Source organism: Oreochromis niloticus, linkage group LG3 (genome assembly GCF_001858045.2).
Source record: "Oreochromis niloticus isolate F11D_XX linkage group LG3, O_niloticus_UMD_NMBU, whole genome shotgun sequence".
Taxonomy (NCBI): domain Eukaryota; kingdom Metazoa; phylum Chordata; class Actinopteri; order Cichliformes; family Cichlidae; genus Oreochromis; species Oreochromis niloticus.
Genome location: NC_031967.2, coordinates 17,931,895 through 18,076,073, shown reverse-complemented (window position 1 = coordinate 18,076,073; position 144,179 = coordinate 17,931,895). Strand labels below are relative to the sequence as shown.

Sequence of the window (144,179 nt, the reverse complement as noted above, 5' to 3'; positions counted from 1 at the left end):
GTAACTGCTTGGTTTTATTGCGCCTGATGATCTGGGAATCTCTGCTTTGACTTATATATACACAGACACACACATATAGTTTCTTGCAACGTGTGTTACGGTGTAGGCTCTGCTGAATACAATGACCCTGATGCACCTTAATCAGAAAGCCACAGATGACCACAGAGCACGGTCTCCGCTGCGTTCGCCCTCGCGGACCTCTGCTGTGTTTGTTTACATCGCCTAAAAAGGGGCACGACACTCAATTTGAGCAGTAATTTAGAAAAAGAGCGCGAGATCACTGCAGAAAGTTTACTCGCCAGTGCGGTGGTACAGACTCTATAGAGGTATTCGCGTCCTTGCCACAGTGTACAGCAAAGAAATCCCTCCTCCCTGGATTTTAATGAATCTTGGCTCAGGTGGATCTGTGTGTGTGGGTACAGCCGATCAATTAAAACCCCCATTATCTGTTCTTGCCAGTAGTCAGACGGCGGCAACAAACCAAAGAGAAATCTTAATGTGATCCATTACGCAGCCCGTCTCACCGGCCCATCTTTGTGTGTCTCGATTCATATGAACATATCAATACAACTCCATTACCTTGCTCTAGTCACCCCAGGGGCTCTGTTACTGCGTATGCACTGTAGCGAGGTATTTGTATGCAAGCTATCACATCACTTAAGCTGTTTAAAGTTGATAAAAGGCACCGGGCCTTTAGGGATACGATGCATGAAATCACCTAACCCTCCAACGCGCCGCCATCAAGGCTATAGCATGTCACCACAGAGACCACTAATTATATTACATTTCACCTTGCAATTATTCCCAGTGTTCCAGCTGGCTCTATTTCACTTTCTTTTCAGCTTGTTTTGTGGCTTCTGAGCACAGATTTCCTTTAAAAAAAACTCTCCCTAATTATCCACTTTTTTGGGATTGAGTCTGGTGAAAGAAAACAAAGAGAGAGAGTGGGAGGGATCGGCAGGGAGGACCTGCAGGGAGATGGCAGGTGGAGAGGGTGGCTTTTGTTCAGTGAACTGCTCCTCCCGGGCCCGGCCGGAGTTTCGGGACGAGCCCAACCCCATTACGGGGCGAGTTTATGACACGTGCCGCCGAGGCGGTTTTTACCATCTTGTGGCGTCTGCTTTCCTCCTGAGGGTAGAGAGGAAGCTCACACCGACTAGTTTGGCAGCAGCTTTCAGTGACCTCTTCTCCAAATTTTCCAGAGTGCTGCGGAGCAGTTCGGCACCCTCCCTTCGGGAGCGTTGTTCTGACAAATTCTGCAGCTGCCCTGTCATGCCCGTCTAACTCCCTGGGTGTTGGAGCCATTTCATGGAACGCACTGTAAAATATTTTGTCAGGAGTGATGGCGATGAAAGGAAGCAGCGTGCTCCTGTAATTCCTGGAAAACAGATGCGACTTGTAATCGGTTTATATTAAATAAGCGAATCTTTGTGTTTGTGTGTGAATGTGCACATAAACTGCACTTCAGAGACAGAGACGGGGCGCTTTTCAATCTCATATTGAAACTAGCTCGCGCCAGTAAATGGTTTTTTGTGCGTCTTGAGAGATATTTTAAATTTGCTAATGGTTTCTGAGTCAGATTGACTTCCAGTTATTCAAACTTACTGATGGACTAAGAAGAGAAAGGCAACTTTCCAAACTGATCAAAGTAAAAGGAAGAAGGGAAAGAAGACACTTTAAAAGACGGGAAATTTTTTTTTTTACAGTAATTTACCGTTATTTGTGAATACAGTTGAAAACCGTAAATGCTGGTGCCTTGTTACACTTTTTTTTTTTTTTTTTTTTTTTTGATTGAAGTCCGACTCGACTCGCAAAATCAGGATGGATCACGTCCCGCTACCTCATTAACCTCACAGTTAACTTAGTGAAGCAGGCCTTAAATACTGCTGCGACCTGAATGAGGGCGCTGATCAGATTTTGGACAGTTCCATTCTGCCGTGTGTAAAGACTCAGTTCTGTAACATTTGAATTCAAGGCATCGAATACATCGTGAAAAAAAAATCTAAATTTTTCAATTTCAAATTTTATGATTTTGCAAAAACTTCCTCCTCAAAACACGTGCAGGGACAAAAAACGGAGTCGACATCAAGTGATGATGAGCAGGTCCTGATGTTTCAAAGCAAGAAAAGGAAAAAACTGAGATTCTGGGTTCATCCAGTTATCAGGAGAAGGCAGCAGCAGGGAGAATTTCATGGTTTGATCCAGGAGTTGAAGATGTATCACGGCCGCTTTTGTACATATTTCGGGATGTCAGCGGAGCTGTTTGAGCTCTTATTGGCAGAGTGGAGGCAGAGAAATAATTTGGGCTACAGCCCACTTATTACCAAACGCAGCGCTCTGATTGGTCAGAGCTGTTTACTCGCATACGAAAAATCTGAAAAATCGAGCTTGATCCTACAAAATAAAGGCGGCAAATTCATCCTGCAATATTATGCGGTCGATGTCAACGCCTGCGTCTGAGCTGAGTCCAAAAAATATTTTTAACAAACAAAACATTGGGACAGATTTTATGTGTCCAGAGCGTAAAGGCCTTTACACTACACAGCTCTTAATTTTAAACTTTGAATTCGGGTGTTTTCGGTCCCTTTGCTGCAGCTGTATAAAATCCAGCTCCTAGCCGAGCACTGTGCCTTTACAAACATTTAGGAAAGAGCGGGTCGTCCTAAACAGTTCACTGAGTTTAAGTGTTGTGCTGTAATTAAATCACCATCAGGAGCCACCAGGAGCCTCATGGCACAGGTTTACATGGCCGAGCACCTCCCTTTGGTGTAAAGTGTAGGTAACACAGTACTTTTTGTCTATATAGTGTGCTTGGTTTCCAGGTTTATGTGGCTGACAACAGTGTTAAAGTTCAGCAACATGACAGACAATCCTGAAATGATTAATCACCTGCAGCCAGCGTTCATCCTCAGGATAGCTGTCACAGTAGCATCGATGCATGCAAAGGGGGCTGGAGTCACATACATTAACTACAAAGCAGAAATGGAGAAAAGCCTGCAACTTCAACACTTATTTAGCATCTACATTACTTTAAGTTCATTTACAGTAATAAATCCTTTATGGGATATTTTAATTGGTGAGTCTAAATGTACAGCAGGCGTGAATATGAGCGTCTGTCTCTTTGTTAGTCCTGTAACAGATTGGCGACCTGTCCAGGGTGTACCCCCCTCCCACGCCCCAAGCACCGCGACACTGAACTGGACGAGGAAAAGGATATTATTAAAGAAAGAACACTAAAACAGCAAGATAATGACAGCCAAACAGGTGGCAGCATTACACTGTAAGGTAAAGTTAGGGGATCGTTTCCATAGTTACGTTGTCCTATCATCCTGTGTTAGATTGCCAATAACTGATACACTGGGGCAGGTCTGGGGAGGGTTTAATTGGCACTGCGCACCCACCATAAGGCAGACTCTCCGCGCAGCAGGAGCAAGAGGAGGTGCACACCTGGGAGTTTAATTTGTTCCATGATGATGAGCCTCATTCACAGACACGGTTGAACAATTTAGTGTGCCAAAATTAGTAATGATCAATGGCGGGTTGTCATATAGACATAATATTTGCCTTTTTGCTCCTTTATGCTTGTTTTTTTCTGTAAGCCTGTAGTTCTGCTGACTTGTTCGGTCTGTTTTTATATGTGAATATCGGTAAAATCAATCCACCAGGAGTGGAGCCTGCAGCTTAAGATGACTCAACACGGAGATGCTTGACCCCTCTCTCCTTTACGCCTTTACTCCTCAGACACAGCCGAGTCTTTCACCAACAAATACAAACACCTAGTAGAAAGACAGTTGATGAGAGGAGATACACCAGCGTCTCCGCACACGCACACGGTTACATTAAGTTCTAACTGAAAGTCAAATAAAGAGATGGAGACATTCTTTCTATGATTTCTCTGGTTTTATTTGGAGTTATATGCAGAGACGCTGACATGAGGTAGATTGCTTTTAATATGACTCTTATAATTATTTTAATATAGCTTTAATGGAACTGATAGAAAAACATCACCTTGTTTGGGAAGCTGCTGGCGATCCCGTGACCATCGTCAGTCCATGAGGTCATGGTCCATCTGCACATACAAAGCTTACATTCTGCATAGAATAGCAAACCTAGCTGTTGGTCTTCCTCTATAGTTCCTTCAAGCACTCAGTAAATATACTGCAGTTGTCTTCAGAAAGGTCACACTGCATGCAAGTTGCCTAAAACGGATACTTTCAGGATTCAAATGAATGCTAAGATTAGAAAATGTTGGTATAAAGTAGATGTAAACACTGTAAGCCGGAACATAAATGAGTCTGAATAAACAGTACTTTAAAAATCAAAAGCAAATGTAAACGAGCCCAATAGGCATCTGATTGCACATTATATAAAAGGAGCGTCGACATCCTCCACATCTGCTGATGTTACAAAACAAGCAAAAACATTCAGGAAGTCATCTCCACCTACTAACATGTGGAGCGCCACAATAACTCAGGAAACCTTACCCCGTCCGCCATGGATAAAATGCATAATAATGCAACCTGGGTCTATTTTTAGAGGGTCACAGAGGGTTTCCACCTGATATTACTGTGACTAAAATGTTTGGAGCATTTGTTGTGCTTCATTTTCGTTGTCTAAATTGGTAATTTTTCAGATGAGATGGAAACAGGTGCACTAACATTAGAGATATCTGACTCATTGGTATAAAAGGTGTTTATTTGCTCCTTAATTCACATGCGAATGTAACTCTGGGCCGGCTGATCTGAGCCCAGTGTTGTTAATTTCTACAGCTTTTCAGTCTTTCGGCTGAATTTCTGGGTATTTTTCAGGCCTGGGGCTTAAGGGGTTAACCAGAGAGCTGAGTGAGTCTCAGCGAGGAGGCAAGATACTAGTCTGAAACTTCCATGAATTACAAGGTAGCATGCCGTGTCCATGGTTACTGCCATCTTCTACACCGAGGAGAGCCTGTGAGATGTTGAAATTCTCCGCTCATTGCGGCTCGCTGCAACATAGCTGTGAAAGGTTGTGCATTTAAGGCACGAATGCGAACATGTCAAGCCCTAACTGCCCCACACGAGTGGCTTTTGAGTGAACAGCTGCAAGCACAGATGTTACAAAATGAACATTTTCATGTTGGGTAGACCGGTTGTGCATGCGGCCACTGTTGTGGATATTAAATCAAATGCAAATTAAGTTGCTGGCAGAGAGACCGTGGGGAGTCCTCCAGTCACGGTTACATCCAACACCGAGGTACCATCCATTACTGTACATTGCTGTTTTCCCTGGATGTGCGTCATCAAGCGCGGGTGGAGGGGCCGCGGTAACCTCTGGCGGATTTCCTACATCCTGATTCGGTGGAATTCACGTAACATACGGGGTCTCCTTGTGCTCAGGGAATGCAGGAACATCTGGCCTTTATGGATGGCCGATTTACACAGCCACAATTTGCCTTCAGTATCTTCCAGGTCACTCGGTATTGATTTGCTCACTGACTATGCGTTTACTTTTCCGCAGTTGACACTTGTGTGGTACAGCGAACAGCCTGAGAAGGAAATGCTTTCATTTTTTAGCCCGATGCATCACCATCCAGTCGAAGTCTAAGTCTAAACCCTAAACTGTAGTTTGTTGTCTGTGTTCGTTTCATTACGTCCAAATAGACACAACGCACAGTATCATCCTAGAAAACATCTGTGCTTCAGTTTTTATCCATCTCCAACGTTTGGTCATTATTCACAACATACAGTCAAACTAAACTGTCCAACTAAAAACGTCATAAATTGACTTTTCAGAAGCTCGTGATGTCATCAGAGAACAGATACTGATCAGTCCAATCAGTGACCTTTTAAATTGACCAGTTATCTTTAATGCGGTATGATGACATTCTACGCAGACTTTATTTTGTTATGACCCAGAGGGCGTTTTTGAATTGCTTTGTGAAAACGTAAACCCCATAAAATTCTAAGGTTTTACATATTAGAAGATAATAAAAAAACACCAGATCCATCCATTTTCTTCCGCTTAACCACTCGGGGTCACGGGGGTGCTGGGTACGCCCTGGTTAGGTCACCATTCTCTTTCATGCCATGTCATTATTTATTTACATTATAAGATTCAGTAACTTGTAAAACCACCTTTAGCAGCAATAATTTGATTTAAGAGTTCTGTATGACTTTTATCAGTCTCTTTCACCATTGCAGAGGAATTCTAGCTCACTCTTCTTTACTGTGTTCTTCAGACCATTGAAGTTTGTGGTTAAGCATTTCAGTTGTCTTGAGGACTTTGATTGGAGCATGGCAGCACCTTGCAACTGTGCTTTGGGTCATTTTTCTGTTGTATGACCCAGTTTTGGACAAACTTTACCTGCCGCACAGATGGCAGAAGACTGGAGTACTTTGGTAATCAGACGAATTCATGGTCGACTCAAAGCCTGTGGAGGTAAAACGAGCCCAAATCATGACCCCTCCACCACCGTGCTTCACAGTTGGTACGAGGTCTTTGTGCTGATATGCTGTACCTTGTTTTCACCAAACCCTGTGCATTAGGGTCAAACATTTCCACTGTGGTCTCATCTGTCTAAAGGACATTGTTCCACAAGTCTTGAGCTTTGTTGAGATGCAACTTTGCAAAGCTAAGCCGTGCTGCCATGCTCTTTTTAGAGAGAAGAGGCTTTCACCTGGCAGCATCTCCAAACAAAGGATACTTATTATCACTACTTTTTAAAAACTAGTGTAGTTTAAAATATATACAAATGGAGCTGGAAATGAGCATATTAGGTCAGCCTGCAGAACCAAATATGACAAAAAAGGACTGTAATTGTCTGGACTGTGTCTGTCAGACTTTCTTTCTCTGCTCCAGTGCAGTGGAGGTGAATGGAAGCACTGATGCATTGTAGATCCTCCAGAGCAGCAGCGAGTCTGAGTTTCTCCTGAATATATTAAATTCCACTGACCTCTGTGGTATCCGGCAGAAATCTGAGCGACAGATTAAACCTGGCCCTTAAACCCTTAAATCACATCAGAAACGCACACACACACACACACACATACACCGTCACGACAGTGAGGATGACCGCTCTGTCCCGCCACTCTACTGTTTGCTGAGACACCCGTCTTGTGGACAACGCTCTCTCTCTTTTAATCAAAGATCCCCAAAGCAGTTGTGTATACCGAGTGCCTCTGGAGTGAAGCTTGATGAGAGCAGAGTGATTGCTTTGTCAGAGCCTTGTTGATGAGACTCAAAGAGGGCAGCTGTAGAGCGACCGCCATCTGGAGGAATGAATGACCAGCAGAAACAATGTCAAGTATAACCAACTATAGAGGGAAGCGTGGAGATTTTAATACCGAGCGTTGCAGCTTTCCAAAGTGTGGCTTTTGTATCATTTTTCAATCAAGCCAGTTGGGCGTTTGACGGTTGTTTGGACAAAACAAGCAATTTGACGCCATCATCTTGGACTTCTGATGGATATTCCTGTCATTTTCTATTTTTTAAAATGCTTAAAATAAGTCAGGATGAAAGAAATGAAAAAAAAGGAGCAGGGAAAGCGTCGGGGACATTTGGCTGCTTTTCTCTGTTCAACTGACTGCCCATTCGTTACCCAAAAGGACAAGGGAGAGGGAGGAGGAGAGGGGAGAAAGGGAAGCTAGAAAGGAAAATAAAGCAAGTTGACAGGACATATGTGAAAGGAAAGATAGATTGGTCGGTGCTATTGAAATGAGCAGATTGGAAAATTGTAGGGAGGGACACACACAAACACACACGGAGCGAGAACGCGGGCGAGTGAAGGATCTAGTCTTTGTCCCTTTGCATGTGGGAGCGCAGACACACACATACATCAGGCTGCCATAACTCATCATCATCCCACAAAAAAATAAATAAAAAGAAAGAAAGAGGGAGAGAGGAGGAGGGGGAGAGGGAGGCATCTCACTGTTATCAGCACAAAAACAAACAACAACACAGTTTAGTCTGTCAGGTCACATCGAGACAGAGTCGAGCGAGATGCAGATTTGGATTGGACTTCCGCGTCGTCCCGAGCGCACCAACAGGCCAAAATCCACAAATTCAGCTGTTTTCCCTCTGCTGTGCCCCCCCCCCCCCCAATCCGTGTCACTGTAAACTATTACACGTTTATTGTAGTCTAACGTATCGCTGATGGAATGAGATGAGCGCTCCTTTGATGCAGCAACTGCCATTTATTTAATTTGCATACGATTACAGCCGTTCGGTTTTTCGAGCTGACATTTTGCTGGGTTAGCTGTGGGCAGATACATGTACGGTCACGGCCCGAAGCCTTACTAAAGATAGATGAGAGATAGATACGTCAGACTAAATTTGTGGGCTCCTCTACTCATGCCGCATATGACACAGTGAGCAGCTGAAGGGCTGTTTACCCGCCGTGTGTGCGCGCGTGCCTGCATATGCGCGCGTGTTCGAGCCGGCTACTCGGTCACACAGGGCCTCTCTGTTGGGCATATTCTGTTTTTAACTATCCGTCCACACCCTTCAGATAAAGAGAGGGAGAAAGAGGCCGGGCCTGTCCAAATGAATTACAGTAACCATTTGGTAGATAGTGAAAAAGAGGGGAGTGGAGGAAAGAAAGTGGGACACAAAAACAAGCCGTTGGGCACTCGCTCTGTGACACTGACTGTCCAATATGATCACTGCCTGTGTAATTCTGGATAATCCCACATTCTTCAAGAGTGTGAACACTGCTGGCTCGTCTAGCTAATCATCTTTTTATAGGTGTAAAAACAAAAAAAAGGTGGGGTACACATTTGAGAGTTGCATACACATTGACACTCTGGCTGAATTTGACCTGACAGGTGAAACTATCAGTCCCAGTGTTAGGTTTATACCACAGCTGCCTGAAATTAACAGTATTGGAAATAACTGAAATCATCTGTTGTTTCTGTAATGATTAATCCAGCAGTATGCACAAGCTCTGTAAATTCAATGATGTCTTTAATGCTAAAATGCAATCCTTCTTATCAATTTAAAATCTGCTTTACAAAGAAGCAGAAAAAGTAGTAAAACACGTTATTACTTTTTGATCAAGATGTCAAAACACAGCTATTTACTCGTGTTCTTGAACAGGAAAATTGGTTTCAGTGGTTGAATGTTGTGCTTGATTAATTTCTGACTTCTCAGAGAAGTCGAGTGTGCCGGCTCAAATTTGAGTGTAAGAACATGAATACGGCTTATTTGCTGAATAAATGTTTGGTTTTTTTGGGGTTTTTTTTAGTTTATGAGAGATTATGACGGTTGATCTAATAAATTTGTTAAGGCCTGTATTTGGGTGTTGCATAGACTGTATATAAAAGATGAATATAAGATCATGACATCATCCATTCATCCATTGGTTGGAGGGAATCTGGCTGATTTTAAGGATACGATGAACCCGTGTACGTTAGCTGCTTCTTGTTGACTAGGTGACCACGCTCCAGAAAAACCTCTTTTTCTGTTTTCTCTAAATGTGAACATAGTGGACAGCATGAACATCATGTTTGAAGACTTCAAACTCGTCAGGAAATGTTTACTCAGCTCAGACATCAAATGAAAACTTTTTTTTGTCACAGACTTATATTGACTGACTTGTTTTTGTAAGCAGAGCAGTCGCCCCCTGCTGGCCATAGGAAAGAGTGGCAGTTTAACAGAGCATTCTCGTTCCCGACGTGTAACGTGGCAACAATAAATCATTATTTTCACTTTTCTTTTTGCAGTCAGAAGCGCTGGTGTGGAGCTCATTAAATGGTTTAATGTGCACCTCTTAATATTTTATCCATTTTTTTATTTTTAGACACAGAGGCGGAGAGAAATGCGCTGAAGGAGCACGTCTATCCCAAACTACGAGACTTCTGCAGGGAGAACTATGGAATTGAATTCCAGGTAAATGGCTGCTTTCTCCTTTCTCTTTCTTTCTAACGTTGATTTATTCTTTTTACGTTTCACCTTCTAACAGCTGCAGAGACTTCCAGAGCATCAGTTTGCCAGTAGTGACTGTTAAAGTGCTTTCATATTTACATCATAGCTTACACAGCTTTAAGGTGCCTGTAGGGAACCCCGGAGCTGCTAGCAGAAGCGCCCGTCCCTTTAAGCGGACAGAAGGCCAGCAGAGATAAGGTTTCCATCGGTGAAGGCTGGCACAAATCTAGCTATGGATAAGGCAGCATGAAGCAAGGGCTTTCCCTTTGTTGTTGTCAGAGGACGGCTGCATTCTCCCTGCGGTGTCCACTGATCGAGATCATTTGCATTGCAAATTAGCATCAGTGTTCACAGAAAGATCCCTATCAGAGTTTTGTTTGCTTAACAAATCCAGGTGAGCCCTCAAGTCAGAGGGAGATGGCTCCCTCAGATTGTTCCTGGAAGGATTTGTGGAGATTTGTTTCCGATGAGGGGGCTTATGACCCATGAATTGTTTTATAGAACGGTAATCAGCGGGGTTTCGGCAGCTAATTCTCATTTCACGCCAGGAATGTTTGGATCCAAACAGCTCCAAGCACATACCATCTGAAAGACTTGGTACACACATGTTTAGGTTATCTCCCCCTGTATGCACAAGAGTTGCCCAGACAGTTGGGTATTGTTCATATTTCAGTGATTGTGGTACTTCCAGATCCTCTTTTAATGTTCTCATTGTCAGTGGGGTTATGGAGGCAAACTACCATGTGGCGCCATAATGAATTATCATTTATTTTGTTTTAAATTTTATCATTTCTAATCATAAAACTTAAAATGACCACCCCAGAGAAATGGATATTAAATGTGGCCTACGATTAAAAACCCATAGTACATTAAGAATTCAGTGGCTCCATGGTGTAATGGTTAAAACATTCGCCTTGCAAGCGAAAGAGAAGGCACAATCCCAGCCTCAGGGGTTTGCAAGCTGGTGTACTCCTGGTGCCGGTCCCGAGCCTGGATAAATGGGATGGATGCGTCAGGGAGGGCATCTGGTGTAAAATCTGTGCCAAATCAAATATGTGGATCCATCCACTGTGGCGAACCCATGGGAAATAAGGGAGCAGCAGAGTGGACCACAGTACATAAAGAATTCAGGGGCCCTGAACAAGTTTGCACATGAATTTTAACTAAAAGAAAGTAATATGAAGTAGAGAGGAACGCATACATGATTGAAATAGCTGAAATAACAAGCTTAAAGCGGGATTAATGTTCAACATTGTTAGCTAGTAGCATGTAAGCTGTTGATAAGGATTTTGTCTAACAGTATGGAAAAAGTGAAAACATTAGATAAATATTCTGACAGGTAAAATAACTAGCTAACAGTATGAACACAACATTGGGAACTATTTGTTAAAATGGCCAGTAATTAAAAATGTTAGCTACAAGTATCGATAAAAAAAACATTTCGTTGTTAGCGAAATGTGCTAGTTGCATATTAGCTTGTTAGCTAAAACTGCTGGATGCATGTCAACTTAAAAAAAAAGATTTTTAATATTTTTATGGTTTATTGTCCTTTTAAGTTGTTTATTTACTATGGACTTATTATATACATGTTAATATAATTCGGGATATAAAGGTTGTAGTGATGTATAGCATGTTGAAATGCTCTAAAAATGGCACTACAGCATTTACTTGATTTACACTACGTTTGTTCAACTTGATTTTATTTATTTGCAAAGACGGCATTTGACCATGTCACAGTTTGTAGTGAACCATAGACAAGCCTCACAGGTGCGATGCGTGACTGCTAATTTAGAAGCAAGCCTCTTCCAAACATGGAATGACGACTCCTTGCCTTTAAGAAATGTGCATGTTTTAAACATCAGCTGTTATTTAGCTCACAGTCTTCGGTGATTACTGAATTCATCAGAGCACTTTTTCTCCCAAATTTTGTGTTATATGTGCTCAACCACAGACAAATTCATTACACTGTTGTAGCAAAGTACACAGCACAGTATTGGGAGAAAAACCTACATTGAATATACAGTATAATAAGCCCTACGGCGAGCTGAGTAACCTTACATGAATTAACACAAGTTTCCAGTATTAGAAGCATCTCTGAGGTGACTGTACGTGACGGAGAATTACGAGATAAAAGAAGCAAAGTCTTGCAGAGACGTTTTGGCTCCGGTATCCGTGGCCACGTGTCTGTCTGGTGATTCAGCTCGCTGTGATGCAGCATGAGCCGAAATGATTAAGCAGAAGGCCGGGGAGTTAATACTATGACTCACTTACGCTGCTCCTCCTCCTCCTCCTCCTCCTCCTCCTCAACCAAACCCCCCACACCCCAACTTCACCCACACCATGTGAGAACTGGCACCTTGGATAAAACTGGAGCCTGATCATGATTTTTACTAGTAGATACGATGTTGTGGCGAGGAAGTCTTTCACGTGTGAAACCATGCATGATTTCCACACACAGTATCTTGTAGGACGAAGACATTTTTTCCATTTCTCTTTTCTTTTGCTTTGATTTGTAATTTATGCATAATCCCGCCTCCCCTTTCACACACGCCTCGTTTCTCTGCTGGCGCACACCGACACACATGCACTATGCCAGGTTGGCGAAACCCAGTTCTCCCAGGTCCCTCAGCACTTGACTCAGTTTCTATCCAGAACCTGATGGAGGATGGAGAAGGATTTGAGGAGATGCAGCGAGGGGAGGGGGATAGGGCACGAAAATCCAGCCCAGGGGCCGAGGGCCGCGTCCTCATTCAGTCAACGCTCAGCAGCAGCGGGGGGATCAGGCGCCATGATCCCTTTTTAACCATTTTTATTCCCAGTGTTTCCTGCTCTCTCTCTCTCTCTCTTTCATCTCCCATGTGTATGTGTGTGTGATCACTTTTTTACATAAATTGCCAGGGTTGTGGTCCATTTATGGTCATCACATTGGTTGCTGTGGGCGCCGATGTGACATCATCACGCAGCCGCGTCCATTTATACTCACTGTTGCAACATTTTGGTCCGTTTTCAAATCTTTCCCAGCACCATTGCAGATCTTCCACCAGGAGTTCGGTGCCATATGGGCATCGTATAAATGCCTGTACAGGTGGACTCGTTCACAGTCTTGCCTCAAGCTTGTCCATTTTAAAAAATAGCTACAGTAGCAAACAAGCAAGGTTACAAAAACTGAGAGATGCATGACCTGCCGGAGCGACAACAGAGCACGACTTGTGCTTGCAAGCAAAGAAACAAAGAAGTAGCAAAAACTGCAGTTCCTTCAATGGCCACTTGAGGCTGGCTATAAAAAAAGTCATCCCATAGACTCCCATAGATATTAAAATGCTCAAATTTAGAAGGGAAATAAACTCTTGTACAGTCTGGTACAAAAACTGTTTTCCATCCATCCATTCATCCATTTTCTTCCGCTTATCCGGGGCCGGGTCGCGGGGGCAGCAGCCCAAGCAGAGAAGCCCAGGCCTCCCTCTCCCCAGCCACCTCCTCCAGCTTATCCGGGGGAAGACCAAGGCGTTCCCAGGCCAGCCGAGAGATATAATCTCTCCAGCGTGTCCTGGGTCTGCCCCGGGGCCTCCTCCCGGTGGGACATGCCCGGAAAACCTCGCCCAGGAGGCATCCTTGTCAGATGTCCGAACCCCCTGGTAGGGTCTCCCATGGCAAATTGGTCCTGGGTGAGGGACCAGACAAAGAGCGATTCAGAAGACCCCTATGAAAAGACCATCGAGGGAACAGTTCACCCTGCCCGGGATAGGGTTACCGGGGCCCCGCCGTGGAGCCAGGCCCGGGGAGGGTGCCCGAGCTCGAGCGTCTGGTGGCCGGGCCTTAGTCCATGGGGCACAGCCCAAAAAAGGGACATGGGCTCATTTTCCTGCAGGCCCACCAACCGCAGGAGGCACCGTAGGGGTTGGGTGCAATGTGAGTCGGGCGGCGGCCAGGAGCGGAGGTCCTGGCGAACCGATCCCCGGCTACCAAGACTGGCAAAAACTGTTTTGGTCTCTTAAATCCCTTTAGCTGACTTGGTCACTAAATATCTGCATCAGTCGAGTTATATAGCTGAAGTGAACCCTAGCAGTGCTCTAACAAATAATGTACTAAAATCTTATCCAAGTTAGTGCTTCAGTTTTGATAAATGAAGTTTTAGTGCTTAACGTCTCTGTTATTTTGACCAGTTAGCAGGTATGTGTGTGGCTAATTGGAAGGTCGGTCTGTCAACTGACTGCTGAAGTATCCTATGACAGGATATTGAACCCCAAGTTGCCCCATGCGTTCATCAGAGTGTGTGAATGTTAGCTTTAGTTTTTACAGTCTCTCACTGTGCACTAATTAGCCTATATGTGTCTGAGGCTACGCCCACACATACACGGGTATTTCTGAAAACGCAGATTTTTCTATGTGCTTGGGCCTTCCGTCCACACGTAAACGGCGTTTTGGGTCACGGAGATTTTTAAAGACTCCTTGCAGGGTGGAGATTTTGGAAAACTCAGTTTTTGCGTTTAGGTATGGACGAGGAAAATGGAGATTTACTCATGCAACGTGAAAGGTGTGCGCCGTTTTTTACGCTACACACGATGTTATTGTTTACAGGGGTTAAATTTCTACAATGGCGGTTAATCTGTTAATCTGACTATCTGCAGTTTTTACACACTTACGCAGTTACTGTCCCTCCATTTAGAAAGACAGAGGCGTCAGAGTGAACTTCGGACGTGGCTTCGACATTAACAGACGCCTGAGCTCTGACTTCTTGCATTTTAATAGAGTTCTTATGTCCCCTTGTTTTATATTTTAGTGAGTTTTAGTGAAGCTGCTCATGCCTATATGTTATCTGCTGTTAACAAATATACTTCTATATACTTAGTACTCTAACATATTAAGAGAGTTGGTTTGAAAAGACGGGTCATTTGCAGCACTTGACGATAATAAGCTTTTCTGGTGAACAAACCGGCGTTGATGGCTACACTGCACACACTTTCCAGCTTATTAGACACATAATCAAAATTAATGCTGTGCAATCCAGGCCTGCCTCCATAAGGTTACGGTGTTCTGCTTTCGGATTGGTTCAGTGGGGCTCTGATGTTAGAGGCTACCGTTCTTGGTGCTGATGAATTACAAAATCTCCACAAAAGCCATTTTAAGAAAACGGGAAAACTCCTCACACCACAGTGTTATTGTTGGGGGTCATAAGCGAGAGTCCTCCTCGCTGTTATCGACCGGTTCCTCCTACCACATTGATTAGCCTATAGATTTGCTCCTTAGTCCAGTTTTTATTGTCAGTTTCTCATCTCGTGCTGCTCTAAAATACCCAGCCCCCTTACTTCCAACCCATCTTGCATTTGTTAGTCTCATAAATCATCTAACAATACAATTGCTTCCTCCCACAGACTGAAGTCAAACTGAATCTCGAGGCCAGTGGAAGCGGTTCTGTTAATAATGTGGTTGCCAAACTTACTGGCCGTCTCTCTCACACACAAACACACACACACAGAGACAGACACTCACTCAGTGCAATTCCAATAAAAGTTTTCTGGCCACAGCTGCGCAAATCTGCTCAGCGGCTGTCACTCTGACGGCTTTTACATCTCCCAACACAAGCGGCACGACGAGAGATGAGATGAGGGGTGAGACGAGATGAGGGGTGAGACGACGTTCGGCGATGATTAAAAAGCCTATTCATGCATCCTATTATGCTAAAAGGGGGGGTGGGACTGTCAATTTGGCTTCTTCGGAAAAGATGTAGTGCTCTCAAAATATGTCACACGCTTAAAAGTTTTTTTTAATCTGCTTTCATGCACGAGTTTGCGGGAAAACGCAGGTAAAATTGGACAGAAGCGATTTCCCGGGAGACATTTCATCACGTTCCTTCCGTGTCTTCCCACGGAAACTCTGGTAATAAAAAGCAATTCAAAAAGCCTATAAGTATAGCAGGACTTCTGGTTTATTTATCACTCTCCATCTGTTTACCTGGATGCCAATATTTCCAGATTTTGTGCCTTCACACGTGGGCAGCAGGCCGCCATCTCCGTTCACATCTCTTTAATCTCTAACGAAAACATGTCAGCATACCAACAAACAGCCCCCACAGGACCGATACCGACAACCGACAAAGATAATCAGAATCAAATATAAAACACAGCTCCAGTCACATAGAGAACTATTCACTCCGCAAACAGAGGACCCCTCATTACCTCCGCCACGACGGTTGTATTTTCGCTGCTGTCAGATGCTTCAGAGGAGCGTGTTTGTGTGAAATTTGATGGACAGAAAAATAAGTGAGGGTGGGCTGTAATCACAAAAGCACAGACCTTATTCTAATATTTGCGTGACGATGATTAAGACGTTGCATATTTACACGAATGACTAAATATAAGCTGCTCACATTTGCTTTCCAAATGCCATCCAGCAACACCTACGCTTAATCTCCTGCACTCCTAACCGTCGGAGGTTTGAGCTCACCTCAGCCTTCTTATACCCGGTGGCCAGCCTGACTAAGAGGCGCGAAAAATAAATAAATTAAAAGAGCGATGTTACCCAGATGATGTTCTTTGGGCAATGTTTCCTCGATTAGAGAAATGAATAGACTCAGAGCAACTGGTTCCCACAAGCGCAAGCGGTGTGTTTACACCATTAGAGTTGACTCGCCGAGTCTGTGCTGTCAGGTTTATGAGTGGTTAAAATGCAAAACAGCTTGTATGCCCCGGGATATACAGTCTCTGAAACACTTTAATTCATCTCAAACTGCTTATGTTTTGCATAACTGTTTCTTTGCCGTCTGTAGAAATTTCCACATTGATTGGGCCATGGGGCGTCTAAAAAAGACGAGAAATATGCATGAGAAGCATATTCTTTGTCATCACTCGTAGCATACGAGTTCCCAAGCCAGGTATCCTGACTCCACAATCAAAAGGATAAAGACTGAGGAATCCCACAGGCGAGATTAGCTGCAGGAATAATAATTTAATTTCAGATGTTTTGCTTTGTGGTTCAAGTTTGAACCTCCCAGAAGAGGCAAATGCACACTTTCAGACAAGTTTTAGAAGCTGAGGCACATCGGTGCATTCAGCTGGCCCACGATTGCTGCACCTCTGCAAGCAGCTTTGCAACCCAGCTCCTGGCTTTCATCCTGTTCCTCCTGCGTTTCATCCTGTCATATCCGTTGCTTCTCCTCTCCCCCCGCCTTCGGGCAGGGAGGCCGCTTCCGAATATAAATAGCTTTTCATGATAGGTGACCTGATGGAAATGTATTTAGTTTACAAGAAGCAGACTTATTCTCATTCAGAGCAGCGCGCGCAGGCCAGCTGGCATAAATGGATCCTTTGTTTACGACTCCACAGTACACCCACGTTGGTCAACAGGGCTTCTTTTGGGTTTTGCTTATTGGTTTGAGGAGCTTCCCAAGCTGCGCCCGCTCTCATTTAGCTCTCAAGCACTTCCATCTGTTGCGGACGCCATTAAGCAAACAAACCTCATCTCGCATTAGGAACGCTGGTCCCAGCGCAGAGTTCGACAGCCTCTTAATAAGAAGAAATGTGATTTTGTTTGAGGAAACCGGCATCCTCGGAGTGCACCGTGCAGAACCCTCTGCCATAAAATATACATCTTCCCCAGCCATTTTTGCTAAAAGCCCACTCCCTCTTCTGCTGCCGATCTTATTACCTCACGCTTTTGACAGCTCTTGGTGGCTGAGCTGCAACATCTGAAACACTGTGCCCAAATTACCCCGGTGTGTCAGTGCTTGACAGGTTTTCCTCAAAGTCATCTTCTCTCTGCCTTCATTATTGACAGCTTTAGCCTTTAGAGTCGAGAGTTTAACCTCTTATCATTGCTAAAATAAGAAAGTAACCACGGCATTAAGAGAGCTAGCATAAAAGTCAAAATCTCTGCTTAACCCCATCGCCCCTTAGGTGGCCACTTTGTGTTTAAATCACTGCGAGAAATGTATATTTGGGTATGCATTGGGTGCTAAACCTGAGCTTTCCAAAATGGGCCAGTATTCATCAAACATTCTTAGAGATTTACTACATATTCTTAATAAAACTGCCTGCAGCACAGAGCTTAACATATATTCATGTTAGAACTATATCTATTTTTACCCTTGTGTTTTTTTTAGCCCGAGAGTGCTTCTGTTGGTGGGGTTTTTTGATTACATGCCCTTTTTTCCTGCTCATCTTCGGGCATAATCCCAAAGTCTAATAGTCCGACATTCAATACATTAAAAAAGAGAAAAAAAAAGGCTTCTCCTGCTCTTGACCCGCCACGGGCAAATGCCTTCCAAGGGCATTAGAAAGCTGCTTAGCAGAAGCTGCTCCATCTCTTACGTAAGCAACGGCACCCCCACCACTCTAGTTTAGGGAACGCGTGGGGAGAGGGAAAGCTATCAGAGAGAGGAACGGCAAAGACAAAGTTGGCATAAAAGAAAAAGCGAGAAGGAGGGCGAAAAGACACAAGGAAACTGTGAAACGGTTCCAGCCAAATCCAGTCCCACTGGAAGCTTTCTTCATCTAACCGAATAATCGTTAAAAGCCTTCTTAACTATTCCCCCGGCCAACTGCTTCCCCTCTTAACTTCATTTACGTGCCCTTGCCTGTTTTGGATCAACATTCCCCAACTGTTTTTGTTGTTTCTCCCCATCCCTCTGTACTCCGGTGAAGCGCGGCAGGTGACAGGGCAAATTTAATCAGTATATCCTCCCCCACGCACATGCACGCAGTGAACAGATATGACTAATGTCTTCATTTAGCTTTTAATTACAGTGCATCCTCCCCAATCACCTGCTGAAACCCAGTAGAAACCTGTCGTAATCAAGGGCGCTCATCTCACTTCATTCCTCTTCCCTCCGGTCTTTGTCAACACGCGGACGATTGCCGTCCCCCACACACGGCCATGGGAAGTAGATTAGTGGCGCTGATACGCATTGACTGATGACGCCAAGTGATGAGTTTTACACAACAGGCCAACTCGACGGATGCTAATCAAATGTGCGCTCTAAGGAGTGGGATAGGTTTTTTCCCCGTTTTTTTTCTTTCAACTTATAGTCTTCTGGTAGTTGAGGAAAAGGTAAAGGGTCTTTATCTAATCAAAGCCACAGTTATTTATTTTTATGCAAGTGGCGCCCAATTAATTTGTCTTTTTGTCATAAACTCTTTTTAAAAGATGGACTTGACATTCGTGGTTAGCGTTTTAAGGAATTGTATTGTGATGAAGAGGGGCGGGTCTCAATCGCAGTCTGGTGGTCTCTCATATAATGCAGGTTTAAGGTACTTCCTTGTTGGCTTCAGTTTTCCAACCCAAATTCTACATCCTTGTTTTATACCGAGTCGTTCGGTACTGGGCTGCGAGAGTTGAAGCTCAGGTGTTGTGTGTCTTATTTTGAAAGAAATATTTACGCGTTACCATAGCGACCAGAGAGCATTAAGGAGCAGAGAGGAGGATGTTACTTTCAATCTTGTTGGCACATTTCAGGAGGACGCTGCTAATAAAGTTACACAATTACACAGTGAATTCGCGTTTATTATTATATTTACAAAATACCACATTTTTTGTCTTGGTCGTATCATTTTATTTTGTTGTATTTATCCGCGACACCTTAAAGGCCGGTCCATGAAAATATTGTCTGACATTAAACCGGTCCATGGCGCAAAAAAGGTTGGGGACCGCTGTTTTATACCCTCTAGATCACCGATTGGTTGCATTGACTTGTGGGAGAGCTATATAAACCGTATGATTAATGGGCAGCCCTTACAAACCAAACAGACATTGCACAATCATAGGGGGAAACTTGCCAAACAGTAAAAGAGCTAACTTTTAAACCCCCTTTATTATGTCTGTTAATTTAAATAAGACCATCACTTACAAAATAGACCGTTGGAGTTGAAACTAGCAATTGAGCCTATAAACTCATCTCAATAGTATTTACTGAGGTCATAGATGAGATGAAGGCAGGTCAGGCATTTATAGACTTCTTTGCAAACATTTCTCTTTTTAAGCAGAAGATGTGCCCCCTGCTGGCCATTAGATAGAAAGCATATTCAAGGCTACTAGCTTCAACATGGGAAGCGGTTTCCATCTTTCATGTACAGTCTGTTTATTTACCATCTAGCTAAAACAAAAAAAGAAGATATTCTCTGGTTCTAGCACCTTACACTTGAGTGGTTGGAGCAACTGGCTTGTTTTCCAATGATAATATTTGCCTGCCTGAGGCTGTGGAAGAAATAAATATGCTGTTGACAGCTGTCCCCTTTCACAGTAATACAGCTGCTCACAGGTGCACAACAATCAAGCAGATGAGCTGAGGCGTAGTTCCAGCCCTCCTGCTGCTCTTACCAATAATGGGAGAAGCGAATATCTCCCAGACTGTCCCACACTCTCAATTTCCGTGCTGTCCAGTTATATAGGCCTGCCAGTCACTGCTGTTCTCTGCCAAACTGCGGATGTGTCAGTCATTGTGCCAGGCTAAACTCATTTGAACTAGCAAGTGTGGTGAGCAGCAGAGCATGAAGGAAGACAGCAGCGATGCTGTATCACTTTGGCTTCATCTCAACCCTCTGAAAAACCTCCTTTTTGCTCCTCACGCTCAGCAAGCATGCAGTCAGTCTGGAAAAACAGCTAGTTACTTGCAGCAGAAGAGGAAAGAATCACGGGATGATGCTCATACATTAAGGCTGCTGAAACGTGAGCTCCAAGTAGTAAAAGGCCATCATGCGTAGCCATCCATCTATTCCTTATTCTTGAGCCTTCCATGGCGATCAGCCACAAGTCAGGCCCAATCCAGCGGGCTGATGTTCAGGAAGATGGTAGTTGGTGAGCCCTGAACCAGCAGCATCGTGGTGGAGACACACACTCACATTTATACAGGCGTTCCCTCAGCCTTCCCTCATCTACTGAGAAATCCTCCCTGCGGCGTGTTTATAGTTGGATTTGTCTCAACTGCCAAAACTTGTGACAAATGTGTTGAGGGAGGATGAGTGTGTGTTTGTGTGACTGGTGTAGTGGGTTTCATTGACAGCAAGCAGGTGTGTGCATGTGTGTTTGAGTCGGTGTTTAAAGAAAGTACTGGCTTTGGTTCAACTGATTTGCAGACTTTAAGCCCGCTGATCCCCTTTTGAGCCGTTTTGCTTTTGTTTAATTATACGCGGTCCCTTTTGTGAAATGACAAAACTTGGCATCAGTTTTCCTTAAATTTCTGTGAATACATTACTACTTTGGTTAAATGATTTCCTCCGTTTTATACGGCTAAGCTTATAATACTTCAGTGTATCCACAGAAACTGGCCATTCTGTATGTTTGCAAGTTTTTAAATTATTGCCAAACAGAGAGTTTTCTAGGAACTACAAATATTCTCCAGCTACAGCACGAAATCCATAGTTTTATTTTTTTAAAAGAAAAGGAGAAAGCTTCATTGAATTCTTTATTCTTTTCTTATTTTATCTTTTCTTGTCTTATTTGTTCTGTGGGGCGATCGCGGCTCAAGAGTTGGCAGTTCGTCTTGTATAATTGGAAGGTTGCCGGTTCGAGCCCCGGCCCTGACAGTCCTGGTCGTTGTGTCCTTGGGCAAGACACTTTACCCGTTGCCTACTGGTGGTGGTCAGAGGGCCCGGTGGCGCCAGTGTCCGGCAGCCTCGCCTCTGTCAGTGCGCCCCAGGGCGGCTGTGGCTACAATGTAGCTTGCCATCACCAGTGTGTGTGTGTGTGAATGGGTGAATGACTGAATGTAGTGTAAAGCGCTTTGGGGTTCTTAGGGACTAAGTAAAGCGCTATACAAATACAGGCCATTTACCATTTCTTATGGAGACTGATTATGAGATTAGTTTAAGTAAGCTATAGGATGTTAGATAATGATGACTGAGCTTAATGCCAGCCCACCTCAGCTGATGGCTCGTTTACCACTGCAAGCTGCTTTGCAACCCACTCTGTTTGATGTGGTATCATAATTGTTGCTGTTGTATCCTGCTCTCTTCTGAAAGGTCTTCTGTAAAAACTCCACCCTTACTGCTTCCATAGGAATTAAGAAATACACTTAACTGATCATCAGTAAGTGTGAACATTAAAGCATGCAAATACAGGCCATTTACATTTTGGCAGTTGGATGGTCTTAACACCTGTAGTTGGTTTACTTTGGTCGAACTCATGATGTTGATGCGTTGGTAAAGTTGTAGCTTTGTGGGCAACAGAATAAATACAGGGAGAAGGTGCTGCATTCTGGAATAGTGAACGTGGAGAATTTACATTAATTTTATGGTTAGTTGCTAGCCCGTACTGACGATTTGTATACTCTGCACATTATAGTACTCTGCTGCATCCCAGAAAGTGAAGCATACCTGGGTACGGTAGGCGTTTAGCTTAAATTTTCAGCATACACCTGGTAGTTGGCTCAAATCAGATTCACACCATAAACAGACCGCTCTAGAGCTCAGTACCGGGCCACTACCATCCCCTCTACAGAGTCTTCGTGTGATTGTTTTGGTCCACACCCAAGTGTAATTACTGTGTTCACAAAGGGGAAATCAAACCTGACTTTGATTCAAATTGACTAAACTCGGCAGGTGTAAAAACAACCTGAAAAGAACTTGGCAGCACATTTTAGGTTTGCACATTTGCATCTGAACAGACAACAAGACGTCTGAAACAACGTCCTTTGGAACGGATGAGACCAAAGCGAGGACGTTTGGCCATAATGCACAGCGCCATATTTGTCGAAAGCCAGGAACAGCATATCAGAATAAACACCTCATATCGACTGTCAGCACGGTGATGGAAGTGGGCTTGTTCTGCAGCCACAGGATCTCGGCACTTTGCAGTCTTTGAGTTGACCATTTACTCCTCTGTACACCAATGTTTTCTAGAGTCAAATGTGAGGTCATCTTTCCCGCAGCTAGAGCTGAAATTGGGTCATGCAACAGGACCACGAGCCCAAACACAACAGCGAATCGGCAACAGAATGGCTGCAAAAGAAAAGAATCAAACTGCTGTCAAAGTCCAGACCTCAGCATGACTGAAATGCAACTTCAATGAACTGAGGCAGCAGCGCTGTAAAGTGGGCTAAAAATCCTCCACAACCATGTGACACACTGATAAAATCATACAGTAAATTGTTACCGCAAGTTGCTGCTGCTGAAGGTGGTTCTACAAGCTATTGAGTCATGAGCCATACTAACTGTAGCTCCAAAAGTAGCACCGAATTTAAATGAGTGCAGATGGGAATAATAATATCTTTTGCCTAAACTGGTAATGAATTAAAAAGTATTCAGATGCTGCAAGGCACAATTTCCAGAAAAAGATAATGATTCTGCATGTCTCTAATTTGTCTTTGTTCTTATTAAAACTGAGACACTCTTGCTTGTTTGCGTGTTCAGGTGGTGGATCTGTACTGGGGTGTCGATCCAGAGGAGTGGGACAGTCCAGAGCTGCAGCGACTCCGAATGAAACTCCTGGAGGAATGTCTGAAGACCTCGGCTGGACCGTGCTTTGTCGTGAGTATCGCGCACTGCGTAGGTTATCCTTTTTAATGATCTGTTGACTTTGTGTTTACACGATAAGTACAAAACTCTGTGAAGAAAGCGTTTCCTTCTGCAACTGTTATTCGATTTCATTACTTGCCTCTGATGTGGGATTAAAACTGGGCTGTTTTTGGGCTCACGTGCCTTTGAGTGAAGTCACATTTTACTTTTAGACCTGTCTTTGTGCTGAAACAAAGACTTTGACGAACCTTCGAAATCCTTTTGTTGTAGCTTTTGTGTGCAGTGTGTGTGCAAGCAATGTGTGTGTTTATTCTGTTTGACAGCGGACAAGAAGACAATACGCGGTCCGCCTTTTTTCTGTTTTTCAACGTGTAGTTGTTAAAGGGCCCATCCTCCTTTCAGAGAATAGCATTTGAACGGTAACAAAAATAACACTACCTCACCAAAGTGACAAAAATGCTCTGTCACCTGTCAGCGAGAATGATATGAAAGTATTCCCCACAATTGTATTAGCGCTGAAAGCTCAATGCAAACTTAAAGATGTGCTTGCGTGAGCGCAAGATGTGAAGACCTCTGGAAGGAGAGAGAATGGCGTGATACATCTTTACGCTTGACAGTTCAGTGATCTTTTTTAGATAATTTTAGGTCACATAAAAAGAAAAAAAAAAAGCCCAGGCCCAAGGAGGAAAGGATGGAGACAGGACTGCACCGAGGAAGACGACAGGAAGAGAAATTGATGGTGAATTATTCAAATGGAACAGATCCGTTTCTAGAGGTTGAAATTGAGGTGAGAGATCACAGGGAGACATAATGCATTATGGGTGTAGCAGGAGCGCTGGTCTCTAGAGGGAATAATCCCCATCCTCGGAACGACTTTTGTATCTCCTTCTTCTCCTATCGTCCATGCACTGCTGCCTACTGCCATTCTAATTCAGCTGTTGTCATCGCCGTCTGTCACAAACACATTTCACTACATCTCAGATTCATCGTAGCTCGTATCCAGCGGAGTGATGCTACTTATTTCGAGCACTTCCTCCAGCTGATTAAAACAAGACGCCTAATGCCGCATGGGCAAATTTCTTTCGCTGGACGGATACAGTATATTTAATAGTTCATAATATAAAGCTTCATTGAGACTCCTAACTCATCGCTTTTCTTTAACGTAAACCGACCTCGGCCCAACTGGGGAAGTAAGTGAGAAACCAGAGTCGAGCTTTTGTTTGGAGCTGAAAAATGAAGCCTTTGTTGAAGGTTGCAGTTCCTCAAATGTCCACTAAGTGCACGTCAGCCCCCACAGACTACCATGTTAAAATGTTAAAATTGCAGCCATTTTTATACGTAGCAGCCCTTTTTCAGATGCTCAAAAGTAACTGGACAGATTAGGTCCATTTTAAATATGAGGACTGGTTGAAAACGTTTTCCAGTCAGTGACTGGCTTAAGTCTAGAAGCTGTGGACATCACTAAATGCTGTCTTTCCTCCCTTGAGATGCTCTGCTAGGCCTTTACTGCAGACATCTGCAGTTGCTGCTTGTCTGGAGGTCTCTGCCTTCAGTTTTGTCTCCTATAACTGCAAAGTTGGGTTGAGATAATTGAAGAACATCCACAAATATACCTTATATACCAAATATACCATCAATAAATACTAGTCACCTAGTTCCTCTGGTAATGGTGCATGCCCATGTCACAGCATTTACTCCGCCACGATTTTTTGGATGAAATGCTGTATTAGCAGTGGTTGCAGAGAGTAGCACCTTGAAGCATGAGTGAAGCTGCTGTAACCACTGTAAGCGTTTTGAGTGGACATGCAACAGTTTGCGAGCTCAAAGATTTCTATGCAAGTGCACTTCTTGCGACATCTTTTCTCCCGGCACTCTGTCGCAGCGTTTCCTAATGTTTCTGTGATGTAGCATCAGGCTAAACTGGCCTAAAATGATCACATGCGATTTAAAAGGAAGTGGCACAGCCTCCTCTTTGTGCCGCTGCCCGGTGTTGGTTGTAGTGTTGAATACGCCGCACTGATTTCATTCATTCCCGTCGGCCTCTCCGCTCTCTGTCCCTGCTGCAATTTCACCAATTTAACCCTGACTGACCTCCGAGCAACACCACACTGCACACTCAGGGAAAGTAGACACAGGTGCACACACACACACACACACACCTCTTTGTTCTATCTCCGATCCACCTTTCTTCTTCTATCCCACTTTCAAGCGTACAAACAAACACCCCCACAGGAACGTGCAAACAGAGCACAGTGACCTGAGGGAGATTGAGAATCACCTCGGGTGTTTTCTAACTTTGGGTGATAGAGACTGTTCTACACACCCGTACACAAGCATGCGCACATCCTCCCCCATCTGGCTGCTTAAATCTTTAATAGAATATTCTAGTCCTGCGCTCCCTGTGGTGAATGTATTTATGCCGAGGAGTCCGCAATACCTCCACAGGATTAAGTCCCATTCAGACTTGTCAAAGCCAGCTGCTGCGCTCCCTGCAGCGCGGCTCCCTGTCGTCGCCACACAGGCCGTTCGGGCGGGATGGCGGCCCCGTTTCCAGGACTGGGGAGCTCAAAGCGGCGGTGGCGGGCCCTTTGATCAGGGACTTGGATCCTCGTTTATGACAGTTCTGGGTTGTCTGAGCTGTCTCCGGAGTCCCGTTGTTTATTTTTACAGGGCGGTAGACCTAGATATATATGCGAGGATGGGGAGCATGTCAACAGAATTTAAGGTCTTGTTGTTTCAACAACAAGGTAGGTAGTAGGTTTTAAGGATGTGAGGCTGTGTGTGGATTCTGTTTTCTCATTTTGCATCCTTTACGTTTATTTATCTTATTTGTTTTTGTGTTTTACGTCCTTGCAAACTCAGCCGCAGTCTCTGGTGGTCTCCAGACACAGTTATCTTCAGACCTTCTCAGGGGCTGTCCAAGTGTCACCCCAGCTAACATACACATACACAAACACATGGCAGCAAGAGGAGACTTCAAAGACAGGCAGGTCTGCCGGGTATGCAGCCCACAATAACTGTCACAGAGCCCAGTGCATCGACCAGAGAGGAGGGATGGCCAGAAGAAAGGAAAGAGATGAAGGAATAAACTATGAAAAGCTACTTTTTTTTCCTGCATGCAGACACTAGAGAGGGAACAGAGGAAAAGGATTGACGTTTGTAGTGTAGGTGTGTTTCTTGCTGCTGCAGAGGATCTGTGAAACCACAGGAAACCTTTTACACTTTGTTTGGTACGTACAGTGCTCGCTACAAATGCTTCCATGCTGTGATGCACTCAGATTCAAACTAACAGCTTTGACACCTTGTCTAACATATCTCGCTTCTAATAACTGAAACAAAAACGTTCATTTTCTCCCTTGCCACAAGGGGTCGCCACAGCGGGTAGCGCTGCATGGTTTGTTTGGCAGCTTTAAAGCCATTCCTGACTGATCTGTGCCCAGTGAATACGGTAACCACGATACTATTGCATGCACTAACTAAACTACTGCAATACTGTGCTACTGAGATGGCGACATGTTCACATTCAAATCACAACAACGGTTGCCTCAAGGTGCTTTATATTGTAAGGTAAAGATCCACGTTTGTTCTCTTACTTCTCTCGTCTCTAAAGTTACCTGCAAGCACGTGTGCATTCGATAATCAGACAATCCCAAGTTAAGCGTTTCTCCACTTCATGGCAAAGTTGAAGTGATTACAGATGAGACGTTTGGTTGACATATGACACCTTGGTAAACACAGTAATGGCGATCAGAGCTTGGAACTTGGAAGCGATGAGTGCAGATGCCTCGAGCCGTTTCTCTCTCGAGCTACATAAGTTTAACACGTTTTTGTTCCTAGCATCCAATAAGAGCATGACAACCTGAGTTATAGATCATGGTTGGGCAATATGTGAAGTTTTCAGCAGAACAAGCCACAACCTTACAGGGTTGTTCTCCAGTCAAGTTTCAGTTTAGTTCAATTTTAGTGCTGCAGTGAAACACAACAATAATTGGCTCAAGGCATTTTACATTGTAAGGTGAAGACCCTACAGTAATACAGAAATGGTTGGAGGTGGGGGTTACAAGCTAATTATTAACCAAGTAGAACAACCCCAACCTCCCTGAGCCTGGTTCTGCTGGAGGTTTCTTCCTGTTAAAAGGGAGGTTTTCCTTCCCACTGTCGCCAAAGTACGGAGCCCCACAAGGGACATTGGAGAAAAAAAAATAAAGATGAACTTTTGTGAGATCTCGCAAAAGTTTTGAGAGATCCTGAGTTACTTTTGCGAGATCTCGCAAAATAGGCCGAATCCTTCGCAGGTCGCATTTGAAGGCCAATTACGTCACAGCCAGGCGACAAAGGCTCGTCCAATTCGAAGGCTGCTCCAAATGCGTCCCTCATTTCCCTGAATTTGATGGATGGGTTGGGTGTATCCTTCGTACTCCAACCTATCCCATAATTCATAGCGCGGCCCAGCCAATTCCAGTTTCCAACAATGTCAGCAGCTACTTATAGTAGGAAAGACTAATCTTAAAACTATCTTGCAAAAGTTCATCTTCGTGTTTTTTTCTCCAATGTCCCTTGCAGGGCTCCGTACCAAAGCGCTTGCTCAAAGAGGGTCGTCTGATTGTTGAGGTTTTCTCTGTATTATCGTAGGGTCTTTAGTTTATATTATAAAGCGCCTTGAGGCAACTGTTTGAATTGAATAGAAGTCTCAGTGACACTAAATTATCAAAATAAAATTGGAAAATTAAATACATTTGTTAATAAAAAAATCTTGTCCCACTATAAGGAAAGTAAAGAACTAGAGAACACTCACACAAAACAAAACACATCAAAATTCAACAGACTAACAATAATGTTGCTTATATAAAAAAAATTGCAAGGCAAATAAAGAAAACAAAGAGAAACTACGACGGGAATGTGAGCTTTCCTTCTACAGGAATCCTTTTCTTTCATAATGGGAGTTTAATTTCCATTTAATTTCTCAGATTTATGAAGACTCTTCAGTTCAACCTTGTTAAAGGGATTTAAGGTGTAGAATCCCACCATTTCAGAGTTAGAAAAGATAGCTCTTGAGAGGAATTGCTATTAAATAAGATTTCATTTTATGCAGTCATCCCAGGTGTTAGTTTTGGGGGGGTTTTGGCAGTAATTGGACCCAGAAGCAGAAACCTTTTAGGATGTTTACTGTAAAAGACTCTTGGAGATGTGGCTGGTATGGAGAGACTGATGATGGCTGGAGACTGAAGCAGGTGGGAACGGGAGTGGGGAATGGCGGTGAACCTGGCAGGAGCGCGTGGCTGAAGAACGAGCCGAACAGGCAGACGTGTAACTGTGGATGGAAAGGAAAGAAGCAAAGTGAAGGTGGGCTGAGAGCTTCAGTCTGGCATCACAGCTTTCACTGATGAGATGATGAGGTGCAGGTGTCCCAGCTGCAGCACGCACATGCAGGCTGTTTTTCATTAGGATGACAAGCCTCCTCATTTCCTGCCTTTCTATCATCTTAGCCCCTCCCACCATCAGCTTTAAGTAAAGGTGCATCACCTGTCACACACAAACATTTATAACACAGGCTGATAGATGTCAGTGACTTTGTTTCTCAACTGCTTCTTTAGATCAGGGCATGATGTTGCTTTTTGGGATCTTTTAGCCTGCTTCACTTCATCACACAGGTTCTGTTTAAGTGATTCGGCAGGTCTGTAGTAATCAGGCCTGTGTGTGTCTGGTGAAACTGAGCTCAGCTGTCCAAAAAAATACAGCTAATCACAGTTAATTCATGATTTAACAAGGGCGGGTAGTTACTTCCACACAGGGCCAGGTACGCTTGGATATCTTTTTCCCCTTAAGAAATGAAGACATGATTTAAAAAACTGCATTTTGTATTTAAAATGTGTTTGATGATCTGAAACATGTCAGTGTGACAAATACGTTTTTCACATGTTATTGTAACGTAAGCCAGAGAGAAACACCGGAGGCACGGCGAGAATGCGTGGCCATCTAGATTTAGAGGCGCCTCACTTCATAAGACAGACACGACTGTTATATAACCAGCTTTGTTATTGGACGTGTCAGTCTTTCTTTATGAGTAACAGTCACTTGCAGCGAGTGTCACTCAAAAGGCACAACTCAACACAAGACAGGTGGCAGTGCAGGGCTGTGAAACACGCGCACACACCTGGCTACGAGGGGCTTTTCTCTAACCTGTCGATGCAATAAAGCTGGTCTCCATGGCGATGGTAGGGGTTGGCATGGTGATGGTGTCACTGACCCGGAGATTAAGCATGACAATGAGCCATGACTTCTTTTCTTTTCCTTTTCTTTTTCCTTTTCTTGTCCTCCGCTCTGCAGTGGTCTCAGATTTCCCCCCTTTAAAAAAACTAAACTAAAACTAAAACTTGACGATCGCCTCAAGGACACGTATCAGCAAACTGTTCCGGCTCTGCTGCCCGCACGGCAGCTTTACTGGATGTAAGAGGATAGTTGAGGATACTGTAGCTCGTGTTTGTTTCCCACTGCTTCTCCCCCATTCAGTTAACATGATGTAAGCGCTAATACGATAGCCCAGACTTCTTCAATGATACTGGAAATTGTGTCTTCATGCTTGTGGAAAGATTGCTCCGATTCAAGCGTAGCTTCTTGGACAGTGTGAAGTGTTTATGCAAATCCATCCGACGTGCTTATTCTAAGCAAGTTTTGGCCACAGAGTGTTTGTACTGGGGGTCAGGATACATACTAGTATTAAATCTGCCCGACTCTTGACTGCACTGATAAGCTGCTCCTCACAGCTTCAGAAAATCAAATGTTTTTCAAGTGGTGCGAACATTTTTCGACCTTTTATTTCTTTATCTTAACCTTCAACTCATAATCCAGATCATCAAATGTTATTTTAGTCCGTCTGGCTATATTTTCTTACTCTCCTGAACGCATTTGTTCCCACTCAGCTGTAAATCTTAAAAAAATCATGCCACAGATATGGAGTTTCATTTTTATAAAAGGCTCATAAATTTCAAATGGGTGCTGCAGTTTTTTTATACAATGCATTACTCATGCAGGAGTAATTAGGATATATTTTAGGGGCTTCTTAAAGCAGTAGGAAAACACATGTGGGACTAAAATATTGTTCCAGTGTTCATTTAAAGAAGCCCCCATGTGCAAAGCTCAGCCTTCAGACGGCTTTAAATGCTCAGTTTGAGACAGTTTTCTCTACTCGTAGCTCTGTTTGATGTCAAAGGAAGTAAATACCCTAAATACACAGAGACACACAGGTTGCAAAGAAGCTCCGCCCTCCTATTGCTCATACTATAGACTGTAAAACAAAGATGGACGTAGCCACCATGACGTCACCAGGCCATTAACGAAGTCATAATTTTGAAGCCTCATTAGATGAGATTAGTTCTTTCTTCTTGGCGTATCAAAATTGTAAGAAGTGAGGGGGCGGATCTGAATGTGAACCCACGCACTCATTGGCTAATGACTTGTTAATCAAATCATTAGCCAATGAGCATATCCTAGACAATCCTCCTTTCTGACACTCAGAATGACCCAAATTTACAAAATGGATCATAAACTCTGCAGCAAAGTATTCACAGAGTCAGCGGGCCGCTTTCCCAGATCAGTGAACCCCAAAGTGTGGGTCCGGGCCCCTGGTGGGCTGCAAAGGTACTGCAGGTGTGTGAATTAAGTGAATTAAAAAAGGCCAGTTAAAAAAATAAAAAATGCAAGTTTAAGGCACTTATGCATTTGGATTCACTTTCCAGACCTGGAAGGAAGTTGGTCTTTCATATTATATACTAGCGTATCATACATGTACTTCGAAATCTGCATTTAAAAGTTTCACTTTTAACAGTGTCGTTTTTTTGAAGCCACAAGTTGCCATACATGAATGAGAGAGTTGAGTGCCCTAATCAGCTGGTGCTGTTTAGCTGGGTTATCAAACTGAATTTATAAACTGCATATGTGCAATGCACAGAGATGCATATCAGATTAGTGCTAAGCAACTAACTAATAAAATACAAGAATTTCACTCCCCCATATAAAGCACAAACATGTTGGCTGGATGCAACATCATAACATTCGTTAGATAATACGTTAATTGTGCTCCAAATGTAACAAACAGCATAATCACATTGAAGAATTCCAATCCAAGTCATGGATGAGTCCCAGCTGCCTGTGTTAGAAGACTCAGTAATGGATTGATGGGCTATAAAAAAAAAAAATTCACCCCACTCGAGGCCAAAACTGTATTTTTAGGCCCCAAACATGCTTTTTCATGCTGTAACACACGAGTCCTTTTGGAGCCAGACTCAAGTAGATCCTAAAATGTTTTTGCACTTCTGCACTGGCGTCATTTAGGATAGCCAGTCAGAGAAAAGTTGGCATAAATGGACAGTAGATGAATCAGGGGGGAAGGCGACTGCATAACAGTATAACATGGATAAGGAATACACAAATCAGTTCAGAATTGAACAGTTTTTTACCCGTTCTGTTCTAGTGAAGTCAAAATAATGGTGCAAAACTAATTTCTTGCAAAATTACCGTGACGATTGGCACATACATGCTGATAGGATCCAGTTTGCACATAGTGAGATGTAACACAGCTCTCTGAGTGTCAGAAAAAAACGTTTTTTTCTCACATCATCTGCTTGTGTTCAGAGCCATATTTCCCTCTGCTTGTGCCAAAGCTTATGCAGCAAATACCCGAACAGTTGACTGTGTGTTTCATTGATTAATTGACCGTGTGAGTGATTGATTTGCTAATTCATACTGTAGCTGTGCACAATATCTTTGCTGCCTCTCTCAGCTGGCTCATCAGATAAAGTGCACTTAGTCAGAGTATATAGCCCCTCACTGTCACCCCCCCCTTTCAAGGATTAAAAACAGAGTAGGGAAAGAGGGAGGGAGGCAGAGTTGGCACTGCCATTTGGCCACTGTGTGCTTTGCTATTGCCACTTTAGCTTCATGTGTTTCCTGCACCTGTTGGTCCTAAAGTGTAATAAGAAGTAACTTCTCTCAAAAGACTAGCGTATGGAGTGACACACTCACACACACAAGAGGGAAGTTGTCGGCTTCCAAGCAGTAATCCACTTAAGATAGCCTCATTGCGCGCCTGCTCTCCGGCTAAGACACGGGTGTTAAAGCCACCCGGCCAATATTTGCAATTTTTTTTGTTTCTTTATTTACAGTTTGACTTCAGTAAACTAAGTGTGTGACAGAAGTGACAGACGGGTCTGTGTCTGTGTAGGCATCTGAACACCTGATTTTGTAATTTTGATGGGAAACATCAGTTGGTTTTATCCTAATCTCCATCTCTACACACACACATGTGCGTGCACACAACTACTCCATTCGCCCTACATCACTGCGATGCAAGCTGACAGAGACTTTGTCAGCAACTTGGAGAGTGACTGTTCTCTCTCCTCTCTCTACCTCTCTCACACACATTCTCACACACACACACACTCTCAGTATTACTATAGCTCAGCCCAGTGCCTCCATCCTCTCCGACACATCACTGCAGCACCGTGAGTCACAGAAGGTCATCTGAGGTAGGTAGATGAGGTGACCTGCAGGGCATTTCAGTGTTCGTAGGTTCCTGGAAGATCTAAGCTGCATCTAAACAGTCGCTCCTCGGGAGGCTGTTTGATTCTGAAATAGGTTGATCTTACGTAAAGTAAAAAAAAATGGCTGGATCAAAATGGTCACTGCCCACCTGAGTGTCCCCAATGTGGATAACTGCTGAACCCTGTGGCTTTCTCAATGTGCCTGAGCAGCGTGTATGGTGCTGTAGCAAGAGGTGAGTTCAATATAGAGTTTTTAGAGGAGAGGAAGAACATCTGTATTTCTTTTGGCTTTGAAATAAGCCATCAGCTAGCTTAACTACAAAGACAACCAATGGCCATTCATTCTAAGATCAATGGGAGCACTTATTATTATTATTATTGTTATTATTATAGTTCATTAGAGCACATCCACTGTATTCTACTCTGTTGTACTTGCTGCTACAATAGAGCCAGGCTACTTTTAACTCAATCTGATATACAAGAATGGGCAGTGCTATCCAAGATAGCATTACTTTTACATTTTTAAAATATGTTTGAAAATACAAATCCTGAAATACAAATTTAACCTCCAAATTAAATTAGATTGTCCAGTTATTAAAGCAAGTAGATCCACTGCATGAGAGAAACAAATTCTCACAGATTCTCACAGCTTATGTCAGTCAGACACGTAGAAAGAGTTAAATTTATAAAATCTTCAAGGGCCCCCAACAAGATCACTTTAAAAAGGAAAATGGTGATCATCAGTTGGTTTGAGTGTTGTTTTAGTCCTATACAAGCCCACTGGACAGTTTCTCCTGAGAAAAAGGAAAAACTTTAGCCACCTTATTAGGTACACCTGTTCAACTTCTCATTGGAATAAATATCTAATTAACCAATCACATGACAGCAGCCCAGTGAATGTAGACGTGGTCAAGACGACCTGCTGCAGTTCAAACTGAGCACCAGAATGAGCAAGAAAGGGGATTTAAGTGACTTTGAATGTGGTATGGTTGTTGTATTTCATAAACTCCTGATCTGCTGAAATTTTCCCTCACGACCATCTCTATGGTTTAAAGAGAATAGTCTGAAAGTGACCAGAATGCTTCATACTGACAGGAAAGAAAGAGTAACCTAAATGCAGAAGAGCATCTCTGAACACACATTGAACCTTAAAGCAGAAGACCGCTCCGAGTGCGACTGCTGTCAGCTAAAAAACAGGACGCTAAGGCTACAGCTTTGGTGGGCTCTCAGGACATTGTTTGATCTGATGAGTTTTGATTTGTGTTGCGACATTCAAGTTGTAGGATCAGAATTTGGTGTAAATAACAGGTGTTGTGGTGTAATTGTGCGGGAGGTGATTTCTTGGCACCCTTTGGGCCCCTTAGTACCAGCAGAGCATCATTTAAACACCACAGCCCACCTAAATATCGTTGCTAACCATGTCCATGCTTTTATGGACAGAGTGTACCCGTTTTCTGATGGCTGCTTCGATCCGGATAAGAAACATATGTCAACATGAACCTGAAATCTGGGATGTTTGGAACACCTCATTAAACCATAAAGAATTAAAACAGCTCTGAAGGCTCAAACTTGGGTCCAACCCAGTGTTCCTAACAAAGAGGTCAATGGGCAGTGAAAATCTTTCCAAAAGGCATCAACATTAGAAACACAGTTCCAGTGTGGTGGCTGAAAGTTTGCACACTTATTTCCTGCACATTTATCTTCATGCTGTCCCAGTAGCTCAGTCTCAGATTTTGCTGCTTGTACAGAACACAAAACCTGTGTTATCACATTGATCTCAGCAGGGTTTCAGGTTGTTTGTTGGTTTAAGTAACAAAAGGAAATGCGATCTTTTTGTCTTTGTTTTTGGAGTGCAAATGTTAAAAAAGACAAGAAACCACATGGTTTTATTCATTCTCTCTTATTTGGAGCACTCTGAGCCAAATAGCTCATCCGTTACTTGAAACATTTTGGGCTTGGATCCAGCTCATGACACAACTGAAGATAGCGAGCAGCTTGCCCTACTTTTCTGTGAAACTCTTTATTTTGGCAGGAAGAGCAGGCGGGGAGTCGGACACACGGGGGGAATCCCAGCCTTCTCCTGACATTTCTTACTTGTATATCTTTTAAATTTGCCTGGCACTTATTTTGCTCTTACACTGGCATTCTTGTCTTAATGGGCTTCTTGCTTTATTGGAAATAAAGTCACAGTAGCGCTAAGCCTGTTGTTTCATAGAAGCCCTTAGCTTTGCTTTTTGTTGCCAGAGCACCATCTTTAATCTGCTGTTGCACTCAAACACGGCACACCTCCCCCGACGAAGCAACTGACACAACCATCTTGTACGTTCAACCGAACGCTCGCTACATGGACACAAAACTGGTTGAATGTAAATGAGTCTCACACAGGCGACAGTAGGCCGTCCTACGGACCGCGCCACATGCCGTCATCTGATCGTTCTCTGCATCTGCTCCCACTGCGACTGCCAAGAGAACAAGAAGTCATTGCCGAGGGGGGCGTACCGTCGCCGTGGCTTTCCCGCTTATCGGAGCTCGCCGTCATTTGGCTTGTAGCTCGCACAGTCTGTGTCATGACACGAGGAGTAAAGATCAGCTGGTTTTACAAAGGAGGTCTTCGAGTATCTTATTTATTTTTGCTCTCATTGTCCTCAGATGAGGCTGATAGAGAGCAGCGAGAAAGGCGCCAGAAAATGTCCCTGATGATTTCTAGTGGTATTGAATGCGCTGTCACTCCAAAGCTGACGGGAAGCTCAACGGCTCACTGGAACTCTTGGCAGATATGCCACGCGGAGTTCGAGATAATAGCGGGATGAAAAGGCCGTGATTTGATTCGATGCTGCCTAATTATTCGTCCACTCTTTGCAGTGTTCTTGCATCTGACTTAGAAGATTGTGGATGAGATTGTGGGTATTGGCTTGGTATATGATGGTGATGATAATAACCTTTACTTATAGCACACAAATTCAATTTCACAGTCCTACTTCAAAATCCGCACACTTCCCTTTAATTAGTGCATTCAGTTCCTTTCCTTCAAAACAGCCCCGTCTGCTCTATATGAAAAGCAAATCTGCTTATTTTCCCTAATACTGCTTATTACTGAGAATTAGAAAATTTGGCTCATGTCTGTGCATTTTTACAGCCGCTTGTCATTCAAATGTTTTTGTGCACCAGCAGAACAAATCTGTTTTTTGAGCAAAATAGAGAGCAGATTGTCTCCTATGTTTAAGGGAGTACTCTGCTTTATTTGAATATATCTATATCTATATATGTATATATGCTTGACTTCGATCACCCTCATGGTTGCAGGTGGGCTGGAGCCTATTCCAGCTGCATGGAGACAGCAGGAGATGGGGTACACCCTGTGACAGGACTAGAAGAAAGAGACAAAGAGACAGACAACCATTCACATATACGGGCAATTTAGAATAACTTGTCCTCATTAACTGCATCTCTTTGGATTCTGAAAGGAAACCTGAATACCTAAGGTGGTAAAACCACACAAACGCAGTCCAGCCAGATGGTGGATTCAAACCCAGAACGTTCCCTGCTGTAAGGCAACAGCGCTAACATCTGAAAATGTTCAGTTTTTAAGTCATTTTAATTGTTACTGTATTGAAAGCACATGTCAGAGGCAAGATTCAGGAAAAATCAGAACAGGTATTATAATAAAAACATCTACCTCACCATGCCTTATACACGGAGTTTCGAGCAACAAGGGCCAAGTTGGCAGCTGCTTATTTGCATGAAACTGAAGCCTAGCCTGCTTTATGCAAATCAGATGCCTCTGCAAACTCCTGAAAAATGACCATTGTTCGTGTAATATGGCAGCTTCATGCCTTTTTTCCCTCTTCAATTGACATACATTCAGGTGTATATATTTCCATAATATATAGGAATGTTTGCATGTTAGCCACTGGGTTGGTTTCAGTTTGAAAGTAGGATGCAGACAGGTCGGTGTTTGTGCCGGCAGGAGAGTCGGAGCACTTTCGTTTTCATGCTTCCGTGCAGAAACCTGCCTGTGGACATGTACAATACTGGTTAACAGGCACCAAAAGAATTTGAAATGTAGTTTTCTCATGTCATCGTGTTAGCATAGGTTTAGGAAATATTAAAAATACAACAACGGTATTCATTGTGTACTGCCCACCCACTGTAATACAGATCACTTCCAGGGGTTGCCTGTCTGCACCTCTGCATACAGCATGAACAGAAAATAATGCATACCTGCCGGCCACTTCATTAGTAACATATTGCTAGCACTTGGTTGGAATAAGTCAAAAAGTCTTTCTGTTCGAGTAAAAAGACAAAAATTTGATTGAGTTGTCACGAAAAAAAGTTTCTGAGCTCTCTGGGTAAAAGCGTATACTGCTTATCCACCTCATGGTGTAGTCATCAGTCCATACTGACAGGTTAGCATATAGCATCAAGATAGAACATGTGGACCATGTCCACATGTCTGAAAACATCAAGTTGCTGCCACGTAATTAGCTCATATGCGCATTAACAAGCATCTGAACACACACACGAGAGAACGTCAACTCAAAGCCACTGCCTCAACCGATGCTCAGGAGGTAAAGCAACTCATCTACTCATCAGAAGGTTGACGATTTGCTCTAGTCTGTATACTGAAGTACCCATAGGCAAGAAACCGAAGCCCAAATTGCTCCTTGTGCAAAAAAAATTCTCGTTAATGAGGCATGATGTATTAATCGCTTTGGGTGCTCATGTATAGTAAGAAGGCACTAAATAAGAACCAGTCCATTTACCCTCTTTTGGATCCATTCATAAATTAAAATAGTGCCAAATCGCAACAGCAGAAGTCTCAAAGCGCTTTGTAAGTTAAAGATCCTACAATAATACAGAGAAAGCCAAAAAATCAGGCAGCCAATTGTGAGCAAGCGCTTGGCGACAGTGGGAAGGAAAAACTCCCTTTTAACCAGAAGAAACCTCTGACTGAACCAGACCCATCTGCTGCGACTGGTTGGGGATGAGGCAAGGAAGACCGGACAAAAGACAGACTTGTTAGGGAACATAAGTGTATAGAAGTCAGCAGAACAGGTGAAACAGTGTTAGGACTAACTGCTTTTTAAATGTCTTGAGTGTTTCTGGCTCATGTATGAAGGGTTAAGCAAACAGTAACTAATAAAATAACTAACTGGTGGAAAGCTTGTGTCTCCAGACTGTGTAATGAGCTCCTCATGTTATCCTTCTGTGAACTAAAGGTCTCTCTTTCACAGCCCTGTATGTTGTGATGTTTGTGTGATAGTGATTAACTTTTGGTGAGCATTATTTCTGAACCCTCACCGAATAAATATTTCTGTGTGGGGAAAAGAGGCGCATCGTTTCCTTACTGTAACTGTCGCGTGATGCAATTTCCATCCTCGATAAAGCTGTCATCGCTCAGCACGGTGCACACGGGAGTGGGGATTGCGGCGGCAGTTACATCCCTGCCGTCACAAAGTGGCTGCTTGATGTCCCCACCGCACCGCGTGTGCGCCCGTGGCTCTGAAATTGCCTTAAATAAGTCGCACTGTGCGCATCATTGACTTCGCCATTCACTCTGCGCCACTGATCCAAAAAATAGAGCCCCGAAACGGTCGCGACGAGACGCATTTCCCTCCTCTCCTTCTCACCTTTCACGCCCTCTTCCTTTCTCTCCTTCCTTTTTCTTTCCATCAGGGTCTGGTGGGAGAAAAGTACGGCAGCATCCGAGTGCCGGGGGAGGTGGAATCGGCCGAGTTTGAGATGATCTTGGATGCAGCTGTGGAGGCGGGGCTGGACACACACATCCTAGAAGAGTGGTACTGCAGGGATGAAAACTCGGTGCCACCCGCATACTACCTCAAACCCAAAGCCCAAATGCTCAAGAACTACCAGAACTCTGTGAGTCCAGAGCTTCAATCGCACTCAGTCACACTAACAGGAGGCTCGAGGCGTTCGTGTCCTTGAGTTTCGTGTGAAATGAATTAAATTTCAGCATGCAGGGAAAAGAAGAACAGCTCTTCTTTGAGGTCGATGAATGAACTTATTTTTGTCTTTTGAAATGTTTCACATCCTTGCAAATCAGCCTGAAAAGCCACTTGAAGAATCTGTTAGCAACATTTATTTTAAATAAAACGTCCAAGGTCTGCCTTTAACTTTCAAGAGGTAGTACGCCTCAGTTTTCTTAAGTACACCATGTTGATGTTCCCTTGAGTCTCGCTGAAGTAAAAAAAAAAAAAGACTTTGTGATGATAAAAATAATCACAGAGAAAATTCAAGATTTAAGCATTAAAGGGAACCAGTCGTTTTGCGTTTCCTTACTCGCTGTCATATATAAACACACCAGCCACTTTTTTAGGTACACTTCTTCACACATCTTTTAACACAGATATTTGTAGGGTCAAAAACTTCAACCTGAGCATCAGAATGAGGAAGAAAGATGATTTTAGGGACTTTGAACATGGCGATGGAAAAATCTTGTCTGGTCTGATGAGTCTCGATTTCTGCTGCAATATGTTCTTAGCACACTTTGGTCCCCTTAGTACGAACTGAGCAACGTTTAAACAGCACAGCCTACAGCCAGGTATTGTTTCTGACCATGTCCAACCATTTATGACCAAAGTGAACCCATCTTCTGATAACACACCATGTCACAAAGCTCAGAACATCTCACACTGTTTTTTTGAACATGACAATGAGTTCACTGTACTCAAGTGAGCAGATCTCAGTCCAGTAGAGCAGCGGCCCCCAACCTTTTTTGCGCCACGGACCAGTTTACGTCCGACAGTATTTTCACGTATCGGCCTTTAAGGTGTCGTGGATAAATACAACATAAATACAAAATAAAACCAGTACCGACTCCAAAAAAAAGAGGATTTATCCATAACACATGGGAAAAGACCAAGGGAAACAGAGTTAACAATAAAAAATAACAATAAAAACCCCGAAAACCATAAATTTCACACCCGAGCCTCAACTCGCGCGGCCCAGTACCAAACGACTCACGGACCCGTACCGGTCCATGGCCCTGGGGTTGGGGACCGCTGCAGTAGAGCACCTTTGGGATGAATGGGAGCTGTGTGATCCCAAAGGTGTCAGTATGGACAAAAATCTCTGAGGAATGTCTCCAGGACCTCGTTGAATCTGTGCCATGAAGAATTAAAGCAGTCCTGAAGGCAAAACAGGGTCTAATCTGGTACTAGTGAGGCATATATAATAAGTACAAGTAATCTCTTCAGACCATCCATGCTCCTTTGTAGACAGTTTTTGAGTGACTCTCAGTTAGAGGAATAGCTCTAATAGGTTCATCTTTATGAGCAAAGAAGCCCCACCCCCTTTTGTTCAAACCTTCTGTTTGCATGTGGCAACCAATCAGAATAAAATGAACCTAAAGGGAGAGGAGCTAAAGTCAGCTTTATGATGAGCTTGTTTCATATGAAACACTTGAATGTTTCCTGTGTCGCTGCACATATTTGCACTCTTCCTGCACAGAAGCGAGTGACAGCACTTGCTCCGTACATGGTAAGAGTCCATGCTGTGCAGTCAGACTGTCCTCTCTCTGCCCCCTCTTCTGCTTAGATGGAGCCAAGCAGCGCAGTCAAGACCAAGAACGACAAGGCCTGGAGGAACGTGTCAGAGGAGATCAAGAGGATCTTCCGAACGGCGGTGCTGCAGCTTCAAGAGAAAGGGACCATGAAGAGCGCTCAGGCCAAGAAATTCCTTTGCTCTGGTAAATTTCACGTCTGCTTTTTCTTTTCATGTTATACTTTTCTCGATACTTTCTTTTCAAATAGGATCACATCTCTCTGTCTGCTGGACTTTTATCTTTCTGGCTTTTCATTTGGTTTTTGAAAATTATTGCAATTTTAGATTTAAAAAATTGATTAGTTTCTTCTGTGATACCTCGCTGGATGTTTTTGAGTTTTAAAAAGTCGGCTTGGGTTTGTTACAACGATGTTACAATAAAAGCCAGCTGATTCTTCAATAATGAAAAAAGTTTGTTAGTCGCAGCCTCAGTTGCTACAGTAAAAAAACACACAGTGAGTTTATTCCTAATAAATAAGTTAAATTAAAGTTGTTATAAGCGCACGACATTAAATACCCAATTAAACAACACTTATATGCCAAGGTTGCAACTGTGAGTTATCCAGCCTGGAATAAAAACAACATTAACCTTTGTGGGGAACAGAAAATCACACAGCAAAGGCCGTATATTTAATAAGTGAGCCTGTCACCTTGTAACTAAATTGATAACAAGAGATGAGATGCAATCAGGATCTATCAGAGTCACCTCAGCGGACGACAGTGATTGATCGATCACATAGTCGCTTCTCTTCCGAGTTATTTATCCAAGCAGCGTGTTGCAGTGTCAGACCTTTTCTTTTTTTTTTTTCCTTTTTTTTAATCAGAAAGAAGCTGATGGTTTTCTGTGTTGGGCGTGTCTAAATGGAGATGTATGTGGTGGCACTTGCCCTGGTTGTAAGTAGACGGCAACAGATTTTTGCATTTCATTCATCACAAGCAGATTTCACACAGTTGATAACGTGACTGCGTTCAATCACAAACTAACTGAATACTAGAGACTGTTTGTTTCTTTTTTATTGCCACCTTGATGCACCAAAGTTGCTTTGAAGACAGCAACTGACTGCAAGTGGTGCAGACGTGGTCCCCGTCTCAGAAGCAATTATTTCAAAGGCAAGGATTGCAAGTTAATTGCACAAAGTTGCCACAGCACTTCTGGTCAGTTGCAGCTGCAGTCTCCAACTATGTTTTTCCTAGTGTGACTGCAGAACAATGTGTCATTGCAAGTATATAATATGAGTAATAGAATATGACTCTAAATGAACTCTCAGGGCAGCCATATTCCTTAATGCATGTTTAAAATTAATAAAATAAAATAAAAAAAATAAAATCATATCAACTTGCTGAAGTTGCATCTAATTTTCTGACTCCCTCTGCAAAAGTCACCTCGATAAAAGGCTGTCCATTTTTTGGAACTAATCCTTCAAGAAATCTGCTTTTCTTTTCTAATGCTGTCACAGTGCAAGCAACACACTACTAATGACATTTTAATGACAGTCTTATCAACCAGGCACAGTTTAGTCTTTTAAATTGTGAAAATCAGGAAGAATACAAGCTAATTAAGGAGTGTCGCTTAGCGTTTTATCATTTTAGATAACAAGGAAGCTTCTAGTTTTTATGCACTTTAATTGAAGAGTCTGTGGAGGAAGTTGTGCCGTCTCCCAGAATTCCCAGCTTTTCTTTCACTCTTTGTCTCTTCCCCTCCGTCATTAGCAGACTGCCCTGTGAGCTCTGCTAAAAGCAGAGTTTCAGTCAGTGGGCTCTTTGTGGGCGAGCCTGTGATACAGTTCAGTAAAGCTGGCTTGTATGAGTTTTACAAACCTTCTTGTGAATAAGATTCAAGAGAAATATAATGGAAAGCTAAAAGCTTCTTAAACCTGTTCGGCTGTGCTCATGTCAGACTTTTTACCTTTGCAGGTTGCTCGGTGTAATCCGGCCGTGGGTTTTGTGCTACTCGAATATGATTAATTAAAAAATGTCTTTTTTCTTCTTTCAGCCTTGGAGGATGAATTAGACTTTGCCCTTGGGAAACAAACGCCTGCCTTTCTCAGGAAATGTGTCTGCTACATTCGCAAGATCTCCAACTTTGACCGCTTCGCCAAACTCCCTGAGATGGCTCGCTACATGGACATCGTGGTCAGCAGCGATCGGGTCATGCGCAACCAGGAGGCCTACGAACGCCTCCTGAAGGTGCGGGATGAGTTCATCCCCACGGTCGTGGCCGCCTCCAATCTCCGCGTCTATTCTTCTGTCACCCATTGCGACATGAAGTTAGGCTACTCACAAGAAGTGGAAAGCCACTATGTAGAAGGTCTGTGCAAGCAGTTCTACGAGGACATGGTGGACATCATCCAGGCCACGGTCCAGCAGAACTTTGACACGGAGACTGACCCGCTGTACGACGAGATCCTGCAGCACCTGTCCCTCTGTAAGTCCTACGCGGCCCTCTACGAGTACAAGACCGAGTCTCTGGATTATGTGCAGGAGTATCTGATGCCGTCTAAGGGGAGCAGGACGAGCCCTCTAGTGGTGTACGGGGGACCCTGCACCGGAAAGACGCTGCTGCTGTCCGAGGTGGCAAAACAGGTGAGGCATGCAGGCGGTAACTTTTTTTGTGTCACCCACGTCTCAGTTTTCCTCTCATTTTGGCTCTCGCTGTGCGTTCGCGCTCGTCTGTCTGTCTGATCCGAGCATGTGTCCATCTTTGTACAACAGAGTATGAGGGGGCGTGCGACTGTTCATCTCTTCTCATCAAACGCTTGCTTGACCATCTGTGTGTCTGCCAAGAGGCAGTCCATCACCATACACATGCCTCTAATTTCCCACGAAGCCATGCAAGTGTGTGTGTACACATTTGCCTACATCTGTGTGGAACTTCTGGAAATGCGCTTTAGTTTGCTTATTAAAACAGTTGCAGTGGGTGCATTTATTGTTCAGTGGAAGCCAGCGTGTGTGTGTGTGGACTTATCTCTGTGCACATGCACCCTACTCTCTGTTCACTCTCAGGCTTTTGTGTGCCATCTGGCCGCCCGGCTACATTAAGATCACACTGTAGCCAAGATCACACAGCAGACACCCACACATCCACCCCTCCTGTCCAACCTTTGTAATAAATCTCACATTTATTTTAAGCACCATTCATACAAGTATTTGCCCAAAAGCGGAGCTATAGAGGTGGTATAAAAATGTTACAAGGTGCAACAAAATGATGATGAAAGCCTAAAGTTCGGCGTTAAAGATTACCGGGAGACGAGAGGAAAAGTTTTAAAGCGAGGTTTAAAAGTAAAAGGATGAGTGGGAGGGTGTAAGAAGAAGCTGCAGTTTAAACAGCAACATTAATACGATTTATGGTTCTAAATAATTTAACTACAGTTTTAATCATTAGCAGTTTTAGCATTAACTGCTATAGGACTGCTTATCTATTTTCTACGATCTGGTGACTGTGGACGCCGTCCGAGTACAGTGAACTCGCGGTCGTGTTCAGGAAACCAGTTTGAGATGATTGTGTTACCATCAGAAGATGGTACACTGTGGTCATAAAGCAATGGACATGGTCACCAACAATACTGAAGCAGGCTGCGGTGTGTAAGTGATGCTCAGTTGGTACTAAGGGATCCAAAGTGTGCCGTACACAATCACACCACCGCAAGCCTGAACTGTTGATAGAAGGCAGGTTTGATCCCTGCTTTCACGTTGTTTACACCAAATTCTGACCCAACATCTGAAAGTTGCAGCAGAAATTGAGACTCATGAGATCAGGCAACATTTTTGCAATCTTCTATTTTCCAGTTTTGGTGAGATAGAATCTTTTTCCAAATGTTACCCTCAGTTTCCTGTTCTTAGCTGATAGGAGAGGCACTCAATGTGGTTTTCTGCTGCCACAGCTCATCTGCTTCAGGGATTCGCAGGTGTTTTTCTGCATATCTTAGCTGCAACGAGTGGTTATTTGACTTATTGTTGCCTTCCTATCAGCTCGAAGCAGTCTGCTCTTTCTCTGATGACCTTTGACGTCAACAAGGCGTTTTTTTGCACAGAGATCTTTCTCTCTTTCAGACCGTTCTCTCTAAATCTAGAGACGGTTAGTGGAAAAATCCCAGCAGATCAGCAGTTTATGGAATACTCACACCAGCATCTCTGGTACCAACAACAATGCTCAGTTTGAACTTCAGCATTAACCCGTGTATTAGTCTCCAGCCACTTACAGCAAATTAGTAAGAAAATAAATGTATTTGAAGTGTTCGGTGGGCCTGGGGGTTGATGAGAAAGGGATGCTATTAGATTCAAGGGGCTTAATAAGGTGTAGAAGCTTGCAGCCACTCGAGTCCGGTGGGCACGACTCACACTGGGCCTGTTGGGTTTGTTTCATTTGAATCCAAGCTTAGGCAAACTGGGTCTGCTGGAAAATATAGATCTGTGTTCATCCACGCCGTGGTTTGTTTGTGGAGAGAGAAGAGTAAATGTAAACGCTACAAATGATTATTTAATAACCGTCAGCTATTTCCTCTAAATAGCATATTTTATTACCCTGCTTCTCTGTAAAGCATCTGTGATGGAGAAGACCTGGACAGCCAGCACACAATCTTCATTTTCATCTGAAGATGAGGTGTACTGCATATCTATTTAACTGTCTTTGATGTATAATGTAGTATTTAGCCAGTCCACTGAGTCCCAGTCCAAATGTCCTACACTGGTGTTAGAGTTTGGACTCTCAGCTGTTTTATTAAGTTTCATTTCTAGTAATGCTGATTTTCTTTGCACACTTTAAGTAGCTGAAAATAATGAAATGACAAAGACTGGACTTTTTATTTGGAGCTTAAATACCTCAGTTCTCAGAGTAGCTTTAGGCCTCGGTCGTGTTTTATGATGATAACAGATGTGCGAGGAAATAAAACAGATTTTCATATCATCACCCAAACCACACACAATTGCAGAATAAAGATAAATATATCGGATGATAAATGAAACTAGCTGTTAAGGAGACTTTAATAGCGTAATACACAGCAATAGGTAATGGGTTCCTAACGGTGGAATGGCTGCTGTGGCACAGTTAGAGATTATTGGCTGTGCAGGAATGAGTCTTTAGAGGCTGCTGAGTTTGCGGCTCGTGATAATCGTCGGCATTTAGTCTACTTAAGGATCGGGTTAATTAAAGTTATGCACATTTATAATCAAGTCACTTTCAAAACGAATGTGCGTTTTATAGTTGTGTGGTGTTTCTGTTGCGGTTATGTTGTATTGTATGTATGTTAGTTGGTTGTAATTAAGATGGATGTAGCTACGCCCAATGGTTTCAGAAGTACTGTTTTGAAGCCTTGAGATCAACATTTTCCCCGCTGTCAGTTTGGTATTTTAAAAGCCAGGCGGGGATATGACTTTGAAACAGCGTGCTCATTGGCTAATCACTTATCAATCACCTTGTTAGCCAATGAGCATATCCTGGATAATCAAAGACTGGATTGGCCGCTTTCCCATAGACTTCTTTACAGTCTTTCTTCTTCAGCCCCCTGGTGACCATTAAGAAGAATGCAGGCTGAAGGCACTTCTTCATTGGTGTCACGTTTCAAACCCGTAACAGCCGATTTAGACTCATTCCAGTTGGACACGGAGCTGGAAACCCCTTTTAACCCTACACCGTAACCTTCCACGTAACCTGACATGCACTTCCCGGGAAATGTAACTACACGCAGGGTCAGTGCACGCCAGGACGACTGAGCAGTGTCGAAGGTTATGGCGAAGGGTTAAAAGAGGTTTCTGGTTACATTAAGTTATGACATAGATTAATTTTCCCTCTTGGATACTCCCTTTTTTTTTTTCTTTTTTTAATCGTTTCAGAAATGCTCCCTTCAGGAATTTGACACGGTTGTTATTCTCTTACTGAAACATAACATGTGAAACAAACACCAACGAAGACTATAACTGAACATAATATATATTAGATTGAGATTTATAATAAATGTTTTTGAAAAATGATGATATTAATAAACACTGTATGTGTGATGATGTTCATATTGAGTTTCGATCAGATTTCCACACCCGTAAAGGTGGAGATCTTGAGGTGTGTGTATATATTAGTGCTGTCAATAGATAAAAAAAATTAACTAATTAATCTCAGAATTTTCTGTAATTAATTGCGATTAATGGCAATGACTTGATCAATGGCCTGGCTGCAATTACACTTTTTAAACGTTATATTTAGGCTTGTAACAGACATTTATGGAATATAATGAAGTAAATGGAGAATAAACACAAAGAATGTGTACTTAAATTCAAAGAGAATTTGAATAGTTTTCTTTTAGCACAGGTTCTCTCAAGTATACACTAATATATAATATATGTTATATATTAGTGTCATATATATTTATTTTAATTAAAATGTTTAATCAGATTCATCACAGGGTTAGTGTGGATTAATTTTGATTAATCACGATTAAATATTATTCATTTTTATTCTATATTAATCGCATTTCCTTTTTTTCATGAGCAAACAGACTCGAGAAAAAAGGGAAAATATACACACTTAACATGTTTATTGAACATCTTGAACATTCATGTTAACAAAAAACTCTGTAAACATTTATCCACTCTCTCTCTCTGTCACTCTTGTGGAGGCACTTTAAGTCCTTGAAACGAGTAATCAAAGCTATGTAAAGCGCGTGTTCTCAGCGGTGTTAATAGGTCTGCAGATGTTTTGCAATCCACTCGGCAGTTGTGTCAGTCAGTGGTTTGTCGGAAGCTGGGCGATGCGTTAGCTAAAATCCTAGCAGCATCCCCTACTAACGTATGCTTCGCGTTAATGTGATATTTTAAGCTGGAAGTGCTTCGTTGAAAAGAAAATTCCTTCTTGCACAATGTGCATAATATCGGTCTATATATATGTATGTATATATATACACGCTACAATCATTCTAGTAAGATTTCTGATTAAGTTTTTATGTTTAAATAAAAAGAAAAAAAGAATGATCCACACAGCCAAAACAATAAATAATCTACACTTAAGCTCTGTTAAAAGAAATTAAACCTTTTTTACACAGCTAGAAAATCGGTCCTTAAAGGGATAGATGTAACGCTGTTTTTTGTGGGCTGTCTTTGATCAACATCAGCATCTGGCTCCGTGGCATTCAAGTGAAGCTTTGAAATGAACTCTTTTCTATAAGTTTGCAGCACAGATTATTTTGCCACCATGAAAATGCCTGTTAGCCTTGAGAAACACATTGTCATTGCCTCACCTGGTGCCCAGGTGCTGTGTGTGTGTGTGTGTGTGTGTGTGTGTGTGTGTGTGTGTGTGTTGGAGCTGTCTGCCTGTTCAAAGTTCTTTTGGAGCATCTCTGCTCTCTTTTGTTCATCCTGCATCTGTGTGAACATTGCTCCTCACAGCTGCTAACAGGCCTGGCTCACTCACATTAACTTGCGTACATTTTGTAAATGTGCAGTCCCTAGTGTTAGAAATCCTTTGTATTGTGTGCTATACTGTTTGCTCTACTGAAAAGTTTCTATGTTACTGTTAGCTGTCGTCTTACATTGATGTAAGTCAGTCATGTGATTACAGCCGTGAGTGAGAAGTGTGCACAGTCAATACCATTCGCAGCAGATGGTCGCCTCTCCTTAATCCTGAAACTTCCTGCTGGAAGTTTCTTCCTGTTCAAAGGAAGTTTTTTCTTCCCACTGTCAACAAGTGCTTAGGGAGTCATGTGATTATTTATAATTTCTCTGTATTACTGTAGGCTCTTTACATTACCATGTAAACCCCCAGCACTAGTTTGCTTTTAAACTAGTGCTTTTAAACATTTGCTACAGTGTTATGAGTTTGTTGTTTTATCGCTTTTAAAGTCCTTTAAATTCATAATTTTTACTACAATGATAGTAATAAAAGTCTGGACACCTTGAATGCAGTGTTGCTAAAATAAACCGATTGTGCACAAAGACAACCTGTTGTGATGATGTCTGTCATTGTAATGTGTTATAGTACAGTTAGCGTAATGCAGTAACTTTAAAAAATATTTATCTTTGAGCACAGGAAACTGAGACTTTGTATTTGACAGCATACTATTCAAACAGAAGGTCTTAGAAACAAAAGCCGTGCTCTAATGTAAACCTGCCTCAAATAAAGGCTGTTATCTTCTGCCTGCTGAGTTAAATAAAGGTGCCAGACGCTGTTTGAGGAAAAATGTTAAATGATTTTTCTACACATATGTTTGGTCTTTGATATTTACAGTTTTATAAATTCAGCGTCTGCTCACATTCCTTACCCGCAGAATGAGAAATGGAGGCGCAAACACATGTAAAACATAACATTTTAAATACGCAATAGAGCGAATCTGTCTGTGTGTGTCTGTCTTTTTCTCTGCCTCTCTCTCAAACTCACTGAAAGTCAAATGTGGAGTGTCTTCGTGTTGCCCTGAATATGTCAGTTAACTTTTTTAATGTCAGACGAAATCTCAGCTGGGCCATTTCATGAATTCATGAATGAAATTATAACATCACTATAGCCTCAAAACTAGAGTAGTTCTCATTCACAGAATATTTTAACTGAGTGTTACACATTACACATGTCCAGTAACTAGAAAATGATTAAAAATAGTTTCCATGTTGGAATTATCCACAGTAATAATCTGTCAATGCTGTTTTTCAGGCCTACACGTGGCTGCAGAAAGAGATGGGCCCTGAAAGCGACCCAGTGGTCATTGTTCGTTATATCGGCTCCAGCCAGCTCTCCACAGACCTACGAACCCTCCTCCAGAGCATCTGTGAACAGATTGCATTAAACTACCGCTGCCTGATTCACTTTTTGCCTAACAAGATTCAGGAGATGAAGGAACTCCTGATCAACCTCTTAGGGGAACCGTCATTCCACAGGCCCTTGGTCATTGTCCTAGATGCCCTGGAGCAGCTCTCTGATGCCGATGAAGCTCGCAAGCTGTGGTGGCTCCCCATACACCTCCCTCGGACGGTCCGCATTGTGGTGTCAACGTTGCCCAATAAACACGGCATCCTGCAGAAGCTTCGCCACCTCATCCATGATGAGGGGTATTACGTTGAATTAATCCAGAGAGACCGCAAAGTCTGCAGTCAGACATTAAAGCAGCAACTGCTGGGTGTGAAGAGAAAGGTCACCTCAGGCCAACAGATCTATGTCAATGAGGCACTTGCCAAGTGTACTTTGCCAATGTTTGTTAACCTCATCTACAGGGAAGTAGTTCACTGGAGGTCACATAAAGATGTGGACGATAGGTCGCTCTGCTCGACGGTGCACGAAAGCATAGAGCAGTTGTTCTACTCTGTGGAAAACAAGTTAGGCCAACGATTTGTCTTCAGAGCACTAGGGTATATCACCATGGCCAAGGCTGGGCTAACTGAAGTTGAGCTGGAAGATATCCTGTCCCTTGATAACATAGTTCTCGGTGATGTCATTGTGGCAACTTATCTCAAAAACCCATTGAGAATCGCCTATGACTTGATTGCAAAGCTCAGAGAGGAGCTTGAGGGGTATCTGGTGGAACGTCAGGTACGGAACGTCACTTTGATGGTCTGGGCCAACAGGCACCTGCACCTTATTGCCCAGAAGCTGTACCTTAGCAATGAGGAGGACGTGCATCAGATGCATAGCCTCTTAGCTGAGTATTTTCTAGGGGCATGGTCAGGGGGCAGAAAGAAGATCTTTACCTACGATAACAACCATTTCACTTCCTTGAACATTTCTCATCACAAAAACCCTCACCATCAGCAGTCCCATGAAAAGACATCTTCTGATAAGTACTCCTATGACAGACAGACTCCTGAACAACCTTGGGTGTTCCAGTGCAACCTTTTGGAGCCTGACATTTTCTTTGTCAACCACAGAAAAATGACAGAGCTGGTGTACCACCTTACCAGGAGTGGGCGTACAGATGACCTCATGTTTGGTGTCATAATGAACTTCAGCTGGCTCTACACAATGATCAAGATTGGCCAGTTTGAAAAGGCTCTAACAGACATTGACCTAGCTTACACTTACACCCAAGAGAAAGAGCTGAAGTTTTTAGCCACAACTCTCCGTAGCATCAAAGTAAAAGTGCTGAAGAATCCAGCGTCGCTGTCTGCAGAGCTGCAGCAAAGACTTTTGCCAGTTGTCACCTCTCTGCCTAAACTCAGACACCTCCTTCTGGAGTGTGACAAAGATGGCCCAAAGTACTGCTCTATTGTGCCTCTCCACTCCTCTATGGATGTTACTTACAGTCCAGAGAGGCTTCCTCTTTGCTCCAGCTACATGCAGATTGTGGAGATCTTGCCCACTCTAGCCCCAAACATAGTCCTCGTAGCACTGGAAGATGGATCTGTCAGCACCTGGGATGTAGAGAGCAGGCAACTTCTACGGCAGATCGACACAGCCAGATCTGTTGTGCTGGGAATCAGGTTGACCTCTGATGAGAAGTATCTGGTTGTGGCCACAACTAAAAACACACTGCTCATCTATGATAATCACAAGTCCTGCCTTTTATCTGAGGTTGAAATCAAGGGCTCCAAGCATGCTGGCATCACTGGTGGCGTTGCCTTCATTAATGGTTTTACTTTATCTACCCATCATGCTTTGGCATGGCTTGAGGCTAGTAAAGATGTGAACGTCATTGACCTCCTCTATGGTTGGCCTTTGTACCAGTTCCACTGCTGGTATGAGGTGACTTGTGTTCAGTGCTCGCCAGATGGAATGTATGCCTTCTGTGGCCAGTACCTCAACACGGTCTCCATCTTTCATCTTGGAAATGGTGACAAGTTGGCCACTGTGACGTCTGAGTTTTCTGGAGGGTTTGTCAAGTCCATTCTTGTACTCGACACTCTCAACCAAATGGTGATGATTGACAATGAAGGCAGTTTGTCCGTGTGGAACACCAAAGAGGTCACTAACCCGAAGCTGATGGAGGATTATGATTGTAGAGGGGATGAGAGCGAAGTAGTGGGCATTGAGTTAGCGGAAGACCAGCGTTCCATTCTCATTTGCAAGGCTAGAAGTATAGAGGTGCTGGACACAAAAGTATGGAAAATGGTAGAAAAGTTTAAAGCCAAACGTAGTGAACGCTTTGTCGCTGCTGTACTCTCCAAGAATGGCCAAAGCATTGTGGCCTCCATGGAAAATACCTCCTCTATCTTTGTCTGGAGGAGAGACAGTGGACAGTGCATGGCTAGCCTGATTGAGATCTCAGGGGCTATCGTGAAACTCATCAAATCAATCCACCACAACTTGCTCCTTTCGGTTGCCAGCAGTGGAGTTCTGTCTGTTTGGGACATTGATATCATCACCGCCATGTCCAACATTGACAAAACAGGGAAGAAGATCCAGACCTTGCAGCTGTCTGGCAGAGAGGACTATGTGTTTACCATGGACGGCTCAGAAGCTGTCCACAAGTGGAACTTTAGCACTGGCTTCATTGAGACAGTCTTTAAGCACGAGGGCATAGTAGAGAACTGTGTCCTAACCTCCTCAGGGGATCTCATGGTGACTTCGGATGACAAGTCCAGTCAGTATGTCTGGCAAACCAACACAGGAGAAAACATATTCCGCATCAATGGACAGAGAATATCACAATTGTTAATTACGCACAATGACCAGTTTGTGGTGTCCCTTTGTGAGCAGAATGCCTCCAGAGTGTGGAGGCTTGCTACGGGACACAAAGTCTGCAACATCTTAGTTACCCTCCAGAATGCACTGATCACCACAGCGAACACTTTCCTTGTGGGAACGTCCAAAAACAAGCTTCTCGCTGTCAGCCTGTGGTCAGGCAGCGTATCAAAGAAGTTTGTCTGCGATGATGGTATTACCATTGTCAACTTCAAACTCATTCCCGACTGTCCTGACTGTGTAGTCTTCATCACATCCACCGAGACAGTCTTCATCTGGAGCGTTGCAGATGAGTCTGTTTGTAGGAGAGTCCAGTTGCCAGCCAATTTCCTCAAAAATCTAGAGGACTTCCAAATCTCACCCAATGGGAAATTAGGAATTGTCTCCAAAGGTGACGAGAATATTAACGTCTTGGACCTTCACAGTGGGAAGCTCAGGCTTGTTCATGCCGCGGGTATAATTTGGCGTCAGAAGTTATCAAGAGATGGACGTTACCTTGTATACATATGTTTCCGGAACTGTGACGAAGACGACGACGCGGGCGTTGTGTCCAACCTGATCGTGATGCGCCTTGCCGATGGCAAGAGCATTGGCACATGCTCGCTTTACAAGACCCCCACCTTCCTGTCTCTCTCCCAGCGAGCGCTAAACATCATCATCGGCTTTGAGGATGGCAGCATTGGCACGTACACAGTAGTGGATCGTGTGGATGCTGCCCTCAAGATAAAGATAGCAACCTCCAACAGCCGCCAGATTGTCAACAATGCCTCTCAGAAGGTCCGTCCCAAATGCAGCAATCATTCCTTTAAGACTGTTGCCGACTGCATTTGGAGAGAGTCGACAGAGGTCTTTTCCAGGGACAGCCCCATCAACGTGTCCGACTCTGGAGAAGGTGAGTCGACAACACCTACGAAAAAGACTGAACTGCTGCAGTGACGGGTGGAGAACAGAGGAGCGGGAGGAGCTAAGGTGGGAGGGCGGAGACAGGCGACAAAGCTTAGAATCTCTGGGGTCGCAGTTGATTCTTGTTTACAGCCACGTGATTCAGCTGCAGATGTCAGCCCTATGGGTAGTTAATGGGCCGACCGGTTTTTATCGCTGCACTCAAGTTATGTATGAATTACTTCCAACTTACGACACACTTTGTTTTACGCATTAAGACTGTTAGAAAATACTGTTTTTTCAAAAGAAAACAAATGTAAATCGTGTGAAGTATTAGTTTGCCATTATGTGTCCTTTTGCATTTGAAGAACAAAGTTATGATTCAGATGTCTCGTTCAAACATTTACAAAGCCATTCCAGTGATCTTAGCCACTATCATCCTACCATATCTTAATTTACATTGTGCACATTAAGCCATACTGTTGTTCGTAAAAGAGTATATTCATGTTTGTATTAATATCAGGCTGTACTGTACAAAATGGAAGAACTATGAACATATGTACATATCTCTTTTTGGCTGCTGCAATTTGTCCTTAAAAAAACAAAACAAAAAAGTTATGTTGTGCTTAATGCAATCAAAGTGAGTGCCTGGAATTTAAAATGTTCTTTATGTGCAGATTACAAGATTTATGAAAATGCAGGGAATTTGTACACACAGTCTACGCACCGTTGCATAATACTTGCATTGACGCCAGATGTGAACGATCAGTGTACCGGTCAACAACGCGGGAGATGGAAGGCATTGCTCTCTGTAACGATAGTTGTAGAAATTTCTTGGAACAGTTTACGTAAATTGGATGTGAATTTGCCTGCAGTTCCATCAGTTTGTCTGCTGTTCGTTTTTTAAGGGAAACACCACTATTGAGCATAAAAGTGTAGCATAGCACCATGCACATTCACGCCTTAACCAGTGTATTTGCTTTAGGTTTAGTGGCGTTTGTTCAAGTGTTTCAGTGTTAAAGAAAAGAGTGATTAGCCCAGTGTTTCTCTGAAACAGCTCGGCCGTGTGAATATATTTAGAAGTGTAGGCTGTAGGTGGAAGCACTTTATAAGTGGTTTTTGTGAGAAATTATTAGATTTATTCATATGAGACGTATAAATTGTTGAAAGTGATCTAGGTTTGTCTTAAGATTTATCTACAGAAAGACACAAGCTATTCAGGCACTTGCAGGCTACAGCGGGCTCACTTGAAATGCTAGAGTCTCTTCATATGTGCCTGGTATCATTAAAAATGTCGATGCTGTCGTTTTAGCAGCTGACGTCATAGTGGAACAGCTTTGGTAATCGGTGGTATTAAATTTGGGTCGGTACTTGAGATTGTTTGTCACCCTGTGTAAAACACCTTGGACAAGACGCTGAAGATTGTGAATGTGGAGGAAAAATGTATCTTGTGGTGGATATTTCAGCACAGATCTAAAGCAGAAGTTACATTTTAAATGTACATTTTTAAGTTGGACTTTTTGCTTTTATTTCAAATTGCGTGCCACGTTGACACTGTTACATTTTTCTTACACATTCACCAACTTTAGTTTTCATGCTGTTTTTTTTTCACAACTTCTCAGAAGGCGATTTCTAAATTCTTTCTGAACTCTATTAAAGTCATTCTAGGAGAAAATCTCACCACTCAGCAGCCATCTTGCTAACACCTCCGGGCCCTTAAAACTAGTGCTAACAAGACCAACCCCTTATCTAAGTCAGTGGGAAGAGACCCATTACTTTAATCCTGTCGAGGCCACTTCAGTCAGAATTGGATTTGTATCCTGTCCTCAGTAACTTTTATATGGTCCAAGGTGCCTGGGACCTTCCAGCCCGTCCATATGTTGAAAGCAGGGAGGGGAGCACCAACACCTCCTTAACAGGGGAGACTGAGCACCAGTGGCATTAGACAGAGTTGGCCAATAGTGGGTTCCAAAGAATCTTGCAGATGTAATAGTGCACCCTAACTGAAGGTTACTTTCAGCCACTCCTTTATTCAAACGGGGTCCCAGCGGGTAGTTCCACATATTTGATTTGGCAGATGTTTATGCCGGCAACTGCCGAGGCATTTGTGTCTCCTCCCAGGATCAAACTAGGGATCTTTCTCTTTCTAGAAAAAAGTGGAAAGTACCATATTATGGAGCCACTAATTGAATTTTGCACATAGGATGGACAGAAGAGAATCAACTGAGCCATCAAATGAAGTGCAGGCAGAGATTAACTGTGTGCCGCGCCAGAAGTAACATTGTGCCCATTTTCAGTGATCACCTGCAACAGCAGTTACAAAGTTTAGCGACTTTACTTTTACTGAGTTTGCACAACTTTATGGCTCAGTCTTGAGTGCCAATATGATCAACAGTGCTGTAGTAGGATTCCACTGTTTCAACAAATCTGCAAAAATTCCTAGATATTCCACAATCAGTTGTAAGTGTGGGTGGAAATGAGGAGTTTAGGAACCCCAGTAACACAGGCAGGAAGTGGCAGACTACCTAACAATAAAAAGCGCGGTTGTTGATTGAGCTCCAAACCTCCTCTGGCATTAACGTCGGCACAAAAACTGTGTGCTGGGAGCTTCGTCGCATGGGTTTGCATGGCTGAGCAGCTCCTGTAGCTGTAGCGTGTTGCTGGCTCAGTACTTTCGTCCACGTAGCGTATTTCTAGCTGCAGCTCTTTGGAGAGGTGGGAAGTACAGCCATCTTTAAACATTTGTGTCTCTCTCTGATCTTTTTGACCCTTGCTTGATAAATCTGACCCTGATAACATTATGACATGTTAAACTGTTGAGATCAGCTGACAGTCTGAAGGAATATTGGAACATCTTTGAGCTCGTACCTTGCAGGTGCCATGGGTGGCTTTTCTTTTTTCAAAGCATGACTGTAATTGAATTTATCTCAAGCAGTTTTGAGCTGTGGTGAGTCCAAACTTTACTGACGCATGACGGAAACAACAAACACACACTTTCACTTTGACATATACTTTTTAAAGGGCTATTCCATCTTATTCTATGTTTACCAGTTTTGAAGAGTTAAGATAAAGGCCCTTGGATAATTTCAAACTAAGTAGCAGCACCAAGCTTTAAAACACTTTATTTCCCTCCGACTCAAGAGTTTAAAAAAAAGATGTTCTTTCAAGTAATTTGCCAAAGTCCCGATTATAGTTTGTGATTTACTTTTGTCGACAGTTGTTTCTGAGGCTTGTACTGTAATTATATTGTTACCAAATCGTTTCAGTGTTCGACTGTGATTATGTTTATGATAGAGAAAAACTTGCTATCTTTGCTAAAGAAGTTTAAAAAAAGAGTCCTCTTATAAAATATATCGGAATGCCAGTTTAAGAGTATATTTGAATGTGTCCATATGGAAGCCAGTAAAATGGTATTATTGTATGTTAAGTAACTTGAATGACTTTTAATAACTTACATGTTTGCAACTCATAGTTGACATACTGGTAATGAATGTTTCTATGGTATTCTTTGTATCGTCAGGACTGACTTACCTGTTTAGAGATTTATATTTTCATAAATGTTGTACTTACATTTTGTTACAGAGTTGTTTAACTGGAAATTCAAAGAGAAAAAGAAACTTACGTCTGAAGCAATATGAACCTAGTGTGTATGCATTGTTTGTATGAAACATTTTAATGTAATAAAATGGTTCACTTTTTGCCTCCACGCTGCCACCGCCTCTGGCCTTTTCTTTTGTTTTCGTTCTGCAACTAGAGGTTGCTGGACCACATTGTCATCGAGTATTTTCTTTTAGAAATGAAAGTGTTCTTCTTGTGTGTCGAGAGAAGCTCTGCTCAGCTCATTCCTGAAGTACCGGTAGCTGTAAATGAAGTTGCAGAGCATGCTGTGAAACAGGAAATTCATGAAGGTTTGTTTTTTTTGTCCCCAGAGAGCCAGAAAACATTGACAGAGCTGACAGCCTTAAACACACACACAGAACCGAGCTGTAAAATGATTTGATAGGCCAGTAATTGCTCTTCTGCACAAGATGCCCAATGCCAGACAAGCGTGGTGAATATCTCTCCAACGCCGGCTGACGTTGTCATTGTAATTAGGCGATGCGTGCGCGGCGCACCTGTACACTGCCCTGCACATGCACGCGCTCGCCGAGACACACAAACCTGCACCGTAAACACATCCAGGATCAAGCCGTAAATAGCCAATAAAATCCTGTTGCTTTGGGCTACCATTTTAATTTCCCAGTGGTCTAACTCTAAGCAGATCCGTGTGTGTGACTGTGTGTGTGTGTGTCCTGTCTCCACAGCAACATCAGGTCCACAGCAGTCACAGGCTTGGCCACGCCTCCCATTGTAATGACGGTGAGCTCATGTCTGTTGGCTGTTGGGGCTGCTTCCAGTCATTAGGACAACAAGGGCTTGACTATCGCGAGCACATTTCACCTGCAGAGCCACACGGGCTTATAATTACACCACTTTGTTTGTTCAATGGGAGGTCTCTGCAGGTCACATGGTGCGCCGATGTGTGCGCGTGCGTGCATGTGTCCTACAGTAGCTACAGTATGTCATTACCTTTTATTTACCCAGCCCTATAAATAGCCACTTCACTGTCAGCAGCATTGAGCCCTCCTTTTTGTCATCCTTGTATTTTTTCAAGTGTGACCTGTATTTCCTGTGATGGGAAAGCCTGTGACTCACCCATATCTTCCTCCCTCCCCCTCCCTACAAGTACACTGTGGCACGCCAGATAAACCAGCCACAACTAAACACTTTAACCCCACGGGCACCTGAAATTTAAGCAAACTCTGCACAGTATGAGCCTTAAAAAGAAAAGAAAAGAGAAAAAATCCCTGAATCCTATGGTTGTAAGATGCTTTAGCTGCCTGTGTTTGACCAACTAAAAGCTTTTCACCAAATACAGGGTGTTTGCACAGGGAGATCGCATCAATTTTGTGCCACCGGCGGGCAAATATTGTATCTGCGAGGAGAGTTACGATGAATCCCATCAATGGAGCACGACCGCTCGTCTCATCTCTCGTTATCTCGTATTCTCTCCTCTCATCAGCAAGGTTGCAGAAGCGCCAAACCTCAGTTACAACTACCAACAAGCCCTGACCTAGTTCCTCCGAAGCACGCTGGGAGCAGAGACGTGTGAGGAAGGCGCAGTCTGCACCTCTGTTTCCATTCCAGGTGAACAGCTGGAAATGGGAGATGTTCGAGGAGCTGTTTGCTTGCGACAGGTTAAAGAGATTAGAGTGTTCGCCGTGTGCTGCAGCATTTAGGGGAGAGTTGATCTGATCACAGAAGAGAAAGTCAGACATTATATGGGGTGGACAGCGATCTTCATTTACTAATTGTTCTTATTTTTCTTCAGTTTTCTTGCTTCATATCGATTGAATCAGTGACAAAATTTAGGAGGCAAACGCTGGTCTAGCCGTGACTCAGTTCAAGTCAAAGTCCATGTACATTTCTGCAGGCTGACACGTCACACCTCAAGCCCTACAATGAAGATATTCAACAGTGTTTGACATGGGATCAAAGCTTTCTGAAACTGCAGAAGTGACTAAGCTTTAATAAGTGTTGTTGTTTTGGCAGGAGAAAAGGTCAAGACCACAAAGTCGGGGTTTCTGAAACCATGAATATTGCCTTTAGAAAGCCCAAAGCTGAATCCTCGACCTCGGAAACAGCAAGGGAGAAAAACATCGGATCACACTTGGTAGCTTTTTACGCAGATACTAAAGGTGGTGGAACAGTTTTAAAAACGTAGCATGAGCTATTTTCTTAGCTGCTACAGTTAATAAGAATTCAAATGTTACGTAAAAGGACTCCTTAAAGTATTTTGTAGTTGTTATTTATTTTGCTTAAAATGTCTTAAAAGTTGAGAGAAATACATCTGTTAGGTGTACCTTGGTAGTAGAGGGTTGGAATCTTTTTCCTTCAGGACTACCTTCATTCTTTGTGGCATAGATTCAACAAGATGCTGGAAACGTTCAGAGATTTTGGTCCACGTTGACATGATAGCGTCACACATCTGTAATGCCAGTCTTCCCATCTGCAAACAGTGAGCCCAGCACAAACATGCTCTGTTGGATCTGGTGACTGTGAAGGTTGCTTAAGTACAGAGAACTCATTGTCCTGTTTAAGAAACCAGTTTGACTTTTGTGACTTGCTATCCTGCTGGTAGCAGCCATCACAACATGGCTACACCCTTACACCACCAGCAGCCTGAACCTTTAATACAAGTCAGAATGGATCCATGCTTTCATGTTGCCAAATCTTTACTCTACCTGGATGTTGCAGCACAAATTGAGACTCAACAAATCAGGCGACATTTTTCTAAACTTCTGTTGTCCAATTTTGCTGAGCCTGTGCAAACTGTAGCTTCGAGTTTTCTCTCCCTAGCTAACAGCAGCAGCGTGTGGTCTTCTGCTTTTTGTAGCCAATCAGCTTCAAAGTTCAACATGTTGTGCATTCACAGATGCTCTTCTGCATATGAGTGGTTATTCGAGTTACTGATTCATTCCTACCAGCTCAAATCAGTCTGGTCGTTCTGCTCTGACCTCTGACATCAACTAGGTATTTTTTCCCAGAGAACTGCCCCTCACTGGATATTTCCTCTTTCTCAGACCATTCTCTATAAACAGAGATGGTTGGGTGGGAAAATACCAGAAGATGAGCAGTTTTTGGAACACTAGCACCGATAAAGCAACTTAAATCACCGATTCTGATGCTCGGTTTTAACTTCAGCACGTCATCTTGACCATGTGTAGATGCCTAAAAGCACTGACTTATTGCTACGTGTTTGGCTGATTAGACATTTGCATTAATAAGCAGTTGAACAAGCTTATCTAACAAAGTGTCAATTGAGTATATATATATCCTACTCAAAGAGAATCTCAGGAAACCCCCAGAAACCTGTGTCATAAAAAAGTACATATCCTGTGTCTGCTTCATTGAATCATATGGGAAACTGTAACAAAATAACAACACAAATAACAAACTTTTTAGAGAAATTAAAAAAGTGTAAACATGACAAGAAGTTCTTTACGGTTCAGCTTCATATTTAGCAGATACATCTGATCCAAACAATAATAATGGATTGGATTTCATATAGCGCTTTTCAAGGCACCCAAAGCACTTTACAATGTCACTAATCATTCACTCACTGGTAGAGGCAAGCTACTGTTGTAGCCACAGCTGCCCTGGGGCAGACTGACAGAGGCGAGGCTGCCATATCGCGCCATCAGCCCCTCTGGCCAACACCAGTAGGCGGTAGGGTAAAGTGTCTTGCCCAAGGACACAACGACCAGGACAAAGAGCTCAGGGATCGAACCGGCGACCTTCCGATTGCAGATACGCTTCCCAACCCCCTGAGCCACAGTCGCCCCCAAACAACATAATGAATGAACTCATGTCCCCAAACTCTTTAAACTATCGACTTGTCGTGTATTTCTTCAGCGACTTTAAGGGTCCGTCCATCCTTCGTCTGCATGAAACCTTCATTCTGCTCAAGAATGAAAGTTAAACATAGAAAACCAAGAAGGAAGCAGTGGAGTGAAAACAGACGGAAAGTATTTATGCGGCACCACAGGCTGTATCTTTGAAAATGTCTTGGAGGGGACTACTTTGCATCCAGTGCGTCACATTGTTGTCATGTTTTGTCTCTTTACTGGAATGTTAGATGTCATCCTGTCAAAAGCTGCCAGAGTGGAAAAACGCCTCCACTGTAGTTTAAGTTTTTCTTTTCCAAAAGCACATACATGCATAAACACACACACACACACACTAGACTGCTGCCACTTAAGTCTTGTTTCACAGTTAAAGGAGAACACCCCAAAGTCCCTTTGTTCCTGTTATTACATTACTGTCTTTTGTAATCAGCTCCAAGGAAGTTTTAAATAAATAATTTTTCCTTTGATCCCTTCAAGGATGAACTTACTTCTGTAAACACTCAAACCGGTTTTATAGTTGCGTGTCATTATCAGGGAAGTAATTTGTCTATTATGTCCCGTAAAAAGTTGCTTGTCCATCCTGCTAATAAATGAATATTTAATAACTTCCTATCCTCTAAAGAGTGTCGCATAAGGGTCCAGACCAACACATTAAGCACATTCTTATTGTTATTTTCCTGTAATTTCCTCTAAAAAGGATCAGATTTCAATTATTTGCACAATAAAAAGTGATGTGAGAGTTAGTTTTAAGCCAAACTCATCCAGGAAGTGCACTTCTTCCTTTTTCTTTCTTTTCTGGATGGATGCCAGGCTGCTTTAAGGGGAGAGGGAGTCTCAACTCTAATCACTTCCAAGTCATATGATCAACTGTGGTCAGGTGGTGGCTTGTCAAGCTGGACGTGGGTTAGGTGGTCAAGACAGGAAGTCACATTAAACGTAAATCCACCCACAGATTAGACCCACTTCATTAAAGCTTCATGCAAATTTAAGCCACTGTGCCAGATATCCACATGTCTGTTATGATCTCAACAGAGGAGACTTTTATTTGGCACTAATCTGAATTATAGTGATGCTGTGCTTTTTAAGAAAACACAAGTACATATCTTTATCACTACAATATGTTCATGATTGTGATGTCTTAAAACAATTTTTTTGTTATTTTATGAGTCTTTATTTAAAGGTAAATTAATAAACTGTCAAAACTAGAAGAATAAGACTTATGAGAATGATAAAAAAGAGAAGATTAAGAAGAAGGAAAATAGAAGAAAATGCATTTCCAATTTTGAAAATATGTTATTTGATAACAGATTCACAATCCAGAAAACACTATACATGTATATAGTGATTATATCATTGCTAAAATTGTTTTATTTACGTGTTCTAATTTAAAAAGTTTTTCTCTTGGTACACAGTTTCAGGGGTGAAATACCGCTTTTATGGGCATGTTTAAAAACTGACGTCAGAGGGTTTAAAAAATGCAAAGGTAGGGAGGGAAATTAGTGCTAAAAAAAGAAACTGAAAGAAATCACTATGCCAATTTATAGATATATTAAAAGAAAAATATAACAAGACTTTTTTTTTAATCGAAATCTCTTGTCATTTTCTTGCAATCCATCGATTATGACAAATGCTCTAAAATGACCAATACGAAATTAGGTTTTACAAGATTTAACACCTCAATAAAATAAAATACAATACGCACCTCTCTAAGGTAAAAACTACAAAATATAAGGAGCCGAATTACCTTTAAAAATAAAGCTAAATAAAAAGGTAAAAAAAAAAAAAAAAAAAAAAAAAAGACGCTTTAAGAAGCTGAATATAAAACAGTGAGGTGGGATACAATACCTCAACATTATATATGCATATAGTTGCAGCTCTTTTATGTCTTTTTATTATAATAAATTAAATAAAATTAAAATCAAATTAGCAAAGAAGGAAGCTAAGTGAACGTTGCTTTGTGGCTTTTATTCTGAAGGGTGTAACAGGAAGTTTTGGTTCCACTAGTTTCCCGGAGTAACTCCCCATCAGCGCGCTCCTGCCCTCACCGGAGACATGGGACTGAGGAGTCACCGAGGGGGGAACTCTTCAGCGACTCAACACAACAAACCAAACTAAGGAAAGCAGCTGTGGCTCACCATGTCGTCCGGACTCTTTATTTTCTCACCTGAGTTTTTAACTTTCACTCAGTGACATTAAAAAAAAGGACCGGAAGAGAAGCTAGATAAATGACATCCGTGCATTTTTGATTACCTGGGGCAAAGTGCCACACCTTCGCTCACCAAGACAGGTAGGTTGAAACAGTGTTTGTTTTATTGCTAATCTTCGTGTGCTGCTTACAGTGAGTTTGAAAAAGCTGAGTTTGAAAAGTGTTGCTGAGACGTTATTAAAGTGCTGTTTGACGGTTATTCACCGTCAACAGGTGGACCGGTGCTGTGATGTCAGCCATATGGCGCAAGTGTCCACATCAGAAAGCACAGCAGGCAGAACACAGGCACAGATAGAATAACATGTAAGTGTGTTACAGTCGTGCTGTGCCACAGTAAAACTAACTTTAAAGTTTAAAACACACACACACATAGTTTACAGTATTTTGATTAGCATAGCCACAACTTGAAGCAGTTTTTACAGTGACAGTGGAGGTGTGAGTGCACCTGCTGCACGTATGACTCTTTAACCTACTGCGCTAAAACAACTAAAATAAATATATGTATCTTATATAAGATATTTTCCCAATGTAGCCCTCATCATTTATGAAAAACCTCACAAGAAGCCTGCTGTTTGAAATAATTTATAATAATTATAATTATAATAATAAAAATAGTTATTATTCTTGTTCTTCTTATCGTTCTCCCTGTCTGTCTTTTCCTGGCATGTGGGTGTAAGAAGTTTAACTACAGTGTTTGTAATTCAAATTTAAAGCATGCTTCGGTGGATGTGAGCCAGGCTAAAAATTTCCATAACACCCTGAGCTCTTTGGTCATGTTCAGGTGAAGTGAATGAGAGTGTGGAAAGCTGTTGTTATTGAGGTTTGTTGAGTTGGAGCATACAGGTAGAGGAGCAGGAGGAGGTTGCAGGAGGAGTGGTCTCGATTTGGTGACCCCCCCACACCCCCCACACCCGTGTACATGGCCTTGGGCTGTGTTTGCACATCTAACACACAGGCTCAGTGAACCCAGGGTCAGTGGAGACTTTGTATGTGGAACCGTGCCCTCGTGTACAGCTGTTATATGTCAGTGATGGCGTTTAGATTATTATAGAGAGTATAAATGATGCATGGGGCCCTCTGTGACATCACCCAGTGGTTAGAGAAGTCACCTCAGAAAGCAGTTGTCGCCATCTTGGCGACGATGGGGCTGAATGTGAAACTCAGGAACACTGCACGCTCATTGGTTAATGGCGTGTGACTGACAAGTAGCTTTCCGATGAGCATTTTCTGACTTTAAAAGTGACCATAAATGATTCAGTATGACCTAAACCTCACAACTGAGACCATAAACCCATCATAAAAGTCACAAATAATGGAAAGCGAAGGATTTTTCTTCTCCCTAGACAACCAAAAATCTTTCTCAGAACCAGACAAGTCGCCCCCTGCTGGTGATTTTTTTTTTTTTTAAAGACTGACTCTTTAAGTCACTTTCAAGATTCCTTCAGTTTGCAGGTGTGTGCAAATTATTCCACTGATGTGTTAATAAAGAAAAGCCGATCATTAAAACAAGGTGCAAAATGTTCAGGTTTGTGAGCTCCACCTCTAAAAGCTCCTTAAACATTTCAAAGTATTTTCTTTGTTGAGTAAAATTATGTCCCTAAAAATTAGCATGGAGCCTGGTGGAGTGAGGCAGGAGCGAGTCACCGCGCCTCGGCCGGTGATTTACACTCAACTGTGGTTTGTATTAGCCCATTTGCTTGCCTTTAGTGGCTGACTCCACCCACTGGCAGCTTATTACACAAACCCAGACATTTAAAGTGCATGCAAATACCATTTGCCCCAGGTCTAGTTTGCTTTGTGCTGCAGGATCAGGACACAAACATGAGAACAACTCACTGTTGCTGTTTACATTACAGTGTAGAAAATAGCTGGCACAGGTAATGTGTCTCTTTTACTTGGATGTGTTGAAGTGTACTAGCAGAGAAATCACTAAAAGGCCAATAAGATAACAGAACAAAGAGGTGTAGCACTAAAATGACCAGAATAAGAAGGGGAAAAGGCTTAAACCAACACGAAAAGCCTTCCGTGTATAAAGACTGACATACAGTACGGGGCAATGAAGGTAGGGCTGCTGAGTCATAGACGACCTGCATGCCCGACATCCACCGATTGTGAAATCAGTACATTTAAAAAAAACATTGATTTTGGTTTCTTAGAATGGTGTTAGTCATCTTTTGATTGACCTAAGCAGGTTTTTAATGGTGGCAGTAGTGGAATTTAGTCTGTGTAGGTTCAGTGAAACTTTTCCCTTTCTTTGGGTGTTTTCACACCTGTGAAGTTTAGTCTGTTTAAATCAAATTCAGGTTCTTTCTTCCCCCTCTGTGTGGTTTATATGTGCAGGTGTGAACACGGGAGTCACACTAAGCTGTGGACTGAGGTGTACAAGTTTAAGAAGCAGGTGTCAACACTGCTTCTGTGTCCAGACTCCTACTGCGTTAATTGAGGCTTTTATCGTGTTTTATTTAATATAAATAAGCCCCTAAAAATAATCTGTGGTTGTTCTTGGACTTATTTTTTAACTTTATCTGTTCATGTGCAGCACATCTTTAAGGTCATGTTTTAAAACCCCACGATGTAACTACAGCCCAGCTCGCGATTTGACAGACACCAGATATTTGAACCCTTTAGAAAAGAATCACTCTGAGCCTAACTAAGATTTTGAGTGGATATATAAAGCTTAGGATCTGGAATTTTTCATAGTGAGTCTTCCAGACCACACAGTAGCATATTGATGACTAACTTCATGTTGTGGATGGATCATCTCGACCGTTCTTTTGATTGAAGTTGGCTCCGTTTTTGGCGTCTTTTTCCTGCCATATGATTTAATTTATGTCTGCCTGTCAGGGATCTTCAAAGTGACTTTTACTGAGGGGAAAAAATTAATATTCATCCTCCATCTTCATTCTGCTAATGTGTTCATATTATCCTAACAATAGCTCTGTAGCTAGCCACCAAGTAACACACAATCATATGTCAGCTAGCCTAACTTTAGTAACCCTCCAAAGATTGTTGCTGTTCAGTTTTCTGTCTTTATTGATGTCTGAAGTGATAGTGGAGCTGTATGTTTTCGTTTTTTAGAAATATCTCAGTGAGATGGAAGCTAGCAAGCTAACTCCCTGCTAACTTCCATTAAAGCTCATAAATCTGCTTTTTCGATGGTGTCACAATGTTAAACTTTAATGTAACAGCTGAGAAAGCAGCCACACTGACTCTTTATTGAAGATGAAAGATTTTGATCTGTTTTTAACTCTCAGGAAATAGCTAATGATGTCAGACCTATATAAACATAAATGTACATGGAGGATCAGTATGGTCTAGCATAACAGCCGTAAAGTTAATGTAAAATCTCCGTGTTATCCACCAGGCCACATCGCCTTCTTCCTGTTTTTACTTTTTTTGCACTTCTGACCAATGAGCTAACTACCTATCCTCACGAGATTTGTAGTGATGTGTTTTTGTTCACTTGGAGTTTTTCCTTTTCGAATTCGGACCACAGTAAATTAACTGTAGGTGTGAAAACGCCCTTAGAGACTCCATCATCCGGATCATTAAAGTTTACATGATGCTAGATGGCATTTATTAATCTACAGCCTGATGGAAAGATTGAGGTTGAGTGAAAGAACATTTTGGGAGTATCAGGATTATGTAAGACCAGTTTGTCATGCTCTGCCACCATACAGTCAGAATAAAAGCGTGCCGATCTATTATTACCTGCTAGCTGATCATCTGAAGCCTTTACTGTAATGATAGTGGCCCTCTGATGAATAAACCATTGATGTAAATCTGGCCTTCAGGAGATAAGACTTAATTGTCAGTGTAGCTATACAGCAAAACTTTGTTCCATAGCAGGCAGTGCAGTGTTTGTGTACTTTGTGGTCTGTTTGTTTTTGGTTTATCATTAACATTTATTGTGTAAATGTGACTTTCCTTTGAACGCCCTGTCACTGGATGTGCATCTCGCCTTTATTTTCTTTATAGAAGAGGGTTATTTTTATCAAGATATTTGACTTATGTTCAAGGGCAGCAATCATCAACAAAACATGGACCAGTGTGCATTTTACATTCATTTAAATTTATTAGAAAAATCATCTGTTTTGCTTTGATTCATTAATTTCAAGATGATACTTTGGGCTGCTGCAAAGACCACGATTCATTATACTTCATTATACTGAATAATTAATCAACAGTTTGGTCCCTTTAAATATGTCCAAGTCCGTATCAGTGGTTAAAAGGGGTGCATGCATGAGCTCACAAGTATATGAGATATAACGTGCATGCGGAAAGCAAATGATGATAACACAAATGAAAGAGCCAAACAGGGATTGCGAGGCACGGAGACGGCAAAAACACCGGCACAGGACCGGAGCGGAGCAGCAGCAGGAGCTCCACAAGTCCCACATGTGCCAGTCTCTGCTTTTTAATCATTAACTTGTTTTGTTTGACCCACAGTGGGTCACCTTGGGCACCAGGAAATTCTCGCTTTTCTACACAAAAGAACTTAAAAATCAGTCAAAAGGAAAATGAACACTTCAAGTGTTCCTGTTGTGCACTGTGGTGTGGTTGCAGATGTGAACACTGTAGTCGCACTCGGGTGTAGAGAGTGACAGCTGAGAGTCTTTGGAGGAGGTGGTTGCAGTCTGGGTCCAAACGATCCCCAGAAGGGTTTCTTTATGGGTGAACGTGATGGAAACCAACTACTAGGTGTACACAAGTTTGAGCTTAACACCTTCCTGCAGCCAGGTATGCTTTGCATTCTGGGATGTAGCAGAGAATGTCTGCAGTGCATCCTCCATATTGTTCTATAGTCCAGAACACAGCACCTTCTTCCAGTATAAACTCTTCCTGCTCTGACCTCGTACACATCTGGCCAGTAAGCTGACAGAATGTTCTCACGTGGTTTGCAGTGACGCCTTTTAGTTCACTTGAAACTCATCAACTGATTTGGACCCAAGCAAATGGCCTATAGGTGTAAAAACCATCTTGAAGTTGAGAGGTTGTAAATTCATGGAATGAGATCAGGAGACAGGGAAACAGTTAATGAAAACAGATTAAAAAATTTATCTGCAGCGATCTCGGCAGCAGGCAAATGATTACTGTGGTTTAACCAAGCAAATAAAAAGTGTGAAAACTTGACTTTATGGTAAATTGAATCTCTTTGAGTTTTGTAGTGGTTTACAGATAAAAGAAGAACATCTGAAGACATCACCGTGGGGAAAATGAAAACACTTCATATTAGCTGCAGGCCTCGGTCCACTTTTTTATTGGCTGAACCTCTTTATATTCAGTTCTGCCTGGCTGGCTGTGCGTTATTTAAAACTGCACTCTTCTCAGGCTCTTCGTGGGCTTGTTTACTTGCTAAAGCGCTGTGGAGGGCTCCTGGGTCAGGAGGATCCACGGGAGGAAAAACAGCAGCAGGTCTGTGCGCAGTATGAGAGAGCAAGGCGAAGGGAGAGCTATTGATAAGTGTGGGCTGCTGGGTATTAGAGAGGAGACAGGACTTGTTTTCATCAGACTGCTGCCCAAGGCCATCACAAAAAGGATGTTTGTACACAGCACATCATATTACACATACGCAAACACACACGCATGCACTCGCAGCTAAAATTAGAGGAGATATTTTCATATTTTGCAATGACACACCGCTAACACGTTGTGTAATCGTGCACGCACTTGTTTACACAGCAGGCCGTACGTGGAGTTTAAAGTGAAAAGAATGCCCGAGATTGTCCGCTAATGAGGAATGACTTCACGTAAATGGGTTGCCCTGACAACTCACCATGGATACACTCACCTAATCACACCTGGCTCATTCAAATCAGCCACCTCAGCGTCAGCTAGCCGAGCTCACTTGTCAAACACACAAAATCCAGAGTGTCACTTTGAAGGAGAGACTCTCTGTCTGTCTCGTGACACACGTTCAAGAGTTTCTCCTGTCTTTGTGCGAGCTGCAGAAAATACTGATGAAACGCTCAAAAGTTCTGTGGGAAGCATTATCAGGCGTGCAAGGTTATCTCATCTTCGTTATATAGCAAGTTATGAAAAGCAGGATAAAGTCATGGGTCACTACACCGACTTTAAAATAGCGTATTGACATTTCAGCTTGATTTTAAAAGCCTCCGAGCAGATAAGAGGCCTAAATTGACCACCTTATCGAAGGCTACGGTTTCCTTTCAGCGGGGAAATGCAGAGGGTGACAACGGTCGCTGGTGATTACGAGGAAATCCAGTCAATAATTGCTTTGTTTTCAGTATTGCTTTGGGAATATGTTTGTTTTAAGGAGTGCACGCATATGTGTGTGATAAAAGCCAGTTCGCAGCTCAGCAAAATGGAATCGGTTCTTGATCCGGTTTAATTTGGTTTAAAGAAAAATCTCACAGACGAAAGGCTTTAAAAACACATTAAAACATCTGTAATGTGTATAAAATGTAATACAGGTATCTGACAGGATGACAGCTTTAGTGCCATTATAACTAGTTCATTATATATCATAGATATTATTTTTTTATTTCATGTTCATTTCAAAGACATCGCAGCCTTTTGAGCACAGTGATCTCATCGTCTTGTTGAAGAAACCAGTTTGAGATGATCTGAGTTTTTTTACATGAAGTGTTATCCTGCTGGAAGCAGCCATCAGAAGTTGGGTACACTGTGATACACTGTGGGTACACTGTGCGATGCTCAGTTGGCAATAAGGGGTCCAAAGTGTGCAAACAAACTGTCCCTCACACCATTACACCAGCAGCAGCCTGAACTGTTGATACAGGACAGGTTTGTTTCATGCTTTGAGCCTCAGAGAATTGTAGTCTTAGTTTCCTATTCTTAGCTGACAGGAGTGGCACTAGGTGTGGTCTTCTGCTGCTCCTCCTTTAGAGATGCTCTTCTGCATGTCTTTATATGTAACGAGTGGTTATTTGTTATTGTTGCCTTCAGGTCAGCTCAAACCTTTCTTCATCATTCTGATGCTCAGTTTGAATTTCATGAGGTCGTCTCGAACATGTCTACCTGTCTAAATGCACTGAGTTGCTGCCATGTGATTTGCTGATAAGATAATTATGTTAACGAGCAGCTGAACAGGTGCACCCATATTGTGTATAAATTTTAAATTCATCTATTTGAGTTGACAAATTATTCTGCTTCACTGCAAGGAAATGATCTCGTGTCACAGACTTCTTCTCCTCTATGCGACTTCCCTAAAGACTGAAGCTTGAAAGTTCAGGTGATAAAATGGCCATTTTTATCTCACTGTCCCACACCTGCTCAAACTGCCAAAGCGAGGGTGACACTGCAGTCACAGTTGTCATGAGCAGTCCGGTCTTATGACAGCACCGCACTCCTCCTGTCTCGATCCCTCTTAGATCTCTTGCTTTTTGTGTTCGGGGCGAGCGGTTGCAGCAAATGGCTGCTGGTGTTTTGGTTTTGACACACTGTCCACACTGAATCAGCATGTCCACAGAGCTTCTCTACCTGTGCCCGTGTGTACTGATTAAAACAGCCACACTGTCACACCTTTCCTTTAGAGCTATACCCAAATATATGAGTACTCAGATATTCATTCAGTGTCTACAGGCAGGATCATTTTTGGTGGGTTTCAGCTGCTCTGTGTCACACTCACTCACTCACTGAATGAATAGAGCAGCACTCATGCATACAAGCTGAGGCAGTATATATTTTCAGAGAAAAGGTGGCAACCATGGCTGTTTCTGTACAGGTTTCCCAGGCCGCACCATCCACAGTGCGGTGCTCACTGCACTCGGAAAAAAGCAAAATAAAGCCATGTGCACGAGTGGGGAAGCAGCTTAAAGAGCCTCTTGTTGGTTTGGCATGAAAGGAAGGAGGAGTGCTGGAAGCCTGGGGGTGGTTGGCAGTGATTTGGCCACCACTGCTGAGTCGCCAACTGGAGGGTGTCACAGTAAAGGGTCAAAACACCCAGTGAAAGTTGGGCACCATCTGATGACATCAGCTCAAGCAACTTTGGCTCCGAAGGCCGCTCTTGAATGCGACATCCTTGTATGGGTTAGTCAAGAAATCTAGGTAGAAATCACCTGTGCTTTCAAGGAGATATATAAAACAAGAAGAAATTCTCAGCTCTGGCTCCCAGTTTTGGTTGTTGCCCTCTAGGTTTTTCTACTTTGAACAGAAAATGTATTTGCTGCATTCAATAACCTCAGTCTGTTTACTCACGATCTGCCAGTGAGAAACTGACTGAGAAACTGTAATACTAATGTAGTGAAGCAAAAAAGAGCACCTGCGAAAGCCTAAATAAAAGAAAGAAAAACCCAAATCCATGAATTCCAGGTGACCTGTCGGTTAACTTTTCCATGATAAATGAGGATTTTACACTTAGACCTCAGGTTAGAAAAACGTTAACCTCCTCTGCTAAACAACCTGAACAATGACGCATATACTCAGATTTAATTGGCTGATGTGAAACGAGCTGTTGCGATTTGTCAGATGAAAACCTAATAAATGTTACCCTGTATATGTGTAGAAGAGAAAACATTTCTGTTTCAATATGTTTGTTGATATTTGAGAGTAAAACCTAAGAATATATGGCCCATGCCCCTTAGGCCAACTCACACCTGGGCTGCTGTCTTGATTCATATCAGCCTTTTATTTTGAAAAACCTGTAACTGTACATGCTGTGTTTAACGTCCTCGGGATCCATGAAATAAAAAATCATCAGTCAAATCCAAAAAAACAGCTGTTTTAGCCTTTATTAGGCAGGAAACCAAGGACGGGGCACAGGGGAATGACATGCAGATGCCCTGCAGCTTTTCAGCACATGGGCCACCTGCTCAACCAAGTGAGCTATCACAGAACCTAAAAACAGATTTGGTGAAAATTTAAAGAGAACCAGTGTAAAAACTGTTTTTATAGGGAAGAAACAGGAACTTTTTCAGTCATTTTATTGTTTATCTATACTTAATTACTTTGTAGTATAATTGGCCATGAAGGAGGTCTAATCAATAGGAAAAGCTGCCATGTATGACACCCCTGAATTAAAGCATCACAGTTGTCTTCTGAGTTTAGATGAATGTTTCCGAAATTTTTCATGTACAAATAGAGAGATATTTATTTATATATATATATATATATATATATATATATAATGTACCCACTATATAATAACATAATCGTTTTATTTTATTACATGTGTGAAAGTAAAGGAGAAAAACTCGTCTACCTTTTAACATACAAGACGTGGATCGTAGTGATGGAAAAGTGACAATGACAACATCCATTGAAGACTGAAAAAAAAGGATAAACAACAGAAAACTGAAACAACAGAACTGAATGTCAGACCAGTTGGCCCACTTTTCCCATCACCACACCTTACCAGTGTCACCAGCATGAACACGATCGCCCTTCTCACTGAGCCGAAACGCACACAAACACTGTAACCAGCCCGGAGCAGGTGTCAAGATTAAATTATGACTTTATAATGTGACACATAGGTTACATAAGGCAAACTTTTCAGAGATCTATCAGATGACTGGACTCACACAGCAACAGCAGCATGTTGTCTGTACAAGACTCGGCCTCTTTGTTGGAGAGTTCATTAGAAACCTTCCTTAGAAATATTTATATGTGCACCTCAGGCAGTACCTCTCAATTTTTGTTCAAAGACTGTCAGCAGAGAAGCAAACAGGGTGTTTACTTTGCCTATTAGCCAACCCCTATTGTTATTCCAGCTCCCTGTTCTCCTATCCAACCCTTGTCTACCAGTATTTAGGGCTATAGTGTTGGTATGTGTAATATTTGGAGCAGCAACTGAAACTCGCATTGAGACAGAAATGATTTGTGGATGGATTTCAGCCCTACAAGAAAGCAACACAAGCTGATGGTATTTGTGTCTTATAGAATTAAACAGATTTCACGTGGAAATAGCATTCAAATGAAATTTTTATTGAGCCTCTTATACAGCATAGTGCAATTCAAATTAAAAGGAAGTAAACAATGATTCGATCTGGTAGCTGTTTCTAAAAATATCCTAATTTGTTGAAGAAATAGCTTCTGGTGATTCTGAGAAATACACTGATGCCACTCACAATCTTAGCTCAGCACAACCAGACGCAGCTGGAACAGCTAGCCTGGCTTGATCCAAATCTTAAAATAACCCGCCTATTAATACTTCTATTAGTCACTAATTGACATTTTGTTTGTTTGTAAAATACAAAGGCTTATTAAGGAGAACGCAACAAGTGCTCCAACCTGAACAACCACATGAGTGAGATGTCGTTTCAGACTGGAGCTGTTTTTCAAAAAGTAATTATGCACATCTATTTTATTGGTTTAGGCACAAAATTACTCCTTAGCGATCAACTGGCGGTCAATTGGCTACCAGTTGGCAACCTCTGGTCACTAAAAATGTGTTTTGTGCAAACTGGAAATGGAGAACACACTCGAAACAAACATGTTTCAAAAGGCGAACATTTTTTCTTGAAGGCAAACGGTCTCTGTTTACGGCTTGTGTTGCACTTTTACAGGTTTCTCCTTCCTGCTTGATGAGCAGTTGGTCAGTGTTTGCAGACAAGTTGGCATCTTCAATGCAAACTGCAGGCAAAATGCTACCAAAGCAATCACAAGGGGTTTTTCAGTGCAGCACTCTGAACCTCTATGCAACCAGTTTCAGCTAAGGACTACCAGCAACCGCTCACTAACTGGTCAGAAAGCAGCTTTCGTTCATGACCAGTGGCTGCCTAACGGTCATCAGACGGTCTTTAGGCCTGTATGACTCAAGAGCAATGGGTTATCAGATAGGTGAAATCAACATTCATGTTATTGCTCAGCTGTTTGTAAACTTTTTAATATTAGTGTTTCTGCCCCATGAACCTTTTGAGTTGTAGTTATTTAATTCTTTTATAAATGCTGAAATGAAAACAGACGTTTATAGTTCATCCCTAACTCCTGACTTGACTGGTTTAAAATGGTATTAGCTGTTTTTCCCTGAGTAATTAAATTACCTGGTTAAAAGAGGACCTCATACATATTATTTTTCTCCTTCTGTATTGCTGACCTATATACAGAGAGTACGAGTCACCTTTTCAGTTGTTGTATCAACCACTCATCTCGTGTTATTATAAAAATAACTCCTCCACCCACAGACAATACCTCCTGCTTCCAAACAAAACTCTGAACAGGTCAAATAACCTTTAACCCGACTCTTTCTGTAGGAAGAATTATTTCAAGCCTCATCTTTCCAGATTAGATTTTTCCACCTCCAGCAACCCTTCACAAATGGCTCTGCCTGCCAGTTCTTCAGGTATCCCCTGGATTTCAATCCATTCCACATTTAGAGGACACTCTACAGCAATCTCACCTTTATTGCACCTGTTTCTCCAAGATGAAATGTTTCAATTTCCCCTGAAGAAAACCCAGAAAGCGAGAAAAATGGGAGCCCAGCCAAGCTGCCTGAGCTGAAATATCTCTCCCCTTCAGTAATTGTCCGACGATCTTCCCTATCATAAAAAACAGGAGCAATATATAATCTATTGAATGGCACAGAGAGCAGATAAAGGACTATTATTGCCAGCCAACAATGGCAAATATCTGAATGAATGATAGTCATTTGATGCACAGATTGAATCGTCAATCTCATTATGAGTTTGGAAAGTCTCCCGGGGAACGTGATTGGTCATTTGTATGTTCTGAAATGAGTCTGTTACTTACTGTAAAGCCTGGTGGAGGGTTTAAAGGCTCATTGTCGATGGTCTTGTACCTCAGCTCCATCACTTGTACTTCTCATGCTGCTCGTGTGTTTTGGACATGTATAGAAAAGACGAGCAGAGCCACCCTATTACTTTTTGAACTCTTGCTTGGAAACTTCGGCTCTTGCATTTTAAGCATCGGGGGTTCTTTTGAAGCCAGCAGTGACAACATTTGTCAAGATTGTACAATCAAAGACACGTGCTTAGTAGTGTTAGCTAACATTCACTATTAAAAAAGCATAAGGACTCTTAGTGCACACCAAGTCAGATTATTCTTCACATAAATTCATGAAAATTGGTGCAAAAGCACAAAAAAAGCAAGATTTAGAGGCCCATCTCACATACTTGGATGACTCAAGGCTACAACAACCGGTGGCTGCACGTATTGAGCCAAAGCATCCACGCCCTTAATCAGTTATGAGCCTTAATATTTAAATTTAAACAAATGAGTTGTATGAATATTAATAAAGGGTGTAACGAGCTATACAGAGGAAAACTAACTTTTCTACTAGGCCATAAACATGATTTCTGCTACAGAGTTGGCCATTTTAACCTGCGAGTCTGTGGGGATTGACTTGCTTTTGGAGCCAGCTGACAACCAGTCACATTTTAACATTTTAGTTAACCTAACATGCATGTCTTTGGACTATGAGACTAAGCCCAGAGTGCCTGGAGGCAGCCACAAAGGCATGAAGAACATGCAAATTACACACAGAGAGGCCCCAGCCAGGTATTCAAACCCGGAACCTTCTTGCTATGAAGGTGTCACAGCGCAAACCACAGTTTTATTTCAGAGAATAAAATGAAATATTTGAAGAAACTGTAGTTTCTAGAAACTACAGTTGTAAAATACATGTAGTAGATTGACACTTCAGGAATCTCTTCTGTAAATAACCACACAGATATATTTATATACTCTAGCTCGTCAAGGAGCTTTAAAACAGCATGGTCATATTGATGTGAATATTGAAATCAACATGTTGCCAGCTTATTCTAACATTAAATAGTCTAAAACGGCAACTGTTGAGCTCTCTAGCTGCTAAATAACCTGCTGTGTTTTCCACTGTTTAACTCAGGTTAGTGATTGGCTCTGTAGCACTGACCTTTTTTTAAACGCCAAAAAGACTGAGATCATGATTATAGCTCCTCCTGAACTATATCGTAAAATCAGTCAACCTCTCGCTTCTTTTTGCATTTGCAATCCTTTGTGTTGTTTATGGGAGGGCATCATCACCTAATGAAACACAACTTTTCATTTCTAGCTCAACATTTTTAAAGACATTTTGCATGTTACACGACGTGTGAACAGGTGACTGTGGTAGCGGTTGCTTGTGTAGTAAGAGGCCATATCTTTGAGTTGCTGGGTCATCAGTCTGACCTCTGTTCCTGTCTTTGGTGACTTGGTGTTCGTTGCTGGTCGTTCCCACACTTCTCAAGTGAATCCAGTGCCCTCAGCTGACCCTGAAGCCAAAGCGTGGCCTCAGTGATGCCGTAAAGTTTCTTAAATGTTGAGAAGAAGAGACGGGCGATCCTTTTTTGAGTGACAACTTTTACATACACAAGATCTTTGCATAAAAAAGAAAAACAGTCGAAACGACTGCCCATCACGTGCACCACGTCTGTTCAGTTAATGAGTGAAGCCATATTTGAGACTCCCTCCCATCTCATGTGGTACGGGTTGGGCTCTGGTCTCTTGTTAAAAACAATCGATTTACTTTACCAAAGGTTGATCTTATAACACATAATAGTGATGGGAACTCACGGATGTGCACTGCACTTGTTCCCTTCTCCCTGCGTATCAGTGCCTATTTACTCTGCAAACACAGCATAGCAACTAGACACCGAGGAGCCTGAACATACAAGAGCCTGCCCTGTTAATCGTGTTTGTCTAGTCGTTTTCTTTAAGCCGAGGTTTTGGGAGTTGTCTTGGACTTTAATGCTAATGTCTCTTAGTTATTAGAGCTGTGACGTAACCGGTGAGTTACTCATTGGCCCTTTGCCGCTTTAAGGAGCATTTGTGTCATCTCTGGCCGGCAGGACTAGTTCCCCTCTGACTGCGAGCCGTTTGTGCTGACCAGCAGCAGAAGGAGTAGCCCGAGGCAGGTAACACTACAATCACATTGTCCGCACTCACACAACCTAGAACCAGTTTTTGCCTTGCAAATTTGCAACCCAACTCCATTCCGATGCAAAACAGCTTTTTCCGACCCAGGCAGCCAGCCATTGGTCATCCCGCCTGACGGTGCGTCCTCCCTGGATGTAAACCAAAACACAGCAAAATATAAAGGCACCTGGCCCTCAGGTGTATGTTTCCTCTGGAGAGAATAAACAGAAATATCCATAATTTCTACTGTTTATTTGAACCTTTATTTAAACATCTTTCCTCAGCAGTTTACGTAACCTACTGTACCAAGCTGAAACCTTGATTTGAGTATTGTTTTAATGATTCGGATGTTTTTGTTTTGTGTGGCTTCTCATAAAACTCATCTGAAAACCAGAGTAATCATGGGATATTTGATTATAGGTTACCAAACTATAGGAGTATAAAAAAATGTTTGGACTCACCGTGGCGACAAGTTCATACATAATACTCATAAAAATAGTGTGGCATGCATCACGCTCTCAGGTTTTCCTAACCTTTTTCAATTCCCATGATTTGACACATGAGAGGGAAAGTCATGAGATTGACTGCAGGGCTAAATATTTTTGAGATCTTGTGCCGTCTTGTCTTTGGTCTACGTGCACATTGTTACTTTGTAGTGAGTTTAATATTGCACTTAATGGAAATTATGATCTTTTGAGCAGCAGATCAGAAAAGCAAAATTAAGTTATGCAATTGTACAGAAAGTTTAGCATGCAGGTAAGTATCAGCAGTATTAGCAGTGTAATGCTCTGTTTGGAGACTTTACCTTGTTCATATTCAAATATTTGGTATAAGCAGATTTTGTCTAGTGATAAGCCATTATAGCCCTCTGTGTATAAACACTTGTAGGGAAATGTCAGATATAATAGATAATATGTGACGTTTCTCTTTTGGACAGTCATGGAACAAAACCATAAACATCCTGACTGATAAAGGTAAAGAAAAAAAAATACATATTTCAGTTTCTCAAATGTGATTATCTGCTTGAATTATCCTTCTGTTTGTACAGGGGCGGGCCAGAATACACAATAAAAACACAATGTAACAAGACGCCATTATTAACCAACGTGATTAAACAGCAAAAGGCAAAAACTCCAACCAGGAACCAAAAAAAGCTCCAGGCCCGGCATTGTAAAGCAAGTTTAGCATACGGGGGTCATACCAACATCAGCATGTAAAGTTAACACAGTTGTTCACCTGTTCTAGTATTACTTTCTATCTAGTATTTAATGAAATTTATTGTTAAATGACAGTTTTATGATTTCAGCTGTAGGCTCAGTGCTGTTTGACTGTCTAAGAAGAAGCAAAGAGTAAATATAAAAACTTAAAGCTTAGCCTGTGTGTAAATGTGTCATGTTGTACAGAAGTAGGTGTTCTGTTTTATCGCCATGTGTCAATAGAACAATAAAATCATTGCAAATTTGTTTACATCTAATGGAAAAATATATACCACATGTATATAAAGAATATATAAAATATATGATATAAATATATATAAAAACACTTTACATTTTAGTCACTGAACCACCTGTGGGGTCACCATAGCAGGTCCCTCCTTACACAGCCCCGAAGGGATCAGTGTCTCCTCCCAGGATTGAATCTGGCATTTAGTTTTACCTTTTTTTACTTACTAGGTGAATGTTTAAACCACAGCACACCTTCGTCACTAGAATAACCATGAAGTAAAACAGTAATCAAAGTCTCTGTAATGTCAAACAAGACTCCAAAACGGCACAAAGCCATGGGACAGTAACACTTCTTGTTCGCTAAATTTAAAAAAAAGATCTTTTTACTGAAATATGTTTGAAACTTTCATTTTACCACATTTGACTTTTATTTTTTTGAATACAGAAAAACACAGAGGAGTGAGTCAACTTGAAGTTAGTAATTAACTTAATTAGTTCACTGTCACAACACTTTATAATCCATGCGCGCCCACATTGTTGTGTTTTTTTGTTGTTTTTAATCTGGAGTGAAAACGAGGTGCCAAGAATGTGCTAAAGTTATTCATAGACATAATGAATTTCTAACAATTCAGACAGAGGCAATTATGCCAAAGGGTTTAGGACTACTTATTGCACAGATACAGTATTTGGCAGAGGAGGCCCCGAGTTTGAGGATGCTCCCCAAAGAGTCCCAGCAGCCTGCAAGACTGCAGCACATTAAAACACCCTCGAGGGCATACAGAGCAGAAATCAGCAGACACAAGTCTCTGAGATGTGCAATATACATAATGCACAAGGAAAGAAATGCCACGGCACAACAAGAAAACAGGAGGAGGAGGAGGCACATCCAGCAGCCTGAGCGATCGGAGGTTTTGAGAGCAGGAGCTTGTCAGATGATTATTGACCTGCCTGAATGTGACTGGTAATTGTAAAAGTCGGCTCCTAGTGACTTCGGCTCTCCATTAATGTGATAGTTCCTGAAGCCCACTGGGAAATTACCTCTTCTCTCACTCCCCTTCCGGAAGATAAGGGACACTTCGGCAGGGCGGGTGCTCGCCAGAGCAACAGTGTGTGAAACAGGGTCCTCTATTTAAAGCACAGCCTGTCGAACCGCTGGGCCTCTCTGCCGCTCTGAATTGCACTCAGCGTTTTGCACCCCCTTGGCTTTCTCATAAGTAGCTGCGAATGTGTCAGAGGTCCCCATGAAAATGTAGATGAATTGCTGCTGAGGAGATGGCTTCAGCCATGTTAAAGTCAAGCCCACCTCAAATCGTGAGAGAAGAGGACAGAGGCCACTCTGAGACGAGAGCGTGCTACCGAGATTGATTCTGTGTGCATGCCGAGGTTTTTGTTGTTTTTTTTCCCCCCCTGCATGCTCAGTGTGTACACCCACCTCTGGCTCTGGATTCTTTATATGTCTTTGCACACAGCAGCAGACCTGTAGGAGGATAATTAGACGTCTTGGGAGAGCTAAGTCATGCTTTGTTGCTTTTCCACAAATAATGCCGGCTTGCATGCTTAAAAAACGGGGTGGGGGAATGAAAAAAAGGAGTGACCCAGCCGTGATGGAGTGATAGCCTTGCTTGTACGGCAGCTTGCACCATTATATAAATCAGCACACCCTTGTTTGCTTTTCTTCAATCGATCCAACACGAGAAGCAAATTTACCGGTCCCACAAGCATTTTTCACAGAGTCCACCTGAGGTCTTGGCTCATTTCCTTTAGGACTACGAACAAAGATGTATCGAGTCCCACAGCACCTGAGACCTTTTACATCATACAAGCCTGGTCTTACTGCAGCTTAAAAATACTCAGGAGTAATGGGTACAGATTGCCCGAGCGGTGGCACGTTCATGTGTTCCATAAGTTGCGCTGGTTTCTAGTGGTCAACAAATCATAAAATGACAGCAGCACAACAATAAATTGATCCCAGTGTGACGCTTGTTGTAGGTTGGTCTTCTACTAGTGCTGAGTGAATAGTCAGATTTTATTTTCAGCTTTCTCTTAATGTATAAAAACAAGATAACTGAGGTAAAACTAAAACTACTGGGCTGCATTTAATTTCACAGCGATGCTCTGGTTTTGTCTTGGGTTATAAATCCAGCACCACCCATTTTCCTCCATCACTAAAAGCCCAAACACCCACGCATACTTTAGATTTACCTGAGCAAAGATGATAGAAAAAGAACCTTAGATCAGCAAAATCTTTATAGAGAAAGTAAAAGTTACACAAAGGTATCTGTGATGCTATAATGAACAGCATAATGATGTCAGCATCTGGAACCGCAACCAGGATATAACCAGTTGGCAACCAGCTAAGTCGAGTCTCCTGTTGTAAAGAGACGCGTTGCAGATGAGTTGTGCTCATCGGCACAGACCGACTCAGACTGATTGCAAAGTGTTGGCGGTGTCTCTGCGTTCATTATTAAGCAGTTATTTGCAAACCTTTGTTTGCAAATAACCTTCGGTCGCCATAACTACTTCCACTCAGTCGTCGAATGCGAAAACATTTCAATACAGTTATGGCTTAGGGTCTCTTGAAGAGCCTTAAAGGAGTCTGCAGCTCGTGGCAGGGCACCATTTGCCCTTGAACGATAGACTTTGAGGTCAGAAACAATTACCAATCTGGGCCTAACTCCTAGCCAGGTGACCTCATGCCAAATTCTTTTATGGTTTCCCGTTCAGGGAAGTTTCCTCTAAGAATAGCAGAATGTTTTGGCATTGTTTTAGCTTGAATACATAATGAATAATGATATCTCTGGAGTTGATGAGTAATCATGTTAAGTAACCGTGATGTCAGTATGTATCAATAACCACCTCACCTTATTGCCGTTATCACATAGTAATGCTGAGAACAGGAAACTTGAATTGCTGCCATTACAGCAGTAAAAGTGGTTTCTTCAATGAGGCCTATTTCTAACTTATTTAGCTGTGAGTCCCACCAACTCATTTAAGTTTACCTCCATCTAAGTCCAATTATATTAACCGCATCTGCTGTACGTGTTAAACTATTTATCTTTTTTTTTCTGTGTTTACAAAAATTACTCAGAGGTTTCCAACCTGAACATGAACATCCATCCATCCATTCTCTTCCCCTTATCCAATTCAGGGTTCCGGGATGGTTCTGGAGCCTTTCCCAGCTATCATAGGGAGGCGGGGTAGACCCCGGACAGGTCTCCAGCCTGTCGCGTGCTATTTATAACACCAGACAGATCGTTTAAATGAAGTCCAGCAGTGTTTTTATGCTACTCCTTCCCTAACATCATGATATGGTGTACAATTTTCTCTTCAGCAATGACAAAGACATTATCCCCTATAATTAATTCCTTGTTGACAATGTGTCTCTGCGCCAGTGTCACCCTGTAATTTCTGTTACCACATTACACTCGTGGAGCTTATTCTGATCGAAGGAGTCAGCTAGAACCAAAAATAAAGCGCAGCAAGGTCAGAGAGGTAAGGTTAGGAAGAGAAGTTGTTTTCTCAGGTGGCCACGCAGCCTTTCCTTTTCCTCGCCAAAGAGACAGGGTGTCCTCTACCTCCCTCGATCTCTGCCTCTCTCCTTCGCGTTCAGACAAGCCCGTTCAAGACTCGGTGATTAATTATTTACCCAGGCAATGAAATGCCAAAGCCCGAAGAAACATACCACCAGGAGAGAAAAGGTCACTCTCATCCTGCACATAGATACACACTCTCAACACACTCACACAGCAGTGATGAATGGCAATAACATCTCTATCGACACTTCAGGCAGACAGAGTTTTCATGCCGATGTTCTAACAGCGTCCAGAAGCAAGGGCAGAGCAGCAAAACTTGAGTGATTGGGTGAAGTCTTCAGGAGAGCCTGAAAAAGCTCTGACTCCTAAACCCATCGGTATTTTAGAGGTGGCGAACGGTCCGATCCACAGCAATCTGAGAATCTGTGTGTGTGTGTGTGTGCGGTACAGTAAACTGCAACCTTTCCTTGCGGTGAAAACGATATGTGCATGTTTTGACACCTGAGAGTTTGCGTGCTCAGTTTAGTTGAAGGGTGTTTGTGTGATTAAACTTTGATAACTTTGTTCATGTCTCTCTGCAGCTCCACGACACAGCTGGCCAAATGGGGTGCCAGTGCTGCCGGATGATTCAAAGGTGAGAAGTGTTTCCTCTTGTTGTGTTTCTGTTCTTTTCTTTGTGCGCCACTTCTCCGTCTTATGCAATCATCGTCCTTTTTGTATATTGTCATAACACTGATGCTCAGTAAAACCCCACAGTAATCAGGAAGAACTCCCTCAAGACCTCTTGTTACGGAGAAAAGGAGGAGGGAGGAGAAAGAGGAAGGGTTGCTCTACCAGGAAGGGCTGTGTGTAAAGAATTACAAGAAAACTATATAAAGATGTTACACCACTTCTATATTTACCTGTTGGGTCACCTTGAGTTTGCTAAAGGGTTTATTAGTAGTGTCATGGAGCTACAAAGCTAAAAGACCCTCATACAAGTAGGAATTTGTTTACTTCCCAAAAGGATGATTTGACTAAAGTAAAAAGAGGAGTTTTGATTTTGGAATAGGCCAAAATGTTATTTTAGAGTTTGGTGTTGGCACAGGGTTTTCCAGTGGGTGCATTTCATCTTACAGCTGATTGTTTCTGTTTATTAAAAGGATTGATTCTTGGAAATGTTCAAGGTTTTCATCAGGCATTATAAAGTCAGGTTTCACAACTGCAGTATCACTTAAAAATTTACTTATTATATACAAGTTAATCATTCCTGCGCTGTGATTTTTAGCTGTATTTATAGCTATATAAAATGCTCACTTAGATAATTGTCTTCCACTTTTTTCTCTCACTCTGTCTTGGTGCAACTACTAGCTGAACGGGATCTTTTCTTGCAGAACAGCTAAGAAAATAACCCCCACATATATGATATACTATATTTTCCGCACTATAAGGGGCACCTAAAATCCTTTAATTTTCTCAAAAATCGACAGTGCGCCTTATGTATGAATTCTGGTTGTGCTTATGACCTTGAACTGATTTTATGTGGTACACGGCACTCGAAAATCTGTCAAATAATGTTTTAGTACGACTTTGGTAAGCTACAAAGCCACACCGCTTGATGGATTGTTGGAGCATTACGGCTACCGTAGTCAGGAGCCTTGTGAAGTAATCTGGGTCCAAAACTCCGTCCGCTTCACGTCCCAAAGTCAAACGAACACTGCGGCATCACTGAGAGTTAAAAACTGTCTAAATTCTTTCATCTTTAATAAAATGATCACATTTGCTGCTTTACCAGGTGTAACAATTAAGTTTAACATCCAGGCATCCATGAAAACAGAATTTATTCAATTTAACGGATTTATAAGTTAGCAGAAACTTAGCTCACCAGTTTCCACCTAAACATGATATAGCATGTTCTGACTGAGAGATTTCTGAAAAAAATAAAACGTACAGCTCTGCTATCACTTCCAACATGAATGAAGACAGAAAACTAAACAGCAGTGACGTTTGTAGGGTTACTGAAGTTGGACTAGCTGGTATATAATGATGTGCTACGTGATCGCTAGCGACACAGCTATGTTAGCATTACATAAACACAGTGAAGCTGGAGGATGAACGATGGCCGCTAACTTTTTTCCACTCAATAGAAGTTAACTTGAGGGTTCCCGATGGTTAGGGACAAATACAATCGCATGGCAGGATGCTGTAAATGGACCAAAGTTCAGTCAGGAGAACGACTGAGATAATCCACAATATGAGGTTAGTCATTAATATACTTAAACAACATGGGAATAGAGCAGCTACAAGAGATTTCACCATTAATGAATCAATGGTACGGAAGTGGAGGAAGCAAGAAGAATGAGTTGAGTAAAGTTTGACTTATCTAACTGTTTTGTTTTGCTTAATGCGCCTCATGGTCTGAAAAATATGGTAAACTTTTTATGTTAACAGAATTTTTTACTCACTCTAATGGGTCTCCATATACCTCTCCTCAATAACAACCTCTCACTGTTGATTTCCCAATGTCACTGCCACTTCTAATGTCTTCTTGGCCACTTAATGATTTCTTGTCTGTTTGATGCAGATAGTGAGAGGTCCATTTATAATACGTCTGCTTTGCGAGCCCCATGTGGATACTTAGTACAAACTGTGAGTTGATATGCCGATAGCCTTCACCTCCATGTTACTGTATTTTTTAATTAATTTTTTGCAGGGCTGCCTAGTCATTAAAGCCTACACGGCATTGTTGTCAGGGCTTGACATCACCGTGCTTTTTGAGGCGATCGAGGAGACAGAATAGGGCAGAGAAACAAGGCCTTGATTGCAGATTAATGAAAGGGCACACAGCTATTCACATACCAGAGTCATAATCCCACTACACAGCTGTTTTTTTTTCTTTCCCATGTCAAAAGATACATATGTGAATGCTTGTGACAAGCACGCATTCCTCTGTAATTGTCTGGAGTGTCACATTTCTGGGATTAACAGGATTGGGGAGGGGGGCTGGCATGGGTGGGCCTTTAGATTACTGGATCAGCAGTAGATCAGGAGTGATGCATCAAATTTAAGAGGAACAATCACAAACAAGTCTGACTTATTGTAGTAGATGGAGTCGGCATTAATGGAGAAATCTTTGATTGGGGTATCTTGGGCGTGCATGCTTTGCAAACCCTTCGCTGGAGTATTTCCTTTGAACTTCACAGTGCAAGGTGGAAGTTCTCATCCACTTAAGAGGACAAAGTGCCTCACATTGAAAAGATTAGGATGTTCATCACAGCTCTAATGGTTTCACTGGCATAAAATCTATAGGCACCTCTGCACCTATTGTATTTCAGAACAGATGCAATCAGCTTTAATCTCCGTAGCACAAGAGGGGAGGTAGTATTGTGGTTGTGCACATGTGTCTAATCACTGAACTGCCTGCGAATGATCGCCATCGGCTCTAAAGCGAGCGCCCTGAAGAATCAACTTGAGCAACATGTATGCAAAAAATATTTTGCCTCTTATTTTTTTGGGTCCGTCCACTCCAGCAAAAGACCAAAACCAGAAAGTTGAAGCAATGTGTCATTTATTTAGTTTTGCTCTCAGGCGTCCTGTCGTCCCCCCCAGCAACTCTTTTTGTCCAGCTTTATGAATTATATTTTTTTTCTGTAGTAAAACGCCCTGTGCATCTCTCACTTTTCTGAAAGTACACCTCAAATTTCACCTTGGCAGCCAGGAAGCTGCAGCGGTGCTGCCCAGGAGCGAAAGAAATGGAAAACATTCATTTTCTCAGCTTTCCACTGCGAGGAGAGACAGAAGGAAAGGATGCAGGGTGAGAGAGAGGTGCTTAAGTCAGTGGGTGAGCGGACGTGTGTGCGACTGTAACCGCGTAGGCAGGTGGCTTTGTGTTTGTGTGTCTGCGTACTGGGAGGGAAGACAGAAAGCTGCAATTTAATCGATCTGCACGTTTGAAAGTTATCTTCTTAATTCTAAGGACTTCTCGAGCTCATGTTGAATACTGAACAGTGAAAAGTGAAGCCAAAGGAGGGTTAGATTAAAAAAAACAGAGACAAGTGAACATGACAACTTAAGACGAAGCAGGCGGGAGGTGAGAAAAGCTTGAGGGAAGATGCTGAAATGAAGGAGAAGTCAAGTGCGAAGCTGTAGAAGATTAGTGAGCTGCAGCTACACAACAGTGACGCTGAAGGAGACGCGAGGAGGAGGAGGTTGTTTTGGAACAGGAGCTCCTGGAGAGGTGAAAGATGGAGGCTGGCAGGGTGGAGGAAAAAACACATGAAATGAAGAAAATATGGGCGTGAAAAACACGAGCTGCTCGCAGCAGGCGATGTCTGACAGACTGTTACACCATCCCCACCACAAACCCCCCGCCCTCGCCAACACTTGTAATACCTGTCGAGGTGTGTGCGTGAGCGTGTGAGAACAAGCCGTCTTGTACTTGTACTGCTTGTACTACTTCGTCTCGTGTCCTTGTAAGAACATCCTTCAAAGTGGAGGTATCAGATTGTCATTGTTTCCGCGAGGGGATACTTACTGTGCCGAGCGTAAATGAGCTTTAATTAGTCTCAGACCTTTGCCGACCTCTAGCATCCTTTGAGGAATTGGGACGACATCAACGAATCTCTGGCCGTGCGTATCACTGCGATGTACACAGTGAAAGTCATTTCACAGCAGGGATAACAAAGCAGGTGAGAGCAGAGGTTCAGCAGAAACACCAAATGAGGCAGCGACACATGAGGGCGATGTAATGCATCGGTGTTACTTTTCACGGCTTTTCTTCTTCTGATTGAAAACAGAAGCTCGTTAAATTGATTTCCGGTCACAATGCCACTATTTTACTCAGTATCACTCATCCCAAAGAGCCAGTTGAGCACCTTTTTATAAAATAATTGACTTTATTGGTATGTACTTTGAATAAAATTCATAATAATAGAAGAAGGTGAGGACATAAGAAGTATAAGAAGTTAGCTAACAGTTAGCATCTTGTAAAATCTAGCATTAGCAAAAAAACCATTTGATTGTAGTTAAATTTAATTTACTTTATACTTAATTTAAAGCGACAGCTTTGATTTGTGGGGAATTTGTTTACTGTGCTCTCTGAAGTTGGTCCAATTGACTGTTTAACTTAGCTTTTGCTTTTTAAGCTAAGCTAGGCTAATTGCCTCGCGACCTCACCTTCGTACTGAACAGACAGACCTTAAAGTAGCATCCTCCCTCTCAGCTAACCTTTAGAAAGCAAACATTATTTCCCCTAAAATTGTGTCTTCATTTTACTTTTCAGCCTGATGTGTTATTTTAATGGAAGCTAATTGTATAAGAAACACTTCTTTTTATGCTAAGGTTAGCTTTAAGCTTAGAGTCAAACAGAAGGACTAAACATCTGTGTGTCTTCCACTGTTCATCTCTCATAAACCAACATCTGGAAGTAAATGGGGGTATTTCACATTTTAAACCCAAAAGAAGAGTGCAGTCAGGCCTGTGCACATTTCCTTCCTACAACGCTCTGCATAATATATCTGACATTTACATGAGCAGTGCAGAACTTACCGCCGCCGAGGCTCCAGGCAGCCTCTGTAAACATCGAGAGCACGCACACCCCGGACATCACATTGCATTTAGAAATGTGCGACCGCTGCACAATAAAGTACCCTTGTCGTTGTCAGTGTACAGTATGTGGTCGTTGGCGCATCTGACCCGAGGAGCCCCGTCAGACTGACGGAAAGCCCTCTTCGTCTGTCGCCATGGTGATCCGCAGACTAAAACCGAGGAGGCGCTCTAGAAGTTCGAAATTCATCTTCAGTTTGTAGCAGTCAGAAGTCATCTGTGCTTAAGTAGTTAAAATGACACTGAATGTGAGCTTGCATTTTAAATACAGTAGGGTGCGTTTTCACTACATTTAGTCACTGAAAGTTTACAAAAGAGATGTCTCTCACGTGTGTCTGTAGCCCACAGTGACCTCCTTAAAACACTTACTTTGTCACATTAGCAATTTAAAACCCAGCGGCAAAGTGTAACTCACTGAAGTACACGCATGCAAGTACTGTTCCTAAGTACAAATTTATATTTAATACTTATACAGCACTGCATGTCAGAGTGAGATACTGTACTGTTTAGCCTGGTTCAAGTTGTGTTATTAATTCCCCGACATGTCCAAAACAAGCCATTTTGCTGCCCTCACCACTCCTGTAAGGCCAACTTTCTTCCGACTGACTGATTGGCTTTGAACAGCAGGTAGGTGTGGTTGCTGTGCTCTTCACAGACGACGGCAGGTTCACACCGAGCACAGACGTGAAAGAGTCTGGAGATGCCATGGCGAACGTGATGCTGCCTGCAGCATAACCCAGCATGACTGAGTTGGGGGATGCCAGTTGAGCTGTATCGTGCTAATCTGAGAATACGTCCTATTAAAGGGGACTTCTTGCCTCCCTCATGGAGTCTGTTTGGTCAGAAAGGCTCTGTCAGTGTTCCTCCTGTTCCTGTTTACACAAAGGAGCAGACACTGGTCCTGCTGATGGGTTTGATGCCCTTCTGCGGTCATGTCCAGCTCTCCTCGCCTGATAGCCTCCATAGCGTTAAGACAAAGCGGACCTCCCTGCAGTCATACGTACAGATGTGCCATTCCCTTTTGGGGGTTGTCTTGTTTCCTCTGCAAAGTGATTTACAGGTGAAGTGGTTTCAGTGATACCCCTGAACTTTAACTGAGCATGTTCTTTACCCTCATGATCAGGTTTTAGCTTTATGTTTTTGAGCAGTCTATGATCATTTTAACTCTAGCAGTGACTTTTCTGTTCTTGCTCTCTCACAGCTACGTCTACGACCCCTCAGCTCCAGCAGACGTGAGGAAGAGCGACTCCACAGGCAGCTCGCTCTACCAGCCCCATCGCCGCCCGGGCGGGGCCCCAAACAGGGACCTATATGGTGAGGCCAAGCAGAAGCATGGCTTTCATAACCTGGCCTACAGCAAGTCCAATGAGAGCACGCTAAAACTAGAAGTTGACAACAACCATGTCAACCAAAGACTGCACCGTCAGGGGAGTATACCACCGACAGAGGGAGGGCTGTACATCATCCAGCCACAAGGGGTGGGGCAGCAATGGATGACGCAGGAAAAAGGTCCGAGCCAGGTGCCCGTGTACCCCAGCGTAGAGAATTACGAGATCCAGAGGAGCCAAGCGACGAGTAACGGGTGGACCAGCTCCGAGCATCGGCTCAGCAGCACAGAGCTTTCAGCAGACGAGATAGACGAGGGTGTGGGAGGGACCCCGGAGTACCTGTGTGACACGGGGGACGAGGGCAGCGTCTCGTCAGTGGACATCCAAACCAGCAACACCAGCTTGTCCTCAGGGGGCACGAGGGACGACCTCACGCTGACAAAGACTCCCGACGTCTCCACGATGGAGAGCGGGATCTCTGTGTCGAAGAGCGAGGACGAGGAGCAGGAGGTGCAGAGCGTCACGGACTCAATGGTGGCAGAGGCTCTCGCTGCTTTGGAGGCCGCCACGGCAGGAGAGGACTATGAGTGAAGGGCGAATGCGCTCACCCACCACATGAAAAACTCTGAGGACTCAAATGAGCATCAAAACCACGATGAGACGTTGCCACGCTTCTGGAGAATAATGCTCATATCTAAGAACACGGGAATGAATGGAAACTCTGTTTACAACAAAGATATATTTTTGAACCCTTGGATATTTTTTTAAGTTGTGGTTATACTGACAGAAGATAATGTGTGCCTTGTGAAGGAGGCTACATTTCCAAAGCTGCAAGTTTTGCATGAAGCCACAACCAAAGAGACGTCAGAGTGCACGCTGAGTACGACCTGCGGTGCACCCAACACTCCGCACAGTCCCAATAAGCCTGCATGTGCTCGCTCCATGCTTTGCCTTGTCCACACACACACACACACACACAAACACACCACATGTTGCTTTTATCATGTTTGGAGCTTAGTGTTTCCTTTGCAAACAGTCCCTGCCATAGCCTGTACAGGAACCGAGCCCGTGGATAAGGAGAGGTCATCACTTTAGTTTCTCACCCATGGTTTTGTTCCTTATATTTTGTTCTGCTGTTATTTATAAAATCTTACTGCTTGCTAAATTTGAGCTACTGAATATTCCGTAAATGAAGGATGAGGAGCTGTGTTTTAATCAAGGCTCATTCACTCGCTGATCATCGCTATTATGCACGTTATGACTGTGTGAAAACATTTCATAAATAAGACCATTTATTCTAGTGAATGTGAATGTAAGATCAGCTAAGGTCAAACTGCTGCTGAGTGAACCTCAGAGGGGTCATCGCTTCACCCTCTTTGCTTTTTACTTTTAATTTTTATTCCACTTTAAGGCTTTGCGCCTCTCGTCCGGCCTGTGACGTTAGCTCAGCTCAGTGATGACCTAACCGAGGCTGGGCAGCAGTACAGAGTGTTTTTTAAGCATTGAAGGATACCTTTACGTTAGTGTGAACAATTGATATCAACACCAACCTCCCCCATGGCTGCTCAGTGTTCACATTAGTTCCCTAACCGAGTACACGCTTCTGTCTTTATTCACTGAATCTCGTAAAAATGTAAGCCAAATCCAGCTCTCGAAGGTCTTATAGCTATCTTTATCAGTACTTTGGTTTTGGAAGCACACTCAAGTAATGTTGATTAATCACAAGTAATAAATAAGCTGTTCTGATCAGTTGTGTTTTAATTTTCTTTTCCCTATTTACCCCCATTTCAGTCATGTTTTGGCTGCCAAATGATTTCTATTTGTTTGTATTGTAAATTAAAATAAAAGTACTTGAAAAATTGTATCTAATTTGTGTATCTTGTGGATTTAATGCTACACTTGACAGCTAGCTGAAAGATGACAGTCATAAGATTTTATCCTTCTCTCACTGAGTTTGTGGACCTGGAGAGATCTGCGTGTTGATTGAACGTTTATAGAATAATTATAAACTAAACAAGTTCAGTACTTCTTGTAATCGCTACCTTAACAACAATGTAAAATGGATATTCACAGTATTTAAAGTTTCACAATTTCCTGTTGCAGACAATACATTTTAAAGAATCCAAACAAATAACTGCTACTTTAATGTGCCTGAATTAAACCCCCGCTCGCACTCAGCGTGCTGCCAGTTTAATAAAGAATACATTTTCCGCTACAGTAGATTCCTGCATGTCAAAGTAAGCCTCTGCTTTCCTGTGGAGGCCTCATCTGTAGTGGCTGCCCCTCTTTGACCCGCATCTGCACATCTCTGGGCAGAGAAAGAGCCAAACGCTACTGAGATTAACAGCAAGCAGACTTTTGGACTTTGAGTGAATGAATGTCTGAAAATGACTCTGCTGTGTTCTCCAAAAGTTGATCCTGTTCATCTGGACGCAGCGTTTTCAGTGGGAGAAACATTTCGTCACTCATCCAAGTGACTTCTTCAGTCTCAGCTGACTGCAGGTTTCCCCAATCTTATAAACAGTACAGTTGCATAATGACTGAAACCAGCCCACTGAAGGAACAATGGGCTGGGAGGTCAGTTCCTTGAGCACAAATCTCATGAGCATTGATCAACAACCACTGATCAAAGACCATGAGTACCATTCACAGAGAGTTGGGGAATGGCTGCAATCACAGCATTGTAAGATGGCGAAAGATGTACCCTTAGGCCCCCTCCTCGATTCAGAGATGGTCTTTCCCTTTTCACGTAAATGGCCTCCTTGACTCCGCGCTCAACCCAGCGTTCCTCCCTGTCCAGGATGTCTCTGCTGTGTATGTGGTTCACAGCATCAAGGTGTCCACAGGTTCCGAGTTGTGAGTGTTGCATGAACAACCATCAACAACACTTCCTTTGAAGACTGTGAACAGGTTTGCATCCTCTTGCAGTTGGCTACCATCTTCAAAACAATTTCGGTGTATGGAGATGATGCTGAGACAGCAATAAAACTGAGTCAGTCTGACATAGGCACTCGTCAACCGTGCATTTATATAGGAATATAAGTTGTGCTCATCATCCTGCAGACAGGACCACGACTGTTTGGACACAGGTCGCCTCCCACCTCCCGATCGGCGTCATTGTCTAGCAATCGAAAGCAGTTGCAAAGAGGACTGATGCACACTGACCCTTTGAAAATTTTTGTTGTTGTTGTAAATTAAATGCACTCACGGGGAAACCACCATTTCTGTCCTAGTCACAAGGAAGTTGCAGTCCTATTTTTAGTCTAGTGTGACTGAAGCATGATCTAACTTTTACATAGAAATCTATGCAAATGTGTGATGAGCACTAGCTTATTGTCCCCGTGATGATTCGGACTGAAAAGAGGACTAAAAATAAGCTACAGTTATTTAATTCCAGATCCTGACTGTACTGGAAGGAACTGGTTTTTCCATTTTTAGGGTCTAATATTCATAAGTTGTAAAAGAATAGTCCAGTGGCTGTAGAGTTTTAGTGTAATTCCTGTAAGTAACCCAGCAGGTTTCTAACTATGAAGTTAAAAACTGCTCAGTTCTTTCAAAATATTCTCCATCACCTAATGCTCACAAAATAAGACATAAAATCATCCTCACAGAAGCTCTCCTTATGTCCGCAGACTTGTCAGATAACAGCTTGGTTGCCAAAGGGAAAGTGGTCGTTTCCCTAAGGAGGCAGTTTTTTGCCAACCTAAGGGCATGGAAAAAACCTGCTACAGTCACTACTTGTGATCTTCCTCCGCACCAATTCTGTTACACAATTAAAATATCCAATAAACGTATACCAGTTCATTTAAGTGACGAGCAGATGGCATCCCGAACACATTTTTAAAGTCACTTTTCGGCGTTCGCCATTCTCCACAACATCTAAGCGTTTGTTTATGAATGCTGCTTCGCTCCCTTCTTCATAATAAGTGTGATCACCGTGGGACTCGGGTGTTTAAACCTCGCCATCGCAGCAGTTAGAGCCTCAGCGGGCAGCGTCCAGGGCCTCGGGGCCTCGGCTAATGAACACCTGTGGGTGTTTGGTTGAACCGCACACAGCTCACGTACACACCTCAGAAACTTCCACGGCAGCCAATAATCCTGATCGACCGGCTGACTGAGTTCGGCTCTTCGTGGCCGGAGAGGCTCTCGGTGTCTGTGTGAGCACAAGAGGTGGAACAGAGCCCCCCAAAATAGCCCTTTGTTTGGTGATTTATCTACTCCTCTCAGCCGCCGCCTTTCCATCTTCATCCCTCTGTGCTCCTCTTCGTGTTATAGTGGGTTCTTTATTTAAACCTTTGGATTTTTGGCTTGTTCATAGGTTTTACATGAGATGTTCAACTTTTAAATTCATTGGTTTATTAAGATACGCCTTTGTCGAGCAGGTGAAGTTGATGTTAGCACGTCGCTAGTTTTTTTACCCGCTCGCCACGATCTCCTGGGTCTTTCAGACTGTATCTCTCCCTCTCTGACTTTTCACTAAAATCCCTTCGCACGTCCCACTCACCGCTGAGTTTGAGACGTTGCAGAAAAACCACACGAGACCAGAGGCGGTTGCATGTCACATACGGCGTGCTGCACCACAGCGGGATAGACTACCAGACTCCAATCCACACTGAGGCCTGTGTGCGAATGCATTCACAGTTCAGCCAAAGCTTTGATCCAAAAATGCCTCGGAGCGAGCAAACAGTACAGCCTGTTATGTTTTTATTTTTACTTTTTCCCCCCACGGACAACATAATTTGTGCATGGCAGTGGGCGGCGGTTCAGCTACCAGGTGAAATCACAAGCGAAAGCACAAATGAGCACAAAAGCTCGTTGGCGGGCTGTTTTTTTGTGTTGTTTTTTTTTTTTTTTAAGAAATCAAAAAGAGCAGTTTTCTTTATGAACTTCTGAACGTACACCCTGCTTGTCAACGTTACGAACAAAGACATTAAAGACAAAAAATGTTTCCGTGCAGCGTGATGACAACAGGATCTGCTTAATCAAACCAGTGACTCATCTTTCCATCAGAGCTGAGCTCGCCTAGTGCGTCACCGCCTCACTTTGATCCTTTCACTCGGTTCAAGGATACACAGAAAGGTAGATTATACACTCTGCACAGGCAGATAAATAACAGCTGAGGCTTTACCTGCACACAAACAGCAGAGCACGAAGTTGGAAAAGAGACACGTGTCGGTGTGAGCAACTTTTATCGGCGAGCGTAACATCAGCACAAGCTACGTGTTATTGTTTGTGCAGAAAGGGAACATGTGAGCTGCTGTCAGCTGAGAAGAGGCATCGACGAGCAGAGGAGGGTAGAAGCCTTTGAGGTGTTTGAAAGCAAACAAAAATCACACGACATCTTAGCAGAGGAGGAGAACGGCTTTAGATTTATGTTGACCAGCAAGCTCTTCACAATAAATGCTCCTTTCAGTAAGTTTAACATCACCTCCAGCTACAAGTCAAGCACGCAGTTTGTGAATTTCAACCTGATCACTTCTCTCATTGAAACAGTTTTTAGTAAGAGCTCCTAGGATCCTATGAACTTTTTCAATTTTATATCCCAAAACTTCCAAGTTCAACTGAAATTGAAAACACATAAGCAAAAAATACAAAAGATAATCAGGATAAAAACAAGCAAACATAAACAGCACTTTATGAGAGGCATAATTCTGACTCATTTCCTTAATAACAGAGGAATATGTCACTCATATGTACTTATATCATCCTTTGGATCAGCAATGGACCAAATTAACTTCTAACGCACTGCTTGTTTTATTACACATCCATGCTTTTACTTTTTTAAATGTAGTGACCACCTCAAAACTACTAAAATCAGCTTTTTTAAAAATTCTCCAGTCTTTAGCAATTATTAGACTTCTAAATCTTTTTTTTTTTTAATCAAGCTCTCTTGCAGAAATTAAAAACTAAAAATAAAGCAACATTTGTATGCAGACATATATGTATGCGTATGCATATATTTCCTCGTACAATCTGTTGATCTTTGGTTCAGGAAGCTTTCTGGTTTCGGTTTGTGTCCGAGTGCTACTGACCCATCACAATTTAACAGGCTTTAAATAAGCGTATCCACAGTTACGAGCAGAGGGCAGAGCAGGAAGTCCCGATCGAGACAGCTGCAGCCGGTTATCTGGATATCTGGGCTACAGACTGTATGTAAAGGATGGCCAGTGAATGACTACAAATGACTTCCTGGTTCATCTTGCTCGGAGGATTTCATGGACTCAATCAGCAGTTTCAAAACTGAATAAAATGCTGTCAGTTGGCCCTGTTCGAGTCAAAAAAGGAGGATGAATTTGTGTACACTCATTTGTCTTGATGCATGCTCAGTCATCCAGGTAAGTAAATCCCAAAAGGTTGATTCTGTTCATCACTTGGATCACTGACGAAACGTTTCTCTGACTGAAAATGCTACGTCCAGATGAACAGAATCAACCTTCTGGGATGTACACTCGTTGCTAACGAAGGTTCATTTTCAAGTTGTTAGCCAGTGACTGTGCAGTGTCCTCAGTCTCAGTCAGATCCACCTTTTTGCTCATCGTGTTCAGCTTCAAAAGGTCAAGGTGGCGAATTTACACCGACAACACACAAACTATGCATGCAGCCCACGTACTGGACTTCAGAGAAGTATAACAGGAGTGGCTTCATGTTTCTCCAGTCGTCCACATCCACAAAATAGAAAGTCAACCACATAGTTACTACATAGGATCCTTTCCAATACTGTCTGGTCTGTTATTAGGAGTTAAAACGATTATTTTCAAGAAAACAGCACAGCGGCCCTGAGAGGTCAAACGCACTGCAACTTAATTAAATGTCAGCAAATAGAAAAAAGCCACAAAAGTGAGCAAAACATTACCTAAGTTGGAAAAAAAACCTTAGAAAACACAACATGTCACATGATTCCTGCTGTAGATAACAGTAAAAACAAGTTTGCTATTAGTTTACTGTTATTGTCCTTTCTTAATTCCTCTAGTTGTGATTTGTGTGCTTCTGCAGCGTTTTTTCTAGTTGCTGGCGTGTTTGACCTCTCAGGGCCAAGACATGCATTTTTTTTTTACATCTCCTGTTTTGCACATGTGCATTTACACTTTGTGAACATTTCCCATCTGCCTGTAAAGCAGAGGCAGGTGCATTTAATGGTTTTCCTTTAGTCAAACATTCATCCCGATGAAGGTCTTTTCTCCCATTTAGCAGGAGCAGAAAGAAAAAAGGTCTTTTCGTGGAGCCTGTTATTGAAGTTCTCCTCCAGAACCACAAATAATTGTTGTTAATTTCTATGAATGAACATCACCTAGCCTCCTGCACGCTGTAAGCCAAGCTCGCATCTCTGTAGTGTTCACTGTCTCTTCCCTGTCATCAGAGCGACTCGAGATAATGGCTCAAAAGTAGCTTCACAACGAGTTAATTTGTGCTGTACATCCACACAGCGAGTGCGGACAAATAAAGAGCACTCGCGTGTCGGATTCCTCCGCGTTGTTTTTATCAGGTCCATTAGGCAGCCGGCTGTAGAGTCCCTGAGGTGTGCGCGCTCAGTTAGCGTGTTTGTTTTTCTCAAGGCTCTGTTGGCGTTAATGATGTCAGCCTTTATTGCAGCACACAAACACACTTCCTCATCTCAGAGGAAAATTTATACTTAAAGAGAAAATATCCACCTCACAATAAAGAGAAAAAACTGTTGCTATTGTTGTCTTTAGCTTTAGCTTAAAGGAAAATGCACAGGACAAAATAAAAGCATCGTACATGTTTGTTTCACGGTTTGAGAGTTTTATTCTTTATGCCTTTAGGCTTGTATGAACATGAATTAAGATAAGAGTTTGAACAAAAGTTAGATGTGCTTTACTTATCAGCAGCTACAAGCACAATGAGTGTTTCTGGAGCCGCACTAAACAGCACAAAGAGGGATTTTCTCTTTCCTGGTCTCGCTTTTGTTAAGGTGGGATTTCGTCGGTCATCCAGCTGTGAGTCTGTTGATTTATCCTCCCACGCTCTTGGAAACCCAGTGAACAAACTATAAACCTGCTAAATTAGTGTCAACACTGAATGTAATCTTTAACCTTTTAAACGTCTGAGAAAACAGCCCCAAAATACTCCACCTCCCCCCATCCTGGGAAACCTGCTAATGTTTCACCAAAGTTAAATATGAACTCTTTCATTAGAAAACCAACCTGGAGGTTTTCATAAAGAGATCCCATGTAAGGTTTTCCAGATTTAGGTTTTTATTTCTTAAAAAGCAGCTGCTTTACTTGTAGAAATTGTTGGAAATTAAAAGTCATCAACAACACTCAGGTAGGCTGTGGTGTTTGAATGATGCTCAGTTGGCACTAAGAGGCCCAAAGCGTGCCAAGAAAACACCCCCCACACCATCACACCACCAGCAGCCTGAACTGTTCATAAGCAGCAGGATGGAGCCGTGCTTTCAGATTCTGGCCCTCCCATCTGAATGTCACAATCACCAAAATTCGACAACAGAAGATTAGAAAAATGTTGCCTTAATTTCTGTTATATGTTAAATGTAGCTTCAGTTTCCTGTTCTTAGTGGACAGGAGTGGCACTAAGTGTGGTCTTCTGCTGCTGTAGTACATTCAAAGATGCTCTTCTGCATACTTTGGATGTAATGAGTGGTTATTTGAGTTACTGTTGCCTTCCTATCAGCCACTCTCCCCTAACCTCTAACATGAAGAAGACATTTTCACCCACACACCTGCCGCTCACTGGATACTTTCTCTTTTTCAGACCATTCTCTTAAAAAACCTTTGAGATGGTTTGTGGGGAAAACCCAGCAAACCAGCCTGTCTGCCAACAGCGACCGACATAAATCACCTTTAGTCCTCATTGAGATTCTCAGCTTGAACTTCAGCAGGTTGTCTTGATCATGTCTACAAGCCTAAATGTACTGAGTTGTTGCCATGTGCCATGCCATTGGCTGATTAGATATCTGCTGGTTATCTAAATAAAGTGGCTGGTGAGTATTTATAATAACAAACCCAAACAACTAAACCGTCTTTCAGCTTTTCCAACTATATTTTGAAGATTTGATCTTCACATCAGCAGCTGTCATCTCGCTGATACAGTTGATGATACAGATACTGGAACGATATATTATTGCATTCATGTTTATTTCCACTTTCTGAGCATTTAAATAGCTCTGAAGCTTCAAATGGTCATTTCTGCCATCTAAGCGCACACTGATGAAGACAGTCGAATCATCCTTTTAAAGTTAAAGCCCTGATGCAGTTCAAACACTTTTAAACATCAACGTGACTTCCTTCCTTTAGTCCCCTTTGTTTCCCCCCCCAATTTTTTAAAAAAGGAAAGAAAATAAAAAAAGTTTCTCCCCCCTGAGCTCCGTCCTCTTGGCTGATAGCCAGCGACAAAGATAAGATGTAGGGCACTTAGCCTGGCATCAGCATGGGAGCCCTGTCGCCTGGAGGCCTGAATAATTCAGCGCCTGAGATAAATTTACTGCTCATGAAATCATGCAGAAGAGACACATCAGAGTACCTTTACTCTCTTTATTTAAATACCTAATTAGGAGATTTCTTTTTTTGTTTGTTTGTTTTGTTGGTGTGAAAACCTCGCAGAGACCGAACCTCGCCTCTAAGAGCAAAGTAAACACACATGCAACAGGAGTCCGTATTTGTGCTCTTGTGCCGCTTACTCGCATTTTGCACCGTCATGCACAACCTTCCTGACAGGTTTAACACTCTGAAGGCATCTTTGTTCTTTGCGTTTATCAAGGGCGCGTTAGCTTTGAGCCATGACTCTAGTGTAGTCTCGTATCGTTCCTTCCCACCACCACAATGTAAACATCTGCGGTTGCTGTCAACAGCCAGACAGTCAGTCGTCAATCCAGCGGCAACAACGTGTCACCCAGAAGCCTCGTTTAATCACATCCCGGCTGTTGTTCGGGGTGAAGTTATAACCTGAATTAACAGATTTGTATCTTTTCCTCAGCTCTCCTGTGCCCTTTCTTTTAAGGTCACCAGCTCGGGCATCCTTTGTGTCTTTTTTGCACGACCTAACCCGATAAGACTCAGAAGGTCAAGAGGAGACAAAAAAAAAAAGGAGTCGAGCATTGTTAATCCTCCGTCTAGCGCTCAAAACACCCCTCCATCTCCATCTCATCTCCATTATGTGGAAATAATATGATAGAGAGCCGGAGGTCGACAGACTACCTCCTTGAGATGAATAAGACAAATCATCTTTTCATTATGGCGCCGAAAAAGAGAGAGAGGGAGAGAGAGAGAGGGGCAGTGAGCAAAGAAGGAAATGAGACAGAATAGGATATGAAGACGGATGGTTCAGTCGCACGAGGGAAGGGGAGGGAGACGTCAGCCTGCAGGTCAGCGGACACTGGCTTTAATCGTTGCAATGCGGCGGCGATACAGTGCAGGAAAACACAAAAAGAGGCGACTTCATGGTTTAAAATGTGTTAGTCGATTTTATTTTTGTCTTTGTACAACGAGAAAAAAAGATAGACCCATAATATCAAGAACAAAAAGTGTATGCATGTTTAAAAAAATAAATAAATAAAAAGTGAAACAGGTGACAGACACATCTGCATGGCTCTCCGCTCAGGGGAGGGATAGGACTTATGCTTTCTAGTTTTAGTCACAGTCTAAAAACTGAAAGATGACGTCACACCGACAACATCAGGGACGACTTTGCGCAAGTAGGCAAACAAACTAATGTCTACGATTGGTGGAATTGCCCTTTAAAATGTGTTTAAACCACCACATAAATCAGCTGTTACGTGGTAATCGTAGAAAAAGTACAAAGTTACAACCTTTACTGTGTATTTCTGTTTAAGATCTTCTAGGAATAACCTTTGAAGTTCATCTTCATCAGAAGATAGCGAGGGTGTTCTCTGCTTATGCGGCAACTATTCTAAATGTCATCAAACTACATCTTTATTGTTGCACACTGAGGTGTCAGACATTGTCATTAAAGGAACAGGGGAGGTTATAGAATGTCTTTATGGGGTAAAAACTGAGTTAAAGCATTAAAAAGAATAACTTAACACATCCTTCAGTAGTTCAGCTTCTCCCTGGGTCGTAGGGAAGTATGATTAAACTCTGGGTGCAGTCAGTGATGCCGACTACGTGGGAAACCTTTGACTTGGGCGAGACCAATACTGGAGTTTTGGGGCAGATGCAGATTTTTGAAGTAAAAAATAAGTTAGTGTTAGTTTAGGGGCCAATCCAGCAGTAAATTCTGAAACTAGCAAAAAGCTTAAACTGCATCCACACAGGACGCAACCGGCTCATCACTTTGAAGCTGATCATTGGTCACAAGCACTAATTTCAGGATATGGTTACCCAGGTAACCCCCTAATGTCTTTACTACCAGGAAGTATGTCAGTCATAGGTATTCTTTATTCTCATTGGTAGTTGTTTCAGTCGCTCACCTGGAAGTTTTGCCTTTCTCCTGAAGTCGCCAAATATCATTGACAGTCTGCAGTCTTTGGTCGCTAATTGCTTCCAGTCTGCACACAACTTAACTGGAGCGATCGCTGGTCTCTGAACCTCTACTCTGCTGTCACGCTGCTCTGCTACATGAGCTGCAGATGCTGCTGCGATTGTTGTAAATACTGTCAGTCACTGCCACCTGCATCATCTTCTATACAATTTAGAAAAGACGAAAAAATCCAGACTATAACTGAAACATTGTTGCTATAGGACTACATCAGGTGCTAAAAATCAGCCAATCAATACAACAGCTTTAACCACAGGGAAAAACAATTTAGTAACATCTTCCCGTTAGTCTGGTTAAAGGGGCGTCCACACAGGAAGTGATTAAAGTGACGTGGAGATGAGAGACCACTGAAAGTCGAAGACGGGTCCTGAGTTAAACTTTTCTCCGCCTGGACATTAGCGAGTGAAGCGACTACCAATGAAAGCACAGGAAACTGCTGACTGACATTAGGTAAGTTAGTAAATACATACAACAGGGTTACCTAGGCAACAGGAGCCTGGAACATGACCAACTGGTGTGGCGAGCACTTCCTGTGACACCTCTTAACCTTCACGTAAGCACTTTTTTCTATGCTTAAGTGCTTTTAACCTATTATCAGGAGAACGCGGGGTTCAGCATCCTGTCCAAGGATACTTTCACATCCGGACCAGAAGAGCCGGGGATCGAACCGCCAAGCATCTGATTAGTACATGACCAGGATCATCATTACAGAATCACCATGGGAAAGCGTTACATTTACATTTTTAAAATATTGTATTTGATGACATAACAGCATCACATGAAACGCTGATATAACATCATATTTATGCTGATCTACAACGTTAGTGCAATGTTCCAGAGACGTCTTTGTCTGGTTTGGGGACCACAGAGCAAACCTGCCGAAATTATGGCCACAAGCAACATGATGCACTGTGTTTATAGGCTTTTTGCCCACTTCCTTAAAGGTTAAGAGCAAAGTTAGCATGGCCACAAAAATGATAGGATAAAGAGTGAAAATGAGTACACACCTCATCTTGCATCAGCACATGGCACCAAGACATCCACACGTACTCACTTTAAGAGGTTACATACACAATAAGACCTTCAAGATGTAGCTCACTCGGTACACTGCTCTGCACAGTAAACGATTCTTGATACAGTAAACAGACTGAATCACAGCACCTACAATCTGACCTTCGCCTCGGCGCGCCTGTGCGAGCACAAGCACGCTTAGAAACGAAAGGCACATCTCATTAGAAAGAGAAAATAAGGCTTACATCCTGGTGGACCTGCTGATAACATAATCCATAATGGATTAAACCATTTGTGCAGTATCTGCTCTCAGGATGGAATATAATAAAGGCAGCTCACGCTAAAATACGATAAATCCAGGCTAAATAAAAAAAAAGGCTTCGATAAATTAAGTCAAGGCATGCTGCAGAACAAAGTTGATAAGGAAACAAACAGCCTCATAAAAATCAACAGTTCATATTGAGGCTCACTACATCACAGCGTCGCCCTTTTTACTTTAATGTGTTTACAGAAGGTTTTAACTCAGAATGTTTCAGACAACGTGTTCTCTGCGCTAATATAATACAACACTGATATAAACTGTATTTTTGTTATTAAGAATACATTATAAGACAAAAAAAACCCCAAAATCTAGAGCGGGACCAGTGCAGTATGTGTATCAGCTGCTTTCAGCTTGTCTTTTAGGTTTTAAGGACCTCGGCTTTTTCATTTTAATTCTCTGTCACGGTGGTGGAGACCAAAAACGGAGCTAAAAGGAGTGATCACCAGGCTAGATAGTCAGAATTATGACTCCAAATGTATGCTAATATCTTCTAAGTTGAATGTATTAGCAGGACGCTGCACAGGAAAAAAAAAAAAAAAAAGAACAGAAATAACAGACTAACAGAAAACATCCAGCGAGCGGCTCGTGTCTGAATATTTGAAGAGATTTCCTCTTGACCCAGAGTTCTTTATTAAAAGGGACGATCAGATTGACATGCACTGTGAGGACAGTTTATCATCCTGTTCACATGATTACAGGATGTGATAACCTTTGGTCACGCCTGCTAATGTTCCCGTTTAGCGTCTGGCCACGATATCCTCTTTCCTGTTTGGTAAATGATGACCTGAACTGGATCACAGACTGGCTCTACCTGTTCCTGGGATTTAGTTCTACAAATAAACCACGCGATGACGTGTTTAAAACCTCCCTGTGAAACTGTAATGCACAAACATCACGGACCAGCTGCTTTTTGAGGAGTACGACTGTAGTTTTTGGGAGGGACAGCGCTGGTCGAGCCTCCATCGTTACATTAAGCAGTTGCCCGGCTTTTTTTTTTTTCCTTCATTTTTGACACGAGTGGGCAAGGCTCTGCTGTCCAGCTACCATTTCAAGCAGACACACCTGAGCCCTCTCTGCTTGTAAAATCACCACCACCACCACCAGCAGCAGCAGCGGCGCATCACTCCCTGTGGAGCGACAGGACAGGGGGACGATTCCCGGATCCAACTGTCCCTCCTGATGTTGAAAGTTCTTATTTGGGTTTAAAAAGTGTCCAGATGTTGCTCCTCTTCTCCTTTTTTAATAGCTGTAAGGAATATAAAAGAATATGTAAACAGCTCTGAAAAATTAAGACACGCGTGTAGCTGATGCAAACACAACACTTTACCTGGTTTTCTATCGTTTCCCCTGGTCCACGCCGTCTGTCTGCTCCTGGTAGAAAGAAAAATACAAAGACTAATCAATACATTGAATAAATGAAATAATAAAATTATGCTAAATGTTCTCTAAGGCTTCAAATTGAAGATCTCTGGACGTCTCTCCACCCTGAAACAAATTTGGTTAGGATGTCAGGTCAGTGAAGGGCTCGTACTAAAGCCTGAAGCAAAGGCTCTCATATTAAATAACCCAGGATCTGCCAGGGATTTTTACTATGACTAAAGAAACTCTTGTGAAAGACAAATTTAAGGAACTCTGCATCAGAAAGTTTGACTAGAGTAAAATCACTCTACACCCTTTTTAAGTGTATCCTAAAAGGAATTAGAATTAGTCAAATGATTAATTAAATGCATCTTTTGAAGTCAAAAAAGTCAAGGAAATAGCTTAAACTGCCCCAGGTTTGGCCTGATTGCAGTGCAGTTTTGCTTGCCTGCCACGCTGACCGCAAGAAACCAAATGGGAAACAAGGGAAAATAATAGCTAACATAAAATAAAGTGCAAGTTATTCAGTTCACAGTTGTAGTGAAGAAATGTCACTGTAAAATTACAGTAAATGTTCTGGGAATTCACTACCCACAATGTCCTGTCATCATAAAACACAGAGATGTTGTTAATTCACAGAAAATGTCCTGTTTTATTTGAATATTATATTTGTTATTACTTGTCCCATTGTAAAAAATTAAGAAAAACTAGATTTTTTTCTGTCATTTAATTGTTTATCTATTACTGGATTATGTTGGTGTGGTGTGAATGACCTTTATCAGCAGGAAAAACTGTCAAATCTATGAAAACACGGTTAAATTTTAAAAATTTATACCCTCTTTCACATTTCCAAAGCCGTCCGGTGGGACAGAATGGAGTCTTTCCTGGGCCGATTCTGGCCCCGGGGCCTTATGTTTGACGCCTTCTAGTTTAGTGCTTTGTGAAGGAGCCCTCATGTCTCATTCATCAGCATGTGCAGCCAGTTTTAAAGCATGACCGTACTCAAAGACTGCAAAACGAAAAAGTGTTGAGGACTGTGCACTCAGTGTGTGGCGAGTTCACTGATCCACTAATGCAGAAGGAGAATCGTCTCTCCTTTTCATCTCTGGCGTTGATATTTCTGCACTTTTGTGTCTCTGGCAACATTTCTCAGAGAGTGCATTGTGCGTATATGGCTGTAAATATACAGAACATATACGCAGCTTTCTTTTTTTAAATAGCAACTTGAGCCGAATGCCCCCTGTCAGAGCTGGTTACCCGTCCTGCTGCCAACACTTAATGCTACTGGAGTTGAGAACAACTCGTCAGGTTGCTGTTCATGCAATAAGAGCTTCACTATAAGTGTTCATCTTGTAAAAGCTGGAAACTGAACCTAAAAAGAGCCAAATTAGGCAAAAATCCAACCTGAATGTTTTGTTAAATTTCCCAAATTTTACTTCTTACTATGAATTATTAAGAGTGACCAAAGTGGCATCCACACAGGAAGCTACCGGCTGACGGCACATCGCTTTGAAGCCGATCGTCGGTCACTAGCAGACATTCCAGTCTCTGGTTGCCTAGGTAACCCTGTAAAGTATTTACCACCCATGTCATATGTCACTCGGCGGTATCTTTCACTGTCGCTGGTTTTGCAAACAAGCAAAAAACAAAAACACAGCCCATTTAAAACAGAGAGTCGTGTGATGATTAGGAAAAGCTGTTTACAGCTAGCATCCATCGCAGAAGAAATGCTCACATCCGTGAATGAACATTAAATGTGATGATCAAGGATTCACCTTGATGGCTAATTTCACAGCAGATAATTCCCACGGGAGCACCACCCACCCGGTTTCTCTAAAGACCTTTGAAGTTTGCTGCAAAGCGCCTGAAAGCACCTTTTTTTTGTTGTTTACTGTGTGTTTTTGTTTGAAGAATATGAAAACACATTATCTGCGAGGAAATTTCTGTTGTTTAACGGCAGCAACAGGACGACGCAGCTTCCCAGCACGTTCCTGTAAACACTAAATTAGACATCGAGGAGAGACGAGCGGATGCTGCTCACGATCACCTGGAGCACAGCATTTCATAAACCAGACTTCCTGTGATGTAAACAGAAGACAGCAGGCCGGAGGCTGGTCTTCTTTTTTTCTCCAGCTCTGTGTGATGAATTTTTTAAAGACTCGTTTATTCATTTTTTCTTACAGTCGCTGCAAACTCCTTCTGACGGTGACAATAAACAGCATCAGTGAACAGAAACTAAAAACTACTGTCCATGAATGCAGCTTTTACTCTATTTCATATTTCTTATTGAAAATACTGGAAGTAATATTTCTCTGTAGTGCCATGCGTTTATATTTACTCACTAGAAGACGCTTTTACATTTGAGGTCAAATCTCCATCTGGACCTGAGTGTTGGCAGACTTCTACTGTAAGTGTTGCAGGCATTTTACTGACTTGTTACCTAAAAGCACAAAGTTTAGAGTCGAAACGACAGGTCGCGTATAGTTTTGATGACTTGGTTACTTTGATGATCGGTCAGTACCTTCAGGCCTTTTCTAAAGCTTTCCACAAGGGTTAGGAGTGTTCATGGGAATTTTTTACTGTTCTTCCAGAAGCACATTTGTGAGGTCAGACACTGATGTTGGATAAGAAGGCCTGGCTCACAGTCTCTGCTCTAATTCAGCCCAAAGGTGTTGGATCAGGATGAGGTCAGGACTCTTTGCAGGCCAGTCAAGGTCTTCCACACCAAATTCTCTTATCTATGTCTTTATGGACCTTTCTTTGGTGCACTGGTGTGCAGTGATGTTGGAACAACTGTTCCCACAGTTTGTCCAAGATATCTCGGTATGCTGAAGCATTAAAGGGCTGAGACCAACTGCTGAAAATCAGCCCCACACCAAAGCAGCGAGGTGCTTGATTTTGTAAACCTGTGGTCATGGAAGTGATTGAAACACCTAAATGCAATGATTTGGATGGTTGACTGAATGCTCTTGGTAATGTAGTGCATATTATAAAGAGAGGAATGTGAGATATGTGCACACGTAAATATTTATGGATACATAAGAAACGCCAGCTTACACAAGGAGCTCTTCTGCGGGGAAGACAAAAGCAGAAACAGGTAACATTTTCAGCTCACACACACCTGAGGGGACTTGAATGTTGGTTGACTCTTCCGCTCCACCGCCATGGGCGATGCGGGGACGCTCCCGTTGGAATCTGATATCAGCAGAGTTCGCCGCTCCCTGGCTGGTTTTTCACACTTTGTCACGCGGAACCTGAGAACGATAAAAGGGTTTGAATGTTTGTGCGGCCTGAGATCCAAATGAGGAGCGAGCTTGTCCAGGTTCACAGAGCTGGCTCAAAGCCCTGCAGCTGACATGACAATGACTAAATATATACAGTAGCTTATATAAAGAATCATATTTTTACCTAAAAATAAAAGAGAATTTAGGTGGCGCTTCATAAATATTATATTTACATGGAAAAAGACCAAGTTAAAAACAGAAAATGGTCTGTTAATGAATGATCCAGGACAGAAACTCAGGTCATCAGCCATTCTTAGAGCCACACACACACACACACACACACACACACACACACACTTTCTCTACAACTCTTACTCACCTAAACATGACATCTCTCTCATCCGCCCACTCTAAAGCTTTAATTAAATCAGCAAATGAATATTTGTATCCAGGTCATGCTGACCCTCTGCATACGGCGCCATTCATCTAAGTTTGCAAATGAAAAGAAACCTCTTCGCATCCCAATCAGCTCTCAGCGGGACATTAAGGAAGGCTGCGTGACGGCGAAGAGGCTGCACACTTTCCCGGCCTCACTGGTGGATTGAGAAATGGTCTCTTTACTTTAAACTGCATCTAGGACACAGCGGGACTAGATTTATGATGGGAGTACACTGCCAGGATTTAATTCTCACTGTGGTGAATGCTTCTTATAATTACTGAAACTAAAAGTCTGGACATTGAACACAAACACAAGAAGAACCAGAAAAATTCCTGCACACTGCAGGATCATCAGGTTGATGATGAGGGTGTCCAAATTCCCTGCATAGACATTGTGAAAGATGGACATAGGTGAATCCAATGGAGAAGTGCCTTAAAGCTGCATTCTTTGCCCTCATGACCAGCAGGGGGCGACTTGTAATCAGAAAGATAGCCGAGGTCTGGGTTCAGTTGCCAGTTTCAGGTCAACACCAGAGCCAGAAAATAGGATTATATTCATTGGCTAACAACTTTTCAATAAAAGGTTGTTAGCCAATGAGCATATGATGCCAGACACTCCTTTTCCTATACACTTCTATAGGACCAGAACTCTTTTTGCAACCACAGCTATCGCCATCTGGTGGCTTTAAGAAAGAATGCAGGTTTATGGTACTTTAGGATTGGCTTTTCCAACCTGAAGCTAGGTCATGTTTTATACTGTCTGTTGCTGTGATGATATTCTTCACACATGCTTTCTCCAAGCAGCTTGATGTATATGTTTATTTGTGCCATGTTTATTTGTGCCACTATTAAAGTATAGCTCCTGTCATCAATTAAAGCTTTAGAGTTAGAGGAACACTGACTAGTCAACGTGACACTCCTGGTGATATCCTGAATAAGATATTAGAAGTCTGATTTTTAATGTTCGTGTCTCAGTTTTGTGAGGACCTGTGCTGTTAACAGTGGCACGTGGAGCAGTCTGACCACAAGTTTCTGACCTCCCAGTCTTCACCCAGTGTGGTATCAAAGTGCATGAGATGCTTGTGCCTTTATAATGAAGTGTGAATATTTTCGAGAGTTAATGTTTGATTGTTAGCACCGTGTGCGTGTCTGTGTGCACTCAAGCCTGGTGTCCCTCTGGGGCAAACAGTGTGTCATTTTTCCATTTACATCTGCTAATTAAACCACCTCGTGGTGCGATTCTGAGAACATTTTAAAGGCAGGAACATCATCAAAAGGCAGCAATACACCCAGTCTTGTCCTTCAGTTATGATTCAAACACACACACACACACACACACACACACACACACACACGCCCACCTGCCTACAGCCAGGACCGTGACCTCCACGCAGTGACTGTGCCGCAGCTCTGCTTTGCGGGCAGACGGCTTCCTCATTAGCGGCCATTTCTTCTGGCTGCAGCGGGTGCAGATGTTCTTGTTGCCTCCCAGGCCCCCGACGGTGTGCAGGTGGTTACAGGTGTGCTTTGCCGCTCCCGGGGGCGCCCCCGGCGATAGAGGTGTCATCGGAGGAGTGGGAGTGCCGGGGGAGGTGGGGGTGAGCGGAGGACTTGAAGATAAAGGAGGAGAAATGTGTGATTCTCGCAGCTCTTTCTTCAGATTGCCACTTTTTAAAAGCTTTCGTGAATTAATTATACAATATTAACATTGTGCACAAACAAAATAATGTAAATCAGCCCCTGAACAACAAAAAGAGAAATGAACCAAGAAACCTTTTATAGGTCAACAACTGTAAATATCCGAAATGTGAAGTAAGAGGAAAAAAACCCAACACGAGCTAAAGACTTCAGTCTATGTTACCCAGACAAGCTCTTTGAGAACAATCACCCTCAGTGATTATCTTTACAGTAAAAATGGAAGCAGTTTTCTGCACCGAGTTCGGCTGCAGGTGAAGTTTCAGACACACGATAAGTAAACAATTAGATAATCCCACAAATAGAAGCAACGTCATGTGACCCGACACCCTTCGTGTCGGGTCACATGACGTTTGTCTCTACCTTCGTACAGTATTCATCTCAGAGCTAAGAGGCAATAACTGAGGCCAGCTTCCTCCTCTGAGAGTTTCTCCTTCATTCACTCTGTGTGTTCATACACTGTTTTGCATTTAATCATTAGTTATTATTAATCTCTGGCTCTCTTCCACAGTGTGACTTTTGTCCTGCCTCCCTCCCCTGAGTCTGGTTCTGCTGGAGGTTTCTTCCTTTTAAAAAGTAGTTTTTCCTTCCCACTGTCACCAAGTGCTTGCTCATAGGAGGCCATCTTTGTTGAGGGGTTTTTTTCTAATATTGTGGGGTCTGTACCAGTGCTGGGTGTGTAGGTAGCATTACTGCAATCATATTACATATTTGAGTAATGCAGTAATTTAATGCGTTATCATACTAAATTCAGTAATCATGCTACAGTTACAATTACGTCGTGACTTGTATTACAAAGATTATCCGTGCCTGGCGAATAGAAATGAAAAAACAAACAAACATGTGTACTTGCTATAATCAGCTGGTTTCAGTTCGTGCGTGGGAGGAGGAAAATGGTGGAGCGGTCCAAAGTGGATATATGGGCCTAACTTTTATTGCACAAATGGCAAGAGCTTGACGGTAAAGTGCAAACTGTGTCCAGGACAGGAACAGCCACATTCTACTGCTTCAGCTCTTTGCAAGCCTCTGCACAGACAGCACGCTAACACTAAGCTAGCCAAGAACCCAGAGTGATGGTAAAGCCGAGCACATGCAGACCCCAGCCCAGCAGGAGGAGCCTGATCGTCAACAAGTAACAAAGGCAGTGATGAAGCTTAAAGCCTCAGCTTCTACCTCTTCATGTTTCAAGAGAAAGAGAATGGATGGATGGATAAATAAAGGGTCTTTAGACGAGAGTTGTTATATGTGCTATATAAATAAAATAAAATTGAATTTAATGAGTACTATGTACTTTTAAGCCTCAACAAATCAGGTTATTGGGACATTGAAAGCCTTTAATGCCTTTTAAAAATGATTCCAAGAAATGTAACAGCTCATAAACATGCAGCCACTGCAGATGGAGTCATTGGCCAATAATAGGGTTTAAATGTGATTTTGGTCCACCGGAAGAACAAAAGACATGATGTTGGAGATAAAGTGGCGAGAACAGAGACTGCTGTGGAAAGATGATGAGAGGGACTAAAGGACGGTAGAGAGGTGGTGGAGGACTGATGGCAGGAGAACGGAAGTTAAGCACTGAATCTGGAGAGGCAGATAGTGAGCCCTGGCGACACTACAGTCAGTCACTCTCCTCCTTGTAGCCTTTTCTCCATCCCTCTCTCCTGCTTCTCCTTCCCCAAGTATCCAATAAATTACCCCCACCGATATCCTTTCTTCCCCTCCTATTCTGCCATCTCTAAGTGATCCACTGGCAGGCTGCCCATCCTGGCTGAGAGAGCGAGAGAGAGAAAGATAGATATGGGACATAACAGCAGGAGAAAGTACTACAGAGAGCCATCTGAACAAAATGAAAAAGTGAAAGGCAAAGTAGGGGTGGAAATATGTGAAGGAAAACATTTGGAGAGAGAACTGAAGAAGTGAGACACATGAAAGTGATGCTGGGGATTGTGTGTGAATTCAGATTTTTCTTGTTTTTTCCCCTTTTATTTATTTATTTATTTTTTACAGGACACTCGGTGTGACACAGCAGAATACCTCAGTACCTAATCCTTGGCAGATGCAACACAGCTACCATTTATCCACACTGTTTTCTCCCAACAAAAGAGAACATCTTTCCTCTCTTATCTCCTTTCCGCCCAGAACAATATGAAGCGGAGAGAGAAAGATGACAGCAGGAGAGAGAGATATAGAGAGGGGGGAAACATACTCCACTAACTCGATTTACTTAGACTCCTACTGTCACAAGCATCTCCTCCTCCAATCTATCTATCTATCTGCCCAACTCCTTCTCCCCCTATATTAGAGGCAAAGCACCACTACACTTGTTAACGTACACTGCTCTGCTCATGGCTCTGTACAGACGGATATTGGGGTGATGAGCGGTGTTTCCCCTGCACCGATTTTCTCTGTTTGAGGTCTGATTGCTCCAAGGAGTAAAGACATTAAGTTAGAAGCTTGCATGCGACCTCACCAAAATAAGTCTGCTAGATTATAGAGGAGTATTAGCCAAAGCCCATCATCCTGTGTTTGCTGGTTGGGGGGGTCCAGTTGTAACGCTTTAGCCGTGGCTTGCTTCCCTGCTATCAGCAGCTTTTATTGCACTTAAAGCTACACAACAAGCTCTTATGAACTCCCAGTAATGTCTTTACGTCACCTCCACGCTCCACCATGTCATAGCTCTCTCTCTTTTCTTTTTGGGTTGGTGGGAGACACGCCATATGCATTCAGGCCCATCGCGTTTTATACTACTGGGTGATCCTGGCCACAGGCAGCAAGCTAAAGCTGCTTTAGCTCATAGCTGCCCAGTTTTCACATGGTATACTAAACATGCCATTTAATCTCAACAGCAGCTGTTAGAAGTGATTTAATGTAATAATTCTTGTCACATACTGTATATAGTGTGATTTCTAGCAGGCCAACAGCTTCGTGTTTTGTTAGCTGCAACACACATTTAACAGGGAGACCTGCTATTCAATGAATTATGATAATCTATGGAAAAAAAATTATGTAGTAGAAATATATCTTTTAACACCATCTACACTGTGAAAATGGGTGAAAATGCATACACAACAGTGCTCTTTCCACTTTGGATTTACTGGTCAAAACATCTTACAAAAAACATTTTGAATGAAGGCAGCTCAGATCAAATGGCTAAACAAGTTTTGACTGCTGATTCTTTAGATATAGCTTTTATGCTGTGGTGACCTACATAAGTAAAATTCATTAAAATACTCCAAAATGACCACCAAATAAATAACTTCAGGTATTTCATAGCGCTGCTGAGTGGCAAGACTCAAAGGACTTTGGCTTTAGCTAGCTAACTTAAGCTAACTTAAGCTAGTTAGCATTATGTTACGTAAGTGTCTTTATATTTTCAACGGACCCTAAAACAGCTTAAAGGTTTTTAAAAAGGAAACTAGATTTCTATATTTGCGATATCAAGCTAAAATTAATGCCAAACAAAAGTTTAAATCAGATTGGAGTTTGCTTGGCAGCCTAATTTACACACAAGGAGAACCACCAACAAAGGTAACATCGTTTTACAGTTGCTAGGACAGATTAAAATGGCCCTTTATTATCATTGTACATGTGCAATAAAATTGTGGACTAATATTTATTCTAGTTATTGTCAAACTACTTTTTATAGAAAAGACATTTAAGGTGATGAGTTTAGCTGTCATAAAACAATTTTAATAATGCTACATATTACACATTTTTAACTGTATAAATACCCTTAGCCTAACTAGAAAGTTATATAGCCAATATGCTAATAACTCAGTTTAACAGATTAGACACTATATATATGAAAGACCTTCAAAGAAGGTTTGCTAACTTCAAAAGTTACTCTCACTTATTTTTTTCAGTTAATTTAATTCAGTTGAATATCATTTTATTTATATACCGTCAATTCACATCAATAAACACATCAAGATGCTTTGTATTGGTTATTCAAGTCCCTTCGATACTATAGAGAAAATCCCAACCCTTTTGACCAAGCACTTGGTGACAGTGGGGAAGAAGAACTTAGCTTTGACAGGAAGAAACTTCCAGCAGACCCATGCTAAGAGAGAGGAAGCCATCTGCTGAGGCCAAGTTTTTGTTAACCAACAATTAACTGTGAATTTGATCTATACATGTCTATATTTCTATATTTGACCAGAAGTTCAAAGTCTACAGTGGACATTATTCTTCTAACAAGTGATAAGTGACTCAACTGACTAATCAACCAAAGCTTCTGCTGTTCTTAAGCCTCCAGCGTTTCTTATATTTTCACTCTCTTTAATTACTTGATTTTACAGCCAAGAATCTTATAAGGAAATATGTCAGCAGCTCCAGTCAGTATGTTTTAATAATCCCACAATACAGTGAAGTGGTGCACAGTGGCTTTTTGGGAATGGTCCCCAGCTACGTGTCCCTAATAAGACCCTGCCAATGTGGATAGGATCAGGAGGAAACTGTGGCCTCATTGCCTCGACTCTTCTTGTCCTGCTCTGAATACTCTCAGTTCAGACACTTCACTTATTAGTGTGAGACAGATAGAGTCTCAAGGAGGCTTATGGTGCCATCTGGTGGTCAAGCCAGTTAGTATATGCAGTCTTTGCCCAATTAATTTAAGATGAGCCCAACAAAGACAGAAAGCCTTTTTAATAACAGATGGATTTGTTCTTCACAGCGTGAGATCACACTTACCCATCCGAATCAATGCTGTTTTCATGAATCATGGCATTTAGGGCATCAGAGTTTGCTAAAGAGGGAAAGAGAGAGAGAGAAAGTTACACGCTTATAAAGACAGGGAAAAAAGGGGAGAGAGAGAGAGGGGGGAGATAAAAGTCGTGTTGGGAATTAGTGAGGAGTACGCTCCAGTGACTTCAAAAGCAGAGCGCTTATTGAAAGATGGCTCGAGCAGATTAACTCTTTAACACAGCGAAACGGCTCATCACATGCAATCACTGAACACATAACAACTGTACACGGAAAACCTCGGCTGGGTGGGAGGGAATCTGCCAGACCATGAAAACTTTTGTCTGGAGCAAAGTTGCTTCAGAGTGCGACTCGGAAAAGTTTTAAACTTCCACGTAACCGTCGAGAATTCAGCCTTCGGAGATAAAGTTTGAAAAATTCTCACAGTGCACACGATCAACAGCGCCCGACCTCTGCTTGCAGACAAAGTAGCTCAGGCGTAGATTTACATAATTTGCTCCCAGAGACACATTTCCCCAAGGCCAGGCCTCGATGCATTCGCTGACTTCACTAACAGCCCGCTGTGTACACAGATAAAGAAATCTCTGCAGAGTTTGTGAAAAATGAGCTGCGCACACACAAACACAGATGACTCATGTAGGTGGACGTAGGAGTTTCATGTTAGGATTTCACATCAGCGTGCACAAACGTCTGCCTCAAACTTCCTCCTCGTGTCATGAAGGAAGCCTCAGTGAATGGATGTTAATTTTAGTGCAAAAACATTATCCACTTGTTTTTGCCAGAAGAAGGCCCTAGCATGAGTAGTGGTCAGAAGAAAGCTAAAATAAAGGTATACTGGGGACAAACTGAGCCAATTTCGCTATGCCTGGGTGCGCGGGGGAAAATGATCAATATGCTTTTTGTGACGTTTTTGTTTGATGGTGTGCTGTGTGATTTTTCTGATGTGAAATATGTGCTGTGGCTCCAAAAGGTTGGGAAACACCGCTCTAAAGAACCTCTAGAATTATAAAGGTAAACTTTGACAGCTTTAATAATGTGTTCTGAGGGACACAAAATAACTTTCAGACAGTGTTTATATGGAGTAAATCTGACATAATTAGTATAATTTCAACATCCAAATGTTCAGCTTTAGCTCCCAGAATCAAACAAAGATTTATCAGTGAGGGCTTGATGTGTAATCAAGCGTACCGCACCCATGAACAGAAAAAAAAAAGAGGGTTTAACAAGATAGTAGTATGCTAGCTACAATAAAAACAAACAAACAAAAAAACAAAAACCCTCGGCCAGCTCAAAGGTTTTAGATATCAGGAGATAATAAAATTGTTTTCTGTGTGACTTTATCAGCCTCTCACATCGTTCTGGAGGAAGTTTGGCCTATTATTCATGCAAAGCTCTCTTAAGGTCCTTCAGTCCTTCCTTTTCTTTTTCAGTCGTTCAGTTATAGATTTGCTACTGTGGGATCATTGTGCATGACCACTTTGAGCCAAGCTTGAGCTGTCAGACAGACGGCCTCACATTTGACTCTAGAATAATTTGGTATTCAGAGGAGTTCATGGTCGACTCTGCAAAACAAGCCCAAATCATCACCCCTCCTCCACCGTGCTTCACAGCTGGTATGAGGTGTTTGTGGTCATATGGTCGATTTTGGTTTCCTCCAAACATAGCACTAGCTAGGTCTTGTGGTTTGTTAAGATGCAGCTTTACAAAGTTAAACATTGTTGCCATGTGCTTTTTAGAAAGAAGAGGCTTTCTCCTGGTAACCTTGTTCAGTTTTTCTATTGTAATGAATTGTAATTGTGTTGTCATGAACTTTAACATTTAACATGCCAACTGAGGCCTGTAGAGTCTCAGATACAGCTTCTGGGTTTTTGTTTCTCTGAGGGTGTGACCTCAGAGTGAATTTACCGGGTCGCCCACGCCTGGGATGACTGACAGCTGAATGTTTTCCATTTGTTAATAATCTTTGATGGATATCAAATTGTTTGGAAATGCCCTCATAACCCTTCTCAGATGGACAGAAACAGTTGCTTCTTTAAAATTGTCATCTTTCCTCCTTGCCACTGTGCTGACAAATAATTAAACACACCTGAATGCTCCGGAGCCGCAAACTATCAGAACCTCTGCTTTTATAAAGGTGCTCACACTTGCTGATGATAAATTAATCATAGCAGCAGTTGGCTGCCCTCTAAACTCATGTGGAAGTAGCGAACTGTGTACTGCTCCTGAATTTTAGCTTAATTTTTGCTAACTAAATAATGACACCCACTCTGGAAACCAAGTGAAACTAACCTGGAAAAAGGGTCACTTTAGAAATGGATAATGTTCCCTCACGTCTTTTACATAGTAAACTTTCAGATGAAAAAGGATCATTTTGAGGAAATTATCCTTGTAGACGTTTTTGTAACCCTTTACAAAACATTCCCTGAAGATCCTTTTGAAGATTTCAACTTCAAGGCAACGTTCCCTGAAAGACTTTATGAAACATTCCTAGAAAATAATCTTGAGGTTGAAAACAATGTTAATGTTATATGCAGTTATGTGCCTAAATGTGCTGAAGCAAACTGCAGTAAACATTTCAGCAACTCTTTAGCTTTCAAACTCAGAATTGTGAGTGTAGTTGAAAGGCATAGTTTCCTCTCTTCTTTTACTTGTCTTAATAGTGTAGCTGAGTGGTTCTTAAACTGTGGAGTGGGACCCACTACTGGGGCGTGGAAAACCAGATGGAAAGTATAAAGTGAAATTAACTTCAAATAATGAAGAATTTGACTTTTAAATGATATCTGACCAAGAATACCAATAATACTGAGTAAAGTTTTTCCACACTGTACATGTTCAAGTACCTCCCACTCACTGCAAACATGGTGGTGACTTTTCCTTTGGTTGATCAGTAGAGGGCAGTGTTTTCCTTTGTCTGATCAGCCATCAGAGCGGTGCATGCTATAGCATTCAATTCCTCCTCTCTTTACTTAGACTGAAACGGCTGCTGCTGGCAAAAATGTTGAGTGGACACAACAACTTCCTGTTTTCATTAGAGAAAAAAAAAAAGCTGCAGAGATTTTTTTTTTTAATCTTAACCATCGGCCAAGTTTCCATCAGTTGAGCAATGTTGAAGGGTGAGAGAAGGCGTAGTAAAACAGATATTTATAAATGAAAAGAGAGCAGGATGACGTGCTGAATCTACAGCAGACTGACAGCGTGTAGGCGAGTCACGATAATCAGAATCCTACGAGCATGACTGCTCCACAAACAGCCGTGAATCAGCCCAGAGCTCGCCTCCTGAAAGAAGGCAAACTTACAGCTCAGGACAATGACGGCCAGTCACCAACATGGGACGATACAGCCTTTCTGTGTCATTGGGTCAAAGTGCAATATTGAATTACACTTAAAGAATCAATAGTGACATGGCACATTTTCAAGTCTTATATGATCAAACGTCTTATAGATGGGTGCTATATGCCAGCGGTCCCCGACCTTTTTTGCGCCACGGACCGGTTTAATGTCAGACAATATTTTCACGGACCGGCCTTTAAGGTGTTGCGGATAAAAACAACAAAATAAAATGACACGACCAAGACAGAAACTGTGGTATTTTGTAAATATAATAATAAACGCAAATTCACTGTGTAATTGTGTAACTTTATTAGCAGCGCCAACAACATTGAGAGTAACATCCTCCTCTCTGACCCTTAATCCTCTCTGGTCGCTATGGTAACACGTAAATATTTATATAAAAATAAGACAACTACAACACGGGAAAAGACCCAGGGAAACCGAGTTAACGATAAAAATCCCGAAAACCATAAATTTCACACCCGAGCTTCAACTCTCACGGTCCGGTACCAAACGACTCGCGGCCCGGTACCGGTCCGGGACCACTGCTATACGGTATTTATAAATTCTCTATACGGAGCTTACATTTAGTGAACAACCCGTCATAAAAACAAGAAAACTGAAATATTTTAGAAACCTGTCACAAACTTCTTTAAAACCAAAAATCATATTATTATTATTCATTAGACAAATATGCATTTTATACCAAATTTGAGCCGGCACACTGGAGTTCTTGTCAGTAATTAATTAAGCACAACATTAAAACAGTAAAACTATTTTTTCTGTTCGAGAATTCAAGTAAATAACTGTATCAGTTATGAACAACAACAACAATAATTATATTGTAGGATTGGTGGATGAGTGGTGTTCTAATAAATGTGTTAAGCACTGTCCTGCTACCAGTACGTTTGAACAGTGGTGTGAGGTAACAGTGTTGGTGGAAACTTTGAGCAGCGCTGTCAAAGACCGAGTCCTCTGTCTGCCCTCATGCCTCCAAACACCGAGGTGAAGAGCTACTTTTCCAGCCTCTTAGACTACACACAGCGTCCTAACAGCTGGTGCAGAACGCTGCTAAATTTTACTGTATAATCTTCAAAGTATAACCGTCTCTTTCCTTTCCTGCCTCAGTATAATTCTCTACCTTAGCATTTAAAAGCCTGTTTTGACTCTTAGTCTGTACAGACATATATCCTGAACTCAGACCGGGCTCCGCAAAAACACTTGATTAAATCCTTTTGTCCTCCTCCGCTGCAACAGTTAGTGCCACTTCTGTGTTAAACACCTAATTCTTAAAATGCCGATCACGGCCAACGGCAAATAAATGTCTCAGCTGGTCTGTTTGTAGCATGAGAAATAAAAAAAATAGAAAAACTATGAAGTAAAATATTTTGTTTGAAAAGTTCCAGATTAAAAACGACCTAAAACTGAACTTTAGACTGAGTCATGTGCATTTTTGCAACTTTTTAAAAAGGACAATATCACGAAAAAAAACCAAACAACCCCTAAACATATTTTTCCTTTGCCCTGTGGTGCTAGCTGCCATCCATAGATCAGTGTGAGATGCCAAGTTTTGGAGCCATCATCTGTCTTCTCTTGAACATAATGGAACTAAATGACACCTTTCTTGCAGCAATGTCTCCTTGCAGAAGCCATGACCTGGTTACTAAATATATAGGAACTGCCGTCTTTCACCAGTCATATCACTGTGCACAAGGAAGTGTCCATCTACCTGTGAAACGAGGCTCAAGCTGTGACAGGATGGAAACACTGCTCAGTCCAAAAGAAAGAAAATAACGCTAACGCTACCTTGTGCTTTCCTTTTTTCCTGAGTAACGGGGTCGTGACTTCTTGAGAGATGCTGTTTTCTTGAGCACAACAAGGCAAAGTGCTCCTGCAAGTTCGTTTAATTTTATGCACAAGCAGGCAAACATCTACAGCCAGTATTTACAAAACCGGAGCAACTCAAAACTAAATAATCAAGATGGATAAACAGCTCTACAGGCCAGTGGAAACAAATGTGCATATCTGACTTTGGTGGGGGTGAACAAGTGGAACAGGACGTCTTCTATTACATGAAAGCGTCCTTTCTTACTGGGGGTAAAGTCACAGACAGCTGTTACCCTTCTTTGAGTTCAACATCGCTTCATAGTTATGGGAAGTTTATTGATGCTGTGGCAAACAATCCACACTGTCACTAAAGACATACGATGCCACAAATCAAGCTGGTTTGAGTTTCGCACAATGCTGCCATCGATCCCCGTCTCTCCTGCTGCCGTGTTTAACGGCGGCTCAACAAAGGATTACAATATCATGCTGCAAAGCTTTTGCAGTGATTTATCATGAATTTTACTTCCTGCAAAGGGAAGGAATGGGATGAAATCGCAGATGAAACACTCGTGTGACTTGTACTCGAAAGCGTAACAACACCTACGTCATAACAAATGGTCTCCTCAGATTCTTCTGCCGTTGTCCTGAATGTGAACTTCCACTAAAAGCTTCATTTCTGAGTCAGACTCGTCTGAGAAAACACACACGGCTCAGAATCCACGACTGACTTCCTTCCCGAGTAGCGTGTGACAATGTACCAAACAATAATGCCAGCTGTGATCGTTTCAGGGAAGGAGGACAAACAGGGGCCATTTCCCCAAAGTCACAGGTTCACACCTTCAACCAGAAATGACAGGTGCTCTTACGTAAAAACACAAACACAAACTCTTGAATACATACCTTCATTTTTCATGATGTAGTGGACAATCTGTCCAACCGTGTCATTGTAGTCACTGAAGGTGTCATTGAGCTCTGGAAAAACAAACACACGAATAGAAACATCTGCATTATTAGGCATTGAGCTGAAGGGTAAGATGCTACAGAAACATGATACAAGTCTAAAGCTGTTTCCTGAGGGCCCAACATCCAGCCTCACCCCGAATTATATTTACAACCTCCTGCAGAGATGCACTGATTGACTGGCTAGAGGCCGAAATCATCTGATTTCCACTGTTTAGAAGTTTTCTACGTGAGTGAAAACGGAAAAAATCTCCAAAGTGAAAATCCTAATCTTAATCAGACACTTAAATCACCCTCACACAGAATTTTAACAAAGGCAAAGTGGCTAAAGCTAAAGCTAGCCAGAGCTCAGAGCTAGCCACAAGCAGCCTCGGTATGAGCAAACAATCGAAGTAGTTATAGACGAGCAGAAAAGAGAAAGGGGTCCATGTAAGTGAGTAGTGAGAGCTGGGGTAGGCGCCATCCTTGAGTTGGATCAGAGGATAAAAAATGGACGGCGCTTCAGGAAATTTTCATATAAAAGCTGGTATTTAAATCGTGGGTAAGTAGTGGTCAGCAATAAACAAATCAAGGCTGGTAAAAGCACAGCACCAGTGCAATCCTTTACTTTACTGACTGAGGTGTAATAACATACAGTCATCAACTATAATGTCTGATACATAAACTTTTCTTCTTTATGAAGGAAAATGTAAAGACATTTGTAGGGTTCAGAGTTTAATATGCCTACAGATTTACATATATATATATACACATTACACACTATAATGTTGTGTATAGAGTATGCATAAAGACAATTAGAAGCGCAGATTTTAGTAAAAGTCCTCTCTTCATGCATGTTCTTCTATTCTTGGCTTTACAAGTTGGCACAGAGAGAAGTTAGTGGATTTCTATAACTTCTCAGGAACATACCTTTCTTAGGAGGAGGAGGAGGAGGAGGAGGAGGAGGAGGAGGAGGAGGAGAAGAAGAAGAAGAAGAAGAAGAAGAAGAAGAAGAAGAAGAAGAAGAAGAAGAAGAAGAAGAAGAAGAAGAAGAAGAAGAAGAAGAAGAAGAAGAAGAAGAAGAAGAAGAAGAAGAAGAAGAAGAAGAAGAAGAAGAAGAAGAAGAAGAAGAAGAAGAAGAAGAAGAAGAAGAAGAAGAAGAAGAAGAAGAAGAAGAAGAAGAAGAAGAAGAAGAAGAAGAAGAAGAAGAAGAAGAAGAAGAAGAAGAAGAAGAAGAAGAAGAAGAAGAAGAAGAAGAAGAAGAAAGTCTGATTAAAGGGGAAGGTGGCCTTAAAGGAAAAGGAGCTAAAAATAGCTCAGCTCAGAGCACATTTAGGTTGCCTATAACCTAAAACTGGTATTTCTTTAGGACTGAATTCTGGTTTTCATATTTCCTTGTGTCTAAAGCTAGCATTCAAAACAGCAAAGTAAACCCAAGCTGATACTAAAAGCCTCCATACAGCTAAAGGGGAAAATTCACAGTGATTTGTTGTGGCTTTTATACTGTATCGTACTTTGATCCATTGTTGACATCAGAAATATGTTTTAGCACAACTATAACGCTTCTGTGGCAGATGTTTATCAATCACACACAAAGCTAAAATGTTCCTTTTGAGTGATTATTGCCAGGAAGCATCAATTTATAGTATTCTACACAGAAAACTGTCCCTCGCTCGCCCCCTCCCCCTGAAATAACGCGGCAGAGGACTGTTTCATGACCCTTCTTCTGCCGGACGTTACTTCCTGCCATTTCTCAAAAGGAAGGATTTCTATAATATTCGCAGTAATTATTCAACTATGCAGAACAAATCCACTGGTCAGCACACACCCCTGTGAGGCACTTCCTGGAGTTTCCTGTTGATTGCTTCCTCAGTTTTTTTTTTTTTTACTACTGATAAACGTAAATTGTATTTGCAGGAATCCTCTGGTATGCCGAGGCTGACTGCGAGCAGGGACCTGCTCTACGCTTCACAAACGCAGATAGCAAAGAGGAAACCTCACACTGAGGAGAGGAAAAAAAAGGGAGCACTTGACTGACTGACCGAGCGAGGCCGCAACACAAAAGCAGTGTTGTGTTTTTGCTCTGACGTACGACAGGGTAGGGCTTTTTGACGAAACAAACACACGCAGACAAATAGATGGCAGGGAAAAACCCTAATGGACTTACGACTATTGTGCTGCCGGCAGGGAGGGAGCTTGCACTTACTCAATGAGCGAAACTCGCTTCACGCCTGTACTTTTCCAATACCAACGCTTGACGCAGGAAACCGAGTTGTAATTAACACAGTTTAACAAGATTCATGGGCATGGCAGGGACATCATATGAAAGGGAAAACACTGGCGTGTGGTGCATTGCGTGATGATAGAAAGTTGGACAGCGCAGCGTAAACAGCTTATTCTTTCCATAACATTTCTCATGCCTGCGACAGAGCCAGGGTGATTGCAGAGATTTCACATATGCCCTCAAGAATTACTAGAAAGACAGACGAGCAGGCACGGCAGACGCAGGAGGAGGGAAACTAAGTGAAGCGCACACAAATCCCACGGTAATTACGTTTCACCTCACTGAACTCCACATGAATGGATGAAGGGAATGCTAAAAGTTTTCCTGGTTCCTGCTGGCCTGCTTCCAAATAAAATGACAAAGCCCTTCTAAAAATGCACCCCAACCTCCAAAAAACCCATTTCTAAGCTCATGTTTGTCCATTTCATCTTCTGAACGCATAAACACCGAATAAGTTCAGTCTGTTTGTTAAATCTCTTTTCTCTTATACAGGGATAGCTTGAAATGCTACTGCTTTGAGATCCCATTCACGTCACACGCCACCGCCTGCGTCTACATTAAGTAACACACACGAAGTAATTCAATTCAAGAATGTAGTCTAGGGTTGAAAGCACCAGAAGGAAGGCGATTTCTGTCTGCTAGACGTCTTATTACCACATGACAGGCAAATGGAAAAGTTCACATGGGCCGATGACTAATTAGGAAACTCGTGCAAAAAAAAAAAAAAGTCCTCTCTGCTGTCACAGTGGATTTACTCAGATGTGGACAGGCGTGATCATAAATACTTTAAATCCTTTAGATTATGAAACAGTTAACTATCGTATTTATGACGAGCAATGCATTTTTACGCAATGCCTCGAATCACGTGGACGTTGGATGAGTAAGGGATTTGAGGTAAACAATGCACATAATTGAGCCTCTCTGGAAATGGAGCGTCAGCAGGGTCCAAAAAGATGTCAGATGTTTAAAACAAAAGAAAGGGGAAAACTGATTTCATTGTTTCATCGGTTGTGCAGTGGCTAAGCTAAAGGACCGACAACACTGACAAGGCTGGGTACACGTGGATCTGCGCATCATAGTCATGTTCTGCTATTAAAACTCACATCCCCCGTGAAGCCAGGTCCCAGTTTTGAATTTGGGAGACAGACACAATCTCTACATTTAAGATTAGGCTTGAAACTTTCTTCTTTGATAAAACTGATAGTCAGGGCCGAATCAGAAGCCTCCCTTTGTTATGCTGCGACAGGCTCGGCCCGCTGCGGGACTTCACGTGACGTACTGAGCGGCACTCCTCCACTCACCTCTTCAAACTGCGACAGAGTGTTTATGCATCACTGCAACATGTCATTACATTTTGCCTTGTGTCTCCCTCAGTCTGGGTTTTTGTCGCGTCTCCCTGCGCTCTCTTTTATCTTCTTTCTTTCTCTTTAATATGAGCCTGGCTGTGGGATAATCTTTGGCTTGTATTGAATATAGGGGATGGATGATTTTTAAGCCTTAGACGCAATAAAAACATAAATCCAGCTATACTGGCAAATTTCTCAGAACCTCCAATGACCTCCCAGAATCTCTGAAACCTTACCTCCGCCCAACTCGGGATCTTTGACCTCTTCCTTACACTCCTCCTCGTCATCATGATCTGTGGTGCACCGGTAGCCCTTCCTTTTCAACACATGACAGATCACCACACCGAGCAGGCCCAGAAGGAAGAGAATAGGCACCAGCACAAAGGCGATGTAGTATGGATTGGTCCCGCCGCCCTTTCCAACACTGTCACCAGCTAGAGGATAAGAAACAATTTAAATTAAAAATTAAAAAGAAAAAAAAAGCAGTAATTCAATACATTTTTGTAAGAAGGTGCAGAAAAACAAAACCCTTGTCCTCACCGCACCTTTCACTGCAACCTGATCTCTACAGAGGGTGTGAGAGAAACACATGAAGGGCGAGCCGAGCAGCTGATGGGATTAAAATGTTATCAGCTGCAACGTGAACTTGACGTATTAACAACTTTGAGCACCCATTTAGTGTAAAAAGCAGGCACAAACTTTAAAAAAAAAAAAAAGGAAGAGGAACAAGAGCAAGAAAAAGAGGCAAAACGTGTTTGAGCTAAACACTGTTAAGCTGTGAAGAACACTGGGAATGTTTTCCAAGGTTTTTAGTTTCTGTCTTCGACTGTTTTTCTTTTTCTTTTATTGATTTATTTCTGAGTGCGAGAGGAGAGCAGGTACTCCTGTAAGGCTGCTGTAAGCCAGCTTTACAAGGGTCCCATAAACTGTGATAGCAGTCAGTCACATGTTTTATTTAAGCTGACTTTAATGCATGTTAAACATAACAGATGTAACCTAACCTGGGCGTGGGGGGGGGTTACATCATCAGGTTTTTACATAACAGACTACAGCAGAAAGCAGACGCAAGGATCATAAACATCTCACCATTTTAGCTCAATCTGCCTCTGCTCCCACTCCTACCTGCCCACCCGGGGGTCTAAAGTCCAGATTATTGGACTGGGTACAATAAGCATGTTCTGGGCCCCAAATCCTGTACTTTCAATTAAAACGATAACAAAAATATATTTTGAAGATAAAAGAAATTTCAGGAGGTCTTGCCACTGTCATCCAGGGATGTCAAACTCATCATGGGCCACACACAGCCTACTTTGATCTCAACTGGGCCAAACCAGTTTACTACCCTTTCGGTCAGTCTAAAGGCATTTAACTACACATTCAAACCCTGACATGTCTTCATATAAGAAAAAAAGAAGTGCGTTTTCAATAGTATGTCTCAGTTTTTCTACATGACAAAGAAATATTGCTGCAGTAAATCAAGTAAACCTGTCAGCAGGCCTTGCACATTTATTTCTTACATTTAAATTGTAAGAAATAAATGTGCAAAATTGAAGAAGACGTTCTGGTAGCTCTGTGCCCAGATTTTCAAGTAATTATAAAACAGAAAGTTTTTGTTCTTCACAAAAAATGTCCTTTTACCCAAAACTGTGGACTTCTCGTAAAAAACAGACATTTCTAAAGTAGATTGTGAAAAACAGGCACTTAACTGTCATTTAGTTGTGTATTCATTACTAAATTACTTTATTAAAGGATGAATGACAATGAGGGAAGTTTTTATCAGTAGGAAAAGCTGTAAAACTTGAAAATGTATGCCCTCCTTCACATTTTCCAAAGCCATCCAAAGCCGGACTGGAGTCACTGCTGGGCCTCATTCTGTTTGCCACCTGTGGTTTAGTCTACGATACGTAAAGAAGTAGTGAAAACGTTGAATATAGCTTATCAAAAACCAAAGCTTTGTGTTCATATTCTAGTTTTTTCCAACCACAACAATCCAAAACACAGAGATACCACATTTCCTCGAACAGTAACATTTACCTTAGTGGTGGTAGGCCTGTACTTGAAGCAGGTAAACAGTGTTAATGTTTACCTGATCTAAGTAAGTTTTTACTGTAGTATTCACATGATAGCAAGTGATGACTCTTCCACTGAATGAACTTATAAGCTCACCCAAAGCTCATGGGAAAAAAGTGCTTAAAAGTCATAATTCATTGTATTTACGCTGCACGGTCAACAAAGACTGCTTGCACTGATCTGTGACAGCAGGGATGCTCATCAAACCAGCCACCCACTGCACCCATGGTGTCACCGCTAATCATGCTGCATGAGCAAAATAACTTTTAAGCTAACTTCCATTCACGTTGCTGTTGCAAGTGCAATAAAGTCCCTTCAATTCATTTGAATTCAGCTTATATAGCACCAGTTTACAACAGCAGTCACCTCAAGGCTTTTATTATATCGTAAAGGTAAAGACGCTACAATATTAGATAGAAACAACAGCAGTCACATGACCCCCTATGAGCAAGCAGGAAGAAACCTCTGGCAGAACTAGGCTCAGGAAGGGGCAGCCATCTGCCACGACCGGCTGGGGGTTGATGGGAGGGAGAAGCGAGCACAGAGAAGAACAGGACAAAAGACACACTATGCAACAAACAGCCACAGTTTAATAATTAATAACTGCAATAGTGGTGTATAATACAACAGAGAGTGAAAAAGAAATGCTCACTGCATCATGGGAAAACCCCAGCAACCTAGGCCTACTGCAGTATGACTATTGCAGTAAAGTAATATCACTACCTTAACTACTCCACTCCCCATTTTAAGCCATGGAGGAAATATGAAACGTCAATAACGCCACTGATGCCAATATTTTCAGAACACAACTTTTGTAAAACTGTAAAATGACTAAAACTGTAAATGTTTGAATTTAAAAACAAAAACAAAAAAAGCATAAGTGTGAATAAATCAGATGATACTATGAAATATTACATTTCGAACCAAACATCTCGATCAGGTCAAAGTTCAAAGGTGAGGTACCACATGAGGCATTCCAGCTCTACAAACAAGAGAGCCTTTGTCTGCTCAGGTCTGTGTGTGCACAGCACAAAGAGACTCGGGGTGGGTCTGATAGAGAGACGCAGACAGAGAGGGCAACGCTTTAGACAGAATTATATCAGATTCTCATCAAATCTGCACGACAGCTTTGAACTATAGCACAGCACCATGCGCGGAGACATGTATCTGAATACTAGCCTATGTGCACCCGATGCATACACACATTTGTGCTCCTCCATTGTCCCAGTTCCCTGATGCACAAGCTGAACACACTGATCATTGTCTGCTGACTGACCAGCCCGTTACCAAAAGTTGCATGTCTATGAGCTTGCAATAACAGTGACGACCACACTGTTGGACCGGCACGGTCCTGTGCGCCTCTAAAATGACTCAGAAGTAATCACGGGCCAATTAGATGACTGTATTAAAATAAAATAAGACTGGAGACGAGCAAATGGCTTGAACAGAGTCACTGAGGAGTTTCTGAATTGGAGCCAGACATCTTTTCAGTAACCACAGCTGGTGCTGTGGTGGAGCTCCTATAAAAGAGGGAGAAGAGAACTACAAACTAAAGCTAGAGACATGAGCACTTCACAGAAGTGGATTGACAAAATGAATTTAAACGGCAACAACAGCGGGGCGGCGGTTGCATTTGTTTCCAGCTACAACTTCTAAGAAGCATTTGGACTTTTCTTTGAATGAAAAGGTCGTTTTCTTTTCATTTTTGATTAAAGTTGCAGTTCTGTGAACTATTTTAAAAAAAATTACTGATAAAATATTAGTCCGAAAATCCTGAAAAGCGGCGATAACCATTTCCAAGAACCCAAGCTGGTAGCTAAAAGTTTCTCCTTTTTATCCAACCAGCTGTGCAGACCAAAACATATTCAATTTTCATGATTAATGGTGCAGATGTGGAGCACCACGAGAGGCCAAGAAGAGGCCATAAAATTGGGTTCACTTGTACAAAAGAGCAGCACGCTGGCTGTCGCTGCATTCTTTGAGCCCTGCTCTCATATGGGCTGATATTTTTTGTTTCATTTTAGTTTTTCGTTTTAATGTCAAACTCTGTGAGTCACTTCTTGGCAACTGGGCATTAAAAAGTGTAAGCTAGGGAATCGGAGACGGCTGCAAGATTTAAAGCACTCAGCTACATTCAGTTAGTAATCTGACCCTTTGTGTGCAACACCATCACACGGATGGAGATGTTAAGTGTATATCATCTGATCGGTGACCCTTGTTTGGCTTGTGAACATCCACTAAAACAGGTGGATCCATGACAGACTTTAAAGTAGTGCTGTAATTACAGCCACCTTGAAAGGCTATGGCACACACCCTGCTGACAGAGATAACTCTATTGTATGTAATATTGTAGCATTAATTAATAGCAAGACTTTGTTGAACAGCCTAATAGACATGTGGATGATTACAGGAAGAAATGACTGAAGTTAGTTAAGAAAGCTCGCTAGGAGAGAAAGAGTCTAAAGAGACTTTTAATGATGTCTTTTTGGGTTCTTCAGCTTTGTTGTTAAGCAGCAGGGACTAAACCTTGAGAAAAACATTAAAACTGTGTCTATGAAGCACTTCGAGAGTATCCTAGACTTTATGCTGACATATTAGTTTAATTTTTAAACTTTACCAACCCTGCCATCACAGCTCCTGCCGAGTCACCTTTGTCTTGCCTTTTATTGATGCTCACCTCTTCTCACCTTTCCATCTGTTTTGGCGTCTCATCAGTGTGCCGCACTCTTAATTTCCTCTGCTCCTTCTTCCTGTTCTCTCTCCTGTCCTAATTGTGAATACAATGCAATCAGCATGCACCAATCAAGCTCTATCCAAATCTCCCATTTCTGATGTCATCATTGGGTTTTTAACAAGTATTTACTTTATACATTGATTCAAACAAGTATTTAAAGACCTCAACAAATATCAGATTGTGAAAAAGCACAATATTAAAGCACTTTTCATGCCATTTATGGATATTCACACTATTGGATGCCAGCTACAGGCCAATATTTACAGCAGGCGACCACATGCAATAATCAGACTTCTGTTGCTATTTATTCCTGTGGATTCTGTGCCCTTTCAATCTAATGACGTTTACTCCACATCGCTTCCTCTTTGCACTTTGTCTATGTTTGATGATTCATTGTATTCGACAGTCCACAGGATTTCGTTGAAACACAATGAGTAAGGAGCATAATGTTGTACATTAACCTTTAAATATCCTCTCTCTCAATGGGGGAAATTCCACAGATAGCACTCAAATTGATACGTTTATTGGAGTAAATAAAAATGTCAACAATATTATGGATACAATAGGAAAAGGCACCATATATAATGTTTCCTCACTAGGTTTCGGTCCTGAGGTACTGACATGCATGGACTTAATCGCCTGAGACCATAAACATGGTTACCTACTCTTTTTCTTTGGACATTGGCTGCATTTTCACTCATTTTCAATCCATCATCCTTCATTTTCAGAGGAACACTTGTTTATTAAACCACTTAACACTGACCTGTAAATCATTCGAGCATTAAAAGGCCACCTTAACTCAACAGATGACTCAGTGTTGTGTCTACACATAAGAGACAATTTAGCAAAGAACCAATTTTAGATGTATTGGTACATATATATGTATTTCTACTAAAGACAATGCCAAAGATAACAGTTCTACAGAGAACCTGGATAGGAAAACACACAGTTGAACACTATTAGTCATGGACTAGCCTCCCCAGAGCCCGGACCGCAACATTACTGAAGCAGTGTGGGATCATCTTGACAGAGAACAGAACCAAAAGCAGCAAACATCTAAAGAAGAGCTTTGAATGTCCATCAAAAGACCTGGAGAACTATTCCTGAAGACTACTTAAAGAAATTACAAAAAAGCTGCCTCAGAGAGTTCAGACTGTGCTGAAGAATAAAGGTGGTGAAACCAAATATTGACTTTCAACCTTTTTAGAATTGTATAAACTCTGTTTTTGCCTTATATACTGTACTTCCATGTATGTTTGTACAAGTTTTAACAAATGTGGAACCTATTTCCCATTTTCCCCACAAAATAAAGAAAGAGGGGGTCTCACAACTTTTGCACAGTACTGCTACTGTTCAGGAAATTAAAGAGAGATAGAACTTTATTAATCCCTCGGGTAGGTTACTGGAAATAGGTTTTCAGCTCATAACTGAATGCAATGCAGTTCTGTTCACTGTGTTCTCATTTCCACATACTCAGGAAAACGCATGACTGTCCACACAGGAAGTGACGAGCTGCGATGTGGCAACCAGACAGCGACAGATGATAATCAAATTTGGCAACTTGTATTGATGAACTTCAACAATGTAAAGCAGCCAGGTAGAGTCAAGCTTTAAGGTGAGCAACTGACGTGGCTAACAATTTGAGCTGCTTAGTCTGAACTTTTAAAAAGTTCAACCAGTTCACAATCTTTAATACAAAAAAAATGCATTTGTTGTTCCTCACCTAACTCCTTGAAACCAAAGTGTTTAAAAAAAAAAGCTTCTAGCTGACCAAAAGTCACTCTTTCCATCATTTTGGCTCAAGATTACCCAGCTTTACTACCCTCTGGTGTGAAGCACGCTCTTCGTTGACATGTTAAGAGACAATAAATACACTGGAGGGTTGCCTCATTGTCCCTGAGCCACTCTTTCACAATTTAAGCCCGATGAATCTCGGCAATTACATCTTGGAATAATATGGCTGATGGAAAAACCTGATCATTCAGTATACTGAGGCAGTCAGCTGACCACATTTTTCAAGCACATAACAACATAACATTATCCAAACTTAGACCTCCAAACCAGTGGAAGGGCTTTAAGTATTTGCTTAGTTAAATCCAGGTGGTGACATTTTTGTGTGCATGTGTGTGTGTGTTGCCACGCCATCTTTAACACAGTAGCCAAGATGGACATTGCTGTTCAACCTAATCTTCTCTGATGTATGTGGCTAGAGACCAGCTACGTATGTAGTACAACTTATAGGTCACTTTTAATTTAAAAGATCACTAGGAGGTCGTTTAAACTCTGTGGCTGACAGCGAGAAGAGCCACCTCGACAGAACAACACTCAACTCTCAGGTGTACTCAGCACTGTACACCTGCACATAGAGGGTAAAGGTCACACTTTCGAGTTTGCCAGTGTTCACATTTTAGCCAGAGAAGACCAATGGTGTGAACGAGGAGTAAAGAAGGCAATCTATGTCCTCCTACAGTGCAGCGTTGAGGCTCCTTCCCAGGCCCTTCAACCCTCATTAACACTTTACTTCAGGTGACCTCAATAGGTCACGTGATAGGGTGGAACAAGGTGTCACAATGGTTTCACTCCAAACCTCTGGTGGTAATTACCCACGCTTTTTTTGCACACCCTGGCTCATGTGATGATGCAAATGATTAATGAAATCAATCAAGTTCAATTAAAGAAGAAAAAAGAAATAAAGAAACCTCTTGGGTGAGAGGTGAAACATCAAAAACCTAAAAAAGTCCAGTCTCATTTTTTCCTTCTAGCTTTTGAGACAAACTTTTCTTTTCTTTGAATCACTTTGGGGGAGTTTGCTCGACTAAATTGGAACCACTCTCTGACTCACACACACCAGTGACTGCCTGAGTGTCCAGCTGAAACTGGAGTGAGTTTACATGCTGCCTGGTAATTAAGACAGGATTAAGACACGGCGACAGCTTAAATTACCCCAAGGCATACACTTGTACTGCACACTCACACACACGCATAAACAAACACATGCGATACGAGTGTTTTCCTGTCTCCAAACTAAGGGACTGGATGAGTGGGTCTAATTGAATAAGCTTTGGCCTTCTTCAAGCCACAGACCTCTCATGGAAAAATGGAAATAGGCCCCGCTTTTTAAAGGTTATGAAGACATCGGCTGGAACTAAATGAGCGAGACTGACACTACAGTACTCTCTGACGTTCAACAGGCAGCGCAATAATTACTGCTTGTAAGTTATTTATCTCCATCAGTCCTCATAAAAAACTAGAATAGTATCAGAGTAAGCATAATGAAATGCACAGATCAGATTATGAAGACTGAAGTGACAAAAACAAAAACCCAAGCTCATTATCTGTCTAAGGAAATGGCTCAGAAGCCGTTGCAGTCAAACAGTCAATATTTTAAAGATTATACATAAAAGTTGATGTAAGACAGATCAGCTGTTTTCCTCGTACTCACATCTAGTCTCTGACACTGTAAATAACAGAGCTTCATGGCTGCATACAGTGTTGGAGGACAGTGAACTGCACATCTGATTTGTATCAGGGTTTTGTGCCGTTTCGTGTTTTCATCTAACGTCAGAAACTATAAATAATGTGGAACAAAAAAACAAAAACAAAAACAACTTCTACTGTCTACTGTAACTGAACCCTCCTTGTGGCTGTGAGGGTAAGCCCGAACAAAGCTTCAATCAGGCGGTCAACGCCACACTTATGTAAGGCAACTTCAGAGGGGTGAAGTCAGCAAGCATATAACAACAGAGATACATTTTAAAAGCACTGATTCTTGGTATACGCTAACAACTTCAGATAAAGTTCAGAGAAGCAGCTGCACATTGATCTAGGGGCAACCTACTAACTGAGCACTCCTGCTTGCTGCAAAGCTCCCACCTGGACTTTCTGGAAGGTGGGTAACCATCTCAGTCATGGGCACAAACCCAAACACTGATGTTCACTGCACTTTCCCACGGGTAGAAGGGTATTTATCAATCTAATTTTTTAAATTTTGTTTAGCAAACTATTACCAATTTTTCTAAACAGCTTTGGTTAACCAAATGAGATGTCTTCCTATGTTACCCAATATTACGGGTAGAGATGGGAACTGAGAACCAGTTCTTATAGAGAGCCAATTCCCAGCAGCTCAATTCACTGGAATTGTAAGTTTGCCTGCCTACTGATTCCAGGAAAATTGGGGCACAGTCTGCAGCGTGGATATGAACGTTTATATTTTATTGCACAAAAGGACGACAGAGTAATTTTATAGTGCAAACATCCAAGACAGAAACAGCTGCATTATGTTGTTAATACAACGTCAGCTCTTTGCAAGCACCTTGCACAGACAGCATGCTAACGCTAAGCTAGCCAAAAACCCAGGGTGAAAGCAGAGTAAATGCTGACCGCTGCCCAATAATAATTGCTTCAGTTTATTTAGATGCGATGGCGTCACACTGATGGTCCGGCAGTTCAGTGTTGATCTCAGCCCTCAAACATCCAGGGTCAGTCTGGCTCTTCACACATTTAGGCACAGACATTCTGACATAAAATTAAACTTGATGCACTTTTGGAGAAGCAGCTGACATTTATGGTTAATATTTCTTAATCTGCTGATTATTACAGTAAACCACAAAGCTCATGCTTTTCTGTCCTAAACCAGAAGAACAAAGAAATAAACATTTTCTCACGGGAAGCAGTAAGGCGCTATCTGACATTGTGAAACCGTTATTAACATAGCTCGAAGACTCCTTATCTGATGAGCAAATATTCAACTACACACTCAGTTTATCAGTACTCAGTTTAACCTTACAGGTTACTCAGTCAGCTTTGAGCAATATTAGTTTTGTGATGGAAAATCTGCAGCAGGACACACAGTGAGTACACTTCCAGAGACAGCGCCGTAATGATGCTGGAATACGACAAACCTGCAAAAACATATGTAAATCGCTCAAACCCAAAGTTTAACTGTCTTTCTGTGACAAGGGGACAGCATGTAAGTCATTATAGCTTAATAAAGCTTAACAAAGGTGTGTCTGATTATTCAAAAACAATAGTTTTCCCACAGCCTCTGACGAGACTCTAGCTTTTCCTTTTCCTCTGCCCTGCATAGCAGCGCATCTGTAGTCGGTGCGCAATATCCTCCTGAAACTTTATACGCCGGCTTAACAAGTTCGTTTTCCAGGAGAGCTGACATCAATGTCACGACATGGAAAACGACAGAAGTCTTTTTGCAATATATGTACCATATACCACGAACTGCAGCGGTGAAACACGGTTTCATCCCCAAACAAGTGACAGAAAGCTCAGAAACCAACCGTTAGAAGCGGTCGTGTTGCTCATTGCTGGGCTGATATCCAGCAGGCTGGTGTCGGTGTCGATGTTCTAGGCAGCCGCTGACGGTCAGCACTACGAAGCGATTACACTGATTAAAGTAAGGCGAAGACTTTCAGCGAATATCAACGTGTTTCCTGATTCTCAGAGAGCGGATACGCCCCGACAGAGCGAGTCAAGCTGGAGCGAGAGCGCTCACTCACCGACACTTCCGCGTTCGTTGCCGCCCTTTTCCCCCTAAAACTGGTGCCGTGCTGGACTGCACATTTTTCAAATGCCGATACCAATAACTACTGATATTTTTAACCTTTATAGCTTATGTAGGAGAGAGCAGTGTGTCATGATTTATGAGATGAATCATCATCAATTTGCAAGCTTTAAACACATTTACTGACCACAAAAACACTGTGGTTTTTCCCACAATTATTAGTTAACACAACAAAACACACCTTTCAGCTTTTCGTGTATTTTGAAACTGGGTTTTGTTGTTGTTTTGTTTGTTTGTTTTAAAACCTGAAATGTAAATGTGCCTGTCTCTGAAGCACTTTGGGTTAACTTCTATTGTTTAAATGTGCTATTGGCTATAAATAAAAAAAAGATGGGAAACAAAAATAACACAAAAAGGTTCAAAAAATGTTCATAGCGCATGTTTGAGGTAAAATTTTTCATTTGACAAAATGTATTTGTGACAGAGGTGTGGTCCCTGGCTCAGCTACAGAGGAGAGGTGGCTGTGAATTTAAGAGGCGGTGCCAGGTAGGTGAGTGAACAGGTGGTGGTGATGGCACTGAGAAGCTGTCTACTGCTTTTAGTGAAGCTGGAGAGGAGAGGATGGGAGGGTTTTCCTTCAGAAGGTTTGCACAACGCAGGGAGAAAGATAAAGTCAGAAGCGTGTGCCAACCCAAAAAGGACTGCAATAAAACAAAACACTCAGTACACTGTGTGTGTGTGTGTGTGTGTATGTGTGTGTGTGTGTGTGTGGGGGGGGTATCAGTCCTATCGTGCTAGCATCAAACCGATACCAATACCAGTGTTAGTATCGATACTAATCATATATTACTATTGATATTTGGATCACCTACTATTAACTAAAAACACTGAAAATCACAGCTCTCCCAGAGCCATGGAGGAGAAATACCCAAAGCTCCAGATCCTGCCATGTCTTTGATCAGATTTGTTGGGGGTTCACCTTTAGAGACATTTTCAAACACTACGTTTTTGTCTCAGATTATATTAGCGCCACAATGAAATCATCACAATACAGCTTTGTTGCTTTTATTTTTTTGGAGAGTGACTACTTTTTAATTAAATTTTAATTAAATTTAAACTGTATATGGTCCAGTACTTATGTACTTATTTCTATTCAATTATCAGTCATTCACTTACTATCACTTACTAAAATAAGACTCCATCAACTATCTATACCAGAGCACTTTAATTAACATTTATACACACTCACACACCAATAAATGTATGTATGTAGAAAAAGTTGCTATCTTTTCCTAACTCCTGCGGTTTCTAGATAAATGGGAGATATTTTGATGACTTATTTTTTATGATGGTAATTTTAGGTTTAACATGATTTATTTTTTGAAGTTAGCCATGAGTGCTAGTTAGCTAAAACAGCTAAAGGCTGTTATATAAACTGACAGAATCTTTCAACCAATGTACAGGTAGAAAGGAATAGTTTAAGACTCTAATAAAAGTCCTGATCTCTTAATTTATGTTTTACGTCCACCTTTAGATTTCAGTGGAGGAAGAGCCCAAGTTGTAGATTTAGTTTTACTGTTGAGTACAAATGCTAATGTTAGCCTCTGAAAACAGTTGGAAAAGTAAAGCCTGCTAGTTTAACCTTACCGTTTAACTACTCAGCACATTTATCATTGCCTACATATTGAAACACATAGGAAGGAATTAGTTAGTATTTGCAGACATACATCAGCTGTGTCCCAATTCATAGGCCATGGGTCCTTCTAAGAACTCGTGCTTTGAATGTGTTCCTGTGTTGCAGGTCAGGAGCCTGTTTTGAGTTCAAAAACTCAAATTTGCCTTATTGTATAAGATTGGGACACACCGGTCCAGAATGTGAATTGGATATTGGTGACAATGAGTCAGTGCACTCAGTTCATCATGTGTTGTTCCCCACATGACAGTAACAGCTAGTGACGGGTAGATGACACCGCCTGGAGTGTGTGGCACATTCCCCATGCTGTGTCGACACTGTGTTGGTGTCGCTCAAGAGCGACATCTGCAGGATTTAAAAAATCATTGCAGGCAACCTGGATAAAGAGCATGGGGAGAGACTGAATAAGTTCATTCATTCTGATGTTTGGACGCCAAATGAGTGATGAGTGCTTCACATTACCAGCTGGTGACGAAGTGCTATATTGTGTCTATATTCCAATGATTCTTAACATAAATTAACATAAATTATATGATTGACTAATATAGTATCAAATGCAGAAGTTACAAAAATCGTTTTTGCAAGAAAGTAAAAGTGAAAAACGTGAAATTTAAGTGCTTGTGACAGTGGGAGTGCTTGTGTACATGTATGTGAGGGCAGGGTTTATATATGTGTATTAAGGATGAGAGGTTTGAATGAGTTAAAATTAAGTTTATTCGTGTGAAATACTAAAATGAATAATCAATTAATAATAAACTAAGTAATAACGAAAATAATAATAAATAATTTAAATGAAGATTCCTTCAGGAAGGAATTGGAACATAATTAAGTCCAAAGACAACTGAGCAAAAATGGAAACAGGAAAGGGAAAACACTGACCTTATTTGGCATTATGGGATCAAAATGATCACAGATTGGGGAAAATGTCCTTTTTCTTGGTGGTTCTATTGTACAGTGCCAAAAATGTAAACACACAAACAGCACCAAAGACAGTCTCCCCCTTCCCCTCAGCACAAATTCAAATGGGTTGAAAGTTCCCCTTTCCAATATACATAATTTGGTACCTCACTACTGTACAACATCAGTCAATGATCTTCTTAAACATTTTGATACACACAGACACTTCAGTATTGTTTAACCAATCACTAAAAAAGCCCAACCCCAATCCAATGAGCATAAACTATCCTTCCAATGTTCAAATAGAACTGCAAATGACTGTACACAAGGTGGCGCACTTTACCCATAATGAATGAACACTGAAAAAGGTACTTTAACTAAAACGCAGAATAAACAGAACCAATGCAGTTATTACTTCATTTACAGATTCTTTTATTAAAAAAAAATACAATCAGCATTTCTTAACAAGAAATAAAACACAATCCATATTTGCTCTGTGTGATAACACAGTGTTTTGTCAATTGCACATTTCTGACACATATTTACATGCAAATTTAAAGCACTGAATCCAAAAAAGTTATAGTTTAAGGCCCATTATGATCAGCTGGAAAAAGCAGCTGGTTGCAGCACTTGGAAAACTGACTCTTTAACTGTATTTTGTATTAAACTGCCCATCACGTTTAATTAATTAGTAATGAACTGTAGTGCCTCCCAAGGGGCAGGGTCTGGGTATACAGTAGGTTTGTGAAAGCAGCAGAAAAGTCACTTTTATTCACCTGACTTCCATTTCTGGTACATTATGGTGTAAGATGAAATCTGAAGATGTTAGATTATACATACACGTGCACAATTTGAAACAGAAGTATTAGACCACCAACACGTTACACCTCCAGGAGCTTTTTATGACATCCTGTCCATTTCCAGCTGTAAGGGAGGCGAGATACTTCCCTATAGACTAGCTGGGATATGTTTCTGCTTATGTTCAAAACTTTCTGCACATTCAGAACATGTGAGTCAAATCTGTGGTTTGAAATAAGTATCTTTGGGAACATTTACATTTGTTTTGAATAAATAATTCTAGTAAATCAAGTAAATTTCAAATAGATCACTTTTCTGATTAGAGAGAAGGTTTTAGGTTTGGTGGGCTCCGTCAGATTTTTAATTGGCCTCCGCATTATTCACTTTGGCAATGGCTTTCTTAAATCCACAGATTTCTATAAGAGCGTACGTAGGCTACCACGACAGGCAAGTACTTCCGCCGTTCGGTTTAATACTTCCGGTTACTCAAAGCGAGAGCCCGTGTTCACTTGTTGCTAACAACAAAATCGGTTACTTTGCGCTGTAATTAGCGGCTTTACCTATTCGAGGATGAGATCGGGTTCAAACACCCTCCGAAGAGAATCGAGAACACATCCGGGAATTTTTCAGGTTCTCGGAACAGTACTTGGTCTCCGACTGATGACGTATCACGAGTACACGTGAACGCAAGTACGCCAAGTACGTACGAGACAGCCCCTATGGTTGTTCCTTTCATTTTATAGGGCTTTGGAGCGTGACGTCGCGGGAGGGGGTGTGAACAGGAGTTTTGGTTGAGGCGCCATTTATGTAGGTCAAACAAAGTGCTAACAATTGAGAGAAGCGAAAGCACACGATTAACATCAGCTATGGTTCGCAATTGCTGTGTGATCGGCTGTAATGTTAGATCGCACGACCGGCAAGGGAATAAGCTTGGAAATGGGCTCTCTTTTCATTCTTTCCCCACCTGGAGGCAACACGAGGGAGATAAGGTATCGGATGTTACCAAAAGAAGGCGTCTAGCCTGGATAGGAGCTGTGCGACGAGCTGATATCCAGTTCTCCAGCATCCCCAGATATCTGTTGGTGTGTTCCAGACATTTTCATTCGGGTAAGTTCTAAATAAGTGCTCTTTATAGCCTAATAGTTTTATTTTCGATGCGCTCTGAGGTCATAGCAAATTAGAACAAACATCCTAATGAGTGATTTTGCAGAACTACGTTCTATTTATAGAGTTGCTAATTATTTGGCATTATTGCAGGCAAACCAGCCTATGAAATGGATGAAACAAATCCTGACTGGGTTCCAACGCTACACATGGGGCACTCTGAAATCCCTGCTTCAAGCTTGGACCGGCACCGACGGCGAATGCAACGAAAGCAACAAAGAGCAGCAGTCGAGGGAAAATGTTACCTTCCCACTACCAAGATAGAAAAAATGCTCTCACTGTCCGGTAATCAGCACATAGCATTTTGAGGCTTCATGCACTTTTCATTGGACTTCTGGTGAACATTTGCCTTATATGTATGCACTCATTGTATCTCACAGGCTTTCGTAATGGAGCAGCAGAGCCTGAAGGTGAGGCCTGCGCAGAAGTTGCAGATGAAGAGCTGCCAGAGATGGACACGACAAAAGACCAACACCATAATCACCACGTGATGGAGGCTGAGGTAGTAGCAGCAGATCAGCTGGGCTATGACCGGCCCCCACCAAAGAAAAGAAGAAAGCTCACTCAGACCACTGTGAGTCAGACAGCTTCCAGCAACACAAACAAAGACACAGAATCTTTACCTGGTGAGTGAAATTGTAAATGTGGTGTGTCCACGTTTCACATTTTAATCATGCAATTCTTTATTTTTACTAAATAATAGCCTATGGTGAATGGCGTTAGTGCCGGCACTAGCTGGTTGCAGTAACAAGTGTGTTATGTATTTAGGCTGGATGTTAGCACATTATTAGCAGCTAACTCTCGATTTTAAAGAAAGTTTAGGCCCATGGTTAGTAATTAACACCAGCCACATGCTGCCAAAACTATGTCTTTATTTAATTGTCCTACAGAGATTAGCCCCAATGGCTGTAAAAGTTTGTGATTTATTTATTTTTTTCATTTTAGAATGAAAACTAAAATCTAATCACAATCATTTAATAAAATTGTGACAAATTTTCAGGGGACTTATAAATGTCAACATAAAATGTTTCTGATTTTGCATGTGTGTGAGAGAGTGTAGAATGAGAAATTTCCCTCAAAAATGTAATACTTGGCAGTTTCTCTTATGCTTACAGTTTATTTGAGTGCACATCTGATCATATTTTTGTGTTATTCAGACTGCGCAGTGGCACCTTCAGTCATCTTAGACCAGGCCAGCATCTCCGAACAACCCCCTGAGCCACATCTGCACTCAGTCCACACACAGTGGGAGGATCCTTCGCAACAAGATCACCAATACTGCACCAGGTCTCGCAGAAAAGAAGTGCAGGATAAGATGACTCAGTGTGATGAAGTCGGATATTTCATTCTTCAAAATGATGCAGACGCTTTGCTGTACACTGGAATACCCTTGGAAACATTTAACACTCTTGTGTCGACGCTGGAAGGATATGACAACAATGAATTTACAATGCCTGTGCGAGATCAAGTCCTCATGACTCTTATGAAATTAAAGAGTAACCGTGTAATAGGTGACCTAAGCCGCCAGTTTCATATATCACAGAGCATGGCCAGCAAGATCATCTTACACTGGTTGGACAAGCTGGAGGAAGTTTTCCGGCCATTAATTCCATGGCTGCCAAGAGAAACTATTCAAGCAACTATGCCTGCAGCCTTCAAGAAGACCTTTCCAAATACTACATGCATTATAGACTGCAGTGAGACCCTTTTACAGAAACCCAGAAATCTGGGCTCAAGAAGGCAATCGTACAGCCATTACTACTCACACAACACAGTCAAATATTTGGTTGCCGTTGCACCGTCTGGTCTAATCATGTTTGTGTCTGCGGCATATGGCAGTCAATGTAGTGACAAATTTATCACAATGGACTCTGGAATATTAACATACCTTAAACCTGGTGATGAAGTCATGGCAGATGGAGGTTTAACAATAAAAGACTTGCTCTTTGAGAGAGAAGTTGGATTAGTAATACCCTCTTTCACAAAAAACCGTGGACAGCTAACCGAGGAACAGGTAACAGACACGCGTCGGATTGCAAATGTAAGAATCCATGTTGAACGAGCAATCAGACGTTTGAAAGTCTACAAAATACTCTCACAAATTGTTCCCATAAGCATGGCTCCAAAAATAGACAAGATTCTGAGGATATGTGCTGCTCTAGTCAACTTACGAGAGGATCTCATCTGTGATACAGAATAACTGTGTATGTTGTAAAGAAGCGTAAACTCAGGAATATCAAGGTCGTTACCCAATGTCATTTTATTTTATGGTAGAAATTTGATGTACATATTTGGAGAGAGTAAATAATTCCAGGTCTCCGTTTTTTTATCTTCTGTTCTGCACGATGTGAATATTTTTGTAGAAGAAAGGTTTTGTGATTCAGTACACATATAGTGCAACTGAACAATTATTACTTTTTTTTTAATTCAACCACAATGTGCTCTTCAAGTGGAAACGAATGTTTTTCTCAAAACTACAATAATTAGTTGTGCATTTTTGACATTTTGTTATTGTCTTGGAAGATTACTGAAATATAGAACTATTTGCAACAGTTAATGTTGTCAGTTTGTCATTAATTTGCCACCGTATGTTAAAATGTAGTTTAGTTGTGGTGAAATATTAAACAGATTTCATATTGGATGTTTCCTTTGTGTCTGTAAAGGTTCTCAGTCATCCAGGTCATCATAGTCTAAGGAGCTTGGAAAGAAAAGCGTCTGGACTTCCTTCCTGTCGTGTTCGGGTCAAATCTGACTGATTTACAAATTTAAAAACTCATAAATATTGTGTTTTACATCCGATTGCCTCGAGGCCTTATGACATCCTCCACACTATGCACTTGAACATATACAAGTGATGAGCACCTCTTTCATTGAATTTTGAGTGGTTTAATCAACGTTGTTACATCTGAGGTGTTCCCGGTCAAAAGTGACCACCATAGGAAATGAATGGGATTTCTCCCCCCCCCCTTTGGCCTCTGACCCCCTGAATGGGCCACTGAATGACAAAAATGAAAGACCCAGTTTTATGACCTACTGAACAACCCACTGAATGTCCCAGTGAACGACCCATTTACTCAATCACTGAACTGAATTTGGTGGTGAAAAATGTTTCTTATGTCAATTTAAGAGCTGTTAAAACTGATGGGACAGTGAGCGACCAGTGGAACAGAGGCGGTGGTTTACGACAACAATTGTCTGCAATCTATAATCTAGTTTTGAGATCCCTTCCCAGATGTCTTAACGCCCACTCACATCCTGGGCCATTTCACCTGATAAGTCAAATGATAGGGTGGGACTAGGTTTCACAATGGGTTCACCCGAAACCTTGGCTGATTGTGACCTACACCCGTTTTCACACCTTGGCTCATGTGATTAGGTAGAGGATCATTAGGGGGTCCATTGTCCCTCTCAGGGGGACACTCCCACAGGGCTTAACCTGGGACTCTTCACCATTTGACCCGAGAACTGAAGAAGTTTCTCAGATGAGGTGAAACGTCTTGAACCCACTTAAAGGAGTCCAGACGCTTTTCTTTCTTTCCTTTCTAACCCTAACCCAGCATGTTAGTGTTTGACTGTCCCATTTATAGTTATCACATGAGCAAATGTGTATTAAAGCTGGCCTATTATTTTCAAATATCTCTCATTTAACTGAAACCGTCCTGCTGCATACTCCTCTACAAGTTGAGGTAAGAAACATGAGAAGTAAAACCCTCTTAAGGGCTTTACTTGCTCCTTTACAAATGCTTCAGTATATTGCACTGTAAATGAAACATGCTCACTAGGTGTCCAGATCACAAGTGTGGACGCCTTGAGACCTGTAAAAACATTGTAAGCTGCACTTCCATGTAATAGCCTCTGCTGCCAGTTTTCTGCAGCTGCAGCTCTCCATCTACCAGTTTGATATCGCTGCATTTCTGGGCAAGCTGCTCAGTGAGCGAAGGATGGGTCGACACAGGACATTTTATTTCTAGCAGCACATCTGAGTCAATGACCCCGTCAGGACTAGCAGAGATCCATGGCTCCTGGATGCTGATAACACTACCCATGTGAGGAATGTTCATTTCCTGTTCTTTCAGCTGATGACAAGTTCTAACTTCATTTTCTTTACCATAGTTTGTTTCATAATTCCCACGAAAGGAAGGGTGCATGTGCTCAGATAAAAATTTGACATTTTTTTGTCATGGCACGTACTGGAACTTTTTTAGCAGAGCTTGCTGTAAGTCTGATTTGAAGAGCAACAGGAACATATACAAGGAGGAGAAAATCTGACTTCATCCTCTTTGTGCTGATGTTTAAGAATGTCCTAACCAGAAGCGGACGTGATACATGAACTCCATCCTGCAACCTCTGCTAACTCTCAGACTCTTCACTGAGGAGCTCCACAGCCAGCTGCAGCTGTGGAGTTTAAACTTGGGTGCTGGTTGATCAGGTACAACGCAGACACCATCGCTCTGTGTTTTGTTTTTTTCCACCAAGTTTGCAGATCAGCGATAGGAAACACAAAGTAACTTCTTCTCTTCTTCACTGCTGCTGTTTGCAGTCAGTTTGGGGACATTAACATCAGCCACTTCAACAACAACAGTTGGGACAAAAACTGTACCCTGACCACCTTTAGAGATGCCTTTGAGTCACTATATTTCAATCAGAAGAGTGCCTAACCTCAATCCAACTAATTAAGCCATCTGAATTACTTGGTTAAGGTATGTAATGCTGAAAAAAACCTCCAGATGGCACCGTAAATGTAAACAGTTGGTTCTTCTTCCCCTCTCCCAACCAGGAAGTCAGAAAAAAACAACATATTTTGAGTGTTTTTGATTAAACTAAGGTAGGTAGGTATCGTTTTTTGGCATATGATAGTGTTAGGGGACTTACTAAACAGACATATGGGACTTGACAGCACAAAAAAATAAAATTAAATCTTTAATATTTTTTTTAACTGGTTGATTTGTCACTTTATGGTGCTAATGCTAACATTACCCAAATTCTAATAAAATTGATTATTTGCCATTAAATCAACCCACTGGCCCCATTTTTGTTTATCATTTGCTGTTAATAATTTACATTAATTTACATTAAGTTAGCACAGCAAGAATAAGCTCAAAGAATTTTGCCAGTAAGTAATTTTTGTAACTTTCTGAGTTAATAGGCTATTAGTAATTACTGTAAAAATCAAGAGTAAACGTGGAAATCATAATTATCCCAACTAATTACCTTTTAACTAAGTGACACTAGCTGGTAAATTAATAATACTAAGTTGTCAAAATGATATTTTCATGTTTTATAAATACTAGATGGATGCTTCACAATGATATGGCTTAAGACCACACGTTCCTGTGGCTGATTAGTAAGTGGTGTCTCCTGAAACCATCCACTTTCAAGCACAGTGTGTTTGAGGTCATGGTCTCATTTAAAGCCAATTAGGCTGGCACTCTCTGCCACTATATTGTCAAAAACGGATAAGTGGGGCTTTAAATTTTTCTGCTGAGCAAGTTCATCTGGCATCATCCATGACTTGCTGCTGTATCAAGGGGGATCCACATTTTTCAATATTGCCCTCAGTGAAGAGGAACAGAACCTACCTCAAGGAACCGAAGTGATCAAAATATGTCTTGCATATGCAAAACCATAAAAGAACTGCAGCTCTTGACAAGTTTCTGCTTGGTCCAGAAATTGCACACTTCCTTGGGTGTTAGGTGCCTTGGTACTGTACGACCAGACTTCTGGAGCTCCGTAGATGGCAGACAAAGACCTGATGAAGAGGGGCCGCGGAGCCTGTGATTACAGGTCTGATTGCAGTAAAATGGTTTGACAGAAAATGTGTCAACCTTCTGAGCAATGCCTGTTGGTACATGCGTCTTTTTATCTGTCAAACAGTGGAGCAAAGAGTCCAAAGCAAAGATCACCATTCCATGCCCGTTACTCATCCCTGCATATACTGAGCATATGGGAGAAATTGAGCTTCTGACATGCTATTACATCTGTATAAGACCCCGGCCAAGTTAAGGAGATGGAATGTTCTGATGTTTGGATACATCCTTCACTTGAATTTCTGTCTAGTCTACAAGAGAGACTGTGCCCCACTAAACCAGAAACCGATGGCTCTTAAAAGGTTCCACCTGGCTGTGGCCCAGAGTCTGAACCAAGTCAACAAGCCAGCATCTAGAATTTGACCATCATTCAGCTCTCCAGCACCACAGCAGGAATGCTATGCAGGAATGGGAGTATTTTGTGATGCTGGACTCTAACTTAGATGCAAATACAAAGAAAATTGAAATGCAATATTTTGTTGTTGGATACAATAATTTCCTTTAATTGAATGAAAACCAGCAACGTTCAGTAGCATACTACTAGAAATAAACTGTATCCAATGCCCTCTATAGTTTTTGTTATTAATGTAATTTAGGATGACCGTATTTTGATTTCCAAAAAAGAGGACACTTGGCTCAGTCATGAAGAACTTGCTTAAAGAAACATATTTAAACATATTTAAACGATGCCTTCTCTGTGCGGTTAATGAATTGTGAAATAAAAAATGTCATATAGGGTTTTACAAATCAACAAGTGCAAAAAAAAATAACTTAAAAGCCTCTGGAATTAAATAATGATACAGAAATAATGCCTCATCTGCATAAGAAAAATAACCAGTACTGGGTCGGTATGAGAGAAATTTCTTTTGCAGTTCATCTGAAAAGATGCAGTTGCGCTTTGGGATCTTTTAAACATCATTAGGCGTGTTGCTGCGCGCTGTTTGTCCCATCTGTGAGCGCAGAACAAGTGCTTACAAAGCAGCAGCTCGGGGATGACGTCAAACACATGGATCCTCTGTAGGCCTATAGGAAAAACCGGACATTTTTATCAATCTCGAAAATCCCCCCGGACAGAACGTGAAAAGTGGACATGTCCGGGGAAAAGAGGACGGTTGGTCACTCTATGTAATTATAATTTAGCACTTATCTGATTTTTTTCAACTGTATTATCTACTGTACTTGTATTTCCATGACAGTTCATACATAAACCATTAAGTGACATGTCAACTATTTGCAAGAGATCAATATTTAAAAACTACATGTTCTATTGATTGTGATCATTACT

The 144,179-nt window shown here is 42.0% G+C and overlaps 4 protein-coding genes across 5 annotated transcripts in view; 3 read left to right on the top strand and 1 right to left on the bottom strand.

Moving 5' to 3' along the window:
• The window catches only part of nwd2 (NACHT and WD repeat domain containing 2), a 60,390-nt gene extending 3,771 nt beyond the window's left edge, over positions 1-56,619 (top strand). Inside the window, 6 exon segments of the mRNA XM_025902053.1 lie at positions 9,773-9,861; positions 23,238-23,354; positions 38,558-38,761; positions 40,439-40,589; positions 42,438-43,027; positions 49,071-56,619. Of these exon segments, the coding sequence (XP_025757838.1) occupies positions 9,773-9,861; positions 23,238-23,354; positions 38,558-38,761; positions 40,439-40,589; positions 42,438-43,027; positions 49,071-52,967 (5,048 nt within the window). The 3' untranslated portion in view covers positions 52,968-56,619.
• Positions 56,620-62,363: 5,744 nt separating this feature from the next.
• Positions 62,364-90,132, top strand: zgc:194930 (uncharacterized). 2 transcript variants are annotated; one of them, XM_003449367.5, is made up of 3 exons: positions 62,364-62,648; positions 81,939-81,991; positions 88,142-90,132. In XM_003449367.5, the coding sequence occupies exons 2-3, from the start codon at positions 81,960-81,962 to the stop codon at positions 88,857-88,859; spliced, it is 750 nt and encodes a 249-aa protein (XP_003449415.1). In that variant the 5' UTR covers positions 62,364-62,648; positions 81,939-81,959; the 3' UTR covers positions 88,860-90,132. The 2 variants fall into 2 exon arrangements, with proteins under 2 accessions (XP_003449415.1, XP_025761380.1); XM_025905595.1 differs by lacking the exon at positions 62,364-62,648 and adding an exon at positions 62,678-62,870.
• Positions 90,133-98,686: 8,554 nt separating this feature from the next.
• Positions 98,687-132,562, bottom strand: rell1 (RELT like 1). Its single transcript, XM_005454393.4, has 8 exons — positions 132,312-132,562; positions 122,453-122,650; positions 118,548-118,619; positions 112,479-112,533; positions 107,456-107,704; positions 105,554-105,686; positions 102,401-102,444; positions 98,687-102,319 (listed from the first exon to the last, which is right to left on the bottom strand). Exons 1-7 carry the CDS (start codon positions 132,334-132,336, stop codon positions 102,409-102,411), a joined length of 768 nt encoding a protein of 255 aa, XP_005454450.1. The 5' UTR covers positions 132,337-132,562; the 3' UTR covers positions 98,687-102,319; positions 102,401-102,408.
• A 3,029-nt stretch (positions 132,563-135,591) lies between these two features.
• Positions 135,592-139,728, top strand: LOC100695668 (uncharacterized). Its single transcript, XM_003449365.5, has 4 exons — positions 135,592-137,030; positions 137,181-137,372; positions 137,468-137,713; positions 138,245-139,728. Exons 1-4 carry the CDS (start codon positions 136,790-136,792, stop codon positions 139,285-139,287), a joined length of 1,722 nt encoding a protein of 573 aa, XP_003449413.4. The 5' UTR covers positions 135,592-136,789; the 3' UTR covers positions 139,288-139,728.
• The last annotated feature ends 4,451 nt before the right edge of the window (positions 139,729-144,179 follow it).

Bases quoted from the DNA above. Each gene is read 5' to 3' on its own strand.
- zgc:194930 (XM_003449367.5), top strand. From the start codon at position 81,960: ATGGGGTGCCAGTGCTGCCGGATGATTCAAAG. The intron at 81,992-88,141 runs GTGAGAAGTGTT...GCTCTCTCACAG, and splicing joins TGCTGCCGGATGATTCAAAG to CTACGTCTACGACCCCTCAG.
- rell1 (XM_005454393.4), bottom strand. From the start codon at position 132,336: ATGAGCAACACGACCGCTTCTAACG. The intron at 112,534-118,547 runs GTATGTATTCAA...TTCCCTCTTTAG, and splicing joins CTACATCATGAAAAATGAAG to CAAACTCTGATGCCCTAAAT. The intron at 107,705-112,478 runs GTAAGTGTGATC...TTTATCTTCAAG, and splicing joins AACAGCATTGATTCGGATGG to TCCTCCGCTCACCCCCACCT.
- LOC100695668 (XM_003449365.5), top strand. From the start codon at position 136,790: ATGGTTCGCAATTGCTGTGTGATCGGCTGTAATGTTAGATCGCACGAC. The intron at 137,031-137,180 runs GTAAGTTCTAAA...GCATTATTGCAG, and splicing joins TTCCAGACATTTTCATTCGG to GCAAACCAGCCTATGAAATG. The intron at 137,373-137,467 runs GTAATCAGCACA...TGTATCTCACAG, and splicing joins AAAAATGCTCTCACTGTCCG to GCTTTCGTAATGGAGCAGCA.